Source organism: Capricornis sumatraensis, chromosome 21 (assembly GCF_032405125.1).
Source record: "Capricornis sumatraensis isolate serow.1 chromosome 21, serow.2, whole genome shotgun sequence".
NCBI lineage: Eukaryota > Metazoa > Chordata > Mammalia > Artiodactyla > Bovidae > Capricornis > Capricornis sumatraensis.
In genome coordinates, this window is record NC_091089.1 from 3,308,220 (window position 1) to 3,439,121 (window position 130,902).

General features: G+C 58.1%; 1 protein-coding gene across 2 annotated transcripts; it reads right to left on the reverse strand.

Annotated features, from left to right (window-relative positions):
* Nucleotides 1-65,892: 65,892 nt before the first annotated feature.
* Nucleotides 65,893-116,802, reverse strand: NFATC1 (nuclear factor of activated T cells 1). Of its 2 annotated transcripts, none has more exons than XM_068993558.1 (8): nt 116,676-116,802; nt 102,786-103,857; nt 92,282-92,441; nt 81,762-81,964; nt 79,691-79,863; nt 78,661-78,801; nt 72,361-72,416; nt 65,893-66,369 (listed from the first exon to the last, which is right to left on the reverse strand). In XM_068993558.1, exons 1-8 carry the CDS (start codon nt 116,800-116,802, stop codon nt 66,178-66,180), a joined length of 2,124 nt encoding a protein of 707 aa, XP_068849659.1. In that variant the 3' UTR covers nt 65,893-66,177. The 2 variants fall into 2 exon arrangements, with proteins under 2 accessions (XP_068849659.1, XP_068849660.1); XM_068993559.1 differs by lacking the exon at nt 116,676-116,802 and adding an exon at nt 112,124-112,214.
* Between the last annotated feature and the right edge of the window lie 14,100 nt (nt 116,803-130,902).

The window sequence follows — 130,902 nt, forward strand, 5'->3', positions numbered from 1 at the left end:
ACTCGTCTGGCTTTACCTGGACTTCTGCCCACCGGCAGCAGAGCTTAGTCCTGCAAGGGAATCACTGTGTGAGCTCTTTCCTGCTCACCTCACCGACAGGCCCCTGCACGGGTTTCCTTGTCAGCCCCACATCCCCGTCCCCTGGCATTAAATACGGTCCAGGATGGTCCCTTAGCCAGCCCATGGCCCTGGTTCCATTTGCCATCCCAGGATCATGAGCTTTGGTGTCAGGGTATCTGCCTACGTGTGGAATTCTGTGTCCTGAATTCTCTGCCTGAGCAACCCAGGTCTCTTCTGAGCCTGTTTGCAATCCTGGTACAGTCTCTATGGTGGTGCCTCCCCATGCGAAAGGTTTAAGATTCCCAGTGCCTGCAGTTTGGTCAAACACAGCGTTTGTATTTTGTCCTTTTTGTCCTTGTTTCCAGGTTATTTCAGTGAGGACAAACAACTGAGACCTTCTACTCTCTGTTTTAAGCTGAAAGTCAGTACCTAGCTTTTTTCAGCAGTTACCAATTTATGTCTGATTCAGTCTATGACATGAAATCCATGGTTGTCAACAGAATCTGCATGGTCTGTACAAAATGCTCAAATGAGAGAAACCTGTTTGGGCAGAAGAGTGGACACTGGGGGACTCTGATGTGCCCAGTGCATGGGGCAGTGTGCACACCCCAGTGCCTCCGTCAGGGACTCTGAGTTTGTGGTATTTCTGCGTCGTCTCCCTGAGCTGCCGTTTGGGTCAAGCTCCGCTTCCCGTGGTGGTGGCTGAGCTCTCTGCTCAGTTCCTCACTCTTCCCATGCTCTGCGGGGTGGTCTCCCAAATCCACTTCGGTTCGAACTTGGTCTCACAGTCCAGTCTGCGGGGTCCAGATCACAGGCCTTTTGTGGGTTTGTTCCTTCTGAGGTGGACAGATCCCCGCCAGGTACAGGGGATGAGCTCGCTGTTGACCTGTTTGGCGGCCTCAAGTGATATGAGAAGTTGTTCAGAACCCGAATTCCAGGCCCCGTAGCCCCGTGACGTTGGACCCACAGGCGGTGAGAAGGAGGACATGGTGGCCGCGAGAGTCAGCGGCCAGGTGGATTGGGGCCCTGCTCTGAGGTCTCCAAAGTAAGAAGGATGCGTGCAGCCCCACCTGGAGACGTCTGGGGAGCTGTCTGGAAGAAAGAGTGCGGCCCGGCCACTTGGGGAACCTCCAGAGAGCAGCCTGGTCCATGCAGTCAGAAAGCTGGACTCTGAGGAGCGAAAGCAACCGGCTTGTACCGGCCCCACGGGGCCCGCGGGAGGAGCCTGGAGAGGAAGCCCAGGGAGGCGTGGGGCACAGGTGCTGGCGCCCGGCTTGCTCGCGCCTTGACCACAGTCCAGTGCCCGCCAGCCTGCCCTCAACTGTCAGCGGGCGGGTGTGGCCGTGCCAGGCCTCCTTGCTGCCCTGAGGAAGGCTTCCAGGGGCAGAGGAGAGGCCTCCTTGCTGCCCTGAGGAAGGCTTCCAGGGGCAGAGAGGGAGCGGCAGCCTGCGGGACAGTTCGCTCTTATCGCCTGGCCTGACGCTCCAGAGCAGCGCCTCTGACCCTCGCTCCACGGCCCTCGGGCTGATGACTCTGCAGTGTGCATCTGTGCCCTCGAGCGTGCTGGCCGGCACCCTCTAGACACTGGCCTGCAGAGGTGCTGGGTCCGAGGGGTTGAGGGCCACGGGGCAGGGTGTGGTCAGGCCTCCCAGAGTGTGGGCTGGGGACGGGGCGGGCAGTGCAGCCCACGCCTGCCCATTTTCCTGGACTCCTCTTCATTCTCCCACTGTCCTCAGCTCAGGACGGGACTCGGGCAGTTAGAGGCCGGGTCCCATGTGAGGTTTCTTGTCCTCAGCTCTCAGAAGTTCAGCTCCGAATCTGAGAGATGACTAAGGAGGGGCCAGAAACAGCCTTCCCATTAGGCCTGGAGGGAGAACAGCCGCTCCTGCTTCTTGGCGTGTTTGCCTCGGAGCCTTGGACGCGCTTCTGGAGGGCCTGGCCTCCTCCCAAGTGGTGCGTCCTTTCCGGGCGGGAGCCGGGCCTCCCAAGGGTCTCCCTCCAGCTTCTAAACTGAAGCCCAGGCAGCCTGCGGTCGAGCGCGGGGCGGGCAGGTTGGCGCACAGACAGAGGGGCCCTGTCGCAGGAGAACAATGCGTTCAAGATGTCGCTGAAAGACGGTGTTTGCAGAGGTTGCTACAGGACACACGGCGCGGAGAATCCAAAATAGAGCGTCTAGACAAACTCCTACTGTCTGACCTTTCCCGTGTTTCCTCATCTGCCCGTCTTGCCAAGCAAATGGGTGACTAAGCAGCGGTTCCGCGGACGCCCTGTCACCGGCCTGACGAGGCCCAGGTCACTGTCGTAAATTTCAGTCTGGCTGCCTGGCGACGGGGCTCCCCCACCGGTGGGGCTGCTGTGCGGTTTCCGAGCTGCCATGTGTGTCTGGATCGTCATGAACTAATTTCGAGCCTGCTGCATCCGAAAGCCACAGGGCGGCCGAAAGCCAGAGCTCGCCTCCCGCCAGCAGGACTCCTGAGTGTACCTGAGACGGGAAGAGGGAGGCAGGCAGGCCAGGGAGATGGAGAGAAGGTCGGGTGGCCGCCAGGCCTGTCCTGGGTTGGGGAGGGGCTGCTGGGGCGCGGAATCCGGGCCTCTGCACACCAGCCTGGAATGCTCTTTCCCTCCCAGGCCTTTGAGAGGAGCCGCTTCCGGAGCTCCGAGGCCAGAGGAGAATCAGCTCCACAGGCAAACACTCGCCTTGGCGGAACTGGAGCCTGACTGATGCTTCCTGAACCTGAGGCTCAAGGGTCAGGGCTTTTCGGACTGGGGCTGGTGGGCATTCACCCCAGGATTCCCTGTGGCCGGCAACGTGGACGGCAGAGGACGAAGCTTCGGGAAGACAGCCGCAAGCCTCCCATGGACACGTAGTCTGGCCACCCCTCGGACGATCTGGCCATTCAGGTGGACGCACGTGCCCTGCAGACACTCTGGTGTTTCCACTGGGACGGGCCTCTGCCTTTAAAAGTGGAAACTGAAGAAAGACTGGCCTTGTTTTGCTGGAAAAGGTGCCGCTTCACTAGAACAAAGCTAGTGCGTGAAGCGTGGGTGGGGCGGCCTCATCCTGGCAGTGGCGCTGACTGGCCAGACCCTGTGGACCGTCCAGAAGGGGAGAGACACTGGCACAGACGGCGGCGTGCGTGCAGAGGGCGGAGGCAGTGCTCCGGAGCCTTCCTGCCCTACGCCTCAGCTCCAGGGCCGTGCGACCTCAGCTGCCGGGGTTTTGTGGCCAGAGCGTGTCCTGAACACATGTGATCTTTACATTGATTTTCTACAGATGCAGGAAAGGGAAATTTCATGGCATCTCGGAGCAAAGTGACCTTCATGAGCGCCGTGGTGGGAGCCTGTTAAGACGTCTGACCCTGACAACAGAGGAGTGGGAACCACCCTGACCTTCTCACAGGCTGCTGGGGTGAGGCCCGGAGGCCCTGCGGGAGGGGAACGGGAGCCTGGCGATGGGTCACCCGTAGGGGTGGTCAAAGACCTTGGCAGGGGCCCACCTGCCTGCCTGCTCTCCCACGGCTCAGGAAAATCAGAGCCATGGGCGCAGTGCTGGCCCCTGGAGCCTGGCTGAGGGGCTCTGGTCAGAGCTGCTGGGGGGCTCCTGTCACCAGCAGACCAGAGGCCCAGCGACCCCTGCAGCCCCGTCACCACACTGCCCTTGAGTCAGCTTCTCCACGTGCCTTTCCCAGCCTACCCGGAGGACTGTCCAACCCTGGACACTGCGCTCAACATGCTCCCCAGCTCTGTGCCCTCAGGAGATGGACTTAACCGGCACGCCAAGGTCACATCTCAGTTTCTGAGACAATAGTCCCACCGTGGCTTTACAAACGCCTATGTGCCTTCCTGTTTCCCGAATGCATCCTAAAGCTGCAGTCGTCAAAACCGAGTGGTCCTGGCACAAAGCCAGCCATGACGACCTGAGGACAGAACTGAGCGCCCAGAAATAAACCCTCATGTGTGTGGTCATATGATTCTCAACAAGGAAGCTGAGGCCATTCCACGGGGAGGACAGTCTTTTCAACAAATGGTGCTGGGAAAACGACATCCATATGGAAAAGAACAAAGTTGAACCCCTACCTCACACCATATGCAGAAATTAACACAAAACAATCAGACCTAAAATCACAAAAATCTTGGAAGAAAACAATACAAAAACTTCATGACATTGGGTTTGGCTGTAATTCTTGGATATGACACCAAAGGCATAGGCAATGAAGAAAATGGATAAATTGAACAAGAAAAAAATTTTTTAAGTGCATCAAAAGAATATTAACAGAATGAAACGACAATCCACTGAATGGGAGAAAACATTTGAATATCATACATCTGAAAAAGAATTAGTATCCAGGACATAGAGACAGCTCCTAAAACTCACCACCAAAAACAAGCAACTGGATTCAAAAGGGGGAAAAGGACCTGAATAGATTCTTCTCCAAAGAAGTCATACGGCTGGCAATAAGCACATGAAAATATGCTCAACATCTCTCATCAGGATGAGACACTACTTCACACCCGTTAAAATGGCTATTATCCTAGAGCCAGAAACCAGTGCTGGCCCGGGTATGGAGAGACGGAACCTGTGTGCTGTTGGCGGAAGTGTAAAATGGTGTGGCTGCTGTGCAGACAGAACGGCAGTTCCTCCAAAAATTAAACGTAGAATTTCCATATGACCCAGAAATCCCACCTCTGGGTTATGCTCAGAAGAATTGAAAGCAGGGTCTTGCGCACATATTGTATACCTGTGTTCAGAGCAGCATTACTCACAACAGCATTACTCACTTGTGGAAGCAAACCAAGTGTCCATCAACAGGTGAACGGATAAACAAGATATGGTAACAGACACAATGAAATATTATTCCGCCTGAAAGGAGGAAAGGGACTTTCTTGGTGGACCAGGTGCTGAGACTCCATGTTCCCAATGCAGAGCCTGGGTTCAATCCCTGGTCAGGAAACTAGATCCCAGGTGCTGCGACTAGAGTCGCCCAGTCTGTAGACGGAAAGTAGGCACAGGGCTGGGGTGGGAGCGAGTGCGTGGCGGGGGTAGAGTTTCAGGTTTATGAGATGAGAAGAGTCGAGGGGACAAAAGCCAGTGCTGGCTGCACAGAGTGTGAAAGTACTTAATTCCACTGAACTGTGCTCCAAAAATGGAGGTGGTGGTAGATTTTATGTGTCTTTTAAAACAAATTTTTAGATGAGGGGAAATAACCTGTGTGAAAAAAGCAGTTGCTCTTGACTTTGTTGGTATTGTTGACATATTTACAGTCTTGAGAAGACATAAATGTTTTGCAAGTTTTCGCACGTGTTGAAATTTCATAGTTCTGCTTGCCTTTTCCAGCAATATCATTGTGTGTATTATGAGTTATTTGAGAGAAACTGACATTGTCCGCTACAGTCCACGGGGTCGCAAAGAATCGGACACGACTGAGCGACTTCACTTTCACTTTTTTGGAAACTTTGAGGCAGGACTTGGACTGCAAAGGGATCATCTTTTTTGCGCTGGTCCTTGCTCTGACCAGGAGGGCTGGGCTAGTAGGGAGCTGGAGCTGGGGCTGTGGGAGCCCCCAGAGCTGGGACTCCTAGGCTTTCGACTCCATCCGTCTGATTTGTGTACAAAGCTGTTTCTGCGGAGGAGCTAGGACTGTGGCCGGGGAATGCTTTGTAAAAGTGGACAGGAAGTTCTCCAGCTAAAGCTTCTTGGTTCCAAACTTCCCTTGTTGCCCCTTCTCGGGCTGCACCCACGGCCACTTGGGTGCCCCCCTGAAGCAGGAGGCAGGGGGTGGGAGGGGGTCCAGCTCTCAACCCCATGCCTGACCTCTTCAGCAGAGCCCACTCCAAGAGCTCAGACCAGCATTGTAACTCCCTGGCCTTATTAGCACTAATGTGTGAATGACTGATGGCTTTTTAATAGTCCGCACAATTTGCATTTTTAGAATAGAATAGTATTTACCCAAATAGGTCTCTAATTGGCTGCATTCCTGGGGCCTTACATGGAAACTTGAGGGGGCAGGCCCTGGAAGAGGGATGGAGTCAGCCTCCGTCCGCCCTTGCGGTAGCCTAGCTCTGACCCTCACCTGCCCCCTGCACACCCGAGAGAAGGTGGCAGGAACTGTAGAGGGCTCTTAAGGGCTGTTGGAGCAGGGAGTTTAGCGCTGAGCAGCTCAGGGAGCAGCCATCTGGGGAGCCGAGGCCTTGGAGCCAGGGCCTCGCTCATCCCGACGCGCCCCCACCTCCAGGCCTCCCTCCCAGGAACCCCCACCTGAAAGCGTGTCCCCCGGGTGCGGGGTCTGTCCTGTGCCCTCTGCTGCAGACGTGTGACTGCCCTACCTCCACATGCCGACCCCTCTCGTGTCCCAGCCCACCAGTCAGCACACGTCCATCCCAAGCTAGAGGGGCCCTCCGCCCCTTTCTGCTGGTTCCTCAGTTTTTTCCCTAGTCCTCCCGTCCCTGGCCCTCAGCTCCAGTCCACTCCCAGCTGTGGCAACGTGCGCGCGTCCGTCTTTCCCTTTCGGCCAGCGTGCCTTGAGCACCTGCCGTGCCGGCAGCGTCCTCAGTCCACATCCGTGAGCGGAGTGACTGTAGCCCCTGTGCCCATCCTGCTCCTCCCCTGGCGAGCTCCTCCCCAGTGGCCCATGGCTAAGACTTGGAAGCTAAATCACTTTAACAGTTTTCAGCAGGAAGAGATTAAAGACAGTCACCAGACGGTCTCGAGGGCGACTCTACGCCAAGTTCCAGGGCTGCCCCCCAGGCACTGAGCAGCCAGGACCCTCACCCAGAGCTGTAAACCCCGAGACCCTATGAGCAGATGTCGGCAGCCTTGCCAGACCCAGGAAGTGCCCCACACTCCTGCCCTCAGACTGCTCTCCCAGCCTCCAGAGACCGACCGCAACGTGGCCCAGGTGTGCACGGGCCGGGGAAGAGGCTGGACGCAGGCTGTGTTCCCACCCCACTCTTGCCTGTCTTCACACACCTGCTCTTCAGCCATGGAGGGTCTCGTGATTTTTAGAAGTCAGATGCTTGACCTGGTGCTCACGACATGTTGGGGAATGCTTCTCCCATGGAAAACCCCTCAACATCCTTCAAAGCCCTGTCCTGCAAGAGTGGGCCTCACTGCCCCCGGAGTGAGCACTCAGGAGATCATGTGGCCAGATGTGTAGACCAGTGCCTTCAGCCCTGGGCCTTCTGGTGGTCCTGCAGATGCTGGAGTTGGCCAGACTTGGGATGTGGATGGGGTGGGCAGGAGGGGTTCCACCCAGGCTGGGTGCAGAGGTACCAACCCCTTTGCCACAGGCTGGCCTGAGAGCCCTTGGTGGTCACTTTCTCTGGACGTTCTGGGCCCCGCCTGCCCCCGCTCTCTGTTGGCCGCCTGGCAGTCCTGGGAGGACCTTCCCTGGGCAATCACGTGGGCGGGCAGGGTGCCCAGTAGTCCATGTGGGGATTCCCATCCTGCTGGCCTTGGGGGCTGGGCCCCTCGGTGACCCAACCCCCTCCCTGGCGTCCAGGCCTGACGAAGCACCAGGATGTGCTCGTGGGGACATGGCTGCCAAGAGCGGCCGCCAGCTGGAGGTGTCGCTGGCGCCCATGTCCTCCAGGCCGGCTCCGGCTCACCAAATACCTGGGCTTAGAGCGATCGATCGCCTTTCTTCCCTCCCGGCAGCGGCCGGCCCCTGGAGCAGCTCTGTTTGGGCGGCTGTCTCCCCGAGTCGTTGAGCACAGATGGGGGAGAAGGCAGAATTGCAAGCTTGGGTTTTTCACCCTCTTCTCATTTCAGTTTATGTGAGCGAATGACTTGCAGCTGCTTCAAAGGGAGTCCACCCCCCATCACTTTATCCACCGTCCGTGCTGGTGGGGGAGCAGGCCGGCCAGCACAGCTGGAGCAAATTAAAACCCACCTATTCAGGCTTGGCATCCGTGAGCCACGCACACCCACCATACACACAGACTCACACAGCGCAGCCAAAAGAGTCTTTTCATGGCAAACCACAGCCGCGTGTGAAAGGCCTCCCAGTTCAGGCCCGATCCTCAGATCAGCCCCGAACAAGGAGCTCTGTGTTCCTGGGACCTCCCTCCCTCCCTGCTCCCCCCACCTGCCGGGGCCAGCCCCAGTCTGCCGTAGGCATGTGCTGTTTCACTCCCGCTCATTTGAAACCTTTCCCCTGAATTGTTCCACGTGGAGGAAGCTCCCCACTGGAGCCTCAGCCAAGAGCTCCCCACAGACCCGCCCCGGACACGCCGGGGAGACCAGAAGCGCAGGCGGCTTCCCTTGGCGGGTCTTACCCGCCGAAGAGGAGCAGGATGAGACAGTGGAGACGCTCAAGGAAACCTTTCAGTGTCAAAGTGACGAAGTGCCCGAGGCAAGTTGACTGGGATTTGTTCTCCAGGATCTGAGCAGGACTTTCCTTTTTTAAAAGCTTTTTGCATTTATCATCATCTCTCAGCCAGCACTGAGGTGCCTGGAATGCGTAAGAGTATTTTTCCAAACTGAAAATCTGAAGTAGAAGCACCAATAAAAACAATAAAACCAGATCCCAGATTTATGAACATGTTTTTTCACCTTCTCCCCCGGCCTCCCTCTCTGTCTGTCTCTTGGTTTTCTTTCTTCCAGTTGACTTGGGATGACTGAAAATGAGTGGCTTCCGCCTGGCGGGCTGGGTACCCGCGTGGTGCCCCTTTGTCCAGCCCCTGCCCCCTCTAGGCAGCCCCGGGAGACCCCTCGGCCTTGCTGTGGGAGGCAGGCAGGGCTGGGCGGGGGTCCGCCCTCTCCCCGTGAACAGCTGTCTCTGCAGCGCTGAGGGAGGCCGCTTTGGGAGTGAGCTCAGACACTGCAGACGGCGGGGGGAAGGCGCTCGAGGACCGGTCTCCTCACTCTTTTTGCATCTTCGCACACAGCTCCTTCCAAAGCCTGCTTGGCCGTGGCAACTGCTCTGTGGCCCTTTGGATTCTTCCAGAAGGCGTCCCTGTCCCAGCCTCTGAGCCCCATGCCCAGAGGGAGGCTCTGGCCTTCACGGTCAGCACGGTGCCCGCGGCCTCCGCGGCCCACCTCGGCCCCCGTGGGCCTGTGCCCCTGGACGGGGGCCCGGGAGCCGGAGGCCTTGAGTCATGTTTCCCGCCCTCACACCCAGGCTTCTGGGCCCCGCGGCGGCAGCAGGCTGGGCATGCTTTGGGGCCCACATGACATTTGCGCCCCTCAACACTGAGGCTCTTCTCTCACTGGCAGGGTTTGTTTGGGGGTGAAGAATTCCCCACAGTGGCCGTTTTCTTCATTTAAAAGTACTTCTTTAGCTTAACAGACTCCATTTCACGTATTTCGCATAAGCAGTCTGCAGGGCAGACCCACCTCCTCCCGCCGTGAGAAGCCAGAGCAGAACTATGCTGCCGGAGGTGCTGAGCCTCCAAGGTAAACAGAGCATCGCGTTTGCTTTAATATTATTTTAAGTGAAGGCAATTAGTTCTGCAATTTAGTTTAATCTTTCACCAGATCCTATTTTTCAGATCCTAACCATTTAGGGGTTAAAACATTCATCCTTCTTTTTCCTTCCACGTGGTGGGGACTGCTCAGTCCGGGTGGCTGGAGATTGCCCAGCAGGCGGGTCTGTATGGAGAAGCAGGCACAGGCCCCTCTTGAGGCAGGGATGCTGGGCAGGTGTTAAAGGGCAGGCCTGGAAGTCCGGGACCCTGCTCGAGGGCACCTTGCTCCCCCGGCCTCAAGGTCAGCAAGGGCTCACGGAGAGTGGGTCACTCTGGGGAGCCTGTGCCTTGGGGGGAAGGACTGGGTGCTGGTGTTGGGGTGTTTATGTGCACCCCTGTGTTTTGTTCATTTCTCTTCCTCATACACACAGTAAGGTCCCCTTGCTTTAGACTATTCTTTAAAAATCAGTGCATTGTTTTCTTTGCTTTTTAATTAAAGTGACCCATTCTTTTACAATTGGATGCATTTTATACTTAGAGCGACGAGAGCCCCAGCAAAACACTACAACGGCCACTCCCCTCACTCTTGCTCACTAAAAACCCCTGTTTCATTTCTGCAACTTCCTTTTCATTTTACCTCCAGTTTAAAAAAAGACATGTCAATTTTTTATCAATTCACTGTCAATTTAAGATTTTTAAGATTTAATTTTTAAGATTTTAGCAATCTGTTGATGTCCTGCTATCGAAGGTGAAGGCTCAGGGTTTTGAACCCTCAGTTCCCCACATTTCGAGCAGTGACTCATCATGGGTGTGGCCCTGTTATGTCCACGTGGATACCACCGGGGACACCTGGCTGGGGAACCCTGGCTGGGCAGCACGGTTGTCACCCCCTGGCATTGCCACCCTCCTCTTCTAGACAAGAGACATTCTTGGACTTTTTAAGACTTACTTTTAAACTGAACAAGCTTACATAATACAAATAAACACACTTGGAGTCTGAAACAAATCTCAGTCATCGCGTTGTCTCATCCATCAGTACTTGAGTTCCTGCCTCTTAGAGACGTGGGCTTTTGCGCAACATCACCCAACATCACTTTCATACCCGCCTGAGATAACCGTCACCCTCAACAGCCCACTTCCTCCATTTTTCCCAAGACACTTTTTGCAGCAGTCCCTGGGCATGTGGGTAAATCTCCAGGGTCCCCTGGCACCGAGTGTACTGCTGAGTGGGTGGGGAGGGCAGTGGGCTTGGCAGCAGGGGCTGAAGCAACCATTTCAGACCACAAAGGAGGCCCAAGTGCTTAGGACAGTGAAACCACAGGGGATGGGCCTGGGTCCCCAGACAGCGAGACGCAACACACTCTTTGCTGGTTCCAGGTTTTCCTGGGGGATCTCCAGCTGAGCACTCTGCTCTCACACATGAACACGGCCGCTGGAAATCCATTACCCAGGACATCCTCTCCCATGGACCGCAGAGCCCTCAGCCTCCTGTGCTGGGTGCCCGGTTCCTGGCCCCAGGCTTCCTCTTCCATGGTCCATGCTTCCACACACATCTGAAAGTAGCTTGTCCTTTGTGTTCGGTTGATAAAGCAGTTCCTAAAAAGGTAGGAGATGATTTTCCTAGAGAAACAGTCAAGCATTGCTCACCATCTCCTGGGTTCCGTGTTGCTATTCAGGGCTGCAGTGTCATTCTGCGACAACTCTGACTGCTCCCCTCCATCATCTGCATAGAACGTGTGATGCTCACACGAGCTGTGGCTTCCAGAAGCTGTTGTAAAGACTGGTGGATGGCAGGTGCTCTTTCTAACCTCCAGCATCTGGTGTGAAGATCTTGCCTGGCGCTCGCCACCCTAACCCTAACCCTCCTCCGGGGTCCCTGCCGAGGGCTGGGGCTGCTATGTCTTCGGTGAGTCTGGTTCTGGTCTGGTCGAGCCCAGTCCCCTTGTCTCAGTGGCCTGGCCCAGAGCCCTCCCAGGTGTCCCACTAAGAGAGTCGGCAGTGGTTCCTGGACAGCCACCCAGGAGCCATGAGATGAGAAGCTGGAAGTCACATCATCAAGATGCGGAATAGGGCTCAAAGATGCCCACTGCTTGTTCACATCTGTTTACCCCTGGCCTCCAACACAAGGACATTGTAGATGCTCCCTACAACATGTGTGCGCCTACACAGAAGACACAAATATGGTTTGCCTCAGCAGACTCGGAGTAATTACCTCCTTCCCCAAGGAATTCAGAGTTGCAGGGATTCCTGGGGCAGAAATACGGTGAGCTTCTTATCCAGCCTATTGGTGCCATTTGGTCAAAACACACCTGAAGATACACCACAAGGTTCACAGCAGATTCCACAAACAGACCATGCGGGGATGGTATGGCCCCGTGAGCTGGATGCACCCCCATGCAGGCATGGGGCAGAGTCAGGGGACATGAGGAAACCCAGTTAGGAGCCTCGACTCTACAGGGCTTCTAGGTCCCTAATCACGTGGTTTCTGTCATTCTGTTTGGCTTGATTAACTTTGGAGTTGGACTGAACCTTGGAGATGTGTTGGCTTGAATCTTGGTTAATTACTGAAGAAGTATTCATTTGGGGTTATTTGGAGAAGGGCACAATTTGATTTTGCAGATTTAGAACACTTCTCAGGGCTGTACTGAAGAAAGTTATTAGCACAATAATAAACTGTAAATTAAAATCTCATCCTTTAACTTGGCTGTGTGTACGCTTTCTAATATTTACTGGGACCCTTTGATCAACTTGATCTGTTAGCCTGTGGAAGCACAGCTGTATCTGGTACTAGGTTTTAAGCAACGTTTATGCTCCATACATGGCAGCCACTGGAGTCTGCACAGAAAAGAAAGCTCTCAGATGGGTTATTTCTTAAGACCTGGTTTTGGGCATGCAACTGAAACAGGAGGTCATGAGGCCATATGACAGGGAAGAACGTGAAATGCCAACCCATGGCAACAAGTCTGACGCCCTGCAGAGAACGAAAAGTTGAGCAGTTGAAGCAGCAGTGCTTCCTGAGCTCCCGGGGCACCCAGGCCTCCAAGTTTGGCCTGTGTTATCCTCACAACAGCATCAGGGCTGGACGCTGCTGCCGCCCCACTGCCCAGGTGATACGAAGACTCTACAAACATGGGCGCCCGCGTCCCTGTGCACCTGTGCCCGTCCCGTGGGGTGTGCGTCGGGGGCCCAGTTCAAGGGCGCAGAGCTCTGCGTGCTCAGCAGATGTGGGCGGGCTCCACAGTGGCCCCACTTTATTCTGCTTTCACCCTAACCTTCATTTTCTCTCTGGTTTTAAATGGAACATGATCTGTTGGAGACAACTTGGAAAATGTAGTTTAAGAAACAATTTTCAGAGTTGTCCATAACAGCCGGCAGAGGCTCTGCTGTGCTTTGTCTATGTGCGGTCGGCCCCGAAACTGCCCTCTTGCTTTGGATCTGGGTGAAGTTGGGGGTGCCCCGGTGGGCAGAGCCTGGTCATCTGTCTGCTGCCCTCGAGGGGCTGTCACCTCCCTGCAGGCTCCTGGCAGGCCTGGCTCCACCCCAGAGCAGCATGGCCCGCAGGGGTTCCCGGCCCATCCAGGACTCACGAGAGAACCCTCGGGGCTTCCCCGGGGGCTCGGGGAGGCTGTGGTCTGCAGTGCGGGATTCTTTGAGGAGGTTTACGGTGGCCGCTTCGGTCCCCACGTCTTGTCCTAATGGTCATCGTCCTGTCCACGCAGCCCAGTGTGCATCCCCGTCTCCTTGGTGCCAACTTGTGGGGTCCAATGGGGACCACACGTGCTGCGTCCTCACCGTCCCCAACCCCCACCAGAGCAGCGTGCCCTCCAAGGAACATCACCGAACCGTTTGAGGCTGAATGGCCACCGCCCACATGGAAGTCAGAGGCTGGAACCTGAGGACCGGGAGCAGGATCTGACCGGGGGCCGCGTGCTCAGCCCTCGGGAGGGAGAGGAGGGCGGCAGTGCCTCTGCTTTATTCTGTGAAGCCAAGTTTGCCTCCCGAGCAGCTGTATGATGTGCCTTGTTCTGTGGTGCCCCTTCCTCGCTCTCAGCCCCGGGAGGTCCCCCACCCAGGGGCCTGTGTGCTGACACCAACCCAAGGCGCCTGGCTGGTGCAGGAGAAGGTGCAGGCCACCGTGGAGAAGAGCCGACTCTGGGGCCTGGGGGCCGGGCTGGACCCGGGCTTGGCCAGACCCCCTCCTGCGGAGGAGCCTCCGGTCTGGGCGCGGCTCTTCCTGAGCCCTGGCTCCCCTCCCCGCACTCTGCTGCGTTGGCCTTAGTGGACGGGCGGGTGCCCCGGCTGGGGCAGGGGTCGGTATGAGCAGCCCCGCCCCGCCCGAGGACGGAGGAGCAGAGGCCCCTTCAGCTCCTGGAGGAATCACTTCTTGAAGTCGTATCTGAAAATAGATCCTCAATTTCACAGACAATTAGGAATGTCCTGTTGAGGCCATTAAGCCTTTTGGGGCCTCGCCCCTGAGCTGCAGGCTGCTCTTCAGTCCTCTCCTGGCCTCATCTCAAACGGCAGGTGCCTGGTCCCTGGTGGGGTGCACCGGGCTGCCCTCTGGGCCCCGGGGACAGCGGCCCAGCAGAGCCCGTGTTGTGGTGGCAGGAACCGAACCCACCTCTCTAGGCCCCTGCCCCACTCTTCTCAAGCCCGGTCTCGTTTCCCAGCAGCGTCAGCCAGCATGGGCCGACCCCACCTTCTGAGCGTTAGCCGGGTGTGGGATCTGCCCTGTGCCCAGGGAACAGTGGTGGTTCCTGGAGTCAGTGGCCTGTGCCCAGCGGTCGCACCTGTCTCTGGAGGCCATGCTCACCTCCCCTGCAGATGCAGCTCTGGGCTGTCCTTCTAGGGCTGCGTGGCACCCTTATCATGGTCAGCTGCTAGCTGTCACTACCACGGGCCCCCAGACCCCCAAGAAGGATCCTCCTGGCCCCCTCTTTCCAGGCCCTGCAGGGAGTGGCCAGTCTCCCCACGTCCTGGTCACAGAACATCTCCCAGAGACGCGCTGTCTTTTTGCAGCAAAAAAGAAGGGATAGAGAAGAAAGGAAGGAGGGAGGGGGAGGGAGGGAGAGAGAGGAAGGAGGAGGGGAAGAAGTCACCCTCTCACAGAGCAGGCTCCCTGTGGAAGCCCCCATGACCCCACCTCATGGAAGCTTCAAACAGCTGTTGACTCAAGAGCTGGGAATAAATCAAGAAAGGTCTCGTCTCAGTGTTTGCAGGACTCCCAGTGTCCTGAGATGTGCTTTCCATCTGCCGCTAGCATTTAGGGAGATAAGCAGGGTGCAGTTTAAGCATCAGTTCATACTCGGGACGTTGCACAGAGTCTCACCAAGGGCTGGGGTCAGGCCACTGGACAGGGACGTTCAGGGGTGGGTCTTAGCCCTGGGACCGCTGGCCAGCCTTCTGAGGTTAGCATCATCCACTGAAGGGCCATGAAGGTGAGCATCTTCCTGGCCAGCCTGGGATCTGCAGCTAGACGTGGCCGTGGCCGCACTGGACTGGGGCTCATTCTTCACTTGGTTTCTCGAGTGGAGAGAAGCTTCTGCACGAGCACACGAAACTGATGAGGGACCCTGGGGCAGGAGCAGCCTCTGCCGACGGTGGGCGGCTGTCGCACGCACAGGGCCACCTTCCTTGGAAGCCAGGGGCAGCTGTCGAACAAGATTGATTGTCACCAGGAGAGTCCTCTGTGAGAATCGGCACATTAGACGGTGCTGGAATTTCTAAGTTTCCTCAGAGGCGAAGCCAGCTCTTGGATGGCGTGGTTTCAAGGAGGCTGGCATGGACAGTCCTCCAGCAAGGCTCGAACCCCCACCAGCACCTTCCAGCCATTAGCTCCAGTTGGGAAGACAGAGGCCCCATCTCAGCGTGTGAATGCGGTGGGTGGTCAGTGGTTCCTGGGGCATGGGGCTCAGTGGAGAAGGCCACCGGGATCAGGCAGTGGTGTCCCCCATGGAGGGAGGAGGGGGTGGGAGCACACAGGCCCTGGAGACCCAGCTGTGGAGTCGTCAGCTGCTGGGAGGGTTGACAGGTGGGACGGGGACAGTGCCCGAGGCTGGGGCACCGAGGGGCAGAAGGGACCCAAGGTGGCTTGGGGAGTGAGCCGGACTCACGTTCTGGTGCAGGGCCTCGATCTGCCACCGTCCAGGACCTCACCTCACAGTGGGGAGTTACAGGAGCGAGCCTTCCCCCGAGTTAGCACGGAGGATGCGGCCCTGCAGAGCGGGAGGGGCGGGAGCAGGGCCTCCTGACGCGCCTCGTCTTGGGCCGCTCCTGACACGGCTCCTCGTGTTCGTTCACGCCCCTGTGGGTTTACTCATCCACACATTCGGTCAGAGGTCAGTAACGTGGGATCGGCTGTTTAAGCAGACGTCAAGCTCTTACCTGGTTCGGCCGGGGCGGCGCAGGCAGCGGCCGTGGCATCTGTGTCCATGGGGAGGCGGGCCGGGCCAGTCCACCCGGGAGAAGCTGGTTCCCACAGCCCAGCCGGCGCGGGGCTCAGACACGGTGACTCAGCGGGTGGCTCCCGGTCACATGAGTCACAGAGCCGCCGCCCAGCCCGGCGCTGCAGGTGTCCGCCTGGGTGTGACCGTTGAAACTGGCCCCACCAAACACTGCAGGTACATCTAGCACTTCGTTTGCCCAACTTTGAAGTCGCCAGACAAAAGCCTGGACGGCCTTTGGCAAAGTCGACGTGAGTTTCTCTGCTCACTCCACTTCGCAGGTGTCGCTGTTGATCCTATAAAAGCGGCTCCTCCGGCCCTGGAGGACCGTCCCGGCCAGGCCCACCTGGGCCCCCACGGCGCCCGAGGCCCCCGCCCCACCCCCGGGAGGTGGCAGAGCAGAGCCGCCCGGTCGGGACTCACACGTGTGCAGAGGCGATGCCAGCGCCGGCTCCTCGGGGCCAGTGCCAAAGAATACATTCCTGCTGGGCTGAGTCACGGCTGGTCGAGCCCCACGCGCGGCAGCAGGGGCTCAGCGAGCTCTGGGGCAGCGGCCCCACAGTGGGCGTGACGGGGAGATGCAGGGGCCCTCGGGGCAGCCGTGGCCCAGCACTTCCCCGGATGCCGGTGTGCGGTCCTTGGGGTCTCAGACGCGGGCACTCGAGCTTCTCTACGTGCTCAGTGAGCCATGGGGGCCGGCTCCCCTCCCCTGGGACGTGTGGGCCCCCTGGAGCTGCCCGTCTCTGGGCGAGGGCAGGCAGACCTGCTCGGGACCTGGTGGACACGCAGCCTGTGTCTTCCAGGGAACGACACGCGAGAGGGATTTAGCACAAGAGCAGCAGGGCAGGGTCCGGCCTCAGGTGACTGGGGACGACTGGCTGCCAGCTGTGGAGAGCGCAGAGCTGGGCGATGAGAACGTCGGAGAAAGTCCCTGTTCCTCCCGGCGCGCCGCCATTCCGCATGGCTCCATCCGCGAGGGGTGCGGGAGGCTGGGGCCCAGGCCCAGCTCGGGGACATGCCTGAGCCCGTCAGCGAGGCTGGCCTTCATTTCTGTAATTTCCTAGAGAGGTCCTGTCTGGCCGTTCACTTTCTCGGGAGGTTAAATGAAGGCTTGAAAGAAAGATGGCAGAGCACACTCACGCTCCGTTCTCCTCTGTAACCGGAGTGGTTCCAGCGGTGGTGAACTGTCCTGTTACCAAGAAAGGGGCAAATATATTCAGTTTCAGAGGAGGGGTGGAGGCCTGGCCCAGGTGGAACGGTGGGGTGGGGTGGGGGCAGGGGACAGCATGGAGGCCCGTGGGCAGGAGGGGTGGAGGCCTGGCCCAGGTGGAGGGGTGGGGTGGGGTGGGGTGGGGGCAAGGAGAAACATGGAGGCCCGTGGGCAGGAGGGGTGGAGGCCTGGCCCAGGTGGAGGGGTGGGGTGGGGGCAGGGGACAGCATGGAGGCCCGTGGGCAGGAGGGGTGGAGGCCTGGCCCAGGTGGAGGGGTGGGGTGGGGTGGGGGCAGGGGGCAAGGAGAAACATGGAGGCTCATGGGCAGGAGGGGTGGAGGCCTGGCCCAGGTGGAGGGGTGGGGTGGGGTGGGGTGGGGGCAAGCAGCAGCATGGAGGCCCGTGGCCAGGCTGACTGACTGGGCAGCATGTGGGCAGGCCCGGCAGCGGCGTTAGGCACCCCCAGGGGTGAGGGTGTCTCCCAGACACACACTCAAGTCCAGCCCTGGGGTCCCCAAACGGGCCCTTCTGCACACGTGACTGAGATGAGCTCGTGCTGGAGCAGGGTGGCCTAAACCCAGCATGAGGGCTGCCCTTGAGGAAAGGGCACATTTGGACATGGACACACCCAGCAAGAGGCCGTATGACCACGGAGACAGAGAGCAGGGATGCCCTGGGTTTCAGGTGGCCACCAGGAGCTGGGGGAGAGGCCAGGACGAGATGCCCCCTCCCAGCTTGGCGGGGCCCAGGCCACCCGGCGCCGACCCGTGAGGAGGGATCTGCGCGGCTAAAGCTGCCCGGCACGGGGATGGGTGAGGGCAGCCCAGGGGGCTGACAGCCTGTGCCAGTGCTTTGAGCCGTGCTCCTACTTCCCCTCTCCCTGGCCCGGCGCCTGGGCTGGGGCCTGGTGCCCACGGGTTTACGATCGTACCAATTGGGACCGATTTGCCAGAGTTACTGGGCAGGTCCCAACAGGAGATACTGAAAGGGTTGGCAGGATATTCGGGTGACAAGGAACAGGCAAAGCAGAACCAAAAGTAGAGAAAATAAACAATGCCTCTCGAGGGGAAAAACACCCAGGTGGGTGGCTGGCTGGCTCGGGCACTCCGGTCAGCAGCTGGAAGGACAGGCCGGGCCGAGGCAGGCGGAGGACTCAGGTGGAGACAGGTGCCTGCCCATGAGGGGCCCGCGGGCGGTTTCGAGGCCAAGGCTGGAGGAACAGGAGGCCGGAGCTGCTCCATTAGGACCGAGGGGCCCTGGGAACTCAGCCCTGGTAGATGTGCTGGGGTCCTGGGGCTGAGCTTGTGTAGGGACCCTGGTTTCTCCTTCGTTTCCCTCCCACCCCGGCACCCGTGGCTCCTCACCCGACTCAGCCTCCAGAACCATCCCTGCTGGTGGCCTCTGTCCTGTCTCACCTTCCCTGGTGCCTGACCTCCCCTTTCCCCTGGTCATCAGTAACACCCCTTTCTTACCCCCGGGGCCTCTAGGCAGCAGCCTCAGCAGGGTGTGGGGCCCCTATGGCAGTGCTGGGGCTGCAGAGCGGGCCCTGCTGACTGAGGACAGGCAGCTGGCCGCCTCGGGGGGCGCAGGGTGTGAGCGCAGCCCCAGGACTGCAGCTTCTTCTCCAGAAGAGGAAGACAGGACACGGTGGCCTTGGACACTTCCTGGCCCAGGGCCACCTGCCTGCGGGGCTGCTCTTTCCATGCAGAGGACAGAGCCCAGAGAGCATGGCATCAGCTCTGCCCTTAGCCATGTGAGAGGGGGCCCCGAGCGGCAGGCCAGACCCCGGCACCCCAGGTCCCTGTGAGCCAGAGCATGGTCTGCGTGACCTTGAGGCTTGTGCCTGTCTTCTCAAGTACAGATGAGGAGGTGTAGACGCCTAGATGGGCACAGACGTATGTTTCGTCAGCCTCAAGAGTGTGGGGTCAAGCTGGCTGCCTGGGGGGCCATTGTCCTCCACCTCCAGCTGCCTTGACTGATGGTATGTGGAGCTTGAGGCTCCTGACACCTCATTCCAGGGCAGTGAACTCAGTCAGGCCACGTGCCCCCATCTTCCACATCATAGTTGCATGCATGGTGGGGATGGGGGCCTTGGCACAGAAGCTTCCAGAGCAGAGCGGGAGCCCCGTTGTGGAGACACCCGCATCGCCCAGTCACAGAGCCTTGGGGGGTGAGGCTGGTGATCCCACTCTCCCACCCCCTCAGCCGTCAGGTTGTGCCAGGAGCGAGGGTCCCCTGTTCCCTTGGGCGCCCCGCTCGCCTCCCCTGCTCAGTGAGCCGGGTACATTTTCTTCTGTGATAGCGCCTCCCGACCCCGGCCCCCGTCGGCCACTCAGATCTGCTGTCTGTGCGGCAACGACAGGTAGGATGACTGCCCACTGAGCCTAGGCCCCCGGGACCCCTCCCAGCCCCGCGTGCAGTCGCCAAGGGCCGGCCAGGGGACCCTTCACCTGCCGGGAGGGGGAGTCCCACAGGCTGAACAAGACCAGACTCTTCCTTGGAGCCCAGAGGGTCCCGGGCACAAACGTGAATGCGTCTCACGATGCAGCCGGGATGAGACGCCCTTGGACCCAAGAGACACCAGACCTGTGCCGACGCCGCCTGCAGGTGGGGTACCTCCCGCCCACCCTGGAGCCGAGTGGCCTCCCAGCTCAGCACGCCCACCGCTGCTCACACTCTGAGGCCAAACTCCCGCCGGGGCCTAGTTGGCTCTGTGTTCACCATCCGGCTTCACCCCCACCACCCTGGCGGGGGCCTCCCTGACCCTCCCAGTCCAATCCCGAGGCAGGTGGCTCCCCCATTCTCCAGGGAGAGCCCCCCCCCCACTCATTAAAGAAACACCGCCTGGGATTTCATCACAGCCCATCAAAACATAATCCAGAAATTTTTGCTTAATGGAATAATCAGGAAATAAATGATCTGGTTAATGGGTTTCCCGGTTAATGGGGTCTAAAACTCTTCTGTTGGAGGTTTTCCTCAGATGTCTCTGTAGACACCACCCCCAGTGCCTGCCACCACAGGATTTTCTTCAACCCCCAGCTCTTATCAAACCCGCGGACAAAGGCCTGACTCTCACGGCTCTGCCACCAGACATGGTGTTTTCATTTTCTGGAGCAGCCTGCTGCTTGCAGCCTCGCTCCCACCCTGTGGGCTGGGGCTGGTGGCTCCGCTCGGCCGCTGGGGGTGTTCTGTGGGCGGAAGTGGTGCCCCCGGGTGCCCACCCAGGGTCCACACAGCCAGCACTCACCGGGAGCTGGGCTGCATCGGCCGATGCTGCGGGACGAGGCTCGGGTTGGATCTGCTTGACTCAGAAGCCATGTGGGTGCCGCAGCTACTGGACACTGCCTCCTGCGGGCCTGGCCAGCCGGGCAAGGAGAAGCTGGATCTGCCTGCCTGCCCTGACTCCCGTCCTGGGGATGGGGACCCCAGAGCAGATGGGAAGCCTGCAGGCAGGGCTTGGGCCTGGGAAGAGACCAGAACACGGCAGAGGCCGGCAGAGCGGCCAGCACACGTGGACCTGTCCCTGGGCCCACGCAGGACCCACACGGGCCTCTCCAGAGCCAGCTCTGAACACGCCTCACCTTCGCAGAGCAGGCTTCAGACGCCTGCAAACAGCTTCCGGGTCACTGCGACTGTCCAGTGCTACAACACAACAACCTAGAAGGCAGTTAAAGTACCATCGCTGCTGTGTGTGTGTGTTCAGTCGCTCAGCTGGGCAACTCAAAGCCCTGGGGCTACAAATACCGGGCTCTGACTTGGTCCCTCCCTTCTCAAGCCCCAGCAACATGGTCCGCTCAGCCTGGTACCTGCGTCCCCATCACAACCGCACACGTGTTCTATGCGCACGCATCCTGCGTGTGCGCATCCTACGTGTGCAGTTGATGGAGTCACTGGATACTAGCACATCCCTACCCCGGGGCCTCTCCCCAGAGGGTCGCACCATCCAGAAGGTCCAGGCAGGGGCAGAGAGGTCAGCAGGACCCACAGGCCTGGCCTTCATCTCCTGCTTTACTCTGACTCCAAGAATAACCAGGAAACCCACGTGAGGGGAATACCAGGCCATCTGTCAGTGGCATCCAGGATGGGGGGAGCAGGGGGCTGGTGACAGGAGCATGGCTGGAGGAAACCGACTGCTGGGCCACCGTCCCAGCCGGATGCAGGTCTGCTGGGAAACTGCAATCAACAGATGCAAAGGAACCTGAATCTAGGCACAGTGAGGGGGGCAGCAGGCATGGTTCCTGACCCCAGCAGAGGAGGGTCACCAAACATGGGGTGGGTGGCAAACAGGGCATTGCTCAGTGGATGGATGGATGGATGGGCGTGTGAGAGGATCGGTGGGTCTGTGGATAGATGGATGGGTGGGTGGGTGGATGGGTGGATGGGTCAGTGGGTGGGTGGGTGGGTGGATAGGTCAGTGGGTGGGTGGATGGGTGGGTGTGTGGATAGATGGGTGGGTCAGTGGGTATATGGGTGGGTCAGTGGGTAGATGGATGGGTGGATGGGTCAGTGGACAGATGGAAGGGTAGATGGGTCAGTGGGTGGATGGGTGGGTGCATGGATAGATGGGTGGGTAGATGGGTCAGTGGGTGGGTGGATGTGTATAGATGGGTGGGTGTGTGTATAGATGGGTGGGTCAACGGATAGATGGGTGGGTAGATGGGTCAGTGGTTGGGTGGGTGGGTGGTTGGGTGTGTGGATAGATGGGTGGGCCAGCAGATAGATGGGTGGGCAGATGGGTCAGTGGTTGGGTGGGTGGGTGGGTGGGTGTGTGGATAGATGGGTGGGCCAGCGGATAGATGGGTGGCCAGATGGGTCAGTGCTTGGGTGGGTGGGTGGGTGGGTGTGTGGATAGATGGGTGGGCCAGCAGATAGATGGGTGGGTAGATGGGTCAGTGGTTGGGTGGGTGGGTGGGTCAGTGGTTGGGTGGGTGGGTGGGTCAGTGGATAGATGGGTTGGTAGATGGGTCAGTGGGTAGATGGGTGGGTCAGTGGATCGATGGGTGGGCAGATGGGTCAGTGGGTGGGTGGGTGGGTGTGTGGATAGATGGGTGGATCAGTGGATAGACAGGTGGGGAGATGGGTGGGTGTGTGGATAGATGGGTGGGTGCATGGATCGATGGGTGGGTCAGTGGATAGATGGGTGGGGAGATGGGTCAGTGGGTGGGTGGCTGGGTGGGTGGGTGTGTGGATCGATGGGTGGGTCAGTGGATAGATGGGTGGGCAGATGGGTCAGTGGGTAGATGGGTGGGTGCATGGATCAATGGGTGGGTCAGCAGATAGATGGGTGGGCAGATGGGTCAGTGGGTGGGTGTGTGGATAGATGGGTGGGCAGATGGGTCAGTGGGTGGGTGTGTGGATAGCTGGGTGGGCAGATGGGTCAGTGGGTGGGTGTGTGGATAGATGGGTGGGTAGACGGGTCAGTGGGCGGGTGTGTGGGTGGGTGGGGGTGTGTATAGCTGGGTGGGCAGATGGGTCAGTGGGTGGGTGGGTGGGAGGATGGGTCAGCGGATAGACGGGTGGGTCAGCGGATAGACGGGTGGGTGGAGGCAGTAGATGAATGGGCGGGTGGGGTGGTGGACGGATGCCAGGTTCTTTACCCCTAAAGCAGGAGCACAAGGAGAAAGCCCTGTTGCCCCACAGTAACAGAAGCACTTTCCCCTGGGGCCTCAGGAACTTTGCTTGTTGACTGGGGGTTTGATTTGTCTTGCCCCCTCCCTCACAGGAGCAAACGACAGAGCACATTTAAAAACCACTTGGGAAAGTGTCTGAATTGCATACAGAGTCCATGCACTGTTTCTTTTTATTGTTTTTTCCTTTATCTTGGCCACACTGTGAGGCTTGTGGGGCCCTAGTTCCCTGATCAGGGATTGAACCCACGCCCCCTGAGGTGGAACTGCAGGGCCTTAGCCACTGGACAGTCAGGGAATTTCCATGTACGCTTATTACCAAGATTAAATAGAGTGCATAGAAGTTAGTGAGAAATTTGGATTAGAGGGTATACTTCAAAATTTTTTTACCTTATTCTTTTCAAGTATATGTAGTTACAGGGCTGATTGCTAATAGTATATTTTCAAGTCTAAGTCCTGCTGGGCCTACTACAATGAACAGGAAAAAAATCTCATAATTAGCAGCCTTATTTGCATGCAAACAACAAATGTTCCCAAAGACCTTAACATTGCTTGCATTCATTCTTATTTTCAGAGATTAAATTGCTCACAAACCCCTTTCCCACTAGAAAGTCTAGAAGTGAACTTGAACCACTCAAATATCATTAATGTCTAATTGCTCCAGATCCCACATTAAGGTAGCCTCAGCTGATATGTGTCCAGGTACAGAACATGAAAACACAGAAGGTGGCTGTGTCCGTGAAGTTCAGCAACCTTGGCTTCCGGGAGTGACGCTGGATGGGTACTCTGACAGCCCCGTCAGTCTTGGGTGTGTGTTGTTTGGGACGAGCCCGACAGCGGCTGTGACCTGGGTGAGGCCGTGGCTGCGAGCTCCTGTCTTTCTGTCCCAGGGACAGCAGGGCGGGGGGGCCACGCGTGGCGGGGCCCACGTCACCACCTGAACACAGACACGCTCATTCTTCTCTGTTGCTTGAGAACCTCTGTTCCATGAAAACCTCTGTCTCTTCCCTGGGATTCCTTTGTTCTTCTTCCAGGTAAAAAGCATATTTGGCAGCGAAAGCCGTTTTTCAGCCTCTGTTTGACGCTTTCCCTTCCGATTAAAATTATATGGGGCCCCAAGGCATATCTGGTGATCGCAAGTCACTCTTGGCTAGACATGCAGCTTTTACGTGAATAGCATTATTGTTATATGATATAAAACACAGGGAAAATGGAAGATTGACTACTTCTCTGACTAAAATTTGGCCTACCAAAGAGGCTTTGAAAAATCAAGCATCAGAACATCTACTTTCAGCCAAGATGGACTAACAGGGACCAAATTTACCCTCCACTGACAAGAGTGAAAAATGGAAAAAATATATGAAACGTATTAAACGTTAGCCATCAGGCAGCGAAGAACAGTGACCCTGATGGGGGACCCTGTGATGGCCCAGCCTGTGGCCTGCAGGGGGCCTCCAGGCTGCATGTGGGGAGGCGACCCCAGCAGAGCCTCGCGGGGTGAGGAGCTGGGGCTGGAGGGACCACCACAGCTGCTGGAAGAGTCGAGGCATTACCCCGAGGAGCGAGCTGTCCAGAGGCGGGGCTCAGAGACCCGCATGGCTGCGGCCTCATGCGCACAAGCGCAGGAGGGAGTCCCCTCGGGTCTGGTGAAGAGCAGAGCCCTGAAGGATTACAGGGAGAAACACTCGGCACCCACGCCAGGCTGATGCACGGTGTGTATACACCCCCATACTCTGCAGGACGCTAGGGAGTATCCTCAGAGGGCTTTGCTCTGAGAGTGGGAAAAATTAGCCACAGACCATGTGTTGCTCTGGTTCCATCAAACATTTATAAGCTGGGAAGACCCAAAAGGATCAAATCTTTCCAAGGGACTTAACTGCTCCCCAGAGCAAGCATTCATAAGAAACAGAACATGATCCATGCTCAGTGACGCAAAAATTCATGTTTGATCTCTGACCCTGGAGAGAGCCGGTAGAAGATGTAACCCAGGTGAGATCAAAATTGATCAATGAAAATCAACTAAAAATTACACCCATCATGGAGTTATCAGACAAGGATATAAAAGCAGTTTTAATAACTGTCTCCCACACACGCAAGGAGTCAGAGGGCAGAGTGACTTACCCAAAGAAAACTTGCATTGAAAGCTCTAGTATCGGGGCAGAAGACACCCTGAGTCACAGCAATTAGATGCTGCGGAAGAGGACGAAGCACAAAAAACTACGGACCATGAAAAGGGAAAAGTCTGCAGAAGTGAGTGCTGCGAACTGTGGATGATTCTGTGCAGCCTCGGGTGTGTGAGCAGAGCTGTGGCTGGAGGGGCAGAGACACTGGAAGAGGCTGTGGCTGAACTGCTCCACTTAGGTGAGAACTGTGAATCCGCAGATCCTGAAGCCCAGCTGACCCCAGGCACAGGAGACCCAACACGCGTGTGATGGCAGGGGTGTGGAGGCCCCAGCTCCTGCCTCCCACGTGGGGCTTAATCTTCCCCTAAACGGATGCTCATCAGTGCTTTTCCCCTGGAAAAAAAAGGAGGAATGGCTGCTGAGGACAAACGCCCTGGTTATCAAGTCTTGACCATGAGTTGCAGCCCTGCAGCAGCGTGGAGGCCGTGACGCTTTAAAACCCGTGGTCACAGCCTCCAATAGACGGCAGCTGCTAGAGACGGCAGATTCTGTGGGGTGTGTGTGAATGTGAGTGTGGTATGTGTATGTGGATATGAGTGTGTTTGAGTATGTCTGTGTGGTGTGTATGTGTGCGAGTGTGTGGGTATGTATATATGAGTGTGTGTATATATGAGTGTGTATGTGTGTATCTGGGTGTATGTGTGTCTGGGTATGAGTATATGTGTGCGTGTGTCTCTGGGAGTGTGTGTGTGTGAGTGAATGAGTGTGTCTGGGTGTGTGTGCATGTCTCTGTGGGAGTATATGTATGTGTGTGAGTGTATGTATACGTGTGAGTGTGTGTGAGAGCGTGCGTGTGCAGCTCTGCTGGCAGGCTGGTGCACCTCAGCAGGGAGGTCTGTTGTGCGAGATGCCTGCAGCAGCTCAGTTCTTTCAGAAACAGGGTGCGGCGGTGTGGCTTTCACAAGGCTCTCTTCTCGCTCTTGTCGTCTGTACGTGTGAAGTACAGACACGTGTGATCTGGGGCCTGGCTGGCACCACCTCAATGACTCAGACGCACAGCGAGGCCCCAGTTCGTTGGCAGGACCAGAGCGGGTTGACTCCACCCAGGAGGCTGGAGGCAGACATGCAGGAGCTGCCTTCTGCTGGGGCATAAACGAGCACTTAGTCATCTTAGCGCTAACTTAATTTTTTTGGCATAAAGAAGTATAAATACGATGTGCTTCACATATGTGATTCCAAATTAGGTTAGTGATCCACAGTCTGTCTCAGGGATGGATAATCTAAAAATTGAGCAAGGGAAAGCAGTTCTTCAAAAAGTAAAACACACAATTGCCAATTTACCAGGAATTCCATTCCTAGGCGTTCCCCTGTGAGAACAGAAAACAGGGATTGGAGCAAAAATTCATATGCGAGTGTTCACAACAGTGTTACTCACAGTCACCAAAAGGTGGGAACAGCCCAGATGTCTGTTGCCTGATGGACACATGGTGTGGTCTGTTCACAGAGTGGACAGTATTAGGCCATAAGGAATGAAGCTCTGATAAAGGCTGTTATGTGGATGAACTTGAAATCACTGTGCCCCATGAAAGAGGCCATGTTGTTCAAGTTGGTTTACAAGAAGTGTCCAGAACACAGATTCACACAGCAGAATTATCGTGGTTCCCAGGGGCTGGAGGAGGGGGTGGGGAGTGACTGCTCACGGGCGCAGGGTTTCCTTTGGGGTGAAGGAAGTTGAGGTAACTCAGCGCTGTGAATGCACTAAATCCCGGCTGTACGTTTGAAAGCAGCTCATCTCATCTTCTGTGGATTCCCTACATCTGGCCCTGTTTTCCTCAGCTTCATCCACTCCTGTTTTCTCTCTCTTCTTTCCAAACAACCCAAATGCAATTTACTTATAGCAATGTGGAACCTGTTTCTGAAGGAATATGTCATGAGAGGGGTGCGGAGGCCCCTCCTTGTAGTGTAGTCAGCCAGGGCCCTGCACCCTGGCGACTGGCAGAAGCGGCTACCCCATGGCCCCTCCTTGAAACTGGGGTGGGGCCCACCTGTCCCGGGGTGGGGTGGGCGGTCTGTGTGACGGGGTGGAGGCTGCAGGGATCAGGGGACACGTTCGGACAGAGAGGGGTCTCCCACGGTGACTTCTGCCCGGGTTGGACTGGCTACAAGGAGAAATTGGATGTCTATCAGGTGTTTTCACATCAGCTCAGGCTGGGGCAAGGCTGGAGCTGTGGGAAGCCCGAGGGGAGGAGGGGGAAGTCGGCAGACGCCCCCATTAGGCTGCCCCCCGTGTCCCATCAGTGGCTCCCGGGCTGCACCTGCCCAGGTTCCTGAAGGGCCAAGGTCACCCAGGACAGTGAGGGAGCGTCTGGGAGGTAACCTGGCCCCCGGGTCTACACGCCTGAGCAAAGCACGGTAGCTGGCTGCTGGAAACAAGTGGTGGGATCTTTCCCTCTTATTCAAAAGCAACATGAAAGGGGTGAAAACTAAGTACACGGGTATTTGCAGAGGCCCAGCCTCCTTTGAGGGATTCCCTGGTGGCTCAGATGGTAAAGAATCCACCTGCACTGTGGGAGACCCGGGTTCGATCCCTGGATTGGGAAGATCCTCTGGAGAAGGAAATGACTACCCACTCAAGTATTCTTGCCTGGAGAATCCCATGGACAGAGGAGCCTGGCAGGCTACAGTCTGCGGGGTTGCAGAGTCTGACACGACCGAGCAACTTCACTTTCACTTTTTCAGCCTCTTTTGCAGAAACCATTGTTATGAAGGTTTTCATTTCTGGAATATAGTATGCCATTGTTGGGAGTTGGGGTGGGCTTACAGAGACTCACTTCAAAACTAACGGTCTCCAATGCATCCTTCAGAGACGTGGACGTGAGCTGTGACCTCCTGTGTGCCCTGTGGCCTCTGGGATGTGCTTTGGGACCCAGCTCTCCCACTGACCTGCTGACCCAGCTCTCCTGCTGACCGCCAGTGGACTGCCACCTCCCACGATCCTCCCCCCCTCAGCCTACCCATGCATCTTCGATTCCCTGAGCTCCTGTGGACATTACCGTTGGGCTCCCTTCAGACAGCACAGCAACTGGGTGGGACGGACTCTTGCTAACTGCGTTCATGAGATTTTTCTAGGATTTTAGAAGATCCCCTGGAGAAGGGAATGGCTACCCACTGCAGTATTCTTGCCTGGAGAATCCCATGGACAGAGGAGCCTGGGGGCTGCAGTCCATGGGGTTGCAGAGCTGGACATGACGGAGCGACTAACACATGTACACTGCGAACTGTAAACCTTCTGGCCAAAGAAATAGGAATTCTTGAGTTTGAAAGACCTGAACGCAAAACAGTATTTCTGCAGTTCAGTGCACTGAGCCCTGGAGTGCCCTCTGGAAGCTCCCGGTGTCACCCCTGTCTTAGAACAACTTGCTGACAGTCCCCACCCAAGCCCGAAGTAGGGGATGTGTGTGGGGGAGGGGAGGAGACAGCCAAGCCAGGCAGCCACGGGCCTCGTCGTGAAGGTGATGGCAGGTCACGGGTGAGTGTGGGAGGCCTCACCCGGCTCTGCCTCCGGACAGAAACGTTGCCAGAAGTGGAGGTCCTCTCCACGGGGCCTGGAGAAGCATTTCTGACATGCCATCTAAGCGCTGGGGAGGCCGCTCACATCCATGCCTCCCAGGGTGGCCTTCCTGATGTGTAAGGTGAGAAAACACCTCACACGCGCAGCGGGACGACGGGAAGCCCTCCTACAAACACGGACCTACAGCAGAAAACACGCTTAAGGACAAAGAGGATTTTTCCATGCGTGGAATGAATCACAGTCTGACTAAGATGGTCCAGCAAAAAAAAAAAAAAGAAAAATATTGCTTTATTGGATCTATTTTCTACCCACAAAGAGAGCTAACACAGTATCAAACATCTCCTTTCTGTAGGACGGTCTCCCGAGAAACGTCTCATGCAATTCCTAGGAGGCTAAATGCAGGAAGGGGCTCCAGGCGGGATGAGGGGTGTGGGGCGGTGGCAGGGTGCTATGTACAGGAAGCCATATACCGTCAGCTCTTCACAGTAATGTGCAAATGTTACAAATATGGCTTTCAGGATTTCGTTTCTGTGACTTAAAAAACAAGTAAGACATAGTTGTACAGAACAACATTTTAAAAATAATTCCGTGGGAGAACGCCTTCCCCACGGAAACGCTTGAGTTTGGGGACAGGATGCGTCACCTCCCCCGAGGGTGCGATTCGGCCACGTTCCAGCAGGGGGCGTGAGTTCCTAAGGCACAGTTATCAGGTTAAAGGTGTTGTCATTAAACCATGCTTTTTGGTTATGTGAAACAACAGGTCACAGCTAGCAATAAAGCGCAATAAGCTGTTATGGGTACAAAATGCAGTAGTGAAGCTCACACTAACCTATGTTAACAGCAACTAGTCTGGAAATACTACAGTCACCACATAGGAAAACGCTGTTTTTGGTAATGGTCTCCTCAGATGAAGCAGTTACAAGGCTTTTGTGAAAGAATGATCTTACAGCGGAACAAATATATTACACGCCTTCTGTAACACTATTTACAGTTCCTTTCCAATTCTGCCATTTGGTAACAGCCGATGTCATGGATGCACCTCTCCTGGTTCTAAAGTGCTTGGTTAACTGCAGGAGGCCCGAGACGCAGACCTCCCGGGGCCGGGGGCGCCCCCACGGACGTGGCTGTGAGGAGCTGGATTTTGAGCCTCGGGTGTATTTTCCAAAACGGATACTGGTTATTGCTGACGCGGACGCCCTTGCCGGGTGGAGACTGAATGTCGCCACGTCGGTTATGTTCACCATAAATATACGCCTATATATGTACACACATGCAAATGCGAGACCTATCCCAAGACAGAGAGATTTCTCTTTTTGCCCAGTAACCTATCTTGTGCTATTCAACTTACCTGTGCTATGTCTGAAGCCAGATTAAAACCAAAATCCTAACATGCTACAATGAACAACCCTGTGGTCTGAGTAACACAGGGGAGGGAAGGCAGTCAGATCTGAGATGACACTCTGGAGCAGTTCTGAAACACGCTGAGTAAGGCAACAGAAATGCATGTTACAGCCCAGGAGGAGGTGAGAAGGCAGGGACGTGGCAGGGCCTCCTCACAGTGCCCAGTCCTCCAGTATTCTTGTAATTGACACAAAGGACGAAGCCTCGTGACGGAATGCCCTATAGCCTCTGCTTCTACAAACGCGCTCCTGGTGGCCGGGTCAGCACTTGATCCCACAGTGCCCAGCCGCTGCGGTCGGCCGAAACGAGGCACTTCCACTGAAACATCCCGGGTTCCTGAAGGGCGCAGCTCGGGGTCAGGCCGCCATGTCGAGTTGAGGCCACGAGGGCAATGTCACGAGGTCTGTCTTCCGTGCTCCCCCCACCCACCCACTTTCGTTTCCTTCTTGAGGTGACTTTCCTTCAGATGAGGGATCGGTCCTTCCTTCCTTGGGCTACTTCTTTGCACAAGTGACCTGAGCCTTCATTGCGGTGGAAGCTCCCAGTGGTACCAGGTATGGATTTAGTTTGTTGACTCAGAGTCATCACCGTGGAACAGATAGACACCACGCAGCCTCTGAGAGTCCACGCTGCCAACTACGAGTGGATGTTGGTGCTGGAGAGGTCATTCCGGATTATCTCATTTACTGTAAGAAAACAAAAGTAGAGACACCGTCAGAGAGACAGGACTCCACACACAAGTCCACATAAACTCGTGAAACTGACTGAAATCTCATCAGTCAGTTATGTTCAGCCTGTGAAAAGTTGTCCCCTGAGAATGAGTCCTGAGCCGGCAGGACACAGCTGCCCCAGACCCGGGGCTGTGACCGCAGGGCCAGTACTTGGGCCGAGACCAGGGGACTGCATCAGGTTCTGATGGCTGACCCGGGGCAGGGAGCCGTCTGTGCTCACACAGGTTTGCAAAACCAACAGATAAACCACGGCCGTGGAAGCACCACTTGAAGTCCACGTCCCATGGGCCCCTCGCAGCAGCCTCGTGGTCAGTCGGCTCAGGGCAGTTCGGGAAGGAGGGCTAACTGCCCGGCCTGAGCCTCCCTTTGTTCGGGGCTCTTCCTTCACCTCTGTTCCCTTGTCCGGGTCCACCATTGCCTGTGATTTTTGGCAGCCAGGGAGGAAGTGAGTGGAGCTGGCAGAGGCCTCGGGAGGGACCGGCAACCTCTCTCCGTCCGCCCCCACCCCCGACGGCACAGATGGGAAATGTCACCAGGAGGCTGTCGGCACCGCTCGCAGGGCTCAGAGGTGGGGACGTGCTCGCGTCACGGAACTGCCTGGGCTCCCCTCTGCCGCCAGATAAACCGTGTGTTTCTGCCGAGGCCCCGGCAGGCCGAGGGCGGCTTCCCGGAGCAATCAGTGGGGCGCGTTTCCGAGCCCACTCCCTTCCCTAAACTGCTTTTCAACACCCCCCTACCCGCCAAGTATTTTTAAGAATAACAATAATAAAGCACAGTGGGGAACCAGGAATTGTGTCACGGGAACCGACAACAGAACCTGCTGGCCCTGTGGACCCCGGAGCCGGGCTCCTCCCGAGGAGGGGCACGTGAGGGTTGGGGGTGCCCGGCAGTGGCCCATAGGGACACGCCCGGACTGACACGGCTGTCCAACAGGCGGTCACATGTCCTCTGCCAATGGCCCTGGCCTCGTGCGGGAAACGCTGGACAGGCGGCAGCTGCCTCCACGACCCTCGGCCAGTGAACCCTTGGTGGGCGAGGCCACATGCCCCTGCCTTGGCTCACGGGTCCCCAAGGGCCCGGGGCAGGGAGGGCGTGGGGGACACGGTCCCCCAGGCCAGCAGCTCCTCCGCTTCCTCCAGGTTCGGCCTCTGTGCTCCTAAGTCTACTAAGTCTAATCCACCTCTCCCGAGCGCTGCCCTGCAAGGTCCTTCTGACAAAAGACAGCCACAGGACCCGAGTCTCTCTGAGGTTTGGTCAGGGTCAGGATGGGCCTCAACTGCACACAGGGTGTCTCTGCCCCCAGGGCAACGCGGAACATATGAGAGAGAGCGAGAGAGCATGCAGAGAGCTTACATGGGGAGTGGAGGCGGGCGCGGACGCAAGGGGCGTAGAGAGCGTACGTGCGGGGCGGGGCGGGGATGGGGGGCACGGACGCGGTACAGCACGTACGTGCGGGGGCCAGCGGGGGCCCTGTGGCAGCACGGGCACGCAAGAGCCGTTCACACTGTCCTCATTGGTCACCAGAAGGCTTACGGGGCGCTTTCCTGACCGTCACCTCATTTTGTCCTAAAGCAACCCAAGGCCAGGGGCCTGGTGGGGCTGCCTAAACTTTTCTGAGAAAAGAAGCAGGTTTGGGGCCACGCAGGTCAGAGTCTCTCCCACTGGGTGACAGCTACTACTGAAAAGGGTCACGGAGGCAGTGGGGCCAGCTCCATCCCAGAACAGAAATCAGCTGTCATGCCTCAAGGCAAAGATTTCACAGTGGGAACAGTGGTCGACCCCACCTAAAGAGGGGTGGGGGTGGAGGTCAGTCACACTACCCAGAGTCTGGCTCTGCCCTCCCAGTTTTAGGAAAATGGAAATCTCAGAGCAGTCTAGTAAGATCAGGAATAGATCGCTGAAAAATACTGACTGGAACTGGGAGGGAGAGCTGAGAGGTAATATTGTTGTTGTTCAGTCGCTAAGTCGTGTCCAACTCTTTGCAACCCATGGACTGCAGCACGCCAGGCTTCCCTGTCCTTCACCAACTCCTGGAGCTTGCTCAAACTCATGCCCATCCAGTCGCTGATGCCATCCAACCCTCTCATCCTCCGCGTCCCCTTCTCCTCCTGCCTTCAATCTTTCCCAGCATCAAGGTTTTCTCCAGTGAGTTGGCTCTTTGCATCAGGTGGCCAAAGTATTGGAGCTTCAGCTTCAGCATTAGTCCTTCCAATGAATATTCAGGGTTGATTTCTTTTAGGATTGCCTGGTTTGATTTCCTTGCTGTCCAAAGACTCTTAAGAGTCTTCTCTAACACCACAATTCAAAAGCATCAATTCTTTGGTACTCAGCTGTCTTTATGATCAAGTTCTCACATTAGTACATGATTATTGGAAAAACCATAGCTTTGACTATATGGACTTTTGTCTGAAAAGTGATGTCTCTGCTTTCTAATGCTGTCTAGGTTTATCAAAGCTTTTCTTCCAAGGAGTAAGCATCTATTACTTTCATGACTTCAGTCACTGTCCACAGTGATTTTGGAGCCCAAGAAAACCTGTCACTGTTTCCATTTTTTCCCCATCTGAGGGTAAAAGTGAAGGGGTTGGGAGGGAGCTCTGAGGGTTAGTAAGGCAGCCAGCGGAGTAGCTGAGAATCTTTACTCAGGGTTAGAGAGACCACAGGAAAAACAACATCTGTTTGACAAGATAAAAGGGGAAGAAACCTAAGCGGTGGGCTTCCCCTTTTGCCTACTGGGGCACCTGAACCTTTAAGGGGGCACCCGTGGTGGGGGTGGGGGTGTAGTGAAGAGGCATAGCCCAGACATTCTGGGCCCAGAGAGGACGCCAGTGCAGGGCTCTGCTATGAGCGAGGAATGGTCCCATGGGGAGCCCCCAGGAGAGGCTCAGGGGCCAGGGTGGGCGCAGAGCTCCTGTCCATTGCCATCGGCTGGGGCCTCTGATGAGCTTCCTGTCAAGTCATTGGCTGGACCCGGCGCTGCCCATGACTGGCAAGGGCAGGCTGGGGTCACAGTGGGTCACTCCTCTTAGGAACAGACTCAAGAACCACCCCCCACCCCCACACACCCTCCTGCACCTTCCCTGAGCACTGCGGCCTGAGCCAGGAAGCTGCCCAAAGTAAAGGTGGAAGACTAGCAATCCACGGTGGATGACGCTTCCCACAAGGGTCCCCGGGGCTGAGGGTGGGCGCTCAGACCTCACTCCCTTCCACAGACACAGTCTGGGTAGGAGCCCTGCAGGGAAGCCACGATGGCCCCATTTCACAGATGGATAAAGAAAGACCAGGTCAGGGTAGGGCTGAGGTAGAGAGGCCCTGACGGAGGGCGGGAAGCGGGGCATAGGGTCCCGGCCCCGGTCCTCCCAGCCACGACTTCCTATCTTCCCTCCGTGAGGTCATGGGTCCGAGCCCGCATCAGGCCGGGCCCCGGGGCTCTGTGTGGGTTATTTTGGGGGTGGCTTTCTCTCTTTGATATGGTTGTGCCGAAGACACCTACGGTTTCCCACAATGTCTTCTCTCTACTGATAATTTCCATCTTCTTATTCAGCTTTTCCACCGACACAGAGGTTTTTTTCTTCTTTACAGAAGTATTTTGAACTGCAGGTAACATGTGACCCTCCCGGATCGTGAGGGGACTGAAAGAGGAACCTTTGCTGTGCTTCACGTCAGATTGTCCCTGCAACAGGATGTGGTGAGCTGTTATACCACAATTTAATAAGAAGGGTTTTTTCCCTTATATTTAATTTTTCTCTAAAATGCTCCTGAGGTGGAAACAATTGTTTTTTTTCTAAAACTTAATGTGGCCATTTGAATTGTTGTTTTAATCTAGGATATAGACGCAGGATGTGTATATCTGATGCCCACACACAAATCCACCTCTCTGTAAAATATGGGATTGAGTGAAAAGGAAGTTAGCATTTTCTTTAAAATACCAAAACTAACATGTACAAAGCACAGGCGTAGTTTTCACCTGTACTTGACTGACATTGGTAAATGTTAACTATATCCTTCCTGAAACCATAGAAAGATGTCTCTGCTATTCCTAAGTGAGTGTGCAAATTCACTAATAAGGTGAAAAGTCCTTTTAAAGTAAACTATTTGGCTTTCTTTTGACACCGCTTTGAGAGTAGCTGGCATCAGAGCCTCCTGTTGTGCTGAAACACCGTAGCTCATCCCTGCGGTTTCCCCCGTGGGCTCTGGGTGTCTATCTTGAGAACAGAGCAAACCCAAAAGGAATCGTGAGTCTGAGTAGTTTCTGTATATTTCTCTCCTTTCAACGTCTGACCTTTAAGTAAATGTTCCCACGTTTCTGGATTCTTGGTTTCTGAATGCAACTACAGATCTCAAGACAGATCATAGGAGTGAACAAACTATTTACCCAACTCCTACGGTTAGTTGCTCAGCCCTTGCATGTGTATTATTCTTGATCCTGCAGCAATCCTACTCAGGTAAAGGTGGGAGGCTCAGCCATTTCGGCCCTTGAGAGAAGGCGAGAAGCTGAGACCCTGACCTGGTGACCTCAGCCTGGGGCCGCCCCTCGCCACCTGCACACACTACGGGTCTGGAAGCTTCGGGACTGCTCCCTCGGGCTCCACGGGCCGTGTGACCTGCTCTTTCTCAGTACTGACTATGAAAGTAGGGAAGGCCGGGGAGATGCACACAGGGGCAGGGACCCTGGCAGCCAGACCAGCGGATTCCTGCTCGCCGCCCCCCTGCAGGGTTGGCCCCCGCCAGGCCCTCTCTGCCCCTGACCCTCACCGTCCTCACCCGCGAGGTGCTCAGAACACAGAGGCCAGAGAGGCTGAGGCCACAGTCTCTTGTCTCCTTTTCCGCGGCATGTTTTCAAAACAAAAATCCACACCCACCCACCACCACACATACACACACAGTGCACTGTTTGAGCCAGAAAGACTTTGTCTTTAGTTTTTCCTGTATTGCTTTTCTGTGCTTTAGAAACTTTTTTTTTTTTAACGGAAAGACGTTGCAGGCGACCAAGGAATCCACAGGGTCTCTGTGGTGACCATTTCCTCTGACCTGGAGGAGCCGCATGTGGGCAGTCAGCCCCGGGTCCCACACTGCGGGCAGCTGACCCTGGTGCCTTCAAAGGGGCGCTGTGGGTGCGGGTCCAATGCCAGGAGGGGCCCGCCAGCCTGGCCTCAGAAACAGCACCACACCCCTGCAGCAGTGCCTGCAATGGCGCCGACAGGCAGGGGGCTCTGAGAGCTGCTCCAGGCCTGACAGGCTCTCGCAGCTCCAGCAGGGTCTACCCGGTTTTAAGGTCTGACATCCAAGTGGCAGCTGCCCACCATCACATGTCCCTCCTGCTTATGGTCACCCCTCACTCCCACCGCCCCAAGGTGGCTCTTCATCGCCAGCATCCGCACCTTATCTGTCCGAGACTTTATCACCAAGTGCCCCACTTCCTACCCTAAGTGAAGACGCGATATGTGTGCTTCTGGGTTTGACTCTAAATATCGGGACTTTGAACGCGGTGATAGTAGTATCACTTTGCTCTGAGAGAGGAAAGAATGAGTACGATGGAAAACCCAGGGTCCTGGCACCAGCAGGTCCCCGAGACCCCGGGAGATACAGGACGACACGTGGTCAGAGTCAGAACACACAGTGCAGCGGGGCCAGGGCTGCACAGGCTGCTGAGCGTCCGCACCCGGCCCCCAGCTTCCCAAGGGAGCGGCCTGCCGCTTGGGGCCTGAAGGTCCCGCGGTGAAGACGCAGGCGTGCCTGGGGCTCTTTCTGCCCCATGAATCGCCGACTCCTCAGTCTGGTCAGATGGAGAAACAGACCCCTCCTGGACTCGAGTTCTGTGTGCGGGCGACAGGCGAGGCGTGACGCAGTGTCTCCCAGCCCCTGGGGTGGTTACTGTTCGCATCACCGTGGATGGGACCAGGGGTGCAGGGGACGCACTGGTCGCCTCACCGCGCAGGCCAGCCCACCGCAGCCTGCGCCGGGAGGCCGGCGGCAGGGCAGCCCTGGGGTCTGGTCTGTGTCCGCGCAGCGGGACGGTGGCTCGGGAGGCCCCATCAGCCTCAACTCCGGCCTCCACAGAGGGAGCAGAGCTGCGCTAGCGCCTTCCAGGGAACTTAGTTACCGACTGCCAGCCGGTAAGAGAGAACCCGACCGGCTGTGTGAGGGGCGGCCGCCCTGCTCTAAAACCACTGCGAAGTCTGGGTTCAACCACGAGACACAAAACGGGCTGCGGGACCGGCCCCCTCTGCTCAGTTTCCACATTCCTGACGTCCCGCGTGGATCCCTGTCCTGTCAGAACAGTGCCCGTGGAGGTCTCAGGTTAACGAGGACATCGCCACGTCCCTGAGTGGGTCACAGACACCAGCACTGTCGCTGGCCTCTCGCTGGACGTGGCCGCAGTGACATGCGGGACAGCGGCCTGATCACGCGGGCGGCGGGCTCTGCCCTCCTGCTGCAGGGGCCCCGGCGGGCACGGGGTGGGAAGGGCCAGGAGAAGCAGGTGTCAGAAGCTTCCGGTTGTCTTCACACAGCTGTCACCCTGGTTTCTCAGGCCTGGGTTTAGGCTTAGAGAGTAAGAATCTAGCTTAGCAACGTTAACCTCACCACACAGTTTACTCCTTGCCTTCAAATCAAGTTAACTTAATCAGAGAAGGACCATACCTTACAAATTATACTTTTGTGTCAATTAAAAAAAAACATATTTGTTGATATAATGCCTAATTACATACCTGTGTGTGTGTTAGTCACTTAGTCCTGTCCGACCTTTTGTGACCCCATGGACTATAGCCTGCCAGACCCCTCTGTCCATGGGATTCTCCAGGCAAGAATACTGGAGTGGATTGCTATTTCCTTCTCCAAATTACATACCTAACTACATACAATACACTTTAAAACGTCTCTTTTTTGATAGTCACGTTAGTTCCAATAAGGAATCAAATGGATTTTTTAAAACTAACAATATTTATCTACTGCTACTTAGCAAACTAGTCAGCCCAGCAGGGACACTGTCATTTTTTCCGTTTCTGGTTTTACAACATGCTGTGATGTTGCTTTTTTAATGAAGAGAACTAGTTCTTTAGAGCATCACTGTCCTTTAGACAAGAGCAATATACAAAACAAAGAAGGTCATGACTTTCCATCAAAGCTCATGATCAAATTAAATATGGCACATAAATAAATATACGGCACAAGAGCGACTGTCACTTCTTCACTCCATCTTCCTCCGAGGGGCAGGAAAACGCACATCCTTCTAGAGGACAAGTCATCAAAAATCATTTTTATTTTTAAGAGAAAACCAAAATAGCTTTCTGAAGAGCAAAACAAAACAGGAAGGATATTCTTTCCCATTCCTATAACGAAAAGATAATTTAAAAAAGTATTTGCTAACTTTCCCAGAAAATGCACCTTTGGCTAAAGTTAGTATGTAACCTAAGAGGATGATAATTTAGGTGGACGGAAGCAGAAATGTCTCAGCCAAATCTATTCTTAAGGAACTAACTTCTAGGAAGTCTCCGGATCATGTTTGCTGTGCTTGCCTGCAAACCTAGTGATTCTTGGGTAAGGAAGCCCTTGCTGGTGGCTGTGCGTCCTCGCAGACCTAAGGACGTTCACTGCTGTGATTCCGTCACCGATGGGATGGATGTGTCCCCGTTTGTACTGGACACAGGCAGGCACACTCGGCTGTCATTAAGGGCATCTCTGTGGACTTGAGCTAAGCCGTGATTCAACATGGTTAAGGCCACAGTTTAGAGAGCAGAGGCACCAGGGGAGTGCGTGCCCTGTGCAGGAAGCGTGAGGTGTGGCTGCGTGTGGGTGTTCAGTTTCCTGAGAAGAGGCGACCTCGTGGCAAGTCCACCTCCCTCACAGGTGGGCACTGGTCAGTCTCCCAGGTCCGGTGGCCTCTGTGTCCAGCATGACCGTGTCTGGTCTACCCGTAGACCCTGTCCCTGCCTGAGGAGGTGCCGCTCTGCAAGACTCCGGGCTGAAGATGGTGATTTTGCCACGTGCGCATCACAACTGTCGCAATTCTGAAAATGCAGAGTTGCAACAGCACTAAAATCATTCTTCACTTTTTCTTTTTTTCCAGAGATGCTTTGTGAGGCAGTGGAAAATAAAACAGTTTCTCAAGTTTCATTAAAAAGTAAGTTCTCGTGTTACCTCGGGTGTCCTGGACCTATTTCAGCCTTCACTTATTTTTATCTTTTTAATCATAATAAGCCACTGCCACGGGGCCTGCTATTTTTGGAAGGAGAGAATGGGACAGCAGAGGGGCTGGATGACAACAGTCACGGTTTTAATAAAACATGACCCTCCCAGCTGGATGTGGGTTGGCCCTGACAGGCACCTCTGTTATGCGGGGCTGCCAGCCATTAAAACAGAATAATTGTCCTGCCTCCATGGCCGCTTCCTCATTTAGCCTGACTACTCCAAATAATGCAAACGGCCCGTGTGGAAACTGCAGTGTCCGTGGGGAGTGGGGGCCACGTGACAGGGGGGTCCCTGCTCGCCCCGGCCTCCTGCTGGTGTGTGCGGTGGACGCCTTCCATGTGACCCAGGCCATTATTCCACCCGTGCCAAGCTCGCTCCGCGTTGCTCACTGGGGTCATTAAACCACCGACAAGCACTTTTCCAGGGCCTGCTCTGTGCCGCCGGGGGACACATTCCCCCAGTGATGAAGTTCCTATTCCAACAATTAACAGAGTTGGAAAAATAAAAAAAAATTAAGAGACTCGTTTAATTAAAAAGTAAAATTGAATAAATGGGCCTGGACAAGGAGCCGCTGTGGGTTTGGCAGGCGTGCCCCGTCCCTGGCCTCAGGAGCTCGGGCCCCCGCCCTGGCTGCAGGCACCCCTGGACCCACGACAACCAGCATGGGGCCGGTCCTTCTCTGTGGGGTGGGGGGGTGATCAGTGAGGTCAGAGGTGCCCGCTCCGAGTCTGGGGCTCTTGGGACCGCCCGGGTTCACACTGAGTCTAGGAGGATCCATAACCTCCCAGCTGGCGCCAGGTTTGGTCAGAAGACGCTGCCCATGAAGGAAGCTCGGGGGACCTGGGTTCGCAGGAAGAGAAACCCCACCTCAAAGCTAACCATGACCCTGAACTAAGCCGTCAGTCCCCCGAGAATCAGCAGTAGGCCTGTCAGGTGTGACTGCGTCTGCACACGGCCGAGGAGAAGACAACCGCGTCCAACGGCAACACGGAGCAGGGGGGTGGCTGCTGCTCTCTGCTCCCCCACAGCAGGGAGCCTGCTGAGGGGCCAGGGACCCGCCTCCTGCTCCTTCTGTCCCATATCATGATCAAGCACCAGGATCAGAGGGAAGCCGGGGACAGGCAGACCCAGCATCCACCACCCCACGACAACCAGCGACACGAGGGCCTGCACCCTGCCGGGCCATCACCCCACCACCCTGCTCGGACAGGCCGCCTGCCCCACCCGGCCCAGGCCCGGTGCTCCTGCCACCCAGGGATGCTGTGCCACCTGAGCTCAGAGGGGCTGGCCCTGAGCCCCACCCAGGCCCACCGAACACTCTAACAAGATCCCAGGGACCGGACATGCGAAGCAGACCCCAGGGACTCAGTTCGCACCCACGAACGTCCGGGGAGCCCTGGGCTGGCCAGGGGGCAGGAAGAGGGGCAGACAGGAAACCTTTTGGGTGCCACTGAAGAGAAGTCTCTAGAGCTGCTGTGCTGGAGTCCACGCCCACATCCCTGTGGACAGAAAAGCACGCTTTCCTCACCTTCAGAATATTCTGAACTATCGTTCAAATCTCTGAGAAGAGGTTTTTGTGCCGCAGGCCCTGGGCAGTCTGTGGACAGATAGCTAGAACTTCCAGCTGCTCACTGCGGGGCGAGGCTGGCGGCAGGGTCCCGGGATGGACCTCTCACCTGCTCACTGGGTAGTGCCCCTAGTTCAGTGTCAACTAACGGTCTTGGAGCCCTGAGCCCCCGACGCTGGGCATGGAGAGGTGGATGTCCTTGTCTCCGAGGGCGTAGGCACAGCCGCTACATGGCAGCAGGCCCAACCTCCTGGCTCCAGAGTCCCTCCAGAATCTCACCGGCCCCAGGCAGCTCCTGAATACCACAGCCATCACGTTTGCCTGCGTCCCCACCCTGGCTCAGGCCCAGCTTGCACAGGGTGACCCGAACACTCAGTCCCGCAGCCAGCCTCACCCACTAACCCCCGACCTCCTCAAGGCACTGAGCCCACCTGGAGGGTCAACTGTACATGAGTGCTGACAAAACCCACCGACAGCAGAACCTGTCTGCTCATTCCAAAAATATCAGATCCATAAAGATTTGGACCAAACAAAAAAAACACAGAAGGCATGAAGAAAAAAGTGCAACACCAACTTGGTAATCGATGCTTAAACTCCTAATTTGGAAAACATTGGAAAGAGAGTGAAGCAGGGAGGCAGAAAATTTGGGCAAATGAGACAGGTCCCATAATCTTCAGGACATATTGACCCTGGAGTAGGAAAAAAGCAAAAACCAAGATTGAATTTTTGTATTGATTATCCAATTATTAATCTTTATAGAAGCTATTCCAACACCGCACATAATGAGTAATTCATCAAAGTATATTAGGTGCCATGGAAGTTGCCTTCAGTATAAAGGGCCATTAAGTTTCTTGTAATTGCACATTACTGGAGCTTTCCTCGCTCTAAATCAAATCAACAGGACCGGCACACACGCACTCTAATTGACTCTGTAATGATGCCATGCCCCTGGTGGCCACAAAAATGAGCGGCCTCACCGCACGACCCCGGCCCCGCGGACCCCGTCTCAGGTCTCAGGTCGCAGCCCGCGGAGGGGCATGGCCAGGTCCCACACCCCTTGGGGAAGCAGGCAGGGGATCCCCTGCATTTCCTGCCGGCACCTGGAAAGGTCGCCCAGACTGAGGACTGGCAGCACGGGGGGCCAGGGACCCTCCCCGCGGAGAGCCTCACAGGCTGGTTTCTGGAGGAGGTTCCATCAGCTGACCTTGCCTGCATTTGACAGACGTGGAACCAAGGCTGGAAATGTGTCCCCCACGCTGACGACACTGCACTTCCTGTGTGACCCAGAGATGCCACTTGAGGCAGAGAAGCAACAGCCCCTGAGGCTTTGCTCCATCTCTGCTTCTACTGAAATGGCCTCTAAGTGTCCCAAACCTAAACCCGGATTTACCGGCCTCTGTGACTCAAGGGGAGCTGCTAGGTGGCCATCTAGAGTGCGGCTCTGTCTCCCAGAATTGCTACTTATATTTTAAACACTGTTTAACCTGCTCTTCCTGACTGCACTCTAACTTCCCTGGGGTGAGGTGTCTGATCCGCTCAGGTGCCTTGACTACCCTGCGATGCCCAAGCAGAGCCAGCAGTCTGCAGACACCGGTTGATTTCTGTCCTCTTTGAAAGTTGGATTACTCTCTTTCAGGAGCCTCACCAAGGCTGAGTCTGGGCCCCGCAGCCCTCAGAGCTCTTGTTCTCCAGCTGCGAAGTCATGGCCACAGTAACTTCACAGGATCTTCCTTCTGGGGCAGAGCTTGGAAACTCAGCATTAATTCCTTCTCTGTTTATCTAAAGAAGATTTCTTTTTTCTTTCAGAAGAACACTTTTAAACATTAATTCATTAATTTCTGGCCATGCTGGGTCTTTGCTGCTGCGGGCAGGCTTTCTCTAGTCGCAGAGACGGGGGCTGCTCTTCACTGCGGTGCCTGGGCTGTGGTGCACTCCAACGGTGGTGCTCCTCGTCCCGGAGCATGAGCCCTAGGCGCACGGGCTCCCGCAGTCATGGCGCGCGTGCTGCAGCTGCCAGAGACCTGTGAACCCTTCCTGGCTCAGGCGTCCAACCTGTGCCCCTGCACTGGCAGGCAGACTCTTCGTCCACTCTCCCACCAGAGATGTTCTATCTAAATCTGATTTCTGAAGAAGCTTTGATACAGCTCTTCAAAAACAAAAAAAACAAAACCAAAGAATCAGCATGTGGAGAACAAGCTAGGTAGGATATTTGTTCACAGTCAGTGTCAGCTCAGACTGACGATCACTGAGGCCTTCCAGTGGCTTCTGGATGGGGTGTCTCTACACCCGAGCGGTGCGGGCCCTTCATGTGGGATTCAGACTGAGCTTCAGGATGAATCAGGGGCCTATTTCCATCACAAGGCATGAAGAGACCTGAAATGAAGTGACAGGAGTTCTTGAGCCAGGAGTGGGGCTCCGAGCTCAGCACCTTCCCTCTGGTTACGATCCCTGGTCCACAAATCGTCAGACAAGCTCACTGCCCAAGAGCGTGGTCTTATCCAAATACTCTATAGATTCAGCAAGCCCTGGGTCAGGAATCCCACAAGTTTCTGCAAAGCCTTGTGGTGAGCAGGGCTACAAACTGCTGGGATCCAAGGGCATGTTTCTGAATCCACGGGTCCTCTAAGCAGCCAGGGACAGGGAGGGCTCCGTGAGGGAACCTCCTCCAAGGGTCCTGAGTTTCTAAGTCTCCTCCTTACTCTACCAGTTAGGAAGTGCTGGACGCCATCTGCAGAGTGAGGCTCGCAGCCCACGGCCCCCTTCCTGCCCTCTGTGTTGCTGGGTCTGGGGTGGGGGGCAGGCGGGAACCCACTGAGGACCTCACCACCCCAGGCAGCCTAGGTGACCCCAGCGCCGGCTCTGAAGACAGTGATGGTGGTGATTGGACACCTTGAGCCGACCAATGGTGGCCAGAGGACATCAGCATGTTTATGGCTCACAAATCACGACTTCACAGCCAACCTGGGCTTGCGCAGAGAGAAACAGGACGTGGTGCAGAGGAGAGCAAGGCAGGCAAGGGCAGGGGCGCGATGCTGTGAGAGGCTGCTGGAGAGCCCAGGTCACAGTCCATTTGCAGGAGCACACCTGGCTCATCGGGTTAACCTGTCACCGAGTTTCCATCTGCACACTTCTCTGCCGCTCGAGATTCTGCAGCATCGTGGCAAGAAGCCACGTACAGGACAGAGAGCTGCTGTGGATCTGATGGGAATGACTGTCTCCATCTTGGTGAGCGAAGGAGGTATCATAGCTTGGGGGTTACAGGTGCAGGTGTGGGGGATGATGGGCGTGGTGGGGTGTGACGGGTATGTGTAGGGGTGACAGGTATGTGGAAGCGACGGGTGTGTGTGTGGAAGTAACGGGTATGTGTGGGGGTGATGGGTGTGTGTGTGTGACAGGTACTTCGATGGGGGTGTGTGGATGTGATGGATGTGTGTGAGTGTGACAGGTGTGTGTGAGGGTGAGGGGTGTGGGTGATGGGTGTGTGTGTGTGTGACGGGTGTGTGTGGGTGACAGGTATGTGGAAGAGATGGGTGTGTGGGCGGGTTGACGGGTGTGTGTATGGGTGACAGGTATGTGGAAGTGACGTGTGTGTGGAAGTGATGGGTGTGTGTGTTGGTGACAGGTATGTGGAAGTGATGGGTGTGTGTGGAAGTGACAGGTATGTGTGGGGGTGACGGGTGTGTGACAGGTATGTGGAAGTGATGGGTGTGTGTGGGTGTGATGGGTGTGTGGGTGGGTGACGTGTGTGTGGGTGTGACAGGTGTGTGTGAGGGTGAGGGGTGTGTGTGGGGTGATGGGTGTGGTGGTGGGTTAACGGGAGTGTGTGGGGGTGATGGGTGTGGTGGTGGGTTAACGGGAGTGTGTAGGGTGATGGGTGTGTGTGGGGTGACAGGTGTGGTGGTGGGTGATGGGTGTGTGTGGGGGTGACGGGTGTGGTGGTGGGTGAGGGGTGTGGGTGACGGGTGTGTGTGGGGGGTGACGGGTGTGGTGGGTGACGGGTGTGTGGGGGTGACGGGTGTGTGTGGGGTGACGGGTGTGGTGGTGGGTGACGGGTGTGTGTAGGGTGACGGGTGTGTGTGGGCTGATGGGTGTGTGTGGGTGTGACAGGTGTGGTGGTGGGTGACGGGAGTGTGTAGGGTGACGGGTGTGTGTGGGGTGACAGGTGTGGTGGTGGGTGATGGGTGTGTGAGGGGGTGACGGGTGTGTGAGGGGGTGACGGGTGTGTGTGGGGGTGACGGGTGTGTGTGGGGGTGACGGGTGTGGTGGTGGGTGACGGGTGTGGTGGTGGGTGACGGGTGTGCGTGGGGGTGACGGGTGTGCGTGGGGGTGACGGGTGTGCGTGGGGGGTGACGGGTGTGGTGGGGGGTGACGGGTGTGTAGGGGGTGACGGGTGTGTGTAGGGTGACGGGTGTGGTGGTGGGTAATGGGAGTGTGTAGGGTGACGGGTGTATGTGGGGTGATGGGTGTGTGTGGGGTGACAGGAGTGGTGGTGGGTGACGGGTGTGTGGGGGTGACGGGTGTGTGTGTGGGTGACGGGTGTGTGTGGGGGGTGACGGGTGTGTGTGAGGGTGATGGGTGTGTGGGGGTGACAGGTGTGTGTGGGGGTGACGGGTGTGGTGGTGGGTGACGGGTGTGGTGGTAGGTGATGGGTGTGGTGGTGGGTGACGGGTGTGTGTGTGGGGTGACTTGTGGTGGTGGGTGATGGGTGTGTGGGGGGTGACAGGTGTGTGTGGGTGACAGGTGTGTGTGGGGGTGACGGGTGTGGTGGTGGGTGACGGGTGTGGTGGTGGGTGACGGGTGTGTGTGGGGGTGACGGGTGTGTGTGGGGGTGACGGGTGTGTGTGGGGGTGACGGGTGTGGTGGTAGGTGACGGGTGTGGTGGTGGGTGACAGGTGTGTGGGGGGTGACAGGTGTGGTGGTGGGTGATGGGTGTGTGTGGGGGTGACGGATGTGTGTGGGGGTGACGGGTGTGGTGGTGGGTGACAGGTGTGTGGGGGGTGACAGGTGTGGTGGTGGGTGATGGGTGTGTGTGGGGGTGACGGATGTGTGTGGGGGTGACGGGTGTGGTGGTGGGTGACGGGTGTGGTGGTGGGTGACGGGTGTGTGTGGGGGTGACGGATGTGTGTGGGGGTGACGGGTGTGGTGGTGGGTGACGGGTGTGTGTGGGGGGTGACGGGTGTGTGTGGGGGTGACGGGTGTGTGTGGGGGTGACAGGTGTGGTGGGTGACGGGTGTGTGTGGGGTGACGGGTGTGGTGGTGGGTGACGGGTGTGTGTGGGGGGTGACAGGTGTGGTGGGTGATGGGTGTGGTGGTGGGTGATGGGTGTGTGGGGGGTGACGGGTGTGTGTGAGGGTGACGGGTGTGTGTGGGGGTGACGGGTGTGTGGGGGTGACAGGTGTGTGTGGGGTGACGGGTGTGTGTGGGGTGACGGGTGTGTGTGGGGTGACGGGAGTGGTGGTGGGTGACGGGTGTGTGTGGGGTGATGGGTGTGGAGGTGGGTGATGGGTGTGTGTGGGGTGACGGGTGTGGTGGTGGGTGACGGGTGTGTGTGGGGTGATGGGTGTGTGTGGGGTGACGGGTGTGTGTGGGGTGATGGGTCTGGTGGTGGGTGACAGGTGTGTATGGGGGTGACAGGCCTGGGGGTTGCCAGGCGGGGCAGAGGGTGCTGCGCTTTGCTGCCTGGACAGTGGACGGGAGCTGGAGGACAATGGCCTGTGCTTCCAGGGCCATCTTCCATCCAGCAGAACACCGAGGTGACAGGCAGTCTCCGACAGACATGATTTCAGCTCCTTTCTTAAACTAAAATGCCTTAAAGCTGCCTGCACATCTCCCCTCCAACACGGCTGGGACGCTGCGTTTCCAGCATGGCTGCAGACGGCCCTGTGCCGCCGGAGCAAACACTCAGGTGACGGCCCGCGGCGGCCACCTCTGCAGCCACCACCGCTTTTCCTCTGACCGACCGTCTGCCAAGAGGAAATCGCTTGCTGCCCTGTGAGCCTGCGAATCCCAGAAAACAATCTTACATCCACAAAAATAATTGAACTTCACTTCTACTGAGCCGCCCGTTCCATTCTGATTTTTACTACAATGTCAACAAGAGTTTAATTTGTTTTAAAGTTTGGGATCTTAAACCTGAGTGATATACGGTAGTTTACAGCTTGCTGGCAATAGCTACTGTGGACAAAAAAAAGGAAAGTGCACAGAGAGGCGATTCTGAGTCTGACGCTGTGAAAGCCAGGAGCCCGGCCAAGAGCAGCAGACAGCAGGCTCTCCCGCAGCCAGGACGGGGCCCCGACATGTGGCACGGTCTGCCCCCTCCCGGCCAGTCTCAGTCTGGGGACAGCAGTTATGAGGAAATGCCCAAAGTGTGGTTTCTCTCATCAAATGCAGTCAGGTCACCTTGGTGCTGCTGTCTTGTCTGGGCGCCATCCTAAAGACGATCCCAGAGAAAACCCTTGAGAGGAAGGAGTGTCGCCCCCCCCCCCGGTGTCCCCCCATGTACCTCCCCCTTCCAGGTGTCTCCCCACCGGCTGTCCCCACACCCTGGGTGTCCTCCTTGGGTGTCCCCCCAGGTATCCCCATTCCGGGTATCCCCCTCTGGGTGTCCCCACCATGCTGGTGTCACCCCCCAGGGGGTCCATCCTGGGTGTCCCCCAGTGTCCCCGCCCCCAGGTGACCCCACCCTACCGGGTGTCAACCCCCCAGAGGGTCCCCTCTGCGTGTTCCCCCAGTGTCCCCACCCCAGTGACCTTCTCATTCACCGATTTTGGTCTGTGAGTTTCCTGTCTGTACAGAATGCTCCGACCTCACTCACACTCACAGGTGAGAAGTTATCTCCCAAGGCCGCTGCTGGGGCCCTGCCCAGTCTCGACTGAAACATCCGCAGAGACACGGAGTGGCCTGCAAACCAACCCAGCTCGGCACATGGAGAGAGGATGGGGAGGCCTGAGACGGGCTGTCCCCGGAGCCCCGGGGGCAGCAGAGGGAGCCGGCGGGGCCTGGTTCACGTCTGGACTCCAGGCCTACCCGGCCACACCTCCCTGCTTCCTCCTGTCAGACCCGGCAGCCGGAGCCGGGGCATCACGGCGGTCTCCCCATGCCGCCCAGGGCGCTCCCAGGCCGTATCTGGAGAGCGGCAGCTGTGTGGCCTGATATGGCGAGTGGGGAAGCCTTCCCGGGGAAGGGAGGGTGGGCTGGGGCTGATAAGGCCCCCTGCCCCACTGAGGACACATCCAGCACTGTGCGCTCTGCTTCAGAGCAGAAGAGAGCCAGCCCCAGGTTCTGGGCGATAACTGTCCACGTCCTCCGGAGGCCAGCATGGCCCATTGTCTCAGGACCAGGCTGTGATTAGTCGGGGTCCCCTGGGCCTGATAAGGGCGGATGTTTGAGTGGGGGGATGGATCGTCTTTATTCTTAACTGTGTGGAAGTGTCCACTTTGTAATCTGTAAGGAAGGAAGAACCTGGTGTCAAAATTCAGACTGAAAAGGGTAAAGGGGTTTAAGGCTTTGTGCCCAGCCAACGTGAGGACCCACATGGCTCACGCTTTAAAGAGAATCCTTTATTTAGCTAAACAGTAAGTGATGGAGAAGCACATATATTTTTATTCCCCAAGAGAAACTCTGCTATCAGCATTATTTTGTGTCATATAAATATAGAATTTGTGAGTTTTCTCCCATCGCACCTGAAAAAGGGCTGTGTATGTTCCACATACAGGGGCAAACACACACGATACACACATGCCTTCACTGCCAAAGCACTTCTCTCCTTTGGCATCGAGTGTTTTCACAAAACCATATGTAAGACCAATGAAACCGCACAAGAGGCCAGACCTAGAAACATCCCCAGGCCAGGCTGCCTCTCTGGACACCTTCATATAAACGGGCCCACATAAAATGTGGTCCTTTGTGTCTGGCTTTTTCACTCCACATGTTTTCAAGGTTCAACCATGTCCTACCGCGAATTGGTACTGCATTCCTCCTTGTGGGTATGGATATAGCACACTGTTTAAAATCTGTTCCATGGACGTTTAGGTTGTTCACATGTTTGGATATTACACACAATGCCGCTAAGTACATTTGTGTGCAAGTCTTTATGTGTACATACGTGTTCATTTCTCTGGGTTGATGTCTGAGCGTGGGACTGTCGGGTCTTCTGGCAAAGGCACGGCCCAAGCGACTGCACTCCTTATATCCCCACTGGTAACCTGCCAGAGTTCTGTTTCTCCACATGCTCTCCATAAGTTGCTACTGTCTCTGATTTTTCACAGCATCTCTCATGGGTGTGAAAAGGCGTCTTCCTGGCATTCCCCATGACTAACAATGTTGAGTATCTTTCCATGTATTTATTAGCCATTCATGTATCTTCTTTGGAGAAATGTCTACGTAAATCTCTTACCCAGTTTTTGACTAGGCTGTCTTATTACTGAGACATGCAGCTTTCACATGTGCTAAGTCTAAGTCCTTTGTCAGACACTTGTTTTGTGAATACACCCATCTTGCATGCTGCTCGTCTATTTTCTTGGCCACGCCACACGGCTTGCACGATCATGGGCCCCCGATCACGGACTGAACCAGGTTATGTGGCTACACGCCGCGGGGCGGGGGGAGGGGAACAGCCCAGAGTTACGGCACCACAGATCGTCTCCCAGGGTCCACTTTGCCCTGAATAAATGCTTCCCAGTTTGCTCTGCCTCTGGGTAGGTGTCAGGTTCTGGAATAATTGACCTGAAAGTTGTGTCGGTGTTTTCACTGCTTTTGGGGACTGATATCTCACCAAGGGCCTCTCTGCATCACTCTGGAAGCCCTGCCTCTCCCCTAGCTCTCCCTGGGCCATCAAAAAGTGCCTCCACTAGTAAAAGGGATTCTCTGCTGAAGGAAACACATAGCGCACTCCACACTTCTCTTTGGCTTTCGAGGCGAGTCCACACATGAAAGCTAAACTCCTGAGCAGGAGTCTTTGCTCGCTGCATCTCAATGACACAGCTCGACCTCGGGGGCCCAGAGCCAGCGCTGACATCGGGGCTGGCAGGCGGGTCACGGTGAGCCCCGGCTTTGTCCCCGCCGCGCTTCAAGCAGCTCCAGTGACACCTCTCTCCGAGTTTCAGCCTCCCTCTCTGACAGCATGGGCTGAATCGGCGGTTCTGCCCGCTCAGGGCTGCTGTGAGGCTGAATTCGTCAACAGAGACCCCATGTACAGTCACTCTGGAAGGAGCCCAGCCCGTGTGCTGGCACTACTCTTGTTGTCCGGGTTTTCTGTGTGCTGGTGATAGTGTGTCCGGTAGGACACACACAGCTTTGATGGGAACACAGTTTCTCGAACACCAACCACCCGGGTTCTTCTCGCCTGGACCCGGTGGACGGCTATGCCAGGCAGTCACTGTCCTTCAGGAATCCACATGGAAGGGACACTCCTGTATCAGAAAGGTCGCTCAGAAGTGCTACACACTGCTGGCCCTCTGCCTGGCCCTCTAGGGCAGGGCAGCCACACGCCCACTGCTCTCGAAAAGACAGGCATCCAGCAGATTTAGACAGGGCCCTCCGCCCCAGTCAGCACTCCTCAGAGACCCCAGGCCTGACGGCCCATCAGCAGCGGGGCTTCTGAGTACCTTTCCCCTGGTGTCACGCTCTGGGGACAGAGCACAGCCGTGTGCCAGGCGTGGGCTCAAGTGTCTGAGAGGAGCTGCCAGGCCTGCTTGTTCCTCAGTGAGGAAGAGCTTTGAAACGTGTGGCATAGGAGAGCAAAGCCGTGGAGAGCAGGCCTGGAATGGGGGCAGCGCTGACTAAGCCCCCTGGGAAGGCGCCCACCTCTCCGCACAGACACATCCACCAGGAAGACCGTGTTCTGGTCCTGACGCACTCACTCGCCAACACTCTGCCCCTCGGGGCCAGCCTACAGGGACCACGAACCGCGACACGCCCACGGGGCCCCAGCACGGCAGGCCAGCACCAGCCTCTGGCCCAAGCAGAGCTAAGTGTCTCTGGCTCCATGAAACCTTCCAAGCTCTTCCCTCCGCTTCCTCCCCCCACGTCAGATTCCTCTTTCTTTCCCTCAAATTAGTAACGTCAAACAATTCTCCACTTAGAGAAGGAAGTAAGCTAAAACCTAGGATTAAGGCAGAAGGTTAACATTAGCTGAAAGCAAACCACCAGATGCCCCTCAAGTGCCCAGAAAACAACTGGGCTGAAGAACCCTGGATGAGAGTCGGGCGGCCTGCGCGTGCTGCTCATGTCGGCATCCAGCATCCGAGGGGTGCCCCAAGTGGCGGACGCTGAAGCCGTGGGGTCACCCGAGCTGCAGGAGGCCAGGAGACGCTCGCCGTCACAGCCCAGCGGGCTGTGTCCCAGGGGCCAGGCACAGCGCCTATTTATAAAGGCCCTTACTCAGCGGACACTCAGAGCGGTCCCTGCCTCCCCTCTTTCTCGAGGGGCAGATCCCGGCAGTGCGGGCGCAGCAGGAACGCACACACCGGCCAGGACCACAGATGCACAAGGCCTGACTGCCGCCCAGGGTGGGGTGGCAGCGTCCAGGGCTCCGGCCGTCACTGCCTGTCACTCAGGTCCATCTAGACAGGGAGGAGGGTATTTATTCCAAAGTCTCACACCGTCTGACTCTTGGAGGCATGGCGTCCCTGGCAGCCTGGCGTGGGGTCCCTGTGCAGACAGACTCACGTCCCCATGAGGCTCCCAGGGCCGAGTGTGGAAAGGGCTCTGCGCCCTTCCAGACTCTCACTCAGCTCTGGGAGGTGCGGGTGGGGGCTCTGCTCCCGGGACTCCTGTCTTGAGAGATGAGGCCTGCAGGTCACCAGACTGATGGTAGTCCCCACCCCAGCCACCTCCGGATGCCGTGCCATAAGGACTGACCCTCAGGACCCGTGCATGGCCGAATGCAACCTCCGCCCAGCGGGTAGAGCCCACCGTCTAACGACCCAGCGTGTTTGATCCAGACTCTTTCAATCATCACTAGGAACGGGGAGGCCTCAGAGCTGGGCCCTGGGCCAGGTTAGTAAAACTTTCCATGAGGAAAGTCTGTGTTCGGTCCCAGAGCAGCCCCAGCTCAGGAAGGAAGGGGGGTGCGGGGGGGTGGGGGCGCAGGCAGACTCAGGCAGACACAGCCTGGCCGCCTGCTCCACCTGCTTGTTGTTTTAATGACATCGAGACTTCTGGAAACCCGAGACCCCTGGAGGGGCCTGAAAGGGCCGATTGTGGCTGAGGCCGTGGAGTGGGCTGGGGGGACACATGGGCGGGGTCGGCAGCAGCAAACAAGCGACACCCCGAGACAGTTGCTGGCTCACAAAGCGGGTCCTCAAGTCAGCAACACAGGGGCCCCCATGAAAAGACGGGACAGGCCCTGGAGCTTCAGGGACGTTCACAATACTGCCAGCAGATCTGCATCAACGGGAGCAAGTCCAGGACACCCACACACACACCTGAGGAGGGAGCTCAGGCACAGACTGCTGTGCACACGTGTGGGAACCACCATGCGTACACCCAGGGAGCGAGGCCAAGACACAGAGACCACTTGCACGTGTGTGAACTGCCCACGTGTGGAGCCAAGACAGAGATTGCTGTGCGTGTGAGTGTGAACCACAATGTGCACACCCGGGGAGTGAGTACAGGACACACAGACCGCTGTGCACGTGTGTGTGAACTGCCATGTATACACCCAGAGGAGGAGCGGCTGGGCGGTTGTGTGGCTCAGCCCAGCAAGGCGCAGGTCATGGAAATCACCAAGGAAACATTGTAGCTTTTAGGACACACTCAATCCACATTTAAAATAAGAGAAGACCACAAAGCTAATTTTTTTAAAAAAAGGTATCTAGTGATACCACCATGATTGAGAAATCCAAAATGAAAGTTTAAATTCCATGAATGTTGTTGAACCAAAGAATAAATTATAACCAAAGTTACTTATGGGCCAGATACTACTGATACAACAGCAGAAACGTCTGAAAAACAAAGAAATGGGGTCCACTTGAGGCATGTCCTTGAAGCAAACGGAGATTTGGCACGAGCACTGGCCTGCTGTGCGTAGGGCTTCACTGTGCAGGGAGCATGGGCGTCCTGCCTAAGGTACGGCACCTTGCCTGTCTCTGAGAGATTCACTTATGCGCTCCAAACGCCCTGGCTCCCTGGAACTGGTCATACTATCCTACTATTGCCCTTTTCACTCTACATTTCTGGAAAACAAAAACTTCATAGAAAACACCAGAACACACATGAAATGAGCTCTTATTGTTCACAGGCCTGGCACCACGAGCATCACAAGCAAGCCCGAGGAGCCCCCCTAGGCCCCTGACTCCTATTGGCCAACACAGCGCCTCTGAGAGCCCAGTGGGGAGGGCACACAGCCTGGCAGGAGTCACCCTAACCATCACCATGGGGCCAGCCTGGCAGAAGTGCCCTGAACTGTCACCATGGGGTCAGACGCGCAGTCGCTCTGTTCCTGAGCCTGTGTGAGGCTGAGTTCCCCACGGGAGCCGCAGCAAACGTCGGGCCCTCCTGCCCTGGGGGTGGAGCCAGGGCTTGAAGGACAAAGTCCAGGAGAGGGCAGGGCAGGCCCCCCAGTGCCACCAGAGCTAGCCCCCTGTCCTGTGGGGAGGAGACTCCCCTGCACCCTCCGCCCAGTCCTGGTTCCCTGGTCTGTACCTCGTCTCTTCCTGGGCTCAAACGGCAAGGATGGAGTGTCTGCTTGTTAATGTCAAGGCTACTCGAAACCAGTGGTTTCTAATTTTCTGATTTAGTTTTTCACTCTTGTTTCCATCTTCTCTGTCTACATCTTCCCGAGCTGGGCTGCAAATTCAAACCCAGACACAAGTAGAGACTCACATGGCCTGGAGTGAATTCCAACGACCCCCCCATCTCCTCCAGACCTTTCACAGGGGCCTGTTTCTAAATCAGGGATCGGCCCCAGCCGATGGATTCTCTCTCCCCGCAGGGCTCAGGACTGCACCACACACCCCTGGATCAGGCCTTGGGGCCGCGGTGCACATACCCCTGGACACCAGCTCTCTTCACAAATTAATTTTCAGACACCTCGACCACATATGACGTGTAAAGGCGAGGCGGGTGAGGGATTAGATTACTGGTGCCCTCTTAAGTCATCCAAGCATTACAGAAACCCCTCGAGGCCCCCAGTCGCCCCATGACACCTGCGTACCCTCCCCACCCAGTCAGAAAGGACCAGTGAGATCCGCCCCAACCCCCTTGGTATCCAGGCTGGGGACTCAGGTCCCCAGGCTCACGATGCCTTTATTCTGCACCAGACGGTCACTGACAAGGGGCTGACTCGCATTTACATGGTAGCTCCGGTGAGCGAGTAGGTCCTGGGCTGGGACTATGGTGAGCAGAGATGGCCTCTCTAGGAACCCACAAGCACAGCCTGCAAAGGGGGCGCCTCCTGTGAAGCGAGCATTTAGGAACAAGAACACTCATGAGCTGGTGAGCTTGCATGAGGAAGGAGCAGGAGGGGCACTGGAAGGGCCCCAGGCCGCCCGATCGGAGGGAGACCTCCTAGGCCCGGGGTCCACCAGAGTGAACGGGGACCTGCCACGCCCAGGGCCCTCCTGGTCACTGGGCTGGGGGCTGTGACCAGGTGTCCCCACAGGAAGGCCCATGTGTCCCGAGTCCGGCTGTACCCACACTTCAAGTGGGAATGGGCACCGAAGGTGAGGGTGGGTGCTGGGGGCCCTGTGCCCACGCCTGGGACCACACGCCCAGTGACTCTCCCTGGAGGGTCCCTGGCGCAGAACACAGGCGTGGGGGAGACGGCAGTCATGGAAGGAAGACGCCCACGTGTCTGGCTCCGATCTCAGGGAGAAGGCCAGGAGCCGCAACAGTGGAGGCAGAAAGGCCAAGGTGGCTGACGGGGTGGGGGTGTGGGGCTGTGCCCAGGACTGTCCTGCAGTTCCTGGGCTCCCTGAGTCCTGCAGCTGGGGAGCTGGGCGGCAGGTAGGCACTGGGTCATACCCTGCTCAGGGAGTGACGCACACCAGGGAGATGGGCTTCTGGCTGACAGAGGCCAGACGCCCACACAGATGCGCCATGCGGGGCCCACACGAGCACTGAGTCACCTGTGACAACACCTGGGGCCCTGGCCTTTTGTCCCAAAGCAAGAAAAGAAATCTCTCGATCAGGTGGCATCTGCCATCATTTCATAGGAAGACCTCATATCAGAAAGTCTGCATCATCAACCTAACTGCAGGCATCCCAAAAGCACGCCCTACATCCACCCAAACTCATCCCAGCGGAGCAGGCGCTGTGCTGGGTGGGTGCGCTGGAGTGCTGCGCCGCCCCCCGATCTGATCACTGGGCTTCCAGGCGGCACAGTGGTGAAGAGCCCGCCGACCCGTGCAGGAGACACACGGGCCTGATCCCTGCATCAGGAAGAACCCTCGGATCTGGGCAACCCACTCCAGTGTTGTTGCTGGAGAATCCCATGGACAGAGGAGCCAGGATGGTTACAGTCGAGAGTTGCAAAGGGCTGGATGCAACGGCAAACACGCACAGAACACATGGCTTCACAAGCTGAACAGGGTGAAAGCCACTCACTTTTAGCTATTTGACCACTTAATGACGGTTCACGCAACTAGAGAGGCACTTCAGACGCTAAGCAACAAGCTGGGCCCACAGCCGAGTCCAAGGAGGCCTCTTGTCCTCATGGGACATCTCAGCTGGTGGGGGCCGTGTTCCAGGGACCGTGGTCACCACGCCTGGCACTGCCACAGGGACCACGTGCCCCCAGGATGCACAGCATAGGCACCCACTGGGCGGGGATGGCGTCCCCCACTGGCTGACGGTGGCACTGCTGGCCGCTGGGACTTTCTGGAGTGACAGGCCGGGCACACTCCTGGGGCAGTGGGCACGCTCCGGGCCGGGGCCCCTCGGCCCAGGGCTGGGCGTGCTCCTGCTGCGGCGGGCACTTACCGTCATCCAGGTCGAGCGGGTCCAGCTCCTGAGGCTCTCGCTTGACCGTTACGGAAATGGGGGCCAGACTACGATTACTGTCCTCACGCACCTCGGGCGGCGGCGGGGGCCGGGCGGCGGCAGGCTCGCTGCTCGGAACCTCGAGTGGCTGGTGCTGCTGGTGGCCCGTCCCGCAGGGGTGCGCTGGGCCACAGGGCTGCAGGTGGGTCGGCTCTCGGGTCCCGGGTGGCAGCGGAGAGGAGGGGCTGTGGGGACAGAGCGCTGGCCGGCGCCCCGGGGAGCAGCTACCGCTCGATGTCGGACTCACCTGTGGCTGCAGCAGAGTGGGGGGCGGCGGCTGGGGGGGCCCAGGAGGCACGCCCGAGGGTCTCGGCACCTCCTGGCTGGCGAGGACCCCGCCGACTGGCCGCGGAAGTCCGAGGGGGCTGTGGCCCGGGCCAGCCGTGGCCGAGCCATAAGGGGCACAGGAGAGGTCGTGGAGCTCGGGGCTGGCACTGCCCTGCGGACGGGATGGGAAGCCGGGCATGAGGCAGGCACCCGGGTCGGGCGGCAGGGCGAGCGGCTGGCCGTAGCAAGGCTTGGGGAGCGGGCTCAAGCCCTGGCTCATTGGTCCACAGGTGAGGGCAGGCTCGTAATCATCGCTGGGCTCCGTTTTTATGATTGGAACTGCGAGGAAGAAAAAAAAAATTAAATAAACATGAGCTGCAGATGGGAGCACCGGGGCGGGCTTGTGGCTAGGATACCCTCCGAAAACAAACAGTGCTTTTACTGAGTCCCTGTGTGTCTCCTGCCTGGTTCTCCCACCCAATTAAAACGAGAGCGTGAGTCATCGGCTCGGGAGAGCTGCAGCTGGTTCTCAGGCCGAGAGCACTGTTTTCCTTGGACTCTCCTGCGGCACTAATGTGCTATAAAAACCCATCTGCGAGCTGTAGCAGAAGCCTGGACCCAAGGGCCTGTGGATTTGTAGCAATCAAAGTGAAAATTTTAACTTGGATGTACTACTGCGTTTCTGCTGCTACTGACATACTATCTGATAAGTGTCTGACATGGGGTGAACTTGAGCAGAGAGTAAGATGGCGTTCAGAGATCAGTAAAAATCCAACAGAAAAGGCGAGTGTCCATTTGCCGCAGGAGAGAAGACTTCAGCCGTTAGACAAGGAAACCCTTTTACACCAGCAAGAATGCCAGTCCTCCTTCCCGCACACGGGTTCGTTCCCAGGGGAAAACGCACAACTGCGGTCACAGGGTCCTGCGCAGTGCCTCTGGGTACCCCCAGGGTGCGGAAAGCCGGGCTGGAAGTGGCACCACAGGCGCTGGACGGTCCCTTCCTTCCCTCCAGGCTGTGGGCCTGACCAGGCCCTGAGGGCGCTGAGCCCCGTGCCCTGGGGTCTGCGGTGGGCCGGGCTCCACCGTGCCCACCCCGCCTGCCGGCTTACTTCCTGTGTCTCATTTCTCCTTGGTTGCTGCCTCTTATGCACATGCTCACAAGGGACACCCTGATGGTAGCGTTCCCTGGAGAGCGACTGGCGAGAGCACCGTTGATTTCACAACAGACGCCCGGCGCTGCCATGTGCAGACGGAGGAAGGACAACGCGCTGTCACCAGACCCTCCTGATCATGTCTTCGCCTCTTCGTGTGTGTGAGGCTGGCCTCCTGGCGTTGGGGTGGGCAGCGTGGAGGGAACGCCCCTCTTCCTCCCGGCCCACGGGCCTCCGCGCACCCAGCCTCCGCCTTCAGTAAATAAAGCTCCTCTCTCAGACGCAGCTTTGCTGTAACACGGTCTCGAGCCAGTGCGGGTGCACATCTGTTCTGTTACGGCTGGTGCTTGCAACCCATAGCAGCCTGGAGGACTAGGACTGGCCTTCCCAAAGCCCGTCCACAGGGCGCCTGGGCAGCACCGTGGCTGCGTAGCTGGGACCTGGGGACACTGGCGTGAGAGCACGTGGCCCTGCTCAGCGTCGCCAGGTCCCGGCTTGTACCCGGGATGCCCAGCGGAGTCGTTCTCTTTGGTCTTGCCCTCCCTGTGCCCCCTCCCCAGCCCTGTTCCTGCTCTTCCTGCCTCTGTGGGCAGGGAGGCACCAGGTCCCCAGGCAGTGCTGCAGCTGGAAGGCTGGGGAGGAGCAGAGTGGGTGATGGCCACCGTGCGGCCTCCTGCAGGCAGAGCCAGGGTCATCACTCACGTCCCCAAAGTCACGTCGGTGGAAAGCTGGGGTGTCCCTGGCATCCTTGGACAGGATGTGTCCAGCATGGCAGGTGTGGGCACAGCAGGCATCCTCACTCCCGGTGCTGGTCAGTCTCCATTAGCCAGGCCAACTCCCGCAGCCCTGGCCTGCCCAGTGCCCAAGCGGCACTGGCAGTCCTTTACTGGGCGAGAGACTTCTCTCTCGAGCGCATAGCTGGTCAGGGCTTTGTGTGAGGGGCTCCAGATGCCACGGGGCAGGATTCAGGGACGCCTCACAGGCTGCCGGTGGACGCGAAGAAGGGCCAGCTGTCCCGGGTGGATTGCATGTCGGGAAACACCCGCAGGTCCTGGTTCCTGCAGTAGCCCTGTGGGTCTCCCATGGGTATGTGTCTCCCGCGGTTCCATGGGTGCGGGTTTTCCGTGACTCTAAGTCCCCCTTCCTGTGGGTCTCCCGCGGCCCATGGGTGTGGGTCTCCCGAGACTCCGTGTCCCGCTTCCTGCGGGTCTCTTGCAGCCCGTGGGTGTGGGTCTCCCAAGACTCCATGTCCCTCTTCTTGAGGGTCTCCCGGGGCCCGTGGGGGCGGGTCTCCTTGACTCCTTGTCCCCCTTCTTGCAGGTCTCCCGCGGCCCGTGGGGGCGGGTCTCCTTGACTCCGTGTCCCGCTTCCTGCGGGTCTCCCGCGGCCCGGGGGGCCGGGTCTCCTTGACTCCGTGTCTCCCTTCCTGCGGGTCTCCCGCGGCCCGTGGGTGTGCTACTTCCCCACGTGGACGTTGCCCTGCAGGGGAGGGCGCGGGCTGGGCCCAAGGCTGTTCTGAGTCCAGGCTGGGTCCCCAAGGTTCGGTGTGCCTGTGGGCCCCACGTCTGAGGGTGTGTGCAGAACCACTTTCAGATCCGACCCCTCCCCTCCAATCTGCACACCCGTGGTCAGCGGCGGCCACAGCCTGGGGCTTCTGCAGTAAGCACCGTCCCCCTAGCCTGGGGCCCCACGTGGAAGCCACTTCAGGAGACGCCTCAACTGGGTCTGAGCCCTGCATGCCTCCTGACTGGGGCTCCAGCCTTGAGCCCCACATCCCAGCGAGGCGGCGGGGAGAGCGGCCCGGGGGCCTTGACAGAGACGCCAGTCCCACGGGTCACAGACCCAGCGGTGCGCTCGCCTGGTGCCCGCTGAGAAGCCGGGTGTGAGGCGGCTCCCGCGCGGGCGAGGTGGCCTCTCCAGGAGCCGGCCGCCCGCCTGGGGTGGTCCGAGCTCCAGGCCGCGACTCCACGGACCGCGCTGCCGAGCGGGGGCGGCAGGGGGCGCGCTGCGGCGGGGCCTTCCGACCGGGCAGCCCTGGCGCTGAGGTCGCCCAAGCCCGCGGCCGCTCCTGCGCACGCGCGGGGACGGCGCCAGTTACGCTCTGCGCCGGAGCCCACGTGCAGGGCCCGGGGCCTCGGGGCGGCACGTCCTGCAAGGTAAGCCATCGCCCCCGGGGCTCCTCTCCCACGCCGGGTCCTCAGCTTGGTGCCAAGGCAGGCTCACCTCCTTCCTCAGGTGCCCCTCCAGCGCTTTAACCAGCCCCCCGCCCGCCTCGCCTGCTCTGGAGGTGCTGTGGGGAAACGCCGGGGCTGGTCTGCCTGCCTCGCAGCACCCGCACCACCGGGGCTGGCGGAGGGCGGAGGCAGGAGGGCGTCTGTGCGGCCGCGGGCACTGGCGTCAGGTCGTGAGCCCGTGCGGACCCCGAGTCCCCACCACAGAGGGTGGACGTGACCCAGGTTGCGTCCCCCCACCTGCAGCCCCCGAGTCCTCGCGGGCGCACAGCTCCGGCTCCTCGGTGACCCGGCCGAGCGGGGCCTCCTCACTCAGACGTCTTCCCGTGTCTGCATCCGGCTCTCGCCCCCACCCTTAAGCCCCAGCACGAGGCCATCTCGATGGCTCCCTTTGGGAAGAAACTCGTGCTCTTAAGGAGACGACCGCCCGCCCACCCTGGGGGCTCCACACGGTGCCAGGACGGTGACTGAGGGAGACCCCAGCGAGTCAGCCCGGCCGGGGGCACTTCCAGGCAGCGTGCAGCAGACACGGGGTCCTGGCACACCTGCCCGCTCTCCTCACGACACCTGGCACGGCATACAGACGGAGACGACTGGACAAGAAACAGTGACAGACGCCGAGAAGAGGCACTCTCCTGACGGATGGACGGACATGGCCACACCCGGGACGAGGGCCTGCGTCCACACCGCACGTTGGTGGGGGGACTCGGGCCCCGGAAGCACCTGCCGGCTGCGTGGCCTCGGGGCTGCCCCACGGCCCCCGGTCAGGTGACGTCCAGTTAGGAGGGGACCGAGGGCCCGACGAGCACGGTTTCCGCTGCCGCAGGAGGAGCCAGGGTTGGGCTGAGCCCACAACCCAAGGGGCTGCTGCCAACGGACCTGCCCCACACGGGTGCTGGCATCTGGAGGCAGACAGCAGGGAGGAGGCGGGTCAGGGAGGGGAGAGGGCCGACACCATGGGCCGTGGTACAGAGAGAGGCTCTCACTGTCCATTGACATGGGGGATGCGGGGGACATGGAGGGGCACAGTGAGGGGGACACGGGACATGGGGGGACATGGAGGGGGACACACGGGGAACATGGGACACGGGGGGACACAGGGAGGGGGACATGGACACGGCACAGGGGACACAGGGAGGGGGACACATGGGACACAGGGGGACGAGGGGGGTACAGGGAGGGGGACATGGACACAGTGAGGGGACACAGGGAACACATGGGGGCACACGGCACAGGGACACCGGACATGGGGGGACACAGGGGGACATGGAGGGGACACACGAGGGGACACAGTGAAGCGGACACAATGGGGGGGCATCTGCGAGCCAGATGGGCCAGGCCCCCTCCCTGGCACCCCCAGCACCTGAGCTGACCTCAGCCTCCCAGGCGGGCTGGGACCTCTGTGGAGAGGCCGCCCAGTGCCTGCAGAGCCACCTGAGGACAGCGCCCCACGAAGACTCCGTGAGCCCGCCCGGCCCCGCCGGCATAAGAGAGGCTGTCCTCAGAGAGCAAAGCCCAAACTGTCTTCTGTTTGTTATGTGACATTCGAGCCATGAACACAGACACCCACAACATAACTTCAGGGCATGGTTTCTGAGGCAGGAATCGTGGGCACGGGAGCTGCCTGAGCTGCCAGCCCCAGTGAGCGGGCACCTCTATGCAAGTCCTGGGGGCGGGCAGCCGGACCAGAGGACGAGGGGTCTCAAGCGCACGCCAGCAAGACTGACATCTCCTCCTCTGCGGACAGGGGGCGGCCTCTCTACACACTTGCATCAGGTCCTGGGTCCCAGAGGACAAGCTCCCGGCTCGGGGCGGGAACCTCATGACCGCGGCAGGCACTGAGACCTCAGGTCTGTGCTGGTGGGAGCTCCGGCCGAGCCCGATGGGGCGGGAGGCCCATCCTCTCCGGGACCCCCCAGGCATCCTGGGGGTGCCGCCCAGCAGCTCTGCAGGAGCGTCAAGGGGACCCCGAGAGATGGCGCGACTGCAGGCTCGGGCACACTGAGATGGACCGGCTTCACGGCTCTAAGGCAGACGTGGGGTGTGAGCTGGCGAGGCGGCCTGGCCGTCCGTGGCGATGGCACTGCTGGGTCGGCCCCGCCTGGGAATCCGACTCCCCTGGTTAGGCTGATGATGGATGGCGGGCAGAACAGACCAAGTGAACTAACAAGTGGGTTGCTTTCGGGTTTCACCAGGTGCCACGAAAGCTGCATCAGAAGGACCGTGGCTCACCCTCCTGCGTTTGGTCCAGGCAGCTGCACGTCTAGGGCTGTGACTCGTTGGGGGCCCAGCGGCCAGCCTGGGGTGACCTCTGTGTGAGTGCCTCGTGGGGACCAGGAGTCACCAAGTCGCTCTGCGAGGTTGTGCCTGGGGGCCTGGCCTCACGCCTGACTCAGACCGGCCCTGGGTTTCGGTGGCCCTCAGTGTCCACCGTCCACCCTCCTCGTTCCGCTGTGTGTGACGGTCTCTGCAGGGGAGGCCTGGTGTGCTGGGCTCCTGGCTCAGACCCCCACTCTTTCCCACCAGTTCAGGCCCCCAATTCACCCGCCCCCATCATTCTTCTCTTCCAGGCTCAGACCACTCCCTGCAGAGTCGAGGCTGGGCAGCAGCCTGAAGCAGTCGCTGGTCAAGACAGCTGATGGGGCTGACCCCATGGAGGCCTTCAGAGGTAAACAGTCTCCAGTCCCCTCCAACGCCTGGGCTCTCCACCACCAGGTTCAGACACCAAAGCCAGCGGCACGCAGGCCAGACCCACAGCAAGGAGCTGAGACCCACAGCAAAGAGTGTCCAAGCCCCCTCCCCCAACTTGTCCCTCCGGGGCCGGCAGCAGGGCCCTGGACACGGGCGACCAGCTCCCAGCTCCCCTGTGTGGCAGGTTTAACGTGGAAAGAGCTGGAAACACGGATCCCTCGTGCCCAGCTAGAGCTGTGAGGGAGCCCACAAACCTGGGGTTTCAGAACAACAGGAGAAGCCTAGCCAGGTGCCCGCATGAGCCCCCACCCTGCCCAGCCCCCCGGCCACACGGCTGAGCTGACCTGCAAGGTTCCAGAACACCCAGGGACACTGGCCAGGCCACCAACCACAGCAGCTCTCCCCCCACCGCCCTACCGCCTGCACCCGGCCCCAGTCAGCCTTTGGGGAGAAGTTTAGGGGCTCTAGGCCCAGGAAGGACACCCCTAGCCCTCCACCCACGTTGGGGGAACACTGTAGCACTGTAGCACCAGTCAGGGGGCCGACGGGTCCTCTGAGATGAGGCGAGGCCAGCCGGACCGTGGTGTGGACAGAAGTCTATCTGCAACCCTCTCCTCGGCCCCCTGTTCCCACCAGGAAGACGAGGTGAGAAAGCTCAGCCCGGGGCCCTCAGGGTGAAGGGTGGGGACAGACTGAAGCCCCAGCTTCAGTGGGCTCTGGACACGGCTCCTCCAAGCAAGCGACACAGGCTGTGCGCACACACACGCGAGCACACACACACACACGTGTATCTCAGGACCAGAGGCACGGCTCCCTGCGGTCAAGGCCACAAAGATGCAGCTGTGACATGGGGTGGGGAGGGGGCGTGGGGGCCCGTTCGGATCTGCGACGTGAGGGGATGCTAAAGAGTGGGCACCCGTGAGGCCTGGCTCAGAGGAGCAGTCAGGGGGCGGCCCCTGAAGCTTGGGAGCCGGGCGCCTTCCTCAGTCACTGCCGGGTGTGCACTTTGGCTTCTGGGAGGTCAAGACTCGGGATGGAATGTGAGTGCCACGAACTCAGGGAAAGAAGAGCCAGGCGCCCAGCAGAAAGGTCAGCCCAGAGCTGGCTGTGAGGCAAGGTCACAGGGCTGACGGCCCGGGCGGGACAGCTGCCTGCCTGTGACTCCGGCCACCAGCCCGGGCCACCCGGCTGACCTGGACCCAGCAAGTGTGCGACCCTCGGCCTCAGGCCCTTGGAGACGGCTTCTCCGTCGGCGGAGGCCACGTGGGCGCCTGAGTGTCCCGAGGGCTTTCTCATGATCCCAGCAAAGCTCTGGGACCCTTGAGGCCTGAGCAACAGGTAGGCAGGGGGCCAGGCGCCACAGCTGGCAGTCTGGGGAACAGCTAGAAGCATCTCAGACCAGAGACAGGCTCTCCAGACCCCAGGCTCTGCTGGACTCGCAACTCAGCAGCACGCAGACTTCCCTCTGTGACCCTGCGGTCGTTAGCTGGGCTTCTTCCTGCGTGCAGGCTGCCTGTCCCAGGGGCACCGGGCACTGCCAAGAACGCGAGCTCCAGGGACACAGCTAAAGTGGAGACCGCTGTCCGCCAGACTCGGGGGCCGCTCCCCACAGGCAGGCTGCTTTGCATCTTTAACACAGCTGGTATGTGGGAACTTAAGGACCGTCACTGCTCCCCGGAGGGTCTCAGTCCCACAACAGGACCAGGGCCCTCAGCTCAGCTACCCCAGAGACTGCACGCTTCCTTTCAGAAGACTGTGAGTTAAACCCGGACGGTGACCAACCAGACACCGAGGGAAATGCCCCGGCCACAGGCGGTGTGTCTGCAGCACAAGCGCCTGGATGTCTGCTCTCCTCTGCTCTGCCCTCGACCTTCGCCCAGAGACACTGCGAGGAGCCTGACCCTGCCCGCTCGGCTCGCCCCGGGCGTCCCACCGCAGCTGGAGACTTCTCCCCACGAGGGAAAGAAAATGAAAGTGAAAGTCACTCAAGCGTGCCTGACTCTGCGACCCCATGGACTGTAGCCCTCCAGGCCAGAATACTGGAGTGGTTGCCATGCCCTCCTCCAGGGATCTTTCTGACCCAGGGATTGAACCCAGGTCTCCAGCATTGCAGGTGGACTCTTTACCATCTGAGCCACCAGGGACGGGACCCAAACTGCCTGGGCCCCATGTAGGCCAGCAGCCAGGACTCCCTTCCAGGCTGAACAGCTGATGCTAACGTGATGTGGTGGACAGCAGGGGACAGGGGGGCTGCGGTGGGTTTCCCTGTGGTCGAGGCTTCTGGGGGTGAGGGCAGGGTTGAGACAAGATGTGGGGAGGGGTTGGGGATGTGGGGCTCTGCCCGCCCACCGCCCCAGCACCACCACTGCTGTGAAGACTCAGCCTGAAGCTGAAGGAGGCGGTGACAGTGGCAAGAACACGAAACCCAAAACTGGAAACTTGAATTCTGTTTTTTCATTCATGCATTTATTTTTTTGAAAAGAAAAACACCCACACATACAGGGATGGCCCCTGTGATTTGGTAAGGAGTCAGGGCTGCCTAGGGGCTGCTCACAGGGAACCTGTAGTCCAGTGGAGTGTCTGTGATCTCAGCCCCTTGGGGCATGGAGACCACTCAGGAAGGTGGGCAGGGCTGGGCTCCAGGGGCAGGTGGCATGGTCCCCTTTGCCTCTGGGGATGAAGCAAATGTCCAGGAGAGATGTGAAGGGAGACCAGGCCACATAGCCATGCTCTGGACAGACAGAGAGATGGACAGAGGATTTGCGGGTGGAGCAGGGTCACCAGCTGGAAGGGGCATTCTGGGCAGACATAGGGGCGATAGGGTGTGGAGCTGGGGCAGGTCACTGCTGGTGGAGGGGCCTGCAGGACTGAACGACAGCTGCAGGAAGGGGAGATGAGGGCCCCAAGACAGCCCCGCCCACGACCTCAGCAACATCTCTTTGGGGGCCTCAGTACCCCCATCTGAAAGGCCCCCCGAACAACAGGGCATCTGTGTTAGTGGGAGGTGAATCTGGAGTGAAATGTAGGAAACGACGTTCAAACAGTTTCTACACTGCTTCAGAAAGTGATTTTTTCTTTATAACATTTGATTTTTGGTCAACCGCACTTGAATTTTAATTAGTACATGATTGTTACATTTTCAAGTCAACACTGAATATTTCTGCCACCAGGGCCGCAGTACTGTGTCCAATAGCAGGCAGGACTTGAGAGGTGCACCCAGTACTAACCACAGATGTGCAGATGGGCCCAGGGCAGAAGGGCAGACATTCTCCTCGTGCACGGGCCCACAGCAGCACGTGTTCCTGCGGCTCTGTCCACGTGCACGCTCGTGACGCGGTGACTTTACAGCAAAACCACGTTATTCAAACCTGGAGAGCCTTGGCTACTGTTTTCCTGGAAAACAGTTAATTCTACTGTCTGATGGCCACAGGTTTTCCAGGGCTTTCTGTCACCTAGTCTATTGTGACACAGAGGGTTTCACATTTAGAGAAAACTGAAGCCTCCAAAAACATCTTCATAAGGACATAGCTGCTTTTGCAATTAGTTCTAAGTATGTGATTTACCTCTTAGATAATAGGGATCTCTCAAGTCTTCAGAACAAAAGCCACAGTATAACAGCTGCACTTACATCACACAACGGAATCAGGACTTGGTCCTCTCTGGACACAGACCTGCCTGCCTGGAGGAGGCGGTGGGGGCCGGGCCACCAGGCTGCAGGGCTGAGCTCTGCTGGGAAACAACTGCCTACGAGTTCAGAGGAGAAGCAACAACAGTGCTGCTCTCCTTAAGAAAACAGCCTGGAACGTGGGACAGGTGCAAACAGGCCTTTTTAGAACCAGAAACCACCCTTAAAGTGTGAGTGGACCATGTGGACAAGCTGTTTTTGCTCAAGCAAAGGGTGTTTGGTGAAATAGCATCACCGACTCAATGGACATGAACTTGAGCAAACTGCGGGTGACAGCGGATAACAGGGAGGCCTGGCATGCTGCAGTCCATGCGGTCGCAAAGAGTCGGACATGACTGAGCGGCTGAACAACAACAACGAAGGGTGTTTGGGGGCGAGAGCCTCCCGGTCGAGGGGAGAGGCAGTTTTCCAGCCGAGAGTTTTATGTGGGACGTCAGCTTGGGGACAGAACCATCATGTTAGTGAATGACCACACCAGTCACCAGCCTCAGGCCTCAGGTTTATTTCTCAAGCACCTGCAAAATCATGACAACTATTTGCATTTCCACCTTAAGCATCTCGAGAATTTAAACTCATGCCGAGGCCACCTCATCAGCTTCTGAGAACAAAACAGCTGCACCTTCTCGCCCCCTTGGCGGTTTCACATCGGCAAGCAGCCTCCAAAGGATCAGCAGTCACTCCCAAAGGCAGCCCCACCCCACAGTATGAAGGAAAGCACACCAAAAGCTCCACTTCTGTTTGGAAGAAACCGACGATGAGATCTTGCTAACAGGACATGACGGCCGGGCCCACAGTGCGACCACACGGTTTGAAGCGACTGAAACGTCAGGGTCCCTGATTTTCTTTTAGGAAAAGCACCCCGTGGGTTCGTTGGCGGCATTTACGGTTAGAAAGAGAGCGTTACCGTTGGCGGGCAGGTAGGTGAAGTGCTGGTACTGGCTCCGCTTCCTCTTCCCGTTGCAGACATAGAAGTTGACCTGCACAGGGCTGGTTATCCTCTGGTTGCGGAAAGGCGGGATCTCCACCACCAGCGAGTTCTAGAGAGAAAGAGGTGGGCGAGGGCGGTGAGCGACTCACAAGCCAGGGACACACCCACCCACACCACACCCCCTCACCCCGCCGAGAGTGAGATGCGCAGGTTTCTCCCTGGAGAGGCTGGCCGAGCGCCTGAGGCCCATGGCTCCTGCGTGGCCAGAGCCCAGAGGGGGCTGAGGGGGGCGTGCGGGGAGGAGGCATGGGCTTCATCTAAGATGCTGCCGACTGAGTCAGGAGAGAAGTCGTGAGCACAGGTACCAAGAGGGGACCAGCCACTGGGCAGGACCCCACGCCTCTCTGTCCCCAAACCCAAGCATGACCTGCAGGAAACTAATAAGCCCCCAGGCACCGCCCTGCAGTGGAGCCAGGGGCACCTGTCCAGGTCAGCGGCAGCAGAGACCCAGGGGGCAAGTGCCCCCTGGAGACGCTCTACGCCAACGGCCCAAAGCCCAAGTCACGACCCCGAGATGGATGGGGACGGGAAGGCAGGCACAAGGGACCGGGGCTTTACGGAGGCTGTTGCTGCTCTTCCAGGTTTTAAACGAAACATCAGCAACGTCTGCACCAAACTGCCCCCTTTCAAGTACAGATACGCAGAGGAGTCACTGGGGCAGGGCCAGCGTGTGTTGTGGGGGAAGGAAGCAGGGAGGGTCTGCGTGCTCAGGTGCCCAGCCTTCCACACGAGGGCCCAGCCTCAGCACCAAAGAGAGGCCCTGATTTTGGGAGTGGGGTAGGGCAAGATTTCACATCCTAAAAGGTTTCTTCAATGACTTTTATCATACGATTTCAGTTAACAAGAGGAAAATGTGTAAGAAAAATCCGTGGTATCACTTTCAAGAGTTGTAGCCAATTAACAGTAAAATTGATTGAATCCGGTTAATAGTGAAATCTTAAGAATGTTTAAACAGAAAAGTGAGGAGAACTTCAGGACAACTCTTCCCTTTACAGGTGAAAACATGAGGCACAGTCTGCTGCTAAGGGCATCTGGTGGAGGGGGGCGGGCAGGACCAGGCCTGCAGCCTGCTCTGGGCTCCGTCTCCTGGGAGCACATGTGGGCCAGAAAGTGCATTTCTATTGGAGTCAGTGGAGTCAAGGGTGGGTGACCCGGCAAGGGCACGTGTGCTCAGTCAGAGCCCTGCTGGGGCCGCACCTCTGCCACGTCTGTGCCCCAGCCCCGCAGCCCGTGTCCGGGAGCCTGGCCCGGGCTGGACAGGCCTGCACTTCAGCCCGGGCTCTGACATCTCCAAGTCTCCGCTCCATCGCTGGCACAGGGGAGAGGACGAGGAAGACACACCTCGGGGCAGTGGTCTGAGGAGGGGACTGCAGGTGATGCTGGCACCGGGCACACAGCCGGTGCTCAGTAATGGCAGACACCGGAGTCAACAGCAGAAACGAGGACAAGAGGCAGAAAGGCAGAGGGCTTGCTCGAGTTGAGACCAGAACCAGAGCTGGGACGCAGGAGTGGCTGCAGGGACGCACCGGGACATGCCCGGTGGGGCAAGGAACCCTGAGCAGGTTCCATGTCCGGGGGCCAGGTGACTGGAGGACTGTGTTTAGATGTGGGCACAGACTGATATGCTGGACAGGTTATTAAATCATGATGGACCACTAAATGTGCAGTGAGGGTAGAGGTCAGAAGGGAAACCTGTCTCTCCAGCACCAGGGCGAGAGGTCCAAACAGCACTCGGCACATTCATGCCACTTACTTTGAGAAAACCCACCGTCTACACTTCTCATGGTCATATATAAATCACACACGCAGTGCCACTCGACCTTGTTGAAATGGATAATGTGTATGTACGTGTGTGTGTGTAGATACCCACCCACCGTCTACACTTCTCATGGTTGTACATAAACCACACACACAGTGCCACCTGACCTTGTTGAAATGTATAGTGTGTGTGTGTGTGTAGATACATACCAACTGTATACACCGCTTAAGGTCACACATAAACCACACACGCAGTGCCACCCAGCCTTGTTGAAATGTATAATGTGTATGTATGTGTGTGTGCGTGTAGATACACGCCCATGACAGGAAAAGGGTGGAAGGAAATACGCCCACATGTTAATGGTGGCCACATCCCACTGAAATTTCACTAGGCGTTTTCCTTTTTAAACTTTGTTAATATCTTCCAAGTTTCCACAATGAATATGGCACTCTTTCATAATTAGAAGAAATATATGAAAGTAAACTTCATTTAAGAGATAAGAAAGGTGAAACCATAAACCTGAAGCACATTGCTGTTCACATGCTTTTCTCTCAGAACACACGACTGATAATGGTTAAGTTTTCTTTAAAATATGCACTGTTCACAGTGGAAAAGGAAACCCAACAACGGAAAATCTGAACATGCAAACTTGGCGGAATTATTTCAATGCCAAAAATGCACAGTTTCTGCTGGCCTCTCCTTCCTGCCCAGGAGAAGGGGTGGGTAGCCTGGGGGCAGAGGACTTGGGCCTACAGGGGGGCTGGAACCTGGAGCCAAGGGCCTCTGTTTCGGGGTGACCACCAATGGCTGGTGTTGGTCACAGCAAACCTGAGGCCCACCTCTGTAACTGTGGGGCCTGGAGTCCTTGTCCAGAAGCGGAGTTCCTAAGCCAGCAGCGCTTCCCCAAGGGAACCAGGAGGAGCCGTGAGGCAGCATGTGAGGTTAGAGGCCTGGACACCCTGGGGGTGGTGACAGTGGGATACAGGTGTCCTCCCTGGGCCTGGGAGGAAAGGTTTACCTTGAAACCATTTGGGAAGGTTTCTGTAAATGGATCAGTGCTTGGAAGAAGCAGCTAAAGTCACAGGTAAAGATGCTTGCGGTAGTTACGTACGGATGTGAGAGCTGGACCATAAAGAAGGCTCAGCGCCGAAGAAATGATGTTTTCAAATTATGGTGCTGGGGAAGACTCTTGAGAGTCCCTTGGACAGCAAGGAGATCCAACAAGTCCATCCTAAAGGAGATCAGTCCTGGGTGTTCATTGGAAGGACTGATGCTGAAGCTGAAGCTCCAGTACTTTGGCCACCTGACGCAAAAAGCTGACTCACTGGAAAAGACCCTGATGCTGCGAAAGATTGAAGGCAGAAAGAGGAGGAGGCGACAGAGAATGAGATGGCTGGATGGCATCATCGACTCAATGGACATGAGTTTGAGCAAGCTCTGGGAGTTGGTGAAGGACAGGGAAGCCTGGTATGCTGCAGTCCATAGAGTTGCAAAGAGCTGGACACAACTTAGCAGCTGAACAGCAACGTGCTTCTTCCTGATGAAGCCAGCTGTGTGGAGGGAGGGGATTCCAGACACAGGGCAGAGGGTACCGCAATCACGTCTGCAAATCTCGCGGCCAACGGAGAAAATTCAGTCCTTATCATGAATGAGACTTTGAACAATGACTCCCACTGCCTGTGTTCTCAGGAATGGACCGTCCACACGCCACCATCAAGAGGGGCCAGTGGGACGAGGGAGACAGAGTGGAGGAACTTTGAACTTCAAAAAATCACCGTAGGATGTAAGAGTAATATAAAATAATTAAATATCAATTTATTACATTTAAATTATTACCTCATTCAAGATGTTCATATTCTTATTTCTTCTGCACTTGATAAAACATTCTCAGAGAAATGTTGATATGTCTTATGGCAATTATTTATTTTTTCTTTTCCCTTATATTTCTTCTGATTTTTGCTTTATGTATCTTTGTTTATTTGCTGTTAGGTGTCTAACGGTTTATAATATCTATTTTCTTTGTAAATTTTTCCTTTTATCATTAAAAAAAATCATCTTTTTTCATTTAATATAAATAAGTTTAAATTTTTAAAAGTAAAGGATTTTTAAAAGAAAAAAAAATCACCTGCTGGCCTGTGCATTGTTACCTGAAGGTTCCTCCTGCTCTGAGAAGACAAAGGAGGTGGACAGTAATCCAACCCGTCAATAAATGCTTCAGACACAAGGTCTCCATACCTCAACCAGAAGGCAGGGACTGGGAGTGTGGGTGAGAGCACAGGGCTGCTCTGCTGGACATCTTACCAAATAAAGACGCAGCCCGAAAGGCGCACCGGTCAGTGCTCATGCAGAGGAAGGAGGCTTTGCCGGCTTCAGACAGAAACACAGCAAGAAGGCACCAGTCCTCCTCAGATCCTCCCCTGGTTCTCCCTCAGACCGCCTCCTGCTTCTCCCTCAGGACCCCCCTTGGTTGTCCTTCGCTCCCCCTCCTTGGTTCTCCCTCGGGCCCCCAGGTTCTCCTTCAGGCCCCCTCCTGCTTCTCCCTCAGGCCACCTCCTGCTTCTCCCTCAGGCCACCTCCTGCTTCCCCCTCAGGCCCCCTCCTGCTTCTCCCTTAGGACACCCCGTTTCTCCCTCAGGACCCCGTTTCTCCCTCAGGCCTCACTCCTGGTTCTCTCTCAGGCCCCCCTCCTGGTTCTCTCTCAGGCCCCCCTCCTGGTTCTCTCTCAGGCTCCCCTCCTGGTTCTCTCTCAGGCCTCACTCCTGGTTCTCTCTCAGGCCCCCCTCCTGGTTCTCTCTCAGGACCCCCTCCTGGTTCTCTCTCAGGCCCCCCTCCTGGTTCTCTCTCAGGCCCCCCTCCTGGTTCTCTCTCAGGCCTCACTCCTGGTTCTCCCTCAGGCCCCCCTCCTGGTTCTCTCTCAGGCCCCCCTCCTGGTTCTCTCTCAGGCCCCCCTCCTGGTTCTCTCTCAGGACCCCCTCCTGGTTCTCCCTCAGGCCTCACTCCTGGTTCTCTCTCAGGCCCCCCTCCTGGTTCTCTCTCAGGCCCCCCTCCTGGTTCTCTCTCAGGCCTCACTCCTGGTTCTCCCTCAGGACCCCCTGGTTCTCTCTCAGGCCTCACTCCTGGTTCTCTCTCAGGCCCCACTCCTGGTTCTCTCTCAGGCCCCCCTCCTGGTTCTCTCTCAGGCCCCACTCCTGCTTCTCTCTCAGGCCCCCCTCCTGGTTCTCTCTCAGGCCTCACTCCTGGTTCTCCCTCAGGACCCCCTGGTTCTCCCTCAGGCCCCCCTGGTTCTCTCTCAGGCCCCACTCCTGGTTCTCTCTCAGGCCCCCCTCCTGGTTCTCTCTCAGGCCCCCCTCCTGGTTCTCTCTCAGGCCCCCCTCCTGGTTCTCTCTCAGGCCCCCCTCCTGGTTCTCTCTCAGGCCTCACTCCTGGTTCTCCCTCAGGACCCCCTGGTTCTCCCTCAGGCCCCCCTGGTTCTCTCTCAGGCCTCACTCCTGGTTCTCCCTCAGGCCCCCCTGGTTCTCCCTCAGGGCCCCCTCCTGGTTCTCTATCAGGGCCCCTCCTGGTTCTCCCTCAGGCTCCCCTGGTTCTTCCTTAGGGCCCCCTCCTGGCTCTTCCTTGAGCGTGAGCAGCCACAAACACCACGGAAGCCAAGTGTACAGATGGGAACCGGCAGGCCCTGGGCCCTGCAGACGATGAGTGTGCACAGTGGTCTGCAGATCCCCCGGCTGCTGGCCAGCACGACAAGCAGGTGGGGCAGCACTCAGGTCTGACCTTGAGCTTGTGTCCTGGTGGGAGGACAGCGCGTGAGGAGCCAAGGACGCTGGCGGAAACCCTGGGCCCGCATGGCCAGGCAGTGAGGCGTGGGGCTCAGGCTCTGGAGGGGGGGGGGGTCCTCTCGGAGGGCAGCGAGTCTGGGCTCCCTGGTGACAATGGCCAGTGGAGACCACAGGCTCTGGGCATGTGTGTGCACCTGGTCTACCTGGTGGGGGCCTGCAGCCCAGGAGCTGCCTGGCTCTCTGCGGTCACCCCACGTCCACGTTGTCTGCTCCCTGCGCTGCGCGTGCCGAGCGCGCTTGGGTCAGGAAGCACTTCACAACCATTTCTACTCCTTGCTCTCTCTCTCTGTGTGTGCTCATCCGTGGTTCATTGCAACAAATCAGAAGTGATGTCCCTTGGGCCAGGAGCCCCTCTGTAGTCAAGAGCCTCTCCAGAGAGCACATGGCCCCCCTAGGCCGTCCGTCCACTCCCCCAGCCCCCACCACCACCCGTCTGGCCCATACTCACCGGCTTGCACAGGTCTCCTTCAGTTTTTGCCTCCATCTCCCAGATGTGGTGGCCATCTGCAAGAAAGGATTCGGGAAGTCTATTATTCTGTCTCAAAGGGGCGGCCTCCAAATCACAACTGGACGCAGGCAGATGGGAGTCCTGCAATGAGAGGACCCACCCTTGCCTGGCCGGCTCAGCAGCAGCTGACGGGAGTGGGTCCCTGTGTGACTGATCAACCAGAGAGTGGATGCCAGGCCCCCAGGGGAGGAGCTCAAACAGACCTGACTGCAGGTCTGGAGTGGGGGGCTGGAGACCCCCACTCTGCAGGAGGGAGCTCTTGAGCGTCCCTAGCTAGGGCCTTGAGCATCCCTAGCGCCAGCCGTAGAAAGGGTTTACGCTCCAAGGCGGAATAACCCAGGAGGAAGGCAGGCAACCCAGGAGGAAGGCAGGCAACCCAGGTAGGAAGCCCATCGTCTGGGATGTGAGCCTGAGTGCAGTGCATACAGTGGGAGCTGGGGCCTCATTACCTGGGCATGAAGAGCCCTCATGGGTCTTGGGAGGAGGATTATTCTAATAAGTGTGGCCCTAGAGCCACGGGTCCTGCCCTGCTCAGGGGAACTGGGGGCTGAATAAGAAAATCCTCTCTGAGACTACTCCTTGCCACATCAGGACACAGAAATGCAAAACACAAGGTATTTTTAACCTTACCCCGTGGCCGTTTGCATGTTTGAAAAAATGAAAAGGCTCTAGTGCCCGTGAAAGAAAGGGCTTATTGTCCCTGGGCCAGGCCCTGGAGGGAGGCGAGGCCCAGGACCTGCTGGCTGGGGTGACAGAGCCGTGTTCCCGGTGCTAGGAAGCCCCTCTGGCAGGCATGCTTTGCCTACAAGGCCTAGTCGTTATTTGGAAGTAACAGATGCCAATCTCCTACACGGGCCTCGTTGCACTTTTTTATAAAGTTGCTCGCCAAATGAAATGTTGCATCTAGTAATGGTTCTGGGCCTAATTTTTGCTTTCTCACTGTTTTCCAAGAAGAAATGTATGTGTTACAAATACTAAATTATAAATAAGTTAGACAGCATCGCCTTTTTGTCCCTCACAGTGCTGGCTGGGCAGGGGCGGAGGGCGGAGCAGAGAGGAAATGTGAGTCACAAAGAGGCCTGGACATGCCAGGCCACACCAGCCCCTCGGGACACCGAGTGCCCCCACGGAGCATTCAGCAGATGACCCACTAGGGCATCAAACACTGCTGGAGCCTGGGGACCCGCATCCGTCTCTCCTCTAGGAAAAACCAACAGGAGACGGAAAGAACACCCCCACCCTTAAAAGCGCTGGCATTCCGCAAGCAGCAGACAGCTCCCATGAGGGCAGGGCTCAGGGAAGGAGTGACCCCCAACTTGGGCGATAAACGGCAGAGGGTCCCCGGGACGCGTGGAAAGCACCGTGGACACAGCTCCCTCGGTATGGCCCACACCTGCTGTGGATGCGCCACTGGGCCCCACCCACCCCCACCGGTTTGAGGAAACCAAAATGACTCTTCCTGTAACCAAGCCTCCCACGTCCTTGGTGCCTTTTAAAAACAACAATTTTTCTTATGACAAAACCCATCATTGCCCCAAAACAGCCATTAAGTGTTAAAACCTGAACAGCTGTGGCAAAGCCTTGCAACTGCTTTACTTCTGGTCCATAGAGGTTGACAGAGCCCTTCACCCAGTGTCCACCGCCCACCCTCCAGGAGGGTCCATAGGCCAGACCGGCCTCCTGGGAATGGGCTGTAGGTCCACCGGTGGAACAGCCATCACGGGAAACACGGGTGGGGAGTGGGCGGTGGGTGTGCGCACCGAGGACAAGCAGGGCGGGAGGGGCCTTCCCCTCCAGGCCCTCGTGGGCTGTGCGACACCATCCCGTCCAGTGCTGGCCTGGGGTCCAGCGGTCCCACCGTGCAAGCAGATCCACAAGCTGACCAGCCTGGCCACCCGCACAGGCTCACAGCCCTGTCACAGCGTCTGAAAGCACAGATCCCTGGCGCACAGAGAGACTGAGCACGGAGCAAAGGGCAGAGGCAGATGGGCCACTGAGATCCGGCTCATAGGCCCAGGGCTCCCACGCCCCTCACCTTGGCCAGGGGGCTCTGGCCCAGTCTGTTCTGTGGTCAGAAGTGCACACGCAATCCTGCTCCAGGAGGAGGCCGGAGCAGCAGCCAGGGTGGCCGCTGCCTGCCCTGTGGGACCCCCATGCGGGACACTCCCCAGCGCCCCCATCCCGCTGACTGCTGACTCCTTCCACTGCCCCGGCCTGGGGCTCGTGCCCCCAGCCTCTGGCGTCCTTGTTTCTGCAAAGCTGCTGGGAGGCCACCGGGTGTGGAACGCAGCCGCAGCCCCTACGGGAAGGGAGGCCACAGGCCTGAACGGGCCTTTGTGCTCCAGCCTTATCAGGAGCTCGCTGGCCTCCTCAGTAGGAAATTGTGTGCAAGCCCAGGAGTAAAACTATTCCGAGTCATTAGGGAATTCCCTGCAGCCTGAGTCATCGGAAAGGCTTCCCCACCACACCCGGCGGAGGAGCCGGGCCTGGGAGGGGCAGCCCCGCCGCACGGCCTGCTCCCTGCTCCACAGGGTGGGGACAGAGCAGGCCTGCTGGACGCAGCCCCGAGGGTCCCCAACAGCTGACCCTGCCTCAAACTCGCTGGTTTCCAGCACTCCGCAGGGCCAGGGTGGGGGTGCTGCCTCTAATGCCCGCAGGGACAGGCAGATGTGCCTCCAGAGTGAAGCAAGGTCACTCCCTCGCCCAGGGGAGGAACACGCGTGTGCTCATGTGAGCCCACACAGACCCACTGTGCATCATGCGTGACACCAACAGCCGACCACAGCGAGTGACAAGTAGGATGGGCACCCTCTGGCCTTCAGAGGGTGATGTTCTGATGCCCTCACGGGACATTCCTGGAGGACCTTGCTGGGTGGCAGAGCCGGGAATAGGATGCCATGGCCCCCAACCCCAGCAGGGCCCCACCCGCCTGTCATCTGCATTGAAGGCACTGGGGAAACACAACCCCCCAAGACGGCTGAAAACATTCAGTTCAGGGTCGTGGGAGGGAGGACCACTTGGCTCCGAGGCCCAAAGTGAGAAAAAGCCTCCTAAGGACCAGAGGGGCCTGGCTGCTGCTCTTTTCCACCCACTGAGGGTCAGCGCTGTTTCCCAATGGTCAATCCCGGGCAGTGGCAGGCCTTCCCTGCAGGAAACAAGTCCTGCTTCTGTTGCAAAGACTTAGGACTGAGGGTGTCGTGTTCTCTTCTGGGTCTGTGACCATGTGGGGTTTGGGGCCTCAGTAATAGGCTTGAACAGGTCTGACAGGGAGGTGGTCTGCAGTCGCACTGAACCCGATGGTCCAAGTCTACACCCTGGGTGGCTTAGCCCTGAGTCCGGGCAGATGGGGCCTGTCTGAGCCTCCGTGCCAAGGGGTCCCCCTCCAGTCTGGGCGTCGAGGAGGTACAGTGTCCACTAAGGATGCCCTGGGGGCCACGCCTGTGTCCAGCCACACACAAGCTGCAGCAAACCATGTAGCCTGCCGAAGCTGCCAGCTCTGGTGAGTTCTGCTGAGCTTCACACAGTTTCTAGGAGCCGTGTGGAAAGGCTGGGCTGCACAGCGCTGACTTTAAGCATCACAATCGAGAACCTGGTGACACACGGTGCAAGCTCCAAATCCCTAGTCTCTCCTGATCCCCCTCCACGTGGGCACTCTCTCCGTGTCCTCATATTTAAATGATTTTATATGTTTTTAATATCTGCACACATGTGTGCAAGTATATCCCTCATGCACAAGCTGTAACAGAGCCCCCTGACCTCCAGCAGGAGAGAGCGGGGTGCGGGGGGCATCTCAGCGTCCTGCTCCTGCCAGGCCTCCCAGTGATTCTGTCCCAGGCCCCACGCTCAGGGACGTCCACTGCAGGAGGCGGCATCTGGCTCACAGGCCACAGCTGTCCTTGAAGGGAAGGCCCTGTGGCTTCTTACTGGACACTGAACCCTGAGCAGAATTACAGGGTGGTCCTGGAGAGTCCCGCCACGAACGCAGCTGAGAACACGAACATCTCACAGGTGAGCGCAGCTGCTTCATGGCTCTTTTTGAGGGGTCCTCTGACCACGGGAGAAGCCTCGCTCCCATGTCCTGAGGGCCATCCTCCTCCGGGACCCTGCTTGGTCACACAAGGTGGGCACAGGTGACAGCCAGCCCTGGCCAGGAGGAATCTTGAAACACTTAAGAAACTCCAAGCACTGCTCAGAGCAGCTGAGGCGACATGGTGACTAGACACCCACCTCACCCAGCGTCTGACGTGCGACAGGCCAGCCACAGTCCTGCTCCTGCCCACGGCCAGCAGCTCCTGGACCAGCCTCACCGCTCGCATGCCAGCCTTGCTGCCTCCAAGTAGGGACTAAAGACAGAATTTTCCAGCACACGGCACCTCCTCAGGAGCCTAGAGGATGACCAGGCTTTCACTCTAAATTGACTTTAGTGGTTTCTCGCCCCAAAATCAACCAGGAAAAGCCTAGTAACTGTTGAGGCCCATCAGGAAGCATGTGTGCTAGGCCAGGAATGCATGCTGGACACACAGGACTGGCGTGGACATGTGTGCAAATGTGCCGGCAACTTTGTTTAGACGCAGACACAGTGTGACACGACACACAGCTGCGCTGCGTGTTTACACTGCCCTTGTCGTGACGCACCATGTGTTTGCGGGACGTCTGGTCTCCACCCACTTACTGGTTTCTTGCCCTCTGCCCACCAGACATGGAATGCTGCAGGAGACAGCAGGCTGGGGGCAGGCCAGCGTGACAGTGAGCGGCAGCAGCACTGAGCCCGCCGGGGGCCGGGGAGCCGGGGAGCCCAGCGAACAGCCAGACGCCCGGGAACTCGGCTTCCAGCCGCAGGCGACAGCCACCGTGCAGACCCGTGACCAGGCCACCGTGACCGAGGAGCCCGCCCCCGCCCACGACAAGCTGAGGAGATTGGGAGACGCCTCACGGTCCCATCATGGCACCCAGGTTGAGGTCAGGGCTGCTTGGAAACAGCCCTGGAGGAAACAGACTGGGGCGCCGGCCGGCTCCCACCACATACATCTCCGAGTGCGGTAAGGACCCTGCCGCCCACAGGCTGGGAGGGGGTGCCCACGCCCACATTTAGAACACAAACGCTGAAATTATTTCAAAATTCACCTCCTCCAAAGAGGGGCATTCTGGTAGTGTGAATTCTCCCCCCACCACTGTGCTCAGGCGGGTCTTCTGCCTCCTGTGAAACAATTCCCAATCACAGGCACAATAGTGCAGGCAGAATGAGGTCAACGTGAGAGACTCTTAAGTCCGTTTTGACTGAAGCACTTAAGTTTCCTGCAGACTGTACAAAATCAGCCCCATTACGGAGGCTGAGAGCCTCCGCGGTTTTCGGTGAGCAGCAGGGGCCCTGCCCTGGGCTCAAGAGCTGGACTGGGGCTCAGAGGAGCAGCTAGGCAACCGGCCCCAGAACCCGGCCTGCGGGCACCCCCTTCCAGCCTATGGGCAGCGGCATCCCCTCAGGCCAGCTCCCCACAAGGAACGTGCTCTACAAACACACCCCAGGGTGTGAGCGCGGTGAGGCCACATGCTCACCCTTATGACCACGCGGGCTGGGCAGGGCTGGGCAGCCCTGGGGCAGGAGCCGTGCTTCCCCCAGCCCTACTCCCACCCCTACCCCTAACCCCCTGCACCCATCCTGCAGCTCAAGGACAGGCTGGTCCCCTGGTTCCCCAGACACCAGAGAGTAGAGACCCTTTCCCTTCAGACCTGCAGAGGAGCATACAGACACAGGTCCATGTGCACACACGCACAGGTCCACGTGCAAGCACACACCTGCATGCACAGACACAGGTCCATGCGCATGTGTGCACACATGCACACACACACACACACATACACATGGGTGGCTGTGGCCCCAGGGGCCACCATCATTGAAAGCAACTAGTGTCTCCTTCTGCACTGAGGGGCGCTGTGCCACCAGAGCGAACGGCACAGAAAGGTCTCTGGGCCCAGTGGGGTCCCCTGTGGCTTCCGCGCCCACTGCACAACTGGATACCTGCCTAGGATGGTCTGCGGTTCTAAGAAAGGCAAAGACCAGCAAGAGCTGGTTGGAGCCCCTGAAGAGGCACCTGCTAGCCGGGCAGAAGCAGACCCCACACCCGCAGCCCCTTGAAGCCATGTGGGGAGGCCCTGGGACCGTGCATGGCACCCTCTCCCGCCAGCCAACCTCTGCCGGCACCCAAACAGCAAGCACTCGATGCTGGTTTTAAGAGGAAATACCTGGTGCTTTCTCCACAAAAATGACCTTGGAGTCCTGAAGAAAGTTGTGGCCGGAGAGGACCATCCTCTTCCCTCCGAGGACGGGGCCGCTGGCCGCACTCTGCTTCTCCACGAGGGGCAGCTCCTGGGCCGAGCGCTGGGCTGTGGGGGTGGGGCGAGAAGTGAGCCAGTGAGACCCCTCCTGGGAGGGCTGGTCCACCCACAGCCCCCCAGCCCCTCCTGGGCAGCCGGTCCACCCACGACCCGTTGTCAAAGGGAAGGCAGCACGCCTCTGACTGGTCCACGTGGAGACGTGTGTGCGTACATACGTGAGTGTGTACACACGTGCGTGTGTGTGTGTGACTCTGTGGAAGTGAATGCGTTCTGCTAGAGTGATCACCCCTGAAGGGCCTGGGGAAGCTGTGGGGAGTCCTGTAGGTTAGGGGGGACACAGCCTGCCCACCAGCAGCAACAGGGCGATCCCCAGGTCTAACCAGGCGGGGGGCCCACAAAGCAAGGCACCCCAGGCTAAAGTTGAATGTGGTGGGCTCTCAAGGGTTGAGGGCACAGGCGGCCAAGGCTGGGAAATGGGGCAGAGGTCTGTGTAGCAGCAACAGTGAAGATACACTCTGCGGCCCCCAGTGACCGGGGTCCTCACACGGCCCTCCCCAGTGACCAGAAGACCTGAGATGAGGGGCCTGCTCCTTCTCACGGGGAGAGACCATAGGTCAGAAAGCTGGAGCCACCTGCAGCAGAGCCCACGGCCTGGGGATGGCCATCTGGAGACTGGACAGGAGGGGCTGTGAGGGAGGGGCCGCGGGGGGCTGTGAGGGAGGGGCTGTCAAAGATATCTGACTGATGTTCAGGTCAGAGACAAAGGAACAAGCCAGGATGCTCCCTGAGGTGGCGGGCGGGTGAGCTGTGAGGATGGGGGTCGCCACACAGCACACTCCCTGGGGCGGGGTGGAATGCTGTGGGCTGTGGGAAGGGAAGGGTCCGGCGGGACTGGCCCTCGGCCTGGACACGGGGCGGCAGGGGGCAGGGCACTCACAGCACTCGATGGGGTTGGAGGCCACCTGCAGCGACAGCGTCCGGCCGTTGGGCTGCGGGATGTGGACGCGGAAGACCAGCCGCACCCGCGTGTTCTTTCTCCCGATGTCCGTCTCCCCCTTGCGCAGCTCGATGTCGGAGTTCCTGAGCTTCAGGATCCCAGCACAGTCGATGCTGTGAGACAATCGTGCCTGCCTCAGTCCCCAGCCCTGCCCGACATCCACTCACCTGTCAGGATGGCCCCACGTCCACCCATCAAGTGGGAGACGGCGAAGGAGCAGGACAAGCCAGCCCCTCATGCACCCAGGTCTCAAGCAGGCAGAGCCCCACTCGCTCAGGGCCCGCCACAGTGGGCAGGTGTGGATGCCCCAGAGGAAGGCACCCGGGGCGGGCTCTGAAAAACTCCTTCCCCAAGATTCTGGGAGTGTCTCCCCTCAGCTCAGGATCCTGGATTTGCTAGGGCCTCATGTGATTTCCGGAGAAGGCAATGGCGCCCCATTCCAGTACTTTTGCCTGGAAAATCCCGTGGACGGAGGAGCCTGGTAGGCTGTAGTCCATGGGGTCGCTAGAGTCGGACACGACTGAGCGACTTCACTTTCGCTTTTCACTTTCATGCACCCACTCCAGTGTTCTTGTCTGGAGAATCCCAGGGACAGGGAAGCCTGGTGGGCTGCCGTCTATGGGGTTGCACAGGGTTGGACATGACTGAAGTGACTTAGCAGCAGCAGCAGCAGCATGTGATTTCCTCTAGTTTCATTTAACTTTATGATTCCATCCAACACCAGCCTCCAGCACAACAATCCACAGGCAACTTGTCAGATGGAAACCAGCCCTTTCCTCTGTCAGAAGCTCACAGACAAGGCGGCATGAGGCCTGAAGGTCGGGACCACAGCCTGGCCCAGAGAGGTGGGAAGCCTGGCCCGCGGTGACTGTGCTGCCCCGGGCTGAAGGGTATTTCACGGAGTAAACGCAGCCACTGGAGTCAGAGCTGCAGCTGCTGGAGGGACGAGCAGGGTCTCCCAGCCGTCAGCCCCGCTCCTGGTCCTTGGGAAACAGAATGAATCCCCTCAAATCCCTGAAGAGCCAACACAGAGAGAAGGCTTTCCCTTTGTTTACAACGTAGAGGGTTTAGGAGCTACTTACAAATAACTGATCAACACCCCACACAAGCCCACACTGTGGCTTCCCATACCCTCCCTCCCCAACCATGGCCCTGGGCTCCTTCTTCCCCGAGGACGCCCCAAACCCACTTGGGTGCAGGGCCTTCCCACCTGCTGTCTCCCTGCAAAGTCAGCTTTGAGGCTGCCCCCACGGACACCCCCCGAGAACCCCGTGTTAATGAACTGCTGCCTTACGTGTTTATCTAGACACACAGGGTGTTGAGGCTCCATCCTGCGCCCACAGAGGCCCCCAGGAGAAGGTGAGTCCAGAGGGCCAACACTGTCCCCTTTCTCTGCCGCATTTGCAGCTCGGGAGTGAAGGCGAGGGCACACTGTGGTCACTCGGTTAATGAGGCCACGAACAGGGACCCCACTTGGACCCGAGAAGATGACTCTGCAGCTTGCTAATCGAGTCACCTCTACGCCAAAGAGCCAGGCCTGACCTGCACATTCCAGCTGGTCACATCAGCAGAAACCCTTACTGAAAACACAGCCCAGACAAGCTGGTCTCCATAATGCTTCAACATTAGCAGCATTTTGACCACCCCTCTGGCTTTCACAGAACTTTCAGAAAGAAAAGGGTCCCATGCAGGGGTGGGGGGAGTCAGGCGAGAATGACTTCACGTATGTATATGGCTGAGTCCCTTTGCTGTTCGCCTGAGACTATCACAACATTGTTAATCGGCTAACCCCTATACAAAATGAAAAGTTTAAAAAAAAGAGAAAGAAAAAAGTATGTGCCACGTTTGCACACGGAGGGGGCACGCACAGCTGTGAACTGAGTGGCAACCTGAAAACCCTAGAAGGAAACAAGTCTGCCGTCGTAAATATTTGTAGTTTCCTGAAGTGTTAAGCAAAGTGGAGGCGTGAGGAGGACTCCCCCTCCGAGGGCCGGCCCAGTCCCCAGCTTACGTGGCGCGCATGCTGTTCTCCGGCAGCAGCGGGATCTCCAGGACCTTGGTGCTGCAGACGACGGCCTCGTGGCTGGCGGTGGACACGGTCTTGCCCGTGATCCGATGCACCTGGTAGAATGCGTGTGGCCTCAGCAGCCGGTCGTCCGCCGTGCCGATGAAGAGCTGCAGGGTCAGTGGCTCGCTCTCCACGTAGCCATGCAGCTGCGGGCAGAAGAGGGGGCCGTGAGTGCCCACGCCGCACCCGCCTCGCTCCCCACAGACGCGGGCGCGGGGGAAACTCGTGGCCTGGGGCCGGCCCCCACCCCCCGCTGGGCTGGACACCTCGTGAGTCAGCGTGGAACACCCGGCTGCCCGTGCTGGAACACGAGCGCACACGAGGGCCACACACACCTGCACGCATCTGCTTGCGTCTCAGGATGGCAACAGGGGCCCCAGGAGGGGCAGGTGGGGAGGAGAGCCGGGGTCTCCGGGCCATGGCCTCGTCCACAGGCGCTCCTCTGCCCACGCGTGTGGACACAAGCATCTCATGAGGCCAAGCCCCTCCACATAAGCCCACCCCTGATCAATTCAGACATGCACCCAACAGGACTCGACCCACTTTCTCCTACTCAGTCCTGTTCTAACCAGAAACAGGATGCTCCAAACCAGACACAACTGACATCCGGCAGGCCGTGGGTGCGTGGGGCCCTGGGGCCTGTCCCATGTGCCCCAGGCCGTGGCCCGTCTTCTGCCAGCTTCACACCCCACATGGGAGGTGTGGGGGGGGGGCTGTACATGGCCATTTCAATTGTGTGCTGGGCACATGGTCTTGTATGGGCACAAAACCCGTCAGCCTCGGGCCCCAGACACAAGACGGGCTGACTCTGCACTCTGGGGGTAAGTGCCACTCCCAGGACCTTCACCGGCTGCCCCTGGCAGACCTTGGGTGGAGTTCCTGCCTCGCTTCCCCCTGTACCCCTCAGTGAGAGTCCCTCTCGGAACGGCACTGGATTTGCCTTCCATCCTGTTTATGGCAGGCCATCCTCAAGAGGCAAACCCAAAGCAAGCAGGCAGCGCAGGGCCAGCCCCCATGCTGATCCCCCTCCCGCAGAAGCCGGGACCTGCCAGGGTCCCGACACAGGACCCCAGGAGGGCAGCTGCCGACACAGACAGGCTCAGGGGGCACAGTGGGCTGCTCTCCCCTTTGCGGGTTGTCATCACTGCTCCTTAGATTCATGTTAGCAGTTTGGACAACAGGCAGCTCAATGAGCCAGACCAGTGCAGCCTAGAAGGCTGTCGGTCACTGCTTCCATGTGGGTGAGGGCACAGCCACCCACCCTCTGCCCGACCCTGCTCCCCGGGTGGAAACACGGGAGAATTGGCCCTGCAGTGGGGTTGTTCTCAGGTCCGGCCGATACATGAGCCCCAAAGCCCTTGCTTAGATGAGGCTTCAGGGGCATCAGTCCCCACCCCGCCATCCAGGCTCCGCCTCTGTCCTGTGGGAAGTCCGGACAGTCACTTCACAGCCACAGAGCAGGAGGCCAGGCTGGACGACCAAGAACTTTCAGGCAGTGCCGGCTTGGGACTTGGGACTGCTTTGAGGCAAACTAAATGCAGACAGTTCTCAGACACACAAGGGGGACGGGATCAGTGACCCACAGAAACGGGACACCTCCAGGTCCAGCAGCAGCTGACCTCCATGTCCAAGACCCTGCTTGCTGTTTCTAGGGCTCACTTTTTCCAAGCTGGCATGGCAGAATGGAAGCTGAAGGTCCAGAGACAAACGAGCCGGAACTTCACTGGCAGGTCTGGTGCCGGGCTCCGGCACTTTGTCTGCTCCGTGTCTCGCTCCTCCTTGCAGAGATCCCACTGCTCGCTTCCCTGGATGGTTTCCACTTCTTTCCACGACACCTAGTTAGCAGCATCCACCTCGATCCCACCCTCAGCTGCGGCCTCCCCAGCTTTCCTCTGACGCCACAGTGAGAAACGAGTCTCTCTTTAGCCCAGGGAAGCAAGCGCGCGCTGCTTCCAGCGTGGTTAAAACCAGCAGCAAACCGTCCATCAAGACGCGCTGACAAAGACCCAGCTACTGCACTGACTTCACTTAATTAAGAGATGAAGTCACTTGTAAATTCTGAGGCCTCAGAAGAGAATCCAAACAATGACAGGCCGCTCCTGAGAGTCACGCACACTCATCAAGCAGAGCGCTGGGGCTGCCCACCCCCGACGTGGGAGGATGAGCTGGGCATCAGGCCAAGAGCCGGGCGAGAGAGGGATCCACACGGTACCTCATCAGGGCGTGGCTCGCGCAGCCTCATGACTCCGTCCATCCAGCCCTGTCTCCCAGCAGACACGGTCTGCACGGCGTTACAACAGACAACACCAGACCACAGGCCACCGAGCCCAGCTCTGACTGCGGCTGGATTGCGGCCCTAGTGAATGAGTTTACAGCTTCAGGTGAGCGTCCGGCAGCTGAGACTCCCAGCGCCGGCCACTGGCGTCTGCGGACGTCTCTGGGGAACGGTCTGTAGCACCCAAGTAACATTTATCAGCCCATGTTTGTTAAATGTCATGGGCTGCAGAATGGCTCCCAGGGCACCCGAGCATCACTGTGAGGTCTTGCGGAGACAAGGAGGATGCAGGTCGGGCGTGCACACAGGCCGGGCGTGCACACAGGCCGGGCATGCACACAAGTTGGGTGTGCACAGATGCACATGCCGCACGTGAATGCTCACAGGCTGACATGTGCACACGTGCTCTCCAGACTCTCTCTGGGACCCTGGAGTTGCTTAAAGATCTTATTTCCTGGCAGTAGCAGCAGTTTCAGGCGTCAGGCTCCCTGTTTTTATCGTCTTTGTCTGTGACGCGGCCCCAGGCACCCATGGGTGTGCTCGTCTTCAAAGTGGGTCTTTCCTATTAGAACAAACTTGTGTTCATCCCGACCCATAGGGTCTGACCCGTACGGACCAGACACGTGCCCGATGGGCAGTGAGCAGAGGCAGTGAGCTGGTCTCAGGCCTGTGGCTGATTTCCGAGTGCCCACAGCAAGCAGAGAGCTGGCAAGAGCCTAAGTTTACTGAGAGAGACCTAACGTCCACTCGCTGTCCTCCCGCCTGCTGTGTGGACGGAGGCTGACATGGGGCCTCTCTCACCTCTGAGGCCATCAACACAGAGAACGTGCTGGGGCTGCCAACTCCTGACGGTGGGTCCTGCTGACAAGGTTAATTCTGCAGGAACCGCACGCTCTGCCCACCAGGGCGGACACGCACTCTCCTAGGTGGATCCATGAGCGTCTGAGCACAGTGCTGAGTCGGGGAGGGTTCTGGGAACCAGCACCGACCCCCCGGCCGGCCCAGCTGCTCTCTTCCTTGCTGGGGAGCCCAAGTCCAGTCTTCTGCCAAACTAACGAGCTTCCTGAGGCACCTGTGCTGGACTCGACCGAGGTTTTCACAACAGGAAACGTGAAAATAAAATCTGAGACTGAGGAAGAGATGAATCCTGCCTCTCAGTATTATATTCTGTGACATTTAATACAAGAATATACTTGACCAAGACTTGCTCACGCGTGGCCACGGCCTGCTCCTTGCATCAGGAGGGGCCCCCAGGGCAGCACGGGGTCTGGCCGGGGTCAGATGGTCTGACAATGACAACTTCGAATCCCACAGGACTCACTCTGGGGCCTGGCTCTGCCAGCAGGCAGTGTATTGTGGGTACAACGCTGCCTTTTTAAAAACATGCCATTTCAGTGAAAATGGGAATATTTAAGGCTTAACCTGGGAGGTAAACATCTATTATTTAAAACATGAAGTTCATTTTAAGAGAAGTCATTTAAATACTTCACATGTTCCACTGCATGGGTTTTCTGCCCCTGGCCACCTTATAGTATCTGTCAAAATAATATTTATAAAATTACCTGTCATAGCAATGACCTCTCTTTGCTTCAACCTAAACTAAACTGGATGTATTATTCCATTTTCAAGGTACGGGAGCTAATGAGTTTTCTACACACAGAGATGTTTGTTTTTAGCTACTGCGCTCAGCTCAGCACTTACACGGCAGGATGACAGGTGAGGAATGATTGAGGCCAAATTTACCGGACGCTGAAATTCCCACAGCACACACAGTGGCAGCAGCGTCGTCAAACAAAGGACTAGTTAATTGAGTGAAATTACTTTCAACCAAGTTTCCAGTTAGTACGAACATACACCGAGCAGGGATCCTTGTACACAGTCAAGCAGGCAATTTAAAGGGAAATTATGCGTTTAACCCAGATGTAAAATTTGCATCTTCACGCAATACCCAAAGGAGCTCTGCAGGAAGAAAAACTCCAGTTCACAAGCTGGTTCTACTTTTTTTAACCGAAATCTTCCCAGTACTGGATTAAGTTGAGAGACTGCCGTGTGAGCTTTCGGCCTCCAAACCCGCAAGAGGGCTTCCCCCCAGGGCGTCTCGTGTCCTCCACGGCCTGGGAGGAAGGAGGGCCTCCAGCAGGAGGTTAGCTCCCTGCAGACCAGAGCTTGGGCAGGCAGGGCTGACGCTGTGACCCGAGCCCTCGATCCTCAGGACAACCTCTCTGAACTCACTGTAAATATCACACGATGGATGAGGGCAGTGGCCACTCCCCAGGGGTTCGGGTGAGCAGAGGTGTGACTCTGGAGGCTGAGCCTGGACTGTGGGTCTGCCACCAGTGACCCAGAGGCGCCGTGGATTGGGCCAGGCAAGAGGGCCGACGGAGGCGCCGAGAAGCCAAGGGCACAGCCCGCCAGACGCCCGCACGCCTGTCATCGGCCTGCCGCCGGGCCAGCCCCAGCCCTTGCACCGGGTGCCGTGGAGGGGTGGCTACCGCACAGCAGCCAGGGCAAGACTGCGGGTCCTGCTGGGTGAGGCCTGGCCTACACAGGGCAGGGCTGGCCACCTGAGCCGACACAGAATAGACGGCTGTCCCGCAGCCCAGAGCCCAGTGGCTCTCGAAGGAAAGGAGACGGAGGGCCCAGCTCACCGAAGACTGTGCTGCCCCGCCCGGAGTGTGTGGACGGGGTGCTCCCGACTTCCCGGCTGCACGCGGGGTGGGGGCAGCACTCAGGGGCGAGCGCCTTCCTACCCGGAGCCCCCCAGAAAGACAGGACCGTGTGCACAGCACAGCAGGAGGAGGGGTAGTGCTGGGAGGGCCTGGTCCGGGGGCCGGCCTAGGGGCCCCGGGGCGTCACTGTTATCTGCGAAGAGGGAGCCCGTTCAGGTCTGTGCATGTGGCCGAGAAAGGAGGCCAGGAGGGAAACGCCACCTGCCTGGGAGCTGCAGGAAGAGTGGAGGGAGGTGCCCCTGCCCCGCAGCCCCGTGAAAGACTGATTCACTGCAAGGGCAGCTCGGTGGGTTTCGCTGCGGGGAGGCTGGGTCAGACCCGTGTCCGAGTGGTGTCTGGGCCCCCAGGGCGGAGGGGAGCCGGGCTGCTGCACCGGGTGGTCCGACCCTCCGTTCCCTGCTGGGCCCGAGGAGGTTTGCTGTCAAACGGGATTTCTTCCACTAGTGTCTGTGCCTCTGGCTTTTGTGAAAACTCTGGTTTCAGGTTAAACGACCCTATCTCCAGAGCAGAAAGAGACGCCCACTTAGAACCAACCAAGTAAGGAAACAACGACGTGAAGCTCAGAGTAAAGCAAAACACGCCAGGACGTCGGATGAAGGAAGCACTGCTGCCTAGCTACAGTGCTGAGACACTCCCGGGAAGCTCATTTCTTGAAGTGCTGATGCTTTAGTACCTGGGCCAGGGGCTGGTGGCGGGGAGGGATGCCACGTGAGATGAGCAGTGATGGCCACATGACATGCTGACTTTAATGATCTGGGAAAAAATGACTGTTCCTGGCGTGCTCCTTCCTTGGTGTCAGCTGTCACGGTCTTCAGGGGCAAACTTGAGCCCAGGAGCCGGCCACTCTAAGGAGCATGAGGGCCGCTCGGGGCATGAGGCGGGGCCAGGACCCTCCCCCCGGGCAGCCCAGCCTCCCAGCCCCCGCCGTCTGGGCCTGCGCCTCCCGTCTGCTCACCTGGCCACACAGGGGTACACGGGTCATTCATAGGGACAAGGACACAAGTTACAACTAAAGTGCTGTTCAGGAATAGACAGGCCCCACCGAGTCTCACGTTTCCATGACCTATTAATTATTCACTGAGGCCTGGCCGTCTGTGGGGCTAGATGCTATCCCTTGGGCTATTTTGGTAACTGGGTAAATGAAGCGTCATCCTCTAACCCCTGGGTCAGAGGTCAGTGGTGACCCCCCAGGTCTCTCCCCAGGTCCTCTGCCCCGTGGGGCAGCTGGAACTGGGGACCTTTCCAGCAGGGCCATCTGCTCTCAGGACTGGGCCGGGGTGTCAGGGAGGCAGTGCAGAGGGCGGGCAAGACGGACGCCCTGGCCTGGACCTCGGCCGAGAGGCCAGAAGTGGGGAGCACTCTGTGCGTGCGTGTGTCTAAACTGTTGACAGAAGAAAAGGCAAGACTGTAAAGTTCAGGGAAGTCCACAGCCCCTTCCTCGCTGTTCCCATCACAACAAAGGCCGCCCAGACCCGGGGCCCTGTCGCCCTGGCTGCGTCGTCATACCGAGCCTGCCGGTGGGCCTCCCTGAGGCTGGCTGGAGCCCACCCAGCTCCAGCCCCCGGGGAAGAGGAGCCAGCACCCAAAGGGGCCTCCCAGCTGGTGGCCAGGTGTCCTGCCTGAGGAGCCAGCACCCAAAGGGGCTGCCAGAGCAGCCGGCCACGCCCACCAGGGCTGCGGGGTCCTCTGGAGAGTTGGGGCGGTGGACGGTCTGAAACACTCCCCTCAGTCTCCAAGCGATGCTGGCCAAGCCCCACATGCATCTGTGTCCCCAAATGAAAATGGGGGGCAAGGGCCCCTAAACACGAAGTCCTTTCCTAATCTAAGATTACAGTCTGATTCTGCCTAGAAAGAAGGTTCTTGTTTTGCTGTCGTCTAGATTCAGGGGAGGGTCCCCGGGGGGCAGCTCGCCCCACGTCTGGGCACAGAGGGGCCTGTGTCCTGCACATGGTCCCGGCCTCTGACTTCACAACAAGCATGGGGACGCAGACTCAGACCCGATGAGCTAGGTGTCCTAGGCGGGCAGGAAAGCCCCTGTCCAGCCCATACATGTGCTGGCCTCCTCCCCGCTCCGCATGACAGCAGCTCTGACTGACAGCCTGGATGCTCTGGGAAAAAAACCTGGCTTCCCTCTGACCAGCTGACCGCAGAAGGGCCCAGGGAGGCAGCTGGTTCCCCGACGTGTGGATCGGCCTGGCCAAGGCTGCGACGCCCTGGTGGGAGGAGCCGCTTTGTCGGAGGATGTGCTAAAATAACTCAGCGCAGAATAAGACTTTGTGGTTACCCGGCTTTCACAGCAACGGAGAGAGTTTTCTATTTTCATTTGTTTTATAATTATCTGCAAATTCTATTTTTACCCAATTTGTGGTCCACTAACTGAAAAAGAAAACAAACCCTAAAAGCCCCTCTTCCTACCTGCTGCCTCAGCCCTGCACGTAGCTCCTCTTTGCCTCGAGATCAGAGGACTCGCCCTCGTGGGAGACACCGGCTGAGGTTGACATTTCTGGGGGCCAGCTTTCCTCTCTCTCTCGGCTGCATGGTGCGGGGGGGCCTCACCACTTACAGCCACCCCCATTCCACCCACACTGAACTCGAGTCATTTTGGGGTATTCACGCTTGGGTGGGGCTTCCCTGGTGGCTCAGACGGTAAAGAATTCACCTTAAATGCAGGAGACCCGGGTTGGATCCCTGGGTCGGGAAGATCCCCTGGAGAAGGAAATGGTTACCCACTCCAGTACTCTTGCCTGGAGAAATCCCATGGATGGAGGAGGCTGGTGGGCTACAGTCCATGGGGTTACAAAGAGTCAGGCATGACTGAGCGACTAACACTTTCATGCTTAAGATACTTCAAACACTGTTTCAAGTTCCAGAATTCCTCCAGAACATCTCAGCTCTCTCTCTGTTCTACACTGAGAGGGTAATAGCATCTCGTGCCTCAGACACTTGCCCGGTGGGGATGGGAGCCTGGGGCCCTGGCCGGGGGTGGGGGGCACATCCCCAGGACCGTGGCCAGCAGACCAAGGACGCGGACACCCTCGCTCGGGGCCACGGCCAAGCACCTAGCATCTCCGCAGCGCCCAGTCCGCACAAGGCTCCCTGCCCTGCAGGACAGCACCCCTGGCCGACAGAACACACGAGGGAGGGGGCATTCGGCTGTTCTTTCTCTGCTGCTTTATTTTCATTTCTCTGTACTTAACAGCTATTTCCTCGCCTCTGTAATGTAACGTCTTTTCCATTCAGCAACACACTTTCCTCCAGTGGAAGCCATAGCGGGAGGGGCCATAAACACTATGTTTATGCCACTGGGCTAAGTGCAGGCATTGCCGACCTGCCTCCACCCGGGAGGACCTGAAAGGCCACAGCCTGGGCACTGATGGGGCCCCTGCTGTGCTTCTAAGTCAAGCCACCAACCAAGTGGGCATTGATTGGCAACGAGCGCGTGGCTGCGAACATCGCCCCAACGTCATCCCGCAGACTCCAGGCCCTGATGGCTGCGTTGGTGGACGGCCACTTGTCCCTGCACCCTCCTGCCCTCACCAGCTTTATTTTTTTTTATCCAAATGGAGTAGAATACAAACAAGGAGCGCCTGCTGCCTCCCCTCCCGGCTGCACCATTCCCTAAATGACAGGGCTGGGAGCTCAGGTCGCGGTGGGGGCCTAGACAGGAGTGGGGGACTTCGAGGCCTGCCGCGCTTGGGGACAAGATGGCAAATGTGTGTCCGGTAGGACTGTCACAGGTCACAGCACAGGGCCCGGCGGGTGGTGTCACACGTGTGACTGAATGCTGCCATCCACAAGGACAGCTCACCTGGGAGCTCAGGTTTATCTCTGGGGCTGGAGAACGGTGGCAAGGCGGGTGAGGCCTGAGCACCAGCTCAGCACGGTGGCCTGCAGCCATGCAAGCTGGCCCCCTAGGGTGTGTGCAGGGGAGCAGTGCCCGAGCCCACCCCACTCCCAGCCTCCTCCCCCACGCTGCCCTGGCCCTGACATCCTGTGGCAGGTGCCTGCTCCTTCCTTCCCAGCTGACAGGTGGTGGGTCCCAGCCAGCGCCCCAACGCCAGCCCCAGGGCCCAGCTCTGGGGCCAGGGGGGTGGGCAGGCCAGAGAACTCGCACCTTGAAGGGGCACGGTGAGGACGACCCTGCAGGTCGGGGACCACACTTTGGGAGCCACTGCCTCCAAGGGTCCCAGGCTTCGGAGAGGAAAGCAGAGTCTTTAGAATCAGCCTCTGAAAACTCCAAACCAGAGCGGAACCTGTCCAGACAGACCTAGCTTGGGACAAATCTGAACATAGCCCGAGGTGACCTCGGCCAAGGCTCTCCTGACGGCTGCTCGGGAACAGGGACCGTGGCCACGTCTGGGGAACAGCCCTGGGAGGTGGGAACGTGGGCAGGGAAGGGACACCTGGGGGCTGGGGGACGGTTCCGAGCAGGGGTCGGGCAGAGGGGCTGTTCTCGTGGGGCTGGGGGCAGGTGGAGGGCCCTCAGACTGGGCTCTGACTCTCCCCAGGGCGGAAGGCCTCCGCCTGTCCTCACGCAGGGTGCAAGGTGCCCGGCATGTGGTTTGGCTGTGCAGTGCCCACGGCAGGAATCAGGGATGAAGGGCCACATAGCTGGACGAAAGAGTGAGGGGGATTCTGAGCGGAAGCTTCTCCGTGGCTCAACCAGCCCCGGACATTCATTCTTACAGATTGTTACAGAAAGGTCCTGGGAAGTGGAGCACTCTTATTTCAAAGCTATTTTTATTCTCTTTAAGATTTTCCTACTCCAGGACACCTTGAAGTAACAGAGCACCAGGGTCACGTCTGTTAAGAGCCTAGTCTAGGTGGCAGCCCCAGCCCACGCTGCCCACTGGCCACAGGGCACCTCCTTGGGCACGCTGTCTCTCCTTGGCTTCTCCCGCCCGTCCTTTCTGAGTCAGGCACGCTCAGGGACCCACGGGGGTATGGGGCAGCATCCCTCTGGACAAAGCAGCTGCCTGGCTGTGCCCGGGTCACTGTAGCCCCCACCAGGAGTCACAAGCAAAAGCTAGAGCCATTTGCCCTCCTTGGTGAAAAAACACTTGCCAGCAACACCATCCAGCGGGTCCTCCTAGCTCCCCCAGGTCCAGGCTGGTCACCCCAACACCACTATCCAGGAAGCCCTCCCAATGCCCCCAGGACTACAGTGGTCACCCCATGGTCTCCGGGGTATCGCCCTGCGCCCTGCCCCTCGCTGAAGGGAAGCCTCCTCCCCAGCATTACAGCCATACAGGGGCTGCAGGCTGCGCACCCTTGATCTGCCTACCTGTACCGAGCAGACTGGGCCTCGACTGGGTATAGAATATTCAGCTAAACTGGCTGGGAGGTGAAGAGTTTTTTAAGAACACAGAAAGAGCTGTTGGCTGTCGCCACAGAGCAGCCTCTGGGCTGAACTGGCACCTCCCTGAGCAGGGCCGGGCTTGGTCGGAGCGGAGCGGTACCTGCACGCTGGGATGGCCCCCGGCTGGCGCCTTCACAGCCCCGCGGCTGCCCTCCGTCTCGTAGTGGGCACGGTGGTGGGACTTGGGCTGCACCTCGATCCTCAGCTCGTAGGGTCCTGAGTGTGACGGCAGCTGCCAGTCGAGAGCCGGCAGGGACGGGCTGAAACGGACACACAGAGTGTTAGAGGCATGGACGGCTTCCCGCGCCCACAGACCCGGCCTGAGACGGACGGGCGGCGTGTCCTTCCGGCTGGGTCTGAAACTCCCGTCGGTGAGGCCACTGTCCTCACACGAGCAGCAGTTAGACCTGCAGAGCTGAGAGCCAGCTAATTGTGGCGGACACCTAGATCCGCCCAGCTCTTCACAACGAGGCTCCTGAGTACAATGGAAACCTCTTCCACACCTGGCCCTCAATATTTTCCTTCCTTCATGAAAGGCCTAAGAATTATTTAACCTCCCCAATAAGACAGATCTTTTAAAAGTCACAGCTCTATCAGCCTGACCTGAGAAGTGGGCAGACTGGTTCCCATTTCCTCTGCCCACAAACCAGCTGTGAGCAGACCTGACACATGGTGGGGGCTCCTGATAAGGCGATGGGTTTGCAGCAACCTCGCCCAGCCCCGCGTCCACGATCCACAACAAGCAAGACCCGAGATCCAAGGCAGCAGCAGGCAGGTTTGCGAAAGGAGTGGGGAGAGATCGGGCCACAGAACCTCCGGTCCCCCGGGGCAGTGGTACCAGGCCCACGGGAGGCGGCCATGTCTCCGTTCAGAACATCCAGCGTACTGATCTGTTCCCTTATACATACTGTCCATCTAGGTGAAAAGGCTGTCCTCTGCTGTAAACAGAAGAGAAACAGAGGAAAACAAGTAGCAGGTAGGTTCATGTGACTCCCAGGAAACTGAAACAGAAAGAGACTGAGAGACAGACAGAGACATGGAGGAGGACTGAAGGGTCCACTCCTCACCGTCCATAGAGGGCAAGGCCTCAGAGCTGCTCGGCGCTCGAGTACGGCCCAAGACAGACTTGGGGAGTGACTTGCTCCTGAGTCACTGACAGGGCCAGCAACACGGCTGCACGCAGTTTAAAGTCAGAATGGCTCACAAAGTAAATACTGTCACACACAGACAATTAAAATTATTGTTTGAGGTTGGAAATTTTCAGCATGAATCTGGCAGCTCCACAAAAATGTAAATGTACCTCTGATTCAGGGAAAAGGCCTCAGCCTGGAAGAAACATTCCGAGACGCGCCCGCTGCACCATCCTAACGCCTCGCGGCCCTGCCGCCGGAGCACCTTCCTCGGGTACCCCCGACCTGGAGTGGAGCCCCCACGGGACCCCGAACGCCTGGAGGTTGTCTCGTGCCTCAGCCCCACCTGCTGAGCACAACGGATGACGTCAAACTCACCTCCAGCCTGATCTGATTTCTTAAAAGATTACACTCGATGCAACGAAGAAACGGTTAAATCCACATCTGACGCCCAGCTGACCCGTGCAAACAGGAGCTGTCTCACATTCTCCACACACACAGACGCATGTGTCTTACAATCAACCAGAGAGACTACCTCCACAACTGGGTGTGCGTCTCTAAGTATTTCCGTATAAAAGAGATGATGTTTTGTTTAGTTGCCAAGTTGTGTCTGACTCTGAGACCCCATGGACTGCAGCACGCCAGGCCTCCCTGTCCCTCACTGTCTCCCAGATTCTGCCCAAGTTCATGTCCACTGAATCAGTGATGCCATCCAACCACCTCATCCTCTTCAAGAAAAGCCAGGGTATCACATCTGTTTTATTTTGTTGATATATCCCTTGTATATCTTTTTGCCTTTTTATACAAATATAAAAGGGCTTCCCAGGTGGCTCAGATGGTAAAGATTCCACCTGTGTTGCAGGAGACCCAGGTTCCATCCCTGGGTCAGGAAGATCCCCTGGAGGAGGGCATGGCAACCCACTCCGGTATTCTTGCCTGGAGAATTCCATGGGCAGAGGAGCCTGGCGGGCTACAGTCCATGGGGTCACAAGAGTCAGACGGGATTGAGTGACCAAACCACCACCACTATCGATACCAGAGAGGTGATCATCCAGTGTGAGACCCTGGCGGCCTTGCTGGTCATGTCCTTGGCACAGAACCACAGCCTCCATCACAGGGCACGAACCCTAGGGGCTCCTGATGCCTCCTGGGGGTCTGGCCCCCTGCATGGGGCCTGCTGGCTGTAACCTGGGCCAAGCCTCATAGGGAAGGGCACTTGAGGTAGCACCTTCTTGCAATACTAACGGGCACTCCAGAGGTGGTGACATACACATAAACACCTGAACCCCCAGTGGCAACATCCACCACAGTGTCCAGGCTTCCAAGTGTCCCCTGACATCTCATATGCATCTGCCTACAGGCAACGAGCGACTCCAGGCCCAGGACTGGGACCTGCCAAGCCCCTCCAGCTGAGCTCGGGGGAAACAATGGTTCATACACCTGAGCAGACCGGGAGGCATGGAGCCGGACACCGACAGCCTCGGGGAAACCACGGGTCAGGGGGTCTGAACACTCACTGGGTGACACCAAGGGATTATTTAAATCCCACGTTAGTGTCTAGTGTGATGTCTCCTGGTGCCACAACTCGCGTCTAAACCTGAGCCCCGGTCTCTGGCAGACGCACACTGAGTGTCACTGGAAAGGTCACCAAGGTCTGGTAACAGGCGTGGGTGGGGGGCAGGCAGGTGGGCCACGAGTTCCTCCGTCTGTTAGGGGTGGGTGTGGGCACCGTGACTAGTCTCCGATGCTGCACAAGGCTGTTTTTCTGTGACACAAACTGAAAGAGCATATCTGAGAAACACACACTTGAGTCTCCATGGTGATCTTCCAGGCCGGACCCGGCAGGCACTCAAGTTCCTTTAGGTTTACTGACATTAAAAAATATGCCACAGGGAACACTATTAGCTGTAACCCCCTAAGCCACCCGCTTTTCCACGTTCCTGCTCTCAGCCTGTGAGCTCGGCGACCATTCCCTCGTCTGGCTTCACCTGAGCCTGGGCGCCCAGAACCTCCTCCCACAGAAAGGCCATGTCCACTCACGACTAAGAACAGCTCCCACCGAACGGCTGCCCACATACCCCAGGCCAGGGGCCACAGATGAGCCTCAGGGAGCCCTGTGCCGTGAAGTTCTCCTTCTGTGTAGACACCTGGGGTCGGGGGAGGCGGGGTGCTGCTCTTCCAAGCAGACGGTTTAGGTAGAGTCCTTTCAACGCTGAATTTTTGAGAGCTAAAGCCCATATGGACCTATCACTTAGAAGAAAACTGCAAAGGTTTTAGAATTCAGCTGTTTCTAAAAGACCTGAAGATACAAACTCTGAACTTGGGCAGGGCTCAAATCTACCCGAAGGGGACCAGACCTAGAGGGGAAGGCCATCACCCCAAGCTTGAAAGAAATGCGCTTTCCCAGGGTCGCAGCCAAGGGAAGGGCTGCTTGACTTACTCACTTTGATTTGACTTTTTTCCTTTAATTTTAAAAAAGGTCACGGGCTCAGTTCCCAGCTATTTAATGAAGCAGAGTGTTTGGGCTCCCAGAGCGCTCTGAGCCGAGGCTGGGCCGGGACCACACACCTCGCCGGAGGCCCAACCCACCCTCCGCCCACAGGCAGAGTCCAGGCAAGAAAGCTGCTCCCACTGAGAGGTCACCTTCCTGGAGGGCTGCCGGGCAAAGCTGATCTCTCCGTGGTGACCCTCGCTGGTTCTCGGGGCCCAGGGAACCGCCCTCAGGGAGGGGCTGGGGGTCAACCACGGGAAGGCCTGAGTCTAAAGCTGGCTGGGCTCCTCTGATGGGCCTGGAAGGGATGCAACGGGGGCTGTTCAGAGAGGAGCTCTCACCCAGGTCTCAGGACACTGTGGGCTGTCACCCCCGACTCGGGACAGCCCTCTCTGCACTGAGAGGACTTAGGGACAGGACCAGCTGAGGGGGCCGGCGGCCTGGAGGAGGCTGGAGAAGGGCTTTTACCAGGGTATCGGTGGGTGGATGGGAGGCGAGAGGCAGAGCTGGGCAGCAACGTACAAGGGGGCCAGTGACACACGTATCCCCTGCCTGTCCTCAGGGTGCCACACACAGAGCACCCCAACCCTGAGACTGTGGCCAGACACCTGTCCTAAGGCCCAGGCTCCCCCAGGAGGCTCTGCCCAGGTCACACTGCCTGGACCCCTTCTGAGCGCCAGCTCAGTCCCCAGAGTCCCCGACGTGTCCCTGTGCCCTTGGGAGGGGGGCTCAGATGGGGTCGAGCCTCTGGGGGGTGCTGGTGGGCGGAAGCCACCTGCTCGTCCTCTCACACCCTCAGGGGCTCCGTCTGCAAGGCCCAGGCCTGCTCAGAAACCTGAGTCCAGTCACAGACCTGGAACTTTCAGAGCAAGAACAGTGAGGCCACCACCTCGGATTCAGGAATTTCACAAAACTCTGTTGCTTTCAGGGGCTCCACCAACCAGGGTGTGGACAATTCCGAGTTGCAGGGACTTTCTTCCAGCTTTCTGGAAAACCCCGTCATCCTTATTCTGCATCGCACCCTCGCCCACCCCCAAAAAACCCAGGCCTAGCTCACGTAGGCCTCTCAGGCCCTGCCCCACAGGCTCGCATCCCGATGCTTCTGGCCGCCCCGGGAACAGCTGCTTAAACCTTCGCACAGCCTGAGCAGGGCCGTCCACCTGGACAGGCCATGGAAGTGGTGTGGCCGGAGTGACAGGTGCACCGTGGCTGAGTGCACTGGGGCAAGGCGCGGCACTAACCAGCGTTTCGTGTGCCCGCTAACTGACCTGGACGCAAAGCCTCTGGGCAGTTACTTTCTTCACCAAAAATCAGCTCAAGGCTGGGCGTGAAGCCCCAGCTTCCAGAAGGTTATTTTAGAAGCATTTATTCAAAAAGCAAACCTATCACGACACATACATTTTTGCTCATGAACCCAAGAAACAGCTGTCAACGAAGGCCCATTAATGCCCACAGAAGGCCTCGCCTTAAACGTGACTAAGTTTCACCCTCCGCGGGGTGAGCCCCATGTCTCCCTGGCCGCCTGACCCAGGTGCGCTGCAGGTGCCTAGGGCCCCAACGAGTGCCCCGCGCTCTCTTCAAAGGAAAACGTCTGGACAGAAAGAGTTCTGTTTTGTCTGTGGTCACTGGTGCATGCTGTCACTGGACACTTCCTCCTGGTCAGGCTCCTACCAGTTTGGGAAACTCAAGACTGGAGACCCCCGAGTGCAGCCCAGCCCCACACGCATGCCACGGCCAGCTGGGTCAGAACAAGAACAGGCCAGGAGCTGTCCAGTCTCAAAAGCAAAACTCTTTGAGCACTTGGATTATCCACAAAATCAACCAGCACGGATCTTAAGGCTCGACTTGAAAATCAGTGTGCTGCTGCTGCTAAGTCGCTTCAGTCGTGTCTGACTCTGTGCGACCCCAGAGACAGCAGCCCACCAGGCTCCCCTGCCCCTGGGATTCTCCAGGCAAGAACACTGGAGTGGGTTGCCATTTCCTTCTCCAGTGCATGAAAGTGAAAAGTGAAAGTGAAGTTGCTCAGTCATGTCCGACTCCTAGTGACCCCATGGACTACAGCCCTCTAGGCTCTTCCGTCCATGGGATTTTCCAGGCAAGAGGACTGGAGTGGGGTGCCATTGCCTTCTCCCAAAAATCAGTGTATAAAGCCACAAAGACTCAAACTGATCCTCTCCAGGAATCCAAAAGTCCTTGAGATCCTTGTTCTCCTTTTCACAGCTAATACTACCAGACATTCACAGGATAACATCAAATAAAGCAATCGGCTTCCCTGGTGGTCCAGTGATACAGAATCCACTGTGAAACGCAGGAGACAGGTTCGATCCCTGGTCCAAGAAGATCCCACGTGCCACGGAGCAGCTAAGCCCGCTGCAACTACTGCGCCTGGAGCCTTGCTCTGCAACAAGAGAAGCCGGTGCAACGAGAAGCCCGAGAGCCCAGAGACAGGAGATGCTGCTCGCCACAGCTAGAGAAGGCCCAGGCACACGAGCAAAGGCCCCCATGGCCCAACACAGAATAAATGAATCTTTGAAAAAAGAGACCAATCAGGCCCGAATCCTCCACCTGCATCTCGAGGAAAGACCAAAAGACAGAGAGAAGCCTCTGCCGCAAACCTGCAGATCTCGGCTGAACCCTCCAGGCTACGCCTTCCCACCAGAAGTCAGCGCTTAGGGCGCTGTGTCCAGGGTCCACGGTGGACTCTGAGGAGCCAGGAGAGCCTGCTCCATGGGGCGCCAGGGGCTGGGCCTCTGAGACCATCTCTCCTGCAGTGAGCAAGCGTGACCTGCAGAAACTCGCAGCTCAGGCCCGACTCTGGCCACCGAGTTCACCTGCAGACGCCTTTGCACAGCTGAGGCCACGGTCAGCCTCTTGCCTCCTGAGGCCTCGGTCTGCCAGCCTCCCACCTCCCAGAGCAGCCACCAACACCCTGGGAGCAGGACATGGGCTTTGTAGAGAGATCCCAGCACTCGACACTGCCACAGCCCCCCACCTAGCAAGCAAACGCATCACGACTCCTGGGAGCAGGGTCTCCCAGGGGGTCCAGCCAGGGGGCTGCCAATCATGGCCTGAGTCCAGCCCTATCCGCTACCAGCGGGGCCTGAACAGTGGCACGGGCACTGGGCCCCCAGTCCTGTAAGCGCTGGGGGCACGTATGGAGACCACTCCACTCACTGGCTTCTTTCTAAAGCTTACTGTCAGTGGCTTCCTTTTATTGGAAGGGTGTAAATTTTTTTTTGTCCCTGCCTCATGTGGGACCTTAGTTCCTGGACCAGGGATTGAACCTGCGGCCCCTGCAGTGGATGTACCAAGTCTTAACCACAGGACCGCCAGGGGTGTCCCCGGTGAGCTTCCTTTTGTGACCTCCAGATGACGAGCTCCTCAGCCAGGTCAGAAAAGGGAAAATAACCCAGAAGCAATGCATCCAAGACCTCGAGTGGGCTGACCCAATGCAAACTGCCTGAGTGCAGACGGCTGGGGCCAGAGCAGTCATTCCAGCGGAATGATGTGTGATTAGATTTGTTACCAGCATACAGCTTTATTTAATCTTATTCCAAATTAGGGTAAACTCTGAAATATTCATTTAACTTAAAGATGCAGTCAATCAGCTGTAGCTTCATCAGGTTGGGAGCTAAGACCTGGGCACAGCACGAAGGTCACGGATATCATTAAAGTCATCAACTGTACCCAAAACCTAGAAGAAACCGTGTCTGAAACACACTGACTGGGAGGCGCAGCCCCTTGGGTCGCTGAACCCACAACAAGCAATGGGGTTATCACATGCCCGCGCCCCTCAGGAAGTTGACCCCGCAGTGGGGGCTCTCCTGGACTCAGTGGTTATGACCGCACTTCCACAGCCAGCGGTGCGGGGCTGTTCCAGGAACTAAGAGGCCCCAAGCCTCGGGACGTTGCTAACAAAGAAATAAGTAAGTAATGCTCAGATCACAAAGCAAAGTTTCGTCTGCAGTGATTTAATTCGACGCTGCTGCTGTCAGAAACGGCGTGTCTCAAAATGCTCTGCCTCCCCAGATCAGCACCTTCCAGTCCTTTCCTCATGTAACCCTGCCCCTTGAAGGCACATCGAGAAATTCTGCTGGGCACAGAGACAGCACGGAGACGTCAGAAGTCAGGACTCTCCGCGAGCCCGTTCCAAAGGGGGGACGAGCTCCCTGAACGCACGCAGCGGGCCCTGGGTAAGGAGGACACCCTCGCCGGGGCAGGAGCTCCAGTGCATTCGCTTTAACCAACACCGGCTTACGCTTGAGCACCTCCGGGACAACAACAGCCCCTGGAAGCCACCAGCAGGAGTCAATCCACGGCCATCTCTGCCCTCTCCGGCACGGCCAGGGGCAGCGTCGCTGTCAGTGCTGTGGGCGGACCTGCTTATTCTCATCCAACGCCAGGGGTGGGGAGTCTTCCCTGGAGAGGGCCCTGTGGCCTGGCTAAAGCCATCAGGCAGACAGCCTTCAGGCGGGTCACCTGTGACCCCTCTGCGTCTCTCAAGCTTCAGGAGAAGAGCACGATTTTCCGAGGCTCTACATCAAAACTCTTCTTTAAAAGCTACAAACTTCTGTCCAACAACGCTGTTGATTTCACAAACACAACCCCTTCTGTGGCAGGAACCAGGAATATCTTTGACCCCATGAGACTGTCGGGAGGTTCCACGCAGAACAGAGGGCCGCGCGTGCTGGGCGGCAGTGATCCCATGGACCCCACGTTCCTCGGGAAGAGACCCACACCGCACACATCTCGTTAAAAAGTTCCCCTCGCTGGCAGGATAGATGTGGACGTGCCCAGAGGGGCTGCCCGCTCCCACGGGGGTGGTGATGGATCTGTCCTGATAAACTGTCCATCCCAGACCTCGGAGCCTGTCAGCACTGGGCACCCGGCCGTGCAGCCCAAGACCTGCTGACACCTGGTGCCAGCCCCCTCCCTGCCCCGGTCCCTGGGCACGCGCAGCAGTGTCTGAGGGCAGGAAGTGTGGTCACCGCCCCTCAGGGCAACGGCCTGACCTCTCCCTTCTCCAGCTGGCCCCTGGCACCCGTGGACAAGATCACACGGAAAACACTGCCAGGGACCAGGAAACATATTTTGATATGGAACCAAAACAATGGGAAAAGCTGACATCAAGCCCGGGAGGAAGTGTGGGGCTTGTTGGCGTGAGCTCACAGGAGCGCTGGGGGACCCCACCCAAGGGGGCCTGGACTGGGTGACAGAGTGGGGCACTCAGCCCATGGAGCTGTCACCAAGACCCCTGAGCAGAGATGGGGCAGCACTGGTGCCTTCCATCACTGACAACCCCCAGAACCACGCGCATTCCCACGGGCACTCCACCACCGGGGCTTGAGAAAGCCGCCCCATCCACCTGGGGTCACCGGCTGAGCTGCTCCTCCAGAGGCTCCAGGGTGGAATCCTAACCACAGGACGGCAGCAGACCCCCGTGCCTGCAGGCTCAGTCTTTATAGGGGCCGTTAAGTTGGGGCGAGTCCCTGAAGCGGTCCCGTCCAATGACCGCAGGAGGGGCCAAACGCCTGGACCGTGGGCTCCAAGCCCCAGACTTCGAGGAACATCTGCTGTTTAAGCCGCCCTGTCAGTGGGGCTGGGTCCCAGCGGCTCCTGGAGATACGGGCTCAGGGTCTCCTTGCAAGCCCTTAGGACCTTCACACCAACGTCACCATGCGAGTTCACTGAAGCCTTGTTCTAAACTGGAGAAGAGTGCTTTGACGTATTCTTTTTTTATTTAAATAATAATTATAAAGAGCGTGAATAAAAATTCTTACATTCTAAAATGCCTCCAAATGGATTTTTTTAAACCCCCACATTCGTGAATGAACGTTCCAAGATACATGTTTTGACAGTAACTTTGGAAACGCCAGGTTTTTGAACTTTATGTGGATGCACTCTGAAGCCGGTCAAGAGCCGTCATGGCCCCTTGCCCCCTGGCTCTCGACTGCTACCCATGCTGGCGGAAAGGAAGCGTTCAGCTTTAGAAACTCACCCCTCACACTGCTTTTTTGCCACAGGCTTCTGTACAGGTTTGGCACCGAGAACTAAACTGTCCACTTACAGCTCTAACTACAGCTTTAGTTTAGAAAAAAGGGGGCTTCTGAAGAGAACACAGAAAGCTCTGTAACAAATAACACCCTGATTCACTCTCCTCAAGGTCTGGACAGGACGGCTGGAAGCCACGAGGCCGACGCGCAGTCCTGCCTCCAGAAGCAAACAGGAACAGCAACAAGCCTCGAACACTGAAACCACAGGCAGGAGCCTCTTCCTGGGAGGCAGCCACAGCCCATGGTAGAGCATGGGCCTCCAGGGAGGGCCTGTGCGCATGGCCGACACCTGACTGGAGTCCTGGGGCAGAAAGCACTCTGCTAGGGGTCATTAGTGGTCCACCTGCTGGGAAAGCTGTTTAGTTAAAAATAAAAACCCCAGGCTGGGTGAGGGGACCCAATGGGGCAGCAGCAGCAGCCCCAACACCGTTAAAAAGAAAAATCAACAGCCCAAGAGGCAGCTTGCAGCTCGGAGGAGCTGGGGCTCCCGCCAGGCGGCGGTCTCCAGGGAGGGGCACCGAGTCGCTCCCAAGCTGGCGGGGCTGGTGCAGGCGGGCGGGCTGCTCTGGGGAATTGTGAGCAGGGCCCCATCTGCGCCGACTGTGCAGTGACAGCAATTAGGTGTGAGCAGGGGAGGTGAAAACACAGACAGGAGCCGGGCCTGGCTTTACAGGGAGCAAAACAAAAACCCAGCCCACGTGTTCGTAAGTCCCAAGACGGCAGAGAATATGCCCGAAAGTCCCTCCAGCACCGGAGAGCACAGCCTCGTCTGGGCACTGGCCTTTAGGAAGGACAGAACATGTGAAGACGAGGTCTCTGGCCCTCAGCCCACGTGACCAAGTCCGGAGGAAGGGGGACTCAGACACAGACACAGGCTAGAGAAGGCAGAGGGGTGCCAGGAGGCTGCGGCCCCGCCCGCCCGCCGCTCACCTGGCGTAGGACGCGGGGGACCGTGGCCGGGCCCACGGGTACGGGTGCTGCGGCACCGAAAGGTACTGGTCGCAGAAGGCGCCCTTGCGGATGTGCTGGAAGGCCGCGAACTCCTCCGGCTGGAAGTCGGGCGTGGGCGGCGTGGTCCCCAGGTCCTCGCCCGCCGGCTCCACCTTGAGCGCCACCGCGGGCGAGTGGTCCAGCGTGGTCTTGCGGGCCTTGACCGGGACGCCGTCGCCCAGGTCCAGGCTGCTGTCGGTGCTCAGGGCGTTGATGGCGGCCACGATGGCCGAGCTGGTGTACTGCGTGGTGTTGCCCAGCCAGGTGTCGTCGGTGACGCTGACCCGCGGCGAGCCCTGCGGGGACGGTGTGGGCGAGGGGTGCGGGGAGCAGGACAGCTGCCGGCCGTTGAGCCCGTATTTGCGCTTGTTGCAGGGGGATGAGGGCCTGGACGTGCGGGCCCCCAGCCAGCTCTCCTCGGTGACGCTGGTGCGGGGGGAGGTGGAGGGCGAGTGGCGCGGGGACCCGAGCAGGCCGCAGGCCCCCAGGCCGCGGGGGAAGCCCTCCTCGGGGTCTGTGGTCTTGGGAGACACGCAGGGGGACTGCCAGGGGGACGTCTGCGGGGACGCGTACGGGTACGAGAAGCTGGACTCGTAGGAAGAGGCCTCAGAGTTGCAGCTTCGGGAGGACAGGCTGCTGGCGGGGCTCAGGCAGGAGGGGTCACGGTAGGCCTCCAGGCTGGGCAGGTTCAGCGTGGCCGTGGACGGGGACCGCTTGGGGAGGACGTCCTCCACGTCCACCTCGTGCAGGAACTGGCTGCTGCTGTGGTGCAGCCCCAGGTAGGAGGTGATCTCGATGCGCGGGCTCTCCAAGGCTGGTGCCCCGTTGGGCCGGATGCCGCCCGATGACAGGAAGTAGCCGGAGGGCCCGCTGTCCACTGCCCCGCCGTACCCCACAGTGGAGACGCCCGCGGCCGAGCTCTGCAGGTCGTGGCATGGAGCAGGCAGCGAGGGGTGTGCCGCAGAGAGGGGCAGGCCTGCACCCAGGCCGGGGGCAGCGTAGCCGTAGTGCTCTGGAGGGAAGAGGGAGATGGTGAGGGCCTGGACCAGGGGTGTGGGGCCCCCCACCTCTGACCCCGACCCCTCAGGCCACTGAGACGGGCCCCCCACCCGCAACCCTGACCTCCCGACCCCGCAGGCCACTGAGATGACCCCACTGCTCGCCCGCCCTGGCCTCCCCCTCAGGGCCCCTGCCCCTCTGGCCCTCCTCTCTCCACTCCAGCTGTGGCCTCACGCCCAGTCACGCGCCCACTGGGGCTTCCGTCTGCCCACACGTCCTTGCTGAAGAGCCGCACGCGGGGCCCCTTTCTTCTGCTTCTACTCAAACACTGCCTCCCCCAACCACCCTATCCCAATCCCAAGCCCCCAGCCCGGCACGCACGTCACCCTCTCCACTTTATTTCCCCCCCGGAACGCTGATCATCCATCGTGTCTTCCACCAGAGGAAACCACGGGTTTCAGGGTGGGGGTGTCAGAGCCACCCCAGTGCGCCCTGTGGTCCACTCCTGTTTCCAGTCCAAACGGTGCTGGTTTGTTCAATGAACAGATGGACGGGGTTTAGACCCAGGGTGTCAGATCCTGGGACCGGGACGTTTAAGGATGTTGTAACAGACTGATCACCAGACACAAAGAAAGCACTGAGGTGAGCACACAGTCTTCCGGGCCTCTCACCCAGCCTCTGACAGCGACTTGGGGCCCAGGAATCCTTTCAGCAGAAAAGCGAAGCAGAGGGTATTGATGTACAACCATAATTTAGCTCTTTACATGTTAATTATACCCTCAGTAAAATATGTGTAAGAAATCATTACTAGCGTAATTAGTCATTTTTAGCAGCAAACCACACGCCTGGATTTCCGATTTGAACAGACGGTTCAAAACTGCTGGTTCCTCGTGACCGCAGCCTGGAGCCGAGTCTCCCAAGGTCTCTGAATAATGGAGCCACTTGAGGAAACCCTACACCACCTCCCCGGCCCAGCGCACCAGCCCGGGGAGACGCTTCATCCAGCCTCCAGGCTTCTGAACCTGCCTGGACAGACCCTAGAGCTCAGGGGCCTCGAACCGCAGGCTCAAACACCACGGATTTACCAACGACAACGGGTCCAGCTTCCCACATCAGGGGAGATCTATTTCCATTCTCGCTTATTTCAGAAGGAGCCTGCGACCACCCTCTGGTAACCCAGGCCCTTACCACCCTTGCTAGTGAGGAGCTCTGGCTTTTACACTCTGAAGTACCGTCCCATAAAACATTGTTCTCAGCTGCCCTCTAACAGGGCAGGCCAGGAGAGCACGCAGGCCCGCCCTTCCCCCAGGTCTCGCAGGCAGCCTATCTTTCGGGGAGAAGGCGTCCAGATGCTCAGAGTCGCTGCTGGAATCTAAATGGCCCCGGAGCGAGGCTGAGCGGGACGAGAGCGGGAAACTGCAGCTGAGGGAATCGAAGCTCCAGGGTGCGGGGAGGAGGCGGGGGTGGGGGGGGGGTAAGCGGATATGCAGACACCCCCCCCCACTCCACCAGCCCCGCCATCCCCACCCCCACCCACCCCCACACTCCCGAGGGGGATGGATGGACCCTCCTGGGGCTGCCAGGCAAAGCTGCCCTCAACCTCCTCACACCAACACCCGCAGTCTCACCGACACTTCAACACAAAAACCATGGTGAGAATCAGATTACCATCTTTGTAAAAATCTCCAGGAAGTTAACCCTGCAAAGGCATGTCCAGAAGAGGCGGTCAAGACTTCTGAGAAGCAGCTGGCCGGGGGGCTACAGGTCAGGCCGCTGAGGCCCTGGAAGACCCACCCACCCTGCAGGGAGCGCTCAGGACAGGTGTGGACACACCCACCTCAACCTGGGCCGGCGGAGGTCCTGGAAACAGAGGGGCCGGGGCAGCAGGTAGGGGCACCTCCCACAGGAGGCCCCGGGGCCCCTTTGAGGGTCTGACCCTCAGGGCAGGACCGACTGGACAGTGGCGTCAGCCGGAATCCTCGTTACTACAAGAGCCTAAGCACGGCTCTGTGGTTCTTCCCAAAGGCAGGCGCACCCAGCAGGACCAAGGGCCCCTTCTGGCCACAGAGCGGTGCACACCACGTGGACGTCCCAGCCTTGTACACAGACCTCCGACTCGGAGGGTCCCCTTCACCATGGCCCAACTCTCCAGACTATTCGGACCAGAGCTGCTCGTCCAGAAAACAAACAACCGTTCCCAGTGCTGGTGAGGCTTCAGGCAAGAAGTCAGTCGTCAACCAGTCCAACTAAAAGCAGGCCGGCCAGCCAGGCTGGAGTGTCCAGCAGTACCACCTGGACAGTGAGATGCGATGAGGACTGTGATCGACGAGCGGAATATCAACAAATCGTGTTACCCGTGAACATGGCAGGGATTTCTCAACACGTGGCTGTGCCGTGTTCGGTGTGTCCCCAGACCACGGGTGAGTCACGAAGACGTCGCGGGGGTCAGTGAGGACGGGCCTCCTCTCAGGCGGGTCTCTCGACCGCTGGCGCAGCACCTGGCTCCATCTCGGGGAGTGGGGTCGCCCACCCTGGCCCCTGCCCCCCACCCACACACGGGCCCCTCTGCCAGCGTGCTGGTCACACGTTGCCCTGAAGCAGAGGGACAGGCCAGCCTGGCCCAGCACCTCGGGGGACCCTTCCCAGGGGCAGCAGCTGCTAGGCGAGCGCACTCCAGCGCCTCCATGACGTCCGTCCTGGAGGTGGCCCCACCCGGGTGGCCAGGACACCACGCAGGCCCCCCGGGGGGCGCAGCCCCCAGGCCTGGCTGCTCCGGGAGGAGTGACCGTGCCCCAAACCGGATGCCTCACTCTGGGGCCACCGTGGCTCACAGACTGCAGCACTCAGAGAAGAAGGGACTTCATTTTAAAGACAAGTTGCCAACTCCAGGAGGGGAGCCCTAGCAGGAAGCGCACACAGCACGCAAACCAGGCGCGGAGGGCTGGCAGGCCACTTGCAGCTCCCAGAGCCTGCGGGGCCTTGACGGGGTCTAGGGAACAGATCCCAGGCTGCCCGCTCCGCCAAACAGTATGATGCAAATCTGCCATTTATTTCAGGACTTACGGCTGATCCGACCCCTGAACTGCCATTTGTTGGCAGGAAGGCAATTCCAAGAATTCGAAGGACAATCCTGCAGTTAGCAGAGCGAGCCCCGGCCCCACCACCGCCTGCCCACAGGACTCGCCACGGCCTGTGGCCCGATGGGGAGACCGGCGCAAGGGTCAGACCCCCAGAGCCTCCCAGGAGGGCCACTGTTTAACCCAGGTCTGTAGAGAACCACGGCTCAGTGAGGAAAAGAAAGGCATGAGCCTTTATTAGAACACAAACAGGACCCCCTCTGCACGAGTTTTCCTTTAATAAACTATGAGGCGAAACTCCTAAGTGCCTGAACTTTGTTCTGAGCTCAGCCGGAGCCTGAGACGAAGACCTCCCTTGCAGGACCAAACACCCACAGGTTGCTGCCAGCCGCCCGGGCCTGCCCGCCCTGGGGGGCATCTCCCTGCTCCCCCCCGCCCCATTCCCACCCAATTTGGGCTTATTTCCCACCTGAACCGTATTCAAATCTGAGTTCTTTAACTATTCAAAGGGATTATATTTACATGGGATGGAAATATTTTCAGCGACTTTCTTAAAATCCTGAGATGCCCAGGCTGATTCACGTCACGTCAGGCAGCACCAAAGGGCTCGGCACCCACGACTCTGTCACCACCTCCGGAGCCTGGCTGCCCACCAAGGAGGGTCATTAACTTACAGCGCATAAGTCTAGGCAAATACCAGGAAGAGTCTATTCAAGAAGCCTTAACGTAATGGACATTCATAAAACCGTCCCTCATCTCTGAAGACACACACAGCCTCGCCTCCAGGGCCGACCCCGACCTCTTGGTGGACACAGATGGATGCCCGCGTGGACCCAGGGGACAAAGTGTAGCTCTCGGCCCGTCCAGTGCCCACGGTGAGCTCCACCCGTAGCACGCCCAACAGGCCAGCATGAGCAGGAGTGTTTCCTCTCATTCTGAAAAACCACTGATTCCAGAACCACTCAGTTGTGCTAGATCTGAACAACCGGTACCCTGCCTGCAGTGCAGGAGACCCTGGTTTGATCCCTGGGTTGGAAACATCCCATGGAGAGAGAACGGCAACCCACGCCAGTATTCTTGCCCGGAGAATCCCATGGACGGAGGAGCCTGGCCAGCTACTATCCTCCCGGTCGCAAAGAACAGACACGTTTGAGCAACTAACACTTCACTGTACGCTCAACAAAAAAGTTGCCTGGTGTACCTCCACTACGGCCAACTGCGTCCTGGCAGGCTCCTGACTGCTCAGGCCCTCCCTGCCAGTGAGGTCAGGACCGCTCGCCCTTCCCGGGGAGCGGCAGGGACGCGGATGCACTGCCGGACGCGCTCCCCCACACCCACCGTGGCTGCATCGACACAGCACCTCGCTCCCCGTCGGTCACAGACCCTGAGAGGGAACGCGACACGCGACGTTTGTTTTTCATTTTAAGGAACATCCCCTTCAGCATTTGCTGGGGTTGAACCGCAGGACACGAAGCTAGAAATAGAACTGGAAGCAGCCTGGCAGCCAGGCCAGGCCTCCCGACGCCTCGCCAGGCCTCCTCTCCCCGTGGCAGGCGCGGCCCCACAGGGCTAGATTATAGCTTCGCTATAAGGCAGTGGAGACAAAACAAAGCAAAACAAAGCCACTCCTCGCCAGGACCTTTCTGTGGAGAGCCGCTGACTGAGCAGGGGCGGCCTGGCCCGCGGGTGACGGACAGACACGTCTTTGAGGGCCAGTCAGCCACCTGCAAGGCAGACGTTTCCAGAGGCCGAGCAGCCGGCCGTCTCAGCCTCCCGAGGCCCGCGGCTCCGAAGCCCAGCCTCGCGCCTCAGGTCTTCCCCGTCCAGGCCCCTCGTCTAAGGGTCCAAGACATCCCCAGGCCGACTCGCCCCAGCCGCTTCCTCCGACAAACTCCACGGAGGACTAACACATCCTCTGGACGAAGACGCCGGCGGAGTGTCTCTGGAGGTCTGAGCCAGCCGAGGGCGCGGGCCCGCCGGCTGGAGGCGCAGGTGCGGCGCTCGGCCTGCGTGGCCCCGGGTTGGCCGGCACGCTGGGCTCTGGGCCCGAGGCCCGGAGGGCTGCGAGCGAGCAGGACACGTGGGCCTCTGGGGTCTCGAGGCCACCACCAGCACTGAGAGGGCACTGAGAATAAAAACTCCCAAGTCTTCCTTTTCTCAGGAAAGGTCCCCTTTCACGCAACAACCGTGAGCCCCCACCAGGCACGGGCGAGGGACCCGCCCCCAGGCGGCCAGGAGGCCCCGCCCATTTCCTCCTGCGTTGCCACGGTGACAGCCCCAGCTGGGCGGCCAAAATAACTTAGAAAACAGGAGCCCGGGGCGGGAAGCGGGGCCACGCCCGCCCGGCCCGCAGCAGAGCAGCTATTTCCTGAGACCCAGAGGGAAGCAGCAGCAGGAAGCCTCCCCAGGAGGGAAGCCCCCCGCCAGCCTCCTCCCCAGTGGGGCCAGGGCAGCCCCTGTTGGGCAAACAACACCCTGCCCAGACCAGGGCGGGTTATTTTTAAAACTCCGCTTGCTTTCTTCCAACAAATGGTGACTGACTATCGGCACCTGCCAAGCTCGCTGCACATAAGGAACCCCAGCACCCAGGCCTCCTCGAACGCGGGGGTGTCACTCACTCTAGAGCAAGAGGTGGCATGAGCGACAGGTGACAGGTGAGAAGATGCCACTCTCACTCAGAATGGTGAGGGTGAGGGGCCCTGTGGTCAGGGAAGGCTGAGTCCTTTTGAGAAAGTGCCCATTTTGGGCTGAGTATAAATCCCCTCCCAAGCTCTGTCACCTCACTTCACAATCAACCTCAGAGTTGGTCAGTCATTCACTTATTTCTGTCCAAGTTCATCCCAGAAATAATGTGAAGTCATTTCTGTCACCCATTCAGAGCTGAAAAATTTAATATAACAGTGTAACCATTAACAATAATTACAGTTTAATGTTAGTATTTAATAAGAACAAGAAGACTGCACTTTATTCATAGCTTCTGAAACTTAGAAGCAACCAAGATGTCCTTGGGTAAGTGAATGGATAAACTGTGATCCAATCCAGACGAGATGTTATTCAGCACTAGAGCCATCAAGTCAGGAAGAGGCCTGGAGGAGACGCAAGGTGAGTGCCACTGAGGGAAAGGAGCCAATCTGAAAAGGCCGCACCCTCTGCGTCCAGCGTCCCAACTGTAGGACACTCTGGGAAAACTAGGGACACAGTGACCAGGTCAGTGGTCGGGGGCCGGGGAGGCGGGATGAACAGGGGTGGGGCAGCAAAAGCGCTCTGAATGACCCCACTATGGTGGACACATGTCATTACACATTCATCCAAACCCACAGGATTAAACACCCAGAGGGAACATTATGTAAACTACAGACTTTGGGTGATGATGTGTCCATGTAGGTTCATCGACTGTAACAAACGTTCCATCTAGGGGAGATGTCAATAGTTGGGGGGCTGTGCCTGTGGGTGCAGGGGGTACACAGGAAATCTCCATACCTTCCTCTCAATTCTGCTGTAAACCTAAACCTGTTCTAAAATAGTCGTAATAAAAAGTATGAGTGTCTCTCACATAGATAGATAAAAAGGGATGCTTTCTTCTAATGCCATGACAAGGTGAAGGCACCACCTCGTCTCTGCCCAGAGCTCTCTCCAGCTGCCTGATGCCCCTCCACCAAGGCCCGGTGAATGCTGGGCCCCAGGTGCCGTATCCCGGAGGCATTCCTGCAGGAGGCTTTCCTGGGACTGTGGTCCCTGGAGGCTGGGGTGGGTGGGGGTATCCACTTGACAACGATGCTGAAGGAGCACCTTGAGAATGTTGCTCAGCTTGCCGTCCGGGGAGCAGACATGCGCAGAGAGCTAGGGGGGTGCGAGGCCTTCCCCCGACTCCAGGGGACTCCCAAGCACAGGCCTCTGCGCTGACCAGGTTAGCCTTCTGGGGCGGCACAGCCTGAGGGCACAGGATGCGCGTGGCACTCTGTCCCCACCCGGCTTTCACCCCCTGGAGCGGCCAGGGGAGCAGTTCACACATCAGGCCTCTCATCAGATACATCTGCTAAGGAGACTGGAAAGGGGGCTGGATACCCAGGGAGAACGCATGCTGGTGGAAACAGCCCAGACAGCCTAGCCAAGACCTGCTTCCAGACAGCCAAACCCAAGCGCATCCAGAAGGCCTGCGGAGCCCGCTCCTCCACCTCGAGCCCCACATCTGTTCAGAAAACTGCCACGCTCTCCCACCCTCGCCTGCCTTGGCTGCCACCCACCCAAAGGCCTGGGGACCCACAGCCCAGGAAGAGGAAAAGGGAGGCCATCCAGGGAGGACTGATTCAGGCCACACTGGCCTGGTTGGAACATTTGTTTTTTTAAAAAACGAGCAGGACGCTGCAGTTTTAAAAGAGGGGTGGTGAATGATACGGAAAATATTATACAGTCATTGCAGAGCTGGGCACCCAACGGTGCCAAGCTGCTGGGCTCAGCTTCACCACTTCCCCGCCACGTGGGCAGGGCCAGAGAGAGTGTCCTGAAGACAAACAAAAAAGGAGGCTGACAGGGGACACAAGAGACAGGTGGGGGGCCAGGCTGCAGGGAGGGGCTCCGGGCTCCATCCACTTGGGGCGGCCTCCAGCTCAGGCCCAGTCTTCCTGCAAAACTGGGTGACTGCTCAACGTCTCATTCCTATTGGAGAGCACACACCCCGTCCCTGGGCTGGAGGGTTCCTGCATCAGCTGCCTGTTTAAGTAGAACCTTTATTTTTGACAGAGAAGAGAAAATGAAAGAAAGAAAAGGCCGGCGAACTCGGTGGTCGCTGGGCCTGAAGGCTGCTTCCCCTGGGACTTTTCTTGGTGGGGCGGGAGGTTTTAGCGCTGATGGCACAAGGAGCCTGGAGGGCAGACGTAGGGGCTCCTGGCCCCCTTCCCGCGGGGGCCTGGCGCCCTGTCCCCTGACAGGAGCAGCACCCACCGCGCCCTAAAGAGGAGGCCCCTCCAGCGGGACGGTGCCCGGAGTCTAGCCCATTTGGCAAGGCGACCCTACGACCCCAGAGGGCCTCCCCCGCCGACCCGCTCGCCCCTCAGCTTGACCTGTTTTTTGCCCGGGCGCCGCGGAGGGTGGGACGGAGGCCGGGGGGCGCCCCGGGCACAGGGGCGGGAGCCGGGCGCGCCTCCAGACCGGCCCCTCCCGACCCGGATCCGCCGCCCGCCCCGCGCCCGGCCGCGCACCCACCTGCGGGGGCCGCGACGGCGCCCTCGTCGCTCTGGTTAAACTCGAAGAGGAAGTCAAAGTCGAACTCCTGGTCTTCCTCCAGCCCCGTCATGTTGGGTCGGGGTCGGGGGTCAGAGGGCCAGGGCCGGAGTCGGGGTTCGAGGTCAGGGGTCCAGGGTGGGGGCCGGGGCTTGGGTTCCGAGTCCGAGGTCAGGGGTCCGAGGTCAGGGTCGGGATCAGATTCAGGGTCCGGGGTCTCATGGGGTCTGGGGTCGAGGCGGGGTCGGGCTCCTGGGTCGGGGTCAGGCTAGGGTCCGGGGTCGGGGTCTAGTGTCGGGGCCCCGGACCGGGTTGCGCGACCGGGCGCGGGCCGCGGGCACCTGTGGTCGCGCCGCCGGGACTCGGCTGCGCCCGGGCTCGGTCGCGCGTCCTCGGTAACGTGACTCCCGCGCCCCTCCCCCCGGCCCTCCCCCGCCGCGCCCCTCCCCCCGCTGTTTCCGGGTTTACATAAACAAGCGGCTTGCCGGCCGCCGGCTTCCGAGTTTTAAATAAACTCTCCCCGCGATCCGGAGCGCACGCCTTTCACTGGCGTCCCGGCTCCCCGCGCCCGGGGCCCCCCAGGAAGCTCTCGGGGTCGGCCCCCCAGCGCGAGGGAGATCCCCGAGTGCCTCCCGGGTCTGCGCTCGGGGGGTGCACTGGTGCCGGAGAGGGGCACACGGGGTCTCCGGCCACCTCCGTCCGCCCGGCGGCCCGAGAACCCCTGCGGCGGGAGCCGGGTGGGCAGAAGCTGGGGGTGCGGACAGGACCTGGCGGTCGACCCCCGCCCGCCCGCAGCCTCGCTCGGGGAGGCGGGCGCAGCGAGCGGCATCGGCGGCTCTACCGGGGAGGGGGCTGAAGGGAGGGGCGCAGAGCCCGGGACGCGCGGCCCTGACCACAGCGGCTCCGCTGAGCTGCCGAAGGGACCTCCGGGCGGCCACCCGCCCCTAGGACAGGGAGCCCCCACTTCGTCCTGACGAAGCCCCGCAGGCCCGGCCGGCTCAGAACACCCTGGATGGCAGGGCCGGCTTTCAGAGGAGCAGCTTCTTCCCAACCCACACGCACGACACTGCGCTTCGGCCCGTGCAGCTCAGATCCACCCCCCCACCCCTTCCCCGAGAGTCAGGAGGTGGGAGGTCGTGGGGACGCCCGGGCCGCGCTGCCGCCTTCCCGCGCGGCCTGCTACCGGCAGGTTGATGCCCAACTGGCCACCTTTCCTTTTTGTAACCCCGCTCACTTTAGTCCCTCAAATTCCTGAAACACGCGTGCAAACGCCTGTGGGCCCACGAGTAGACTGCCAACCACCCCTGAATGACCCCAGAGCTCCCCCAGGCCGAGCGAGAAAAGGGGGAGCCCGCGGGGGGTGACACCCAAGGCCGGGGCGCAGAGCAGCGTGTGCGCACAAAGTCCGGGTAGAGCTAGGCCCGCCTGAGACCAGCCCGCCCCCGGCCCAACTGGACTTTCTCCCAGCCGTTCTGACTTCCCCAGGGTCTTGGCGCCCCGTGAAAGCAACATCTGGAAAAGCCCGAGAAAGGTGATCAGGACGGCGGGGCGGGGTGAGGGGGGTGGCGCGGAGAGGCAGAGGATCGCCCACGGGGGAAGGAGGCGGTGCTCAATGGTCCGTTTCTGCGATTCGGCTGCTAATCCTGCCTGTCGCGTCCTCCCCTCTGCCCTGCAGGCCCTCGGCCTCTGGGGACCAATTTTTTCCGGAAGCAGAGAACCTGGAAGTCACCCGGCACCCCCCAAACCTCTTCTCTCTCTCAGGACCTTTTCAAACGGCTGGTTTTCTCCCGTGATAAACTATAGCTCACTTTGGCCTGATTTAGTTTCTAATAATAGTCCTAACTTTGAGATGTATGTTGGAGGGCTGTTTTGTTTTAGTTTGCTTTTTTTGCTGACCTTCAGGCAAATGGAAGTTCTGTTTTCCGTTCAGAAGCCACAGCATTTCATTTTTCTCTCTTTTCTTTTTTTTTTTTTTTTTTTAAGTTCAGCCACTTTCTCACCCTCGCCAAAAACTTACACACAAACTAACAGCCTCTACCCACTGTTTATACCAAAACGTCTCTCTCGACTGCTCTGTTCTGGAGAAAGTGGGTTTACCCTTCCCGGTGGGCCGAGTCCCCCAGGGTCAGGATTTAGGTCTGCTTTGTCCCAAGGAGGAGCTGACCCCTCACCAGCTTTTCTAACTGGTCCCCTCACCAGCACCCCCAGTGCCTTGCGTCTTGTAAATGGTTTGGAGCTATTTGCCAATTCAGCAGACACTCCTGTCTTGATGGAAATGTTTAGCTTGGCGCTTCCTCCCAGCGGCGGCGGGTGTGCTCGGGGCCCAGGCCTCCAGCCCTTCGAGCGATGCGGCCACGGGGCCTTTCTAATCTGGATTAGGAGACGACGCGGAGCGAGGCGGCGGGAGAACAGGGCGGGCTTTGTTCTGTCCTGGAGCGCCCCAGGCATTCCGTGTGGTGCAACTTCTGAATGGGTGGTGGGCGTACCTACAAGGCCCGCATTTCTCTGCCTTCCCCACGCGGAAAAACAAGCACAGGGCCTTCCCGAACAACAGGCCTAATGAGCTTTGACCAGATGCTCATTAAACTGGAGGGGAAGGCTGGGGATTCCCTCAGATTCTCAGATGGGCAACCAAAGCCCAGTCCGGCCTGCGGGGAAGGCCAGATCCTTCCGCCAGCCCTGAGCAAGGCAGGCGTGGACCTGCAGACGGGCTCTGCCTCTCACACCCCGCTCCTGTCTGTATGAAGGATTAGATCATGCTTTCTGGTTGGCCTAATTCTGCAGTCCTGATACATGCACCGATATTCGTTTAGTCGAAGGGCATCACCGCGCCCGGCTAGCTGTCTCAGCACTGGCGCCTTAGAATGTATTCTCTTAAGTAGGAAACAGGACAAATAATCACCCCCTCATAGATGTCTTTTCTTCTTGTAAGAGAAAAAAAAAAGACCCTTGATTGACGACAGACCACCGACTGCTCAAGTAAAGAGATCTAAACTTTGAAAGGCCCACATATTTAAAAAGCAGTGCTAAGAAATAATGTGGGGGAAACTTTGATGTAAAGTGTCCAAAGATGTAAAATCAAAATCTCGACAACTTTTAAAACTTTTCTGACAGTAACAGCTCATCCTGTAAGCATTATCTACTGCTTACATTTAAACATTTTCTAAGTTGGCATGAAATGGTAAGAAACATAAGGTGTATGTTAATATATATCTTCCCTTGATTAAAACTACATAGAAATAACATAAGACATTGAGGCCCTGACCCTCATATGACGTTCTTACATTGAGTTTAGGGTCCTGAGCGCATGTTTGCTGACGATAAGGAAGTTCTCCGGAGCAGGCAGTCTTTGAAAACTGCAGCTGTGATGCAAGCGGGGCCCTCATATTTATCAAAATCGTGCAGCAGGCAGTAGCATTTAGTTTCTAGCACTTCCCAGAAGGATGTCTGCCCTTATAAAATATGAGTACTCATTACACATTGGCAGCCTTGGCAGTTTTCTTAAAATAATTTAGACAAAGTACTTCAGCGCTGATAAGGCGTTTGGAAAGGTGTCTACAGCTTCCACCAGAGCCCTGGCCCTGGGCACCCCTTAGCTCCCGGCTAATGAGGGTGGTGGGGGAGTTCCGGGTGGTGGTGGCTGTTTCTAAGGGCTGAGTGTGAGGGGCTGTGGACCCGAAGCTGCACGCAGGAGGGTCGCCAGCAGACTGTCAGTCGCGGCCTCGCCATCCCCGGCTTCAGGGCAGACGCTTATGCCATCCTTGTAACTATGAAAAAGTAGCCTGAAACTCGGCAGGCCCTTCCCAAACTGTCCTGAAACATCTACGGTTGGAACTCTCAAATCCACAAGATTGCAAACCGGTTTGAATTAGGGGCTGCGCCCCACCGCGCCTTTCATCGCTTTTAGTTCTGCGGGTCGAGCCATCGGCGTGGCGGAGCCTCACGGAGCGGTTCCCGTGGCCCGGTGCCTGGAGAGAATCCGGCCCCGGCTAAGTTCGGAGAGGGGAGCAGAGATCCCCACCTCACTGTACGGCTGGTCTTCGAGGCTACAGGGTGGCCCTGCCCCACTGGGGAAGAAACCGGGCCATCCCTCTTTCCTAAAGAAGCCTCGCTTCTCTCCAAAATGTCCTTCTTTTGTGGCTCTGTCGGCCCTAACCTCGCTGGTCCCCAAGCCGCCTGCATATGAACCGAGTTTCTACAGCGGGATCTGCCGAGCCGGCTGCACCAGCGAAGGCCAAGTGCGCGAACTCAGCGCTAGAGAAGAGGAGACACCTATTGGCAAGAAGGCGCGTTCGAAATCAGGGCCGCTCTGGGGAAACACCAGGGGGACACCGCTTCCCAATCTTTGCAGCGCGCCCGCTGCGCGCCTGGCTGCCCACGCCCCTCCCCGCGCGCGGACACCAGAGCGGCCTGCTCGCCCCTCCCCAGGCCGGGACCCCGCCGGGCGCAGGCGGGATCGGCGCGGGGCTCAGGGTGCTGGGCCGCCCCCACGCCTCGGGGGCCGCGGTGGGGGACTGCGGCTGCGCCTGCTTACCTTCCTCTGCCGACTTCATGGTGCCGCCGGCGGGCGCCGAGGGCCCCAAAGTTTCTCCGCTCCCGCCGACTGCAACCGGAGGGCCGAGTGGAAACTTGGAAGGGACTGGAAAACTGGTACTTGGCATCCACGCGGCGGTGGCGGCGGCGGCGGCAAGCAGGAGGAGGAGCGGGAGAAGTGGGCTCCTCGCGCTGCCGCCCGGGGTCGGGTCTCCCGCGAAAGGCCCCCTCTCCCCCGGCCGACGCGCTCCGGCCCGGGCTCAGCTCAGCCCGCGCGCCCCAGAGAAATGTGGTGGGAGGGTGTGTTCGCGCGTGGCGGAGCCGGGCTGCGGCCCCGGGAGCCCCGCAGGGTGGCGGTGGCCGGGGCTCGGAGGTGTGCGCCCGTGCCCCGGTCCCCGCGCCCGGCCGCCCTCCCCGGCGCGGTGACTGTGCCGGCGAGTTCGGAGTCTCTGAGTCTCGCTCTGACGCAGGGCCGCGCTCTGCCTCCTGCCTTTTTAAAGCTGGAAAATACCTCCCCCGCCTCCCCGCCGGCCCGGCCGCTCCCGCGCCCCCTCCCTGCCGTGACATCACGCCCCCGCCCGCCCGAGCCGGCGCTGGGCCCGGGGGACCAGCCGCCGAGAGGCCGCCCCTCCCCGCGCCGGGCCGCCGCTCGCCCGTCCCGTGGGGCGCAAGTGGGGCGGACAGGGGCGCACGCGGAGAGGCTGGGGCGCACCCGGCGCGCGGCCCGGCCGGGACGCCTGGGTCCACGAGGGTGTCCTGAGAGAACCGCACTGAGCTTTAATGAGGGGGGCGGGGCGGGGAGGGGGCCGACGGGGCTGCCGAGAGAGCCCTGCATGCTGAAGTCATTATGTAAAATCGCAGGCTTCCCCCGCTGTGGAAATTTGGAAAAGCGCTTCCACTGGCAGGCCCGAGAAAGGAAATTCCCATCCCGCTAAATTACTAACAGATTGCACGGCAGTCCCGGGACGTGGAGTCACTGTCATTTTTCTCCTGTAAATATCTGAGCGACCCAGATTGCCTGTTGCACGGCTGGCTGGCGCGGGGCGGCGGGGGGGCCGTGGAGAACCGCGAGCCCCTCCCCGGGCTCCCAGCCGTCGCCCCCGGCCGGCCCCGAGGGCCAGGGCGGTTTACCGGCGCGACTGGGGTTTCCAGCCGCCGGGGGCTGGTCCGCTCGCCTCGCGGGGGAGGCCTCTCCAAGCGGCTGCTTCACTTCACTCTTTCCTCTTTCAAGCTCTCCTGCTTCTCGGTGCAGCTTGGCGGCCAAAACGGGACAGTATTTTCGTGTTGCCCTTGGATGGAAGGGACGGAGTGTTGGGGCAGTTAAAATGTCTGGTGTATAAGAATTATAAATCTATTGCACGACACCCTATGTGGGTTAAAATAAACCCAAAGCAGAAGACGTGTCTGCCGCGGGGACCAGGAGGCCTGCGGCTCGCGGGGGGGTGCTCCCAAAGGACTCCACGCCCGGCACTCGGGGAAAGGGGGGGTGCCACGCTTGACCCAATGGCGGGGGTTGCCCTGCCCTCGGTGCGACATTAAACAACAGGAAGGCGCCCGGCAGAGGCATGCCCACGTCACCACCGCGGTTGTCGGTTCATCCCAGTGGAGTCGGCCCGACTGGGCGCAGGCCTCCCCTGGGGGTCTCCCTTGGGGGTCTGGAGGGGGTCAGGCCGACTCCTGGTGCCACGACCTGTGGGTCAGCGCCCGTTCTGGAAGCCGACCCGCCAGGCGCCTCGAGCCCCAGGCAAAGGGCGGGGGGGACCCCGCGGGGACGCAGTGGCTGGGGCTGGGAGACCCCGCGAGGACGCTGGAGGCCCAAGAGGGGGAACCCCTCGAGCTTGCCGAGGGGGGAGGGTTGCGAGGACGCGGGACGGAGGGAGGCGGGGTGGGGCGGGGCGGGGGGAGAAAGCGGGGAGGGAAGCGGAGACTGGAGGGGCGGGGACTGGGGGGCGGGACGTGCGTCCGGAGCTGGCAGCCGCCAGGGGGCGCCCCGCCCCTCCCCTCCCCCCTCCCCTTCTCCCCTGCCCCCGCCCCCGTCCCCGCCCCCGCCCCCCTCAGCAAAGATGAGCTGGTGAGTCCCCGGCCCCCCAGGCTATGGGTTTTGCCTGGAGAGTTTGTCGGCGCGAGTGCCCGCCCCACTAGAGGAACGGGCCGGGAGGAGAGGCCGAGTCGTGGCGCAGAGAGAAGGGAGGTTTGGAGAGTTGTGTCAAAAGGAAGGCTGACTCTCGCCCCCTCCGCCCGCCCCTCTCGGGCTTTCAGGGGCGTGGGGCTGTCCTGCGGCCCCGGAGCCCGCGGGACCCCTCGGGCCGGGAGTGCCACTCGGTGCGGAGGGCCGAGCTGGGGGCCGTTGGCCGCCGCCGCCTCCTCCTCTTCCTCCAATAAATAATTTTCACTCCATCCAGAAAAGCTCTTTTCCTGTCTGCTCTCAACGCGCCCCTCATTCCCCCGCCCGGGTGACGGTGTCCCGTCTGTTTCCCTCTGTTTAATGCCGTTGCCCAGACCACGGTGGCCGCGCGCCAGGGCGCAGGGAGTCCCGGAGGCGGCGGCGCAGCTCCGCGGCCAGCGCGCCCCCGTGTCCGCCTCGGGCCGGCCCTGCGGCCACCGCGGGGCCACCGGCCTCGTCCCCGCGCCCGAGGCCCCCCGGCGCCCCTTCCGCCTTTCTGCGTCCTCCGGCCCCTCTCGAGGTGTGTTTATAGCTGCTACTAGGAGAGACGTTACACGGGTTTTATTTTAAGAATTGGTGATGACTAACGAAGTTAAAAGGAGCTTAGGACAGAAAACAAGACTATTTTTAGATTACTGTTGTTTCTGTGGATTATTGGGGCAAATACACCCAAAGAAGCTTACCATTTTCAAAGTCCCTTTAGTGCCAAATCCTTTCTTCTGGTGCGCACTTGGGTATTCATCCTCCCTGCTCAATATTTTCTAGAGACTTTGCAGTCGCTGTTGCTCCCGGTTTTGCGTTCAAGCACAAGTGCTATGGAGATGCCACCCTCAGCGCCCTTGGCCTGGGGACGGCTCTGGAGGACCTGGGAGGCACTGGTCTGGCCGGAGCTGCCCTGAAGGGGCTGCTGTGTCCCTGCCCTGGAAGCCCGGCTGGGGACCCCTTGGTCCCACTTTCCAGCTTCTGCACCCCCAGCTGGCAGGGCCTCCTGGGCAGGTGCTCTGCCGTCCACCCTTTCTTCCTGTTCCCTTCTCACACACCCAGGTGCCACTTCTTGCTCATGAAAATCACCTCAGACATCTGTGAGTTGATGTAAATGCTTTTGTTCACCTCAGACATCTGTGAGTTGATGTAAATGCTTTTGTTCTCGCCAGGTCCACATCCAAGCGCTGGCAGCGCCAATTCAAAGTTCTCCCGTTTGGAACCACTCTGAGCGTGTGGCTTCTCTAAAGGGCAGGTGTGCATTCCTCTTGCAGCACCTCTGAACAGACTGCAAGAGGCTCATAGACTGAACCAAGTGTCGGCACACATGCCTGGCTACATGGGCATTGAGCCAGAGGGTAGAGAAAGGCATTAAGTTAAAAATCAGAATTGCGTGCATGTTAAGATGCCATAGTTGTGTCCAACTCTGCAACCCTGTGGACCGCCACCTGTCAGGCTCCTCTGTCCATGAGGATTCTCCAGGCAAGAATACTGGAGAGAGTTGCTGTGCCCTCCTCTAGGGGATCTTTCCGAGCCAGGAATCAAACCCACATCTCCTATGTCTACCTACATTGGCAGGCAGGTTCTTTACCAGTAGCGCCACTTGGGAAACCCAAAAATCAGAATTAGGAAGAGTTTGTTTGCTTCTAAGTAAACTTAGCTGAGGTTCTTTTAAAAAGCCATTGACATTAAACCTGCCAGTTGTGCCTGAAGTTGAAAAAGATGGGTCTGCACACCTGTGAGTTCCCTTTTCTCTTAGGGGTGTCCTTAGAGGTCCGTGCATTTCCGGTTTGGAGGTTCTGCTCTGAGATTTTCCCTGTGAAGTCGCTCTTTAATCCTCCCCTCGTCCCTGAGACAGTGCAGGGGCTTCTTCATCTCCGGACCACCCACTCCAGGTGTCCCACCACTGGGCTAAAACTGCAGTCCTCAGCCAGTCAGTGTCAGCACGGCCAAGGCTGGTCAGCATCCCGGCGAAGACTCAGCATGGCGCCTCCCGCCCTTCGCCCTCCACGTGGCCCGCCCCGAGCCTCAGCAGCGGCCCCTCTGGGACAGTGGAGGACATTCTCCCTGGGCAGTGTCCCAGGTGACTCTGAGGGGAACGTGTGTTCTGCCGCGCCTGGGTGGCGTGTCCTAAGGACGTCCGGTGGGCCTCGCTGGTGTGCCGCCCTGGGCTCAGCTCTTCTGTTTCTTGATTGGCCTTCTGCCTGGTTGCCACGCCCATGACTGAAGGCGGGGCCCTTCCTGACATCTCCCCCTATTGCTGCAGCACTGCCTCTTCCTCCCGTCGGCTTCTGCCGCGTATATTCTGGGCCTCCGTGTCTAGATGGACATATATTTATAAGTTTTACGTTTTCCTGATGGATGGGCCCTGTAATCGTTATGAAACGTGCCTCTTTAATGACATTTTCTGTGTGTTAAAATCTATTTTATCTGACATTCATACAGCCGTTCCAGCTTCCCGAACTTGCTCTTTGCGAAATATATGTTTTTCCACTTTAGTCCATTCGTGAGTCTGAAGCGCACCTGCTGTAGCTGGGTTCAGGTTGGATCACGCTTTCTTCCGATCAGCTTGTTAAATCCATCCACATTCGATGTTAGTGTTGATACCACCGGATTTATATGTGCTCTTTCATTTTTCTTGTTTTCTGTTTTCCTCCCTTCGGTTTGTTCCTCGGTTACTCCTTTATTGCTTTACGTGAAGTGAAGGTTTTCTAAAGTAGCAAAATGAATTCTTTAGTGCTTTCTACTCCTTTTAAAGTTATTTCTTTAGTGGATTTACCAGAGACATATTAACGTCACAGTCAGCTTCAGATGCCTAGGAGCTTAATTTCAGTGACAGACATAACCATGCATCCTATGTGGGCTCATTCCTTTCTCCTCTTTTCACGGTAACGTGGTAACAAATGGTGTCGCTGCAGGCCCGGCGGGGCTCCGGTGCTCCTTCACCGCCTGCCCGCGTCCCCCCCCAAGCTTTGTTTCACTCACTTCCTCCGTTCTGGTGAAAATATTACACTTGTCTTACATTTCCACTAATTATAGGCCTCACATTACATTATATCTGTATTATTTTATACAATTGCTTTTTAAACCAGTTATTGGAATAAAGGAGGAAAATATACATTTGTACTGCTTCATAAAATGACGTACTTACCTTTAACAGCACTGTTGATTCATGCAGCTTCAGTGTCTGCCTGGGGTCACGCGCTTTCCACCTGAAGAACTTCCTTTATTTCTTGTAAGGTGGGTCTGCTGGCAGCAAGTTCTCAGTGTTCGTTTATCTGGGAAAGCCTTCATTTCACCCTCGCTTTTGAAAGGTAGTTTTGCTGAGTGTCGGATTCTTGGTTTGCAGTGTTTTCCTCTGAGCACGCTGGTATGTTTGCCCACTGCCTTCCAGCCTGCGGAAGTCTCCTTTGGGCTCAGTCCCCTGGGGCAGGGGAAGTGACCCTGGGGTTTTTGCTGTGTCTGCGATCCTCAGCGTTTTCACAGTGATGCAGGCCGAAGTCCTCTCTGTTGAAGGGGAGGCCAGAGGCAGATTCCTGGGCCCACCTGAGACCTCGCCTGTGGGCTCCTCCCCTGGGAGGAGCGGCCTTCCCTCTGCCGCTCGTCTCTTTGCTGTGGACTCAGCCTCAGCCGGGACCCCAGGCCGCACTGGAACCCCAGCTGGCCCCGGGGTCTGTCCTGCTCTGTGAGGCCCACAAGGGCCTGGCGGCCTCCAAGGTGGACGCAGGAGTGTTGAGGATGCCTCATGGAGCAGAGTTCTTGCGGTTCCCTCCCATCCTCTTGAGGGATCCCGCGCAGGCTCCTGCTGCCCTGGGCCCCTCCTGGCAGCCTCAGGCCAGGCCTGTGTTTCTGAGAGCTGAGGGCGTGCAGAGGTGGCGGGCACTCCACACCCCCCATGCCTGGCTGTCTGGGCATCTGCTCTGGCCACTGACCTGGCTGGAGGGAACTAGGGTCCTTCTCTGGTTTCTGGAGAGCTTCAGGGTTTGCACCTGTGAGCTCACTATTCCTTCGTTTTGCAGAATGGTAACAGGAACAGTCTTCTGATGGTAACTCTTAAATTCAGCAGCAGCCCAAGGCGAGCAGTTTTCCATCCCAGTCTTGGGCCGAGGTTGGCAGGGTGGGGGGTGGTTTGGGTCCCTTTCTTGCTCTAATTTGCTTCGCTTTTGCACACAGTGAGTTTTCGGGAGGGGTGGGCACAGGATCCTGGGCACAGGCCAGCGCCCCCTCCCCGGCCCAGGGCTCCAGCCCAGCGTGGGAGGAGATGGAATCCGCCCATGGCTTGGGTCTGCCGAGCTTCCCAAACTATTTTTAAAGTGTTTTTGGTTCAATAAAGCTCTAAACAAGTTTTGCCAGGCACTTTTTCCATTAATTTTTAAAATAGAGTGAATTTCAAGGGAAATTTAATCCATGTGCTTCTGATTCATTTACACTTAACTCATGGAGATGCTGCGTTGAACTGTTTGATGTTGAAGCAGAAGGCGGCTTTTTACGAGCCCGCTTGGCCTTTTTTCCTTCTTGGAAACAGGAAGTGGCATCTTGCCAATGTGTAAATGGATGGGAACCCTAAGGGAAGATGCTGTTTCAAGCCCACACCCTAGAGCCTGGGGCTGTGGCAGGGCTAGGCTGTGTGATCCCAGGAGCTGGGTGCGGGGCGGTGGGGGGCGGTGGGGGGGAGGGTGTTCCAGGCAGAGGCCATGGGCCTGACGCCTCCGCACACCCCCAGGCTCCCCTGCACTTGGGCCTCTAGTGCCCAGACAGCAAGAGACCCTGTGCTGTACTTGTCTGCTTACAACTCGTGTGGACACACGCAACACACACAACACACACAACACAGTGCACTGTCAACACATGAAGCACACACAACACAGGGCACTGTCAACACACACAACACACACAACACAGTGCACTGTCAACACACGCAACACACACAACACAGGGCACTGTCAACACACGCAACACACACAACACGGCACTGTCAACACACGCAACACACACAACACAGGGCACTGTCAACACACACAACACACACAACACAGGGCACTGTCAACACACACAACACAGGGCACTGTCAACACAGGCATCACACACAACACAGCACTGTCAACACAAGCAACACACACAACACAGTGCACTATCAACACGCGCAACACACACAACACGGCACTGTCAGCACACGCAACACACACAACACAGGACACTGTCAACACACGCAACACAGTGCACTGTCAACACGCAACACACACAACACAGGGCACTGTCAACACACGCAACACACACAACACAGGGCACTGTCAACACAGGCATCACACACAACACGGCACTGTCAACACAAGCAACACACACAACACAGGGCACTGTCAACACACGCAACACAGGGCACTGTCAACACACGCAACACACACAACACGGCACTGTCAACACACGCATCACACACAACACGGCACTGTCAACACACGCAACACACAACACAGTGCACTGTCAACACACGCAACACACACAACACGGCACTGTCAGCACACACAACACAGGGCACTGTCAACACACACAACACAGGGCACTGTCAGCACATGCAACACACACAACACAGTGCACTGTCAACAGACACAACACACGCAACATAGGGCACTGTCAACACATGCAACACACACAACACAGGGCACTGTCAACACACGCAACACACACAACACAGGGCACTGTCAACACACGCAACACACAACACAGTGCACTGTCAACACACGCAACACACACAACACGGCACTGTCAGCACACACAACACAGGGCACTGTCAACACACACAACACAGGGCACTGTCAGCACATGCAACACACACAACACAGTGCACTGTCAACAGACACAACACACGCAACACAGGGCACTGTCAACACACGCAACACACACAACACAGGGCACTGTCAACACACGCAACACACACAACACAGGGCACTGTCAACACACGCAACACACACAACACAGGGCACTGTCAACACACGCAACACACACAACACAGGGCACTGTCAGCACACGCAACACACACAACACAGGGCACTGTCAACACACACAACACAGGGCACTGTCAACACACGCAACACACACAACACGGCACTGTCAACACACGCATCACACACAACACGGCACTGTCAACACACGCAACACACAACACAGTGCACTGTCAACACACGCAACACACACAACACGGCACTGTCAGCACATGCAACACACACAACACAGGGCACTGTCAACACACACAACACAGGGCACTGTCAACACACACAACACAGGGCACTGTCAACACACACAACACAGGGCACTGTCAACACGCACAACACAGGGCACTGTCAACAGACACAACACACGCAACACAGGGCACTGTCAACACACGCAACACACACAACACAGGGCACTGTCAACACACGCAACACACACAACACGGCACTGTCAACACACACAACACAGGGCACTGTCAACACGCACAACACAGGGCACTGTCAACAGACACAACACACGCAACACAGGGCACTGTCAACACACGCAACACACACAACACAGGGCACTGTCAACACACGCAACACACACAACACGGCACTGTCAACACACACAACACAGGGCACTGTCAACACGCACAACACAGGGCACTGTCAGCACATGCAACACACACAACACAGGGCACTGTCAACAGACACAACACACGCAACACAGGGCACTGTCAACACATGCAACACACACAACACAGGGCACTGTCAACACACGCAACACACACAACACAGGGCACTGTCAACACATGCAACACACACAACACAGGGCACTGTCAACACACGCAACACACACAACACAGGGCACTGTCAACACACGCAACACACACAACACAGGGCACTGTCAGCACACACAACACAGGGCACTGTCAACACATGCAACACACGCAACACAGGGCACTGTCAACAGACACAACACACGCAACACAGTGCACTATCAACACGCGCAACACACACAACACAGGGCACTGTCAGCACACACAACACAGGGCACTGTCAACACAGGCATCACACACAACACGGCACTGTCAACACAAGCAACACACACAACACAGTGCACTATCAACACGCGCAACACACACAACACAGGGCACTGTCAGCACACGCAACACACACAACACAGGACACTGTCAACACACGCAACACAGTGCACTGTCAACACGCAACACACACAACACAGGGCACTGTCAACACACGCAACACACACAACACAGGGCACTGTCAACACAGGCATCACACACAACACGGCACTGTCAACACAAGCAACACACACAACACAGGGCACTGTCAACACACGCAACACAGGGCACTGTCAACACACGCAACACACACAACACGGCACTGTCAACACACGCATCACACACAACACGGCACTGTCAACACACGCAACACACAACACAGTGCACTGTCAACACACGCAACACACACAACACGGCACTGTCAGCACACACAACACAGGGCACTGTCAACACACACAACACAGGGCACTGTCAACACACACAACACAGGGCACTGTCAACACGCACAACACAGGGCACTGTCAACAGACACAACACACGCAACACAGGGCACTGTCAACACACGCAACACACACAACACAGGGCACTGTCAACACACGCAACACACAACACAGTGCACTGTCAACACACGCAACACACACAACACGGCACTGTCAGCACACACAACACAGGGCACTGTCAACACACACAACACAGGGCACTGTCAGCACATGCAACACACACAACACAGGGCACTGTCAACACACGCAACACACACAACACAGGGCACTGTCAACACACGCAACACACACAACACAGGGCACTGTCAACACACGCAACACACACAACACAGGGCACTGTCAGCACACGCAACACACACAACACAGGGCACTGTCAACACACACAACACAGGGCACTGTCAACACACGCAACACACACAACACGGCACTGTCAACACACGCATCACACACAACACGGCACTGTCAACACACGCAACACACAACACAGTGCACTGTCAACACACGCAACACACACAACACGGCACTGTCAGCACATGCAACACACACAACACAGGGCACTGTCAACACACACAACACAGGGCACTGTCAACACACACAACACAGTGCACTGTCAACAGACACAACACACGCAACACAGGGCACTGTCAACACATGCAACACACAACACAGGGCACTGTCAACACACACAACACAGGGCACTGTCAACACACACAAAACAGGGCACTGTCAACACGCACAACACAGGGCACTGTCAACAGACACAACACACGCAACACAGGGCACTGTCAACACACGCAACACACAACACAGGGCACTGTCAACACACGCAACACACACAACACGGCACTGTCAACACACACAACACAGGGCACTGTCAACACGCACAACACAGGGCACTGTCAGCACATGCAACACACACAACACAGTGCACTGTCAACAGACACAACACACGCAACACAGGGCACTGTCAACACATGCAACACACACAACACAGGGCACTGTCAACACACGCAACACACACAACACAGGGCACTGTCAACACATGCAACACACACAACACAGGGCACTGTCAACACACGCAACACACACAACTCAGGGCACTGTCAACACACGCAACACACACAACACAGGGCACTGTCAGCACACACAACACAGGGCACTGTCAACACATGCAACACACGCAACACAGGGCACTGTCAACAGACACAACACACGCAACACAGTGCACTATCAACACGCGCAACACACACAACACAGGGCACTGTCAACACATGCAACACACACAACACAGGGCACTATCAACACATGCAACACACACAACACAGGGCACTGTCAGCACATGCAACACACACAACACAGGGCACTGTCAACACATGCAACACACACAACACAGGGCACTGTCAACACACACAACAGACACAACACAGTGCACTGTCAACACACTCAACACACACAATACAGGGCACTGTCAACACACGCAACACAGGGCACTGTCAACACATGCAACACACACAACACAGGGCACTGTCAGCACACGCAACACACACAACACGGCACTGTCAACACATGCAACACACGCAACACAGGGCACTGTCAACAGACACAACACACGCAACACAGTGCACTATCAACACGCGCAACACACACAACACAGGGCACTGTCAGCACACGCAACACACACAACACAGGGCACTGTCAACACATGCAACACACACAACACAGGGCACTATCAACACATGCAACACACACAACACAGGGCACTGTCAGCACATGCAACACACACAACACAGGGCACTGTCAACACATGCAACACACGCAACACAGGGCACTATCAACACGCGCAACACACACAACACAGGGCACTGTCAACACACACAACAGACACAACACAGTGCACTGTCAACACACTCAACACACACAATACAGGGCACTGTCAACACACGCAACACAGGGCACTGTCAACACATGCAACACACACAACACAGGGCACTGTCAGCACACGCAACACACACAACACGGCACTGTCAACACACGCAACACACGCAACACAGGGCACTATCAACACGCGCAACACACACAACACAGGGCACTATCAACACGCGCAACACACACAACACAGGGCACTGTCAACACACGCAACACAGGGCACTATCAGCACACGCAACACAGTGCACTGTCAACACACGAAGCACACACAACACAGTGCACTATCAACACGCACAACACACAACAGTGCACTGTCAACACACACAACACACAGAACAGTGCACTGTCAACACACACAACACACACAACACAGTGCACTGTCAACACACAACACACAACACAGTGCACTATCAACACGCGCAACACACAACACAGGGCACTGTCAACACACACAACACAGGGCACTATCAGCACACGCAACACAGTGCACTGTCAACACACGAAGCACACACAACACAGTGCACTATCAACACGCACAACACACAACAGTGCACTGTCAACACACACAACACACACAACAGTGCACTAACACACACAACACACACAACACAGTGCACTATCAACATGCGCAACACACACAACACAGGGCACTGTCAACACAACACACAACAGTGCACTGTCAACACACACAACACACACAACAGTGCACTGTCAACACACACAACACACACAAGACAGTGCACTGTCAACACACGAAGCAGACACAACACAGTGCACTATCAACACGCACAACACACACAACACAGTGTACTATCAACACACGCAACACACACAACACACATAACTCAGTTCACTGTCAACACACGCAACACGCATAACACAGTGCACTATGGAAACATAAGTGTGCACTTCACTGGCATCAAGTATGTGCACACAGTTGCCATTGTCTGTAGAGTGCTCTCATCTTCCCAAGCCAGCACATGGTCCCTGAGGACCACCAGCCCCACCCCACCCTCTACCCGCCATTTGTGAACCTGCACGCTAAGCTAAGCCCAGGCCCCTTGTGTGGGTGGAATCACTCAGTATCTGTCCTTTTAGAACGGCTGTTTCACTCGGCAACATGTCCTCGAGGTCCATCCGGTTGTTCCCGGTCAGCGCTCCTCCCTGTTGAGGCTGACTCAGAGCCCGTCGTGGGCAGGGACCTGCTTCCCTCCCTGCTCGTCCATGGAAGGGCGTTTGCGTTGAGTGCACCTCCCCACCATCAGGAAGTTGCCGGTCTGAGCACGCGTGCAGATGCCCCTCGAGACCCACCCTCTGGCCTCTGGGTGACTGGCCCCCTTGGGGGTCTCTGGCCCACGTGCTCCAAGTCGGGCTGCTCCAGGGACCCGCAGCTCGTGCTTGCTCTGTCGATGGTGCTGCCGTGGCTGCTCTGGGCAGGTGCTACCAACGTCCCGGTGGCCGTGAGACCTTCCGGCCGGCGGCCAGAACTCGGTGAAGCTGGGAGGCAGAGGGGAGGCGATGGCAAGGCAGGGGACCCCAGGCTGGAGGCACTTCAGAGAGGACGAATGCCTGCCCTGGTGCAGAGAACCAAGGCCTCTGGGGCCCAAGGACAAAGGGCATGGCTGCAGCCTGGTGGACTCAGGCTGTTGAGGGGGACTTGGAAGGGACTCAAATGCCCTGGGTCTGTCATCCCCACTGGGAACGGCTCTGTAGCTGGGCCTGCCCATCTCTGTCCCCGCCTCCCCACTGCTGCTCACTGTGGCCCTCATGCAGTGTCCTCTGGATCTGGCCACGTGGGGCCCCAAGCTGCCAGGTGGTCCCTCCTGGGCAGTGTGATGGGGGACCCTGGACGTCCTGTGTCCTAGGGCCACAGCGGGCGGTCTGTAGCCCAGTGGCTCAACTGCCAGCCTGACGGCTGTGGTTACCGAAATGCCTTCAGCCCCCTCCTCCCCCACCAAACTCCCCAGCTGGGTGTCCACCCGGCGTCCATCTTCCCACTTCCTCCTGAGGACCTGGGTGGGCCCCCGGCTGAGGGCAGTGTGTCCTGCTGAGCATTAGGGTCATGTGGTGGGGTGTTGGGGTCTGCATCGCTGACCACACTGGGTGTCCTTCCCCCATAGAGGCCGCTCAGCCTCCGAGCGCCTCATCCAGCTCCGACCAGCCTGAGCCCAGCCCCGTGGTCCTGAGGTCCCGGAGCCCCCTCATGCCCTCCCCCACCTGTCCGTCACCTGCCCCTCATGCAGGCATTCAGATGGGACAGGGTGGTAGCAGTCAGGATGTCCCAGCAATTGTGGGGGCGGAGCCCGTGGCCTGGCATGTGAGCCTGTGGGGGATGCCTGTGGTGGGCAGGAGGGTCTCAGCACCCAGGAGGCCCTGCTGGAGGAGGCAGCCACCTGCAGGGTCGTGGGGGCAGCCCCTCACGTCCTGGGAGGTCCCAGTGACAGGCTACTCTCCCAGAGGTGGTTAGTGGTGGCAGGGGGTGCAGGGCCAGACGGGGACCCCACAACCCCGCGCCCAGCTCGGGCTCCAGGGGTGTGGGGACCTCAGGGCTTGTTGAGAACAGGTGAAGGGAGCAGTGGGAGGCTCCCTCCCCAGAGCCCCTGACACG

Coding starts and splice junctions, on each gene's coding strand:
- NFATC1 (XM_068993558.1), bottom strand. CDS start 116,802: ATGCCAAGTACCAGTTTTCCAGTCCCTTCCAAGTTTCCACTCGGCCCT. Junction 92,442..102,785: donor TCCCCCGCGTCCTACGCCAG/GTGAGCGGCGGG, acceptor TGTCCGTTTCAG/CCCGTCCCTGCCGGCTCTCG. Junction 66,370..72,360: donor AAGGAGACCTGTGCAAGCCG/GTGAGTATGGGC, acceptor CTTTCTCTCTAG/AACTCGCTGGTGGTGGAGAT.